General features: G+C 51.5%; 6 protein-coding genes and 1 pseudogene across 25 annotated transcripts; 4 read left to right on the forward strand and 3 right to left on the reverse strand.

Moving 5' to 3' along the window:
- The first annotated feature begins 673 nt into the window (after positions 1 to 673).
- Positions 674 to 15,632, forward strand: TBC1D13 (TBC1 domain family member 13). 4 transcript variants are annotated; one of them, XM_069474735.1, is made up of 12 exons: positions 674 to 774; positions 1,698 to 1,771; positions 3,214 to 3,254; positions 3,853 to 3,914; positions 4,071 to 4,170; positions 5,021 to 5,103; positions 8,917 to 9,076; positions 12,380 to 12,590; positions 13,095 to 13,258; positions 14,106 to 14,266; positions 14,518 to 14,575; positions 15,452 to 15,632. In XM_069474735.1, exons 1-12 carry the CDS (start codon positions 752 to 754, stop codon positions 15,515 to 15,517), a joined length of 1,203 nt encoding a protein of 400 aa, XP_069330836.1. In that variant the 5' UTR covers positions 674 to 751; the 3' UTR covers positions 15,518 to 15,632. The 4 variants fall into 4 exon arrangements, with proteins under 4 accessions (XP_069330836.1, XP_069330837.1, XP_069330838.1 ...); XM_069474736.1 differs by having other exon boundaries at positions 727 to 774; positions 14,169 to 14,266; positions 15,452 to 15,590; XM_069474737.1 differs by lacking the exons at positions 12,380 to 12,590; positions 13,095 to 13,258 and having other exon boundaries at positions 727 to 774; positions 15,452 to 15,590.
- A 6,385-nt stretch (positions 15,633 to 22,017) lies between these two features.
- ENDOG (endonuclease G) lies at positions 22,018 to 25,104 on the forward strand. The gene is made up of 3 exons (XM_069476910.1): positions 22,018 to 22,524; positions 23,601 to 23,710; positions 24,806 to 25,104. The coding sequence occupies exons 1-3, from the start codon at positions 22,018 to 22,020 to the stop codon at positions 25,086 to 25,088; spliced, it is 900 nt and encodes a 299-aa protein (XP_069333011.1). The 3' UTR covers positions 25,089 to 25,104.
- Positions 25,105 to 25,246: 142 nt separating this feature from the next.
- On the reverse strand, positions 25,247 to 33,587 carry SPOUT1 (SPOUT domain containing methyltransferase 1). Its single transcript, XM_069476909.1, has 12 exons — positions 33,539 to 33,587; positions 32,865 to 32,910; positions 32,474 to 32,599; positions 30,212 to 30,371; positions 29,881 to 29,970; positions 29,723 to 29,772; positions 29,368 to 29,498; positions 27,408 to 27,480; positions 27,193 to 27,291; positions 26,618 to 26,720; positions 26,266 to 26,413; positions 25,247 to 25,315 (listed from the first exon to the last, which is right to left on the reverse strand). The coding sequence occupies exons 1-12, from the start codon at positions 33,572 to 33,574 to the stop codon at positions 25,247 to 25,249; spliced, it is 1,131 nt and encodes a 376-aa protein (XP_069333010.1). The 5' UTR covers positions 33,575 to 33,587.
- A 1,009-nt stretch (positions 33,588 to 34,596) lies between these two features.
- LOC138388516 (RNA-binding protein FXR1 pseudogene) lies at positions 34,597 to 36,314 on the reverse strand (annotated as a pseudogene).
- A 3,758-nt stretch (positions 36,315 to 40,072) lies between these two features.
- Positions 40,073 to 68,572, reverse strand: KYAT1 (kynurenine aminotransferase 1). Of its 11 annotated transcripts, none has more exons than XM_069476899.1 (16): positions 68,380 to 68,572; positions 60,026 to 60,110; positions 57,774 to 57,866; positions 55,580 to 55,706; positions 55,206 to 55,418; positions 51,688 to 51,746; positions 44,162 to 44,311; positions 43,998 to 44,084; positions 43,646 to 43,774; positions 43,108 to 43,228; positions 42,705 to 42,781; positions 42,486 to 42,575; positions 42,192 to 42,378; positions 42,035 to 42,114; positions 40,673 to 40,759; positions 40,073 to 40,579 (listed from the first exon to the last, which is right to left on the reverse strand). In XM_069476899.1, the coding sequence occupies exons 4-16, from the start codon at positions 55,638 to 55,640 to the stop codon at positions 40,514 to 40,516; spliced, it is 1,407 nt and encodes a 468-aa protein (XP_069333000.1). In that variant the 5' UTR covers positions 55,641 to 55,706; positions 57,774 to 57,866; positions 60,026 to 60,110; positions 68,380 to 68,572; the 3' UTR covers positions 40,073 to 40,513. The 11 variants fall into 11 exon arrangements, with proteins under 11 accessions (XP_069333000.1, XP_069333001.1, XP_069332999.1 ...); XM_069476900.1 differs by lacking the exon at positions 57,774 to 57,866 and adding an exon at positions 62,704 to 62,749; XM_069476898.1 differs by lacking the exon at positions 57,774 to 57,866.
- A 44-nt stretch (positions 68,573 to 68,616) lies between these two features.
- On the forward strand, positions 68,617 to 100,262 carry LRRC8A (leucine rich repeat containing 8 VRAC subunit A). 3 transcript variants are annotated; one of them, XM_069476892.1, is made up of 4 exons: positions 68,617 to 68,734; positions 71,903 to 72,008; positions 88,795 to 90,959; positions 98,324 to 100,262. In XM_069476892.1, the coding sequence occupies exons 3-4, from the start codon at positions 88,803 to 88,805 to the stop codon at positions 98,597 to 98,599; spliced, it is 2,433 nt and encodes an 810-aa protein (XP_069332993.1). In that variant the 5' UTR covers positions 68,617 to 68,734; positions 71,903 to 72,008; positions 88,795 to 88,802; the 3' UTR covers positions 98,600 to 100,262. The 3 variants fall into 3 exon arrangements, with proteins under 3 accessions (XP_069332993.1, XP_069332997.1, XP_069332994.1); XM_069476893.1 differs by lacking the exon at positions 68,617 to 68,734 and adding an exon at positions 69,097 to 69,367; XM_069476896.1 differs by lacking the exon at positions 71,903 to 72,008.
- Positions 100,263 to 103,310: 3,048 nt separating this feature from the next.
- On the forward strand, positions 103,311 to 115,962 carry PHYHD1 (phytanoyl-CoA dioxygenase domain containing 1). Of its 5 annotated transcripts, none has more exons than XM_069476911.1 (11): positions 103,321 to 103,457; positions 106,291 to 106,449; positions 109,861 to 109,936; positions 110,079 to 110,126; positions 111,174 to 111,229; positions 111,315 to 111,377; positions 111,978 to 111,999; positions 113,954 to 114,082; positions 114,186 to 114,302; positions 115,313 to 115,439; positions 115,547 to 115,962. In XM_069476911.1, exons 1-11 carry the CDS (start codon positions 103,425 to 103,427, stop codon positions 115,590 to 115,592), a joined length of 876 nt encoding a protein of 291 aa, XP_069333012.1. In that variant the 5' UTR covers positions 103,321 to 103,424; the 3' UTR covers positions 115,593 to 115,962. The 5 variants fall into 5 exon arrangements, with proteins under 5 accessions (XP_069333015.1, XP_069333012.1, XP_069333016.1 ...); XM_069476915.1 differs by lacking the exon at positions 103,321 to 103,457 and adding an exon at positions 107,508 to 107,550 and having other exon boundaries at positions 106,321 to 106,449; XM_069476912.1 differs by lacking the exon at positions 103,321 to 103,457 and adding an exon at positions 107,508 to 107,550 and having other exon boundaries at positions 106,386 to 106,855.
- Positions 115,963 to 118,017: the final 2,055 nt, after the last annotated feature.

The raw sequence follows: 118,017 nt of genomic DNA on the forward strand, positions 1-118,017 counted from the left end.
AAAAAAAAAGAAAAAGAAAAAAGAATAAGGACAATATGCAAAGATGCATAAATGTGTAGAGAAAATAATTTTAAGGCTGCCAACTGTCTTTTCTTGGAAAGAATTTCTGAAATCTTGGCTTTCCTTTTCTATTGTTCTGAAATGATGGTAAAATTACAGAAATTTTACTGTTTATGAAATCCAAAAGTCAAGGAAACACTGAATTGTAGTCCTGGTCCTCCATCTAGTATTTACTGAGCCACCAGGCCAGTGCTGGTCACTGCTATAGTCCTTGAGGACTCAGCAGTGAACAGGAGAAGTCCAGAGGCCTGTTCAGTTTAGCAGAGGAGGCCGACATTCATAATTCCAGGTAGGGTACGTGTACGGAAGAAGATAGGGTGACAGGTATATTGCGCAGATAGAGACTGAGGCCCAGGGAAGTTCATGCAATAGTCCAGGGACACACAGTCTACGCTGTCCCTGGCAGGTCCTCACACTTGGCCCGTAGGGTTCGCGGGACGGGGGTGGCGTGCTCCCAGCCCCTCTAGCCACGCCGGGCAGTTGCAGCCACGGGGTTAGGGTGGAGGGGTAGGCGGAGAGCAGAGGGTAGCACGTGACCGGGCGGGGCGGGGCCGGGCAAGGCGGAACGCTCAGGCTTGCGGTTGCGTTTCCGGCCGGAGGCTTTTGCCAAGCCCCCCGCGTCCCTGGGGGGCGGCGGTGGCAGCGGCGGCGGCCGTGGTAGAGGCACTCGGGGGGTCCGGAAGTCAACACCATGTCGAGTCTGCACAAGAGCCGGTAAGGGACCACGGGGTCCGACCCGGCCAGACGACTCCTGGCCAGGCCGCCCCTTCTGCCCCTCAGAGGGTGGCAGCGCCGGCGCGGCCAGGAATACGGAGGCCACTTTCTAATCTCATTGCCTGTGGGCCAGGGGGAGGACGGAGCGGAGGCACTTCTGCCCCTGGTGTCATCCCTTCTGTCTCTCTACCCCTGAACCCCTGGTTTCCCCCTTCCCCTGGTATCTGCCTCATCGAGACCTCCGTGCCCCGCCCCCGTCCCTTTCCCCCTTTTTAACCCTCTCCTCAGTACTCTCTCCAAATGCTCCCTGTGCCCTTTTCTTAGTAGAAATGCTAGAGAACTTGCTTTCTCCAATCTGTCTCCTCCCCCAGCCAGATCCTGCAGCATTGGCCAAATTTTGCTCACTCCTCAATTTTCTGCCAGGATGTGCTTTTTAAACCTTTTGTCCTTCGCTGTAGACAGACCCAGAGGTCTGTTGGTGAGCATGGAGAGCTGGGTGCAGATTGCACAGGTCCATCGCCTGCGGATCAAATTACTCCTGGTTCCTAGGGTTCATTGAGTTAAGGTCGTGGCTGTGCTGTGGGCTGGGCCTGGCCAGCAGGAAGTGCCCAGTGAATGTCAGCTCACTAAATATCAAAATGTGTCTAATTTTATGGTGCTCAGTTGAGAACCTCTAGATAATATCTCAAGTTTCTTCACTGGGATTCTGTTTCTGAGCTTAGAGGAAGAAATACTCTGTAGATCTATTGTTCCCCAGAGCTGCTTTTGGTGAGGACCTTGTGAGCTTTGAGTTTTTATGCCCTGAAGGGGAAGAAGGGACAGGTTCGAGGCTGGAGGTGTGAGGGAGCTGTGGGCGGCAGGCTCAGTTACTAAGCCTGTCACCTTAGAGTTTGAGTGTGCTTCATTTGCCTTTTCCCTTCCAGGATCGCAGATTTCCAGGATGTCCTGAAGGAGCCCTCAATTGCATTGGAAAAGCTTCGAGAACTCAGTTTTAGTGGTAAGAGGCAACTCTGCATTTTCAGGGTTTCCCTAGAGCAGCCTTATGGCTGGGATGGAGGGGAAGGTGCCGAGGGCCACACCTGGTCAGTACTGGGGGCCAGCCTGACTTCTGAGGCCTTCGCCAGGTTCTGGAGAGCTGAACAAGCAGTGACTGTCCTGAGCTTGGCGAGGTTTCCCAGAGGAGTTATGGCCACAGTTAGCAAACCTTTAGGCCTTAGGCAGGAGTCACCGGATTCCTGAGAGTAACTGGAGAGGACTAGAAATGGAAGAATGAGAGTGGGGAGTGACCTTTTGAGCCTAGGTCGGGCCTTTCCTCATTCCTCAGCTAGTTTCCTATGTTGTAGAATTTGATTAGCTGCAAGGTGGTTCCTGGTTCTCTCCCTGGCTTGGGATCTAAGCTGAGGTGACAGTAAATTTTGGTTAATGGCAAAATTTCAGCCTTGGGACACTGACTTTAAGAAGCTGATCCTCCGCAGTGTTTGACTTTGCCCTCCCTGGCATGGTTAATTATCTGCTTTTTGCTTGTGTTTAAAAACACCCCAAGGTGTTCCATGTAGCTTCTTGTCACTACCCTGCCCCTGTAACTTTGCCAACAAGAAGTTCTTTCATTATCCCTGTCATTCTGAGTGGGGGCATTAGCTCATGTTCACAGGGCCAGGGATCCTGCTCTAGCAAGGCTCCTGCCAATGTTGCAGGACAAATTTGCCTGGAAGGGGGGGCAGTCTGTGTCAGTGGTTAAGAGTTTGGGCTTTAGAGTCAGACCTGTGTTGAGTCCTTGGTTGCTCTGTCTTTATAAATAAATTCCCTTATCTATAAGATGAGAATGATGAGGCTAATCTTTCCTACTTACCGGGATTATAATGAGGATTAAGGGAAATGTCTATAAAGCACAAAGCACTTAGTAGCTTAGTTTATATTCCACAAATACTTACAGAATATCTTCTGTGTGCCATGCCCTGTGCTAGGCACTGGGAATAATAGACAGATGTTGGTTTTGTGTTTCTGGGGCTTACCCAGTAGTAGGGGTTACAGAGGTTAAATAAATACATAAAATATATTATATAATTCTAGTTGTGATAGATGCTATGAAGAAGTCACAGAGCCATTACTGTTTATAACAGGGAGACCTGACTTTGACTGGAAGAGATGGTAGTTGGTAAAGGTTGCTCTGAGGAAAGAATATCAAGGATGAGACTGATGAGAAGGTGTTATCTTCAAAAGAATGTTCTAGACAGAGGCAGCTCTGGGCTGGGGCCTGGGACCATGGTCAGAAATTACACACAGAATTAGCTTCCAGTCTAGTAATCTTTCTGACAGCAAATGATTCCCGAAGAAATACTTCTTGTCTACTCCACTCCCTGCCAGCTGGCTCCCAGGTGAAGGGCTGGGGGGTTCTGGGACTCTGGCCTGGGGCGTGACCTTTGCCTGCTGTGTCCACAGGCATCCCCTGTGAGGGCGGACTGCGGTGCCTCTGCTGGAAGGTGGGTGTGCCTGGGGTGGGGCTTCTGCTCTGCTGAGAGTCCCTGGGTTCCTGCATGGGCTGCCCCCACCCTGGCCCCTTCCTCCTGTTCTGCACCTTTTCTTGCTTGTCTGAGAAAGCTTGTCTGGGAAGTTCTGGGTTTTCTGTTCCTCTTGGTGTCCCCTCCAGGATCTCCTTGGGGATGGGACACTTTCTAATGCTGGTGAAGGCCTGTGCTTCCTGGTCCATACCAGCAAAAGTGATGCTTACTGGGACAAAACAAAGGCTGTGCTTCCCCCAAAGCTGTTAGCTGAGGTGGCAGTGGAAACCCAGTGTCCTGGTTTCCAGCCCCTTTGAGCACAAGTGGTGGTGTTGGTGCTGTTGTTTCAATCATTTAAAGAGCGTGTGTGAGGAAAAGCGGAGGAAAGGGCTGGTTTGGGATAAAGGGGAAGGGAGGCAGTGGGGAGAAAAAGGGGTGATGGCCCTGATTCATGTGGACGTTCTTGGGTTCCAGCACTTCTCATCTTCTCTGGGCTTTATGAGATGTTTTCCTTGAGGCCTGTCAGCCTCCATGTATTGTCTGGTTGTCACCAGAGCTGAGCCCCTCTTCCTCTGTGCAGATTCTCCTGAACTACCTCCCCTTGGAGAGAGCCTCATGGACCTCCATCCTGGCCAAGCAGAGGTGAGGCCCTGTGGAAGGGTGATGGCGGGAGGGCCTTTGTATCAGACAGAGCTGGTGGTGCTGAGACCGAGCTGCCTTCTGTTGCTGCTTCTCGGGCCTGGGCTGGGCTCCCTGAGCAAGACCTTTGGGAATCATCCCTCTTCCTCCTCTCCACAGGGAGCTGTACTCTCAGTTCCTGAGGGAAATGATCATCCAGCCCGGCATTGCTAAGGCTAACATGGGTGTGTCCAGGGAGGATGTGACCTTTGAGGACCATGTGAGTAAGGGCCGACAGCAGGGACTGAGGCTAGGGAATGAGGGGTGGGGCCTTTTGAGCAGGCCAGGTGCCCCCACGCCAGAGGGCAGGTGCAGCAGCCTGGCATCAGCTCCCTCTGGACCTTCCGGTCCCTCCTTTCTGCATTTGGTTGCTCAGGCCCTGAAGACACTTGTCTCTCCCACTCCGCTCAGGCCCAGTCAGTGTATAAACGACGGCCAGTGTCCAGGGAGTGCTGTGGCCAGCCCTGCTCCAGGTGCTCCAAGGGCCAGGTCTCCTTCTACCCTCATCCCCGTTCCTTGAGGCGGGTCCCATGATGGTATAGTTGAAGGAAGTCAGAGCAGGGCAGGAGGGGGGACAAACTGCCTTTCTGTGGCCTGGAGGAAACCTGTTCTCTGCTCAAAGGCTGAGCTCCTCCCATGTGCGTCACACCGCAGGACATGGAAATGGATTGACCCTAGGCCCGTCCTCCAAAGATAGGAATTGATGACTGAGAGCATTGATAAATGAGAGCTGAATGATATAACATTCATTCATTCATTCATTCAGCAAGCACTGAGTGAGCACCTGTTACACACAGAGTTCTAGAGCTAGGGCAAGGAACAGAAAGATCAGAGTCCCTGCCCAGCAGGGCTAGACTCAGCAGACTGCCAGCTGTGGAGCTTGAGTGGGATCTGGGAGGCTGTGGGAAGGCCTGTACTGCCTCCTTTGAGCAGCTTGCAGGCTGTCTCAGGGCCACAGCTGGGTGTGTGGCGGGATTGTTGGGGAAGGCCACTGCTCAGGCCTCCAGGGCAGAATTGGTTCTTGGGCCCTAGCTGTACTGTGGATGAAGCATCATCTTCTCCCCCGACAGCCACTCAACCCCAGCCCCGACAGCCGGTGGAACACGTACTTCAAGGACAATGAGGTGCTGCTGCAAATCGATAAGGATGTCCGGTAGGCAGGGCACCTGGGGGCTGGGGGGACCCTCGGGACTTCTGGGGCTTTCTCCAGCTCCGTCCTTTCCTTTTGCAGCCCAGGTGCACAGGGTGTGTGTGGATTGTCCCTATGGGTCCAGGCACCATTGGTGATCGGCCTGAGAACGGGCTGTCAAGGGAAGTGCGTGGGTGGCTCTGCTCACACGTGCCCGGCTCTCCTGATCCACACTGTAGTTTCATTTGTGTCCTGGGCGTTTATGGACTCATCTGATCATTCCTTCAACAAGTATTGAGCCCTGGGTGTAGACAGTGCTAAGCTCAGGGTTGAGTGCTGAATAGACAGGCATGGTCCTTCCCCTAAAGTAGCTTAGAACCTAGAGGGAAAGATGGCAAGACAGACATTCGACCAGTTAGATCTTACCCGCACTTAGCACTCATGGTAAATGCCCTGATGTAAAGTTCAGGGGGTTGGGGGCGGCCTAGCCTGAGAAAGCTGTGTGTCAGCTGCCATCTGCGGAGTCAGGGGCCTCAGGAAAGAGGAAAAGCTGTTACGGGCGGGAGCTGCCTTTGGGAAGCCCTGGAGAGCTCACAGAGCTTGGTGCATTCAAGGAGCAATGTAAGAGCCAGGGTATGAGGCAGAGGCTGGACCTCGGGCTAGATCCCAAGGGCATGGGGCAGTCACGCAAAGGCTTTGAGCAAGGGCGTGACATGGTCAGGTATGTGTGTTTTAAAATTGTGAGCTACAATGTGTGCCTGCTCTTCCACTTAATAAAGAAACGTGGAAGTGCTGGCTCTACTGCCCTGCTGGGCTGGGAGTCTGGCAGCATGTGGGGTCTCCATAAGGCTGGGCGAGTAGCTGGAAGGAAGGCCTTGTCTGCAGGGTGGTGGAGTGGCTGAGAGCCGGGTTCTGAAGTCCATTTGCCCAGCTTCAGTCCCACCTTTACCACTTGTTAGCTGTGTGACCTTGGCAAGTGACTCAGGCTTTCTGAGCATTACTCTTTGTATCTGTAAAGCAGGAGTAAGATGGTTCAAGTTAAAGGCGTAGAGTGGGGTCTGGGTCTCCATGGATAAATGGAACTGTTGTGCTAGTCTTAGCACAACGTGGAAGCCCTTAAAATCATCAGCCCTCTATTAGAGAAGGGTTTTGGGAGCTCTCCTGTTCCACTTACCACAGCCTGCCTGAATCCTCCTCCGGCACTTTCCTTGGTCAGACAGGACAAGTTGGCTGGCTGTCCCACACAGTGACCCTTCAGCACTTCCAGGGGGCAGCTCTCGGGTGCCCAAGTTGGTCTGCAAGGCCAGGTGCACCTTCATTTGGCTGCTTCTCAAGGAATTGCTGAGTGCCCGTGTGAGCAAAGGTCTAGCGGGGTAAGCAAGACTGAAAGGGTCTCTGCCCTCGGAGAGCTTCCAGTTTAAGTGAGGAGACAGATACTGAACCTAGAAACACATATGTAGTTCCAAATACTGTAAATGCTGTTACAGAAGGAAAAACTGAGCTCTGAGAGAATAAAAGGGGGGCGCTGTTTGCACTGGGGGGGTCAGGAAAAGCCTTTCTAAGGAGATGACTCAGCACAAGACATGAAGGAAGAGGAGGAGGCGGTGAGGCAGTGAGCTTGCCTGAGGACCAGCACGTGAGAGTGCTCTGCAGCTTGGGAAGAAGGTGCGTGCCAGGGGAAAGTCGAGAGGAAGGTCCTCCTCACCCTCACCGCCCTGGGTGCTCCTCCCCTGCCCAGGTACATCTGAAGACAGCCCAGGGGACCCCAGCACTGGGTGGCTCGGCCAGGCTGCAGGAGAAAGGGGGCTCTGCCACGGGGTGTTCTGATGGCCACACTTAAGTCAGGAACCACATATTGACCCAGGAGAGCAGCTTCCGTTTGGTAGTGATTGTAGCACGACCTTCAGTGTTTCTAGAGGGCAGGTTTGCAATGTGCTACATCTGAGAAGTCTGCAAAATGTGCATATGCTGCAATACATCTAATTTAAAAACTAAGGCCGGGCGTGGTGGCTCACGGCTGTAATCCTAGCACTCTGGGAGGCCGAGGCGGGTGGATCGCTCGAGGTCAGGAGTTCGAGACCAGCCTGAGCAAGAGTGAGACCCCGTCTCTACTAAAAATAGAAAGAAATCATCTGGCCAACCAAAAATATATATAGAAAAAATTAGCCGGGCATGGTGGCACATGCCTGTAGTCCCAGCTCCTCGGGAGGCTGAGGCAGAAGGATTGCTTGAGCCCAGGAGTTTGAGGTTGCTGTGAGCTAGGCTGACGCCACGGCACTCACTCTAGCCCGGGCAACAGAGCGAGACTCTGTCTCAAAAAAAAAAAACAAAACAAAACAAAACACAAACTAGATCACATTCTAGAGACTGTCTCCCAACTTATTTTTTCTCTTACTCTGCCTTGAACATCTTTCCATGTCAGCTATATAATATTTTCTTGTATAGTATATAACTTACTTAACCAAACCTCTTTCACTACTTCAAACAGCACAACAGTTAATAGCCTTGTGCATACTAGATAAATGTTTTTGACATGGAAAGATGTTTTTGACATTGAAAAATGTTTGTGGTTGAAGAGAAAAGTTAGGTTGTTTGACCATAAAGACACTTAAAAAAAATGTATGTGTATCTACTTGGAAATGCACAAAAAATATGGGTACTATACATATATAATGACTGTTTCTTTTTGGAGACAGGGTCATGCTCTGTCTCCTGGACTAGAGTGCAGTGGCATCATGGTAGCTCACTGCAGCCTCAAACCCCTGGGCTCGAGCAGTTGTCCTGCCTCAGCTTCCCAAGTAGCTGGGACTACAGGCATGCGCCACCACGCCTGGCTAACTTCGGTATTTTTTGTAGAGATGGGTTCTCACTCTTGCTCTGGCTGGTCTTGAACTCCTGGCCCCCTTGAACAATCCTCCCACCTCGGCCTCCCAAAGTGCTAGGATTACAGGCTTGAGCCACCATGCCTGGCCCTATATTGTTTTTAAATAAAATGTTACAATTATGCTCATCCTGAGGTCCACAGGGAATAAGAAAGAAAAAAAATGTTACAATTAAAAACAGATTTTTGTGAGCTAGGCTGACGCCCCAGCACTCTAGCCTGTGCAACAGAGTGAGACTCTGTCTCCAAAAAAAAAAAACCAAAACAAACCAGGGTGAGCATGGAGAACTTCCATTAATATGTAAAATAATAATTTAAAAATCCCCCAAACAGGCAGCGCGTTTAGTAGTCCCATGCATCTGTCTCCTGCTTCAACAGTATTTGGACGGAACAGACCCAGAGACTCCCTTTCTAAAAAAAAAACACAAAAAAATTAAAAACCCCCAAAAACAATGCTTTGTGGGGCCGGGCACAGTGGCTCACGCCTGTAATCCTAGCACTCTGGGAGGCCGAGGTAGGCAGATTGGTTGAGCTCAGGAGTTCGAGACCAGCCTGAGCAAGAGTGAGACCCCATCTCTACAAAAAATAGAAAGAAATGATCTGGACAGCTAAAATTATATATAGAGAAAAAAATTAGCCGGGCATGGTGGCGCATGCCTGTAGTCCCAGCTACTCGGGAGGCTGAGGCAGGAGGATCGCTTGAGCCCAGGAGTTTGAGGTTGCTGTGAGCTAGGCTGACGCCACGGCACTCTAGCCTGGGCAACAGAGTGAGACTCTGCCTCAAAAAAAAAAAAAGAAAAAAAGAATTCATTATATAAAAAAAAAAAAAAAAAGAAAAACAAACAAACAAAAGACAATGCTTTGGGGGACACTTGGAGTCTCCTAGCAGCAGGGCACTGATGGAATATCCAAAACCATCCTGAGTAACAGGATTCTCTCCTGTTCCCTCTTGACAGGAGATTGTGCCCAGACATATCCTTCTTTCAGAGGGCCACTGAGTACCCCTGCCTCCTCATCCTGGACCCTCAGAATGAATTTGAGACCCTTCGTAAGCGAGTGGAACAGACGACGCTGAAATCCCAGACAGTGGCCCGGAACCGGAGCGGGGTTACAAATGTGAGCCAACCTGGGGTCCCCAGGGACTCCTCTAACAGCCTTCCCCTTCCTGCCTCCCATGGACCACTGGTGCCAGGCCCAAAACCATCTGCCCTCACAGTTCCCCAAAGCAACTTTCGTCCTGCCACGTCCACCTCTGGGGCTCTTTCTGAAAGCTGGGCTTCAAAGGTTCATTGCCCTCCAGCTGGTGTAATGGCTGCCAGGGGAGGGCCTTGCGTCATAGTGAACAAGCCACACTTCTGTTCTTAATGTGGTGAGGAAGTGTGAGGCAGGCGGGATGGGCTGGGGGCTGAGCCGTTCTGGGTATCAGAGAAGACTTCCCTGAGGAGGTGGCATTGGAGCCAAGGCTTGAAGGACAAAGAGGAAGGAACATTCCAGGTGGAGAGGAGAGCATATGCCAAAGTCCTCAGGAGGAGGGAGCATGGTGTGTGCAAGGTCCTGGGGCCTTGGCTAGAAGCGGAAAGTGAGGGGAAAGAGGTTGGTGGCAGTAAGGCCACGAGGGACCTTTGTGCTGAGGGGTGGGGAGGGCCCTTGCAGCATTCTCAGCAGGGCAGTGATTCGGGTCTATTTTGTAAAACATTGCTTTGGGCACTGGAGGTGCAGAGGCCACCTGGGAGGCAGCTGTCGTCCAGGCAAGAGCTGGGGACAGGGGCTGGGGTGGAGCAGGCGTAGATCTGAGAGCCCCAGGAGGTGGAGTTGGTGGGACTTGTGCTGGGCAAGTCATGCTGGTGTTTGAACCCAAATCTTCTAGCAGATTTCTGTAACTCTGAGAAGCTGCTTGTAGCCAAGCAAGTGTATTACCTTATTCCTTAACTCACACCTACTGTTTTGGTACCTGGAGCAGGGGCTTGTTCCCTAAAACTTCTCACTGTCCTCTGTCATGGAAAAGCCCTTCTCTGTAGCCTCTAACAAGCTAGAGACGGATACTACTGCAGAAGCTTTTTCCCCAAGGGAATGACTTTGATCAAGGCTCCGATGGGGTGGCAGGGGCAGGGGCTGATCCCAGGGTTCCACGTGGCTACAACAGAATTGGGAGCAGCAGAAGTGCCGTGAGGTGCAGAACGCTTGTTTAATAACCACATGGCATTTTTTGTAGGCAGCCCGCTAGGCTGCGGATTTCCTGGCTGAGGGGCCGGGGAGACTGGCTCCTATCATTCCTTTCACTGTAGTAACTGGGGTCTGAGAGCTGAGCTCTTACACATTTTAATTTTTGGAACTGGTCCTGGTAGCAGAGAACCCACCAGAAACTTCATCCCTAGACCTCTGGGGCTGTGGTTGGGTGGTTTGAGTTAAAGCTGACCATCTGTGTGACGCCGGGCAAGTACTCCTGGCTCATGTTCCTGGGCCTCTGTTTCCTCTTCACATAAACTGGGCATGATCATTTCTGCCCAGCCTGGCTTTTGAGTTGCCAGGAGGATGAAATGAGGTCATGGCTGTGCAGATTCTTAGAAAGCAGGAAAGCACTGGGCATCCTTGAGCGGCAGCCTGCCCTAGAGGCCTGGTTCTGGAGTCAGCCCATCTGGGTTCAAGTCCCAGTGCCATCATTTAGTGTGAGACATTTAATGAGTGACCTCACATTTCTGAGCCTCAGTTTCCTCATCTTGAAAATGATGTTGAGAGAATATTCTAGGTTGTTCAGGGGGTTATTTATGGAGGAATGTTTGTACAACACTGTCTGGTTCATAGAAAGCTCTCAGTAAATTTACTGAGATGTGTGCATGTACACATGTACATGTGCGTTTATGCATATACAAGCACGCATGTGTGTGTGTGTGTGTGTGTGTGCGCGCGCGTGTGTGTGTGTGCGCGTGTGTGTGTGTGTGTGTGTGTGTAATGGGAGAGGGAGTTTAATGTCCTCGGGACCCTGCGCTGCCCACATAGCTTCATAAGCTCGCTTTGCCTGGGTTGCCCCACCGCTGGGGCTGCTGATTGAGTAGGTTTAGGGAGTGCAGGCACCTGCATCTTTACAGAGTTCAAGGGATCCTGAGGGGCAATTGGTATTGGGGATGTTGCCCAGGCTGGAGTGCAGTGGCACTATCATAGCTCACTGTAACCTCAAACTCCTGGGCTCTAGTGGTCTTCCAGCCTCAGCCTCCTGAGTAGCTGGGACTACAGGCATACGCCACCACACCCCCTAATTTTTAAATTTTTTTATAGAGATGGTGTTTCACTATTTTGCCTAGGCTGGTCTCGAACTCAGCCTCAAGCAGTCCTCCTGCCTTGGACTCCCAAAGTGCTGAGAATACAGGCATGAGCCACTATGCCCAGCCTTTAGGAGGGATCATCATCTCTTTATCTTCTAACCTTTTCTTTTTTTTTTTTCAATTTTTTTTCCTTTTAAATTTTATTACCACCACAAAGTATCTGCATCCATGTCTTCTAACCTTTGCTTAGGAAGATTTCTAAACATTCAGAAAAGTTAAGAGAGTACAGTGCACATCTGTATACTTTCCATCTAAATGCAACAGTTGTTAACATTTTGCCATGTTGCTTTATTTGTGTTCATCATACATGGAGAGAGTAAGTTGCAGTTGTCTGACCCTTCACCCCCAAGTACTTCAGCAGGCATCTGATAGCACGTCTACGAAGAACAACAATAATTCCATAATATCATCTCATACCCAGTCCGTGATCGATTGAGATGTCCTCCTCACTTGTACCAAGAGTATCTTTATTGTTTTATTCCAAACCAGGACCCAATCAAGGTGTATGCCTTGCATTGGGATGTTATGTTTCTTTAGTCTCTAGATGTCGGACAGATAGGTCTCTTGCCTGCCCCCCAAACAAGTGACTTTTTAAAAAGTTTTGCCCAGTCATATGTTTTTGACATATTTAAAGGTTTTACAATGAACTGTAAGTTACATATACTAAAATGTATGTATACAACTAGATAAATTTTATTATGTATATACCTTTGTAACCACCAAAGTCAAGATACAGAACATTTCCATCTTATTAGGCCACAGTTGCTGCAAGTCAAAAACACTAAAGCAAAAGAAAAAAAAAAAAAAGAACAATTTCCATCATCCAGAAGGTTCCTTCATGCCCTTTCCCTGTCAGTACCCTTTGCCTCAGAGGTAACTGCTGTTCTGGCTTTTACCACCATGAATTAGGTCTTAGTACTATTGGCCTGTAGAATGCCCCATATTCTGGAATTGTCTACTTGTTTCCTCATTATGGTGATTCACATGTTCCTTTATGTCTTATATTTTCCCTAAGCTGGGAGTTAAGTCCAGGCTTAATGGTAAATATTTCTGGCAAGATACATTGTCCTTCCCAATGGGCTCCTCCTCTGCTCCCCAGATGAGCTCCCCGCACAAGAACCCTGCACCATCGTCCCTGAACGAGTATGAGGTGCTGCCCAACGGCTGCGAGGCCCACTGGGAGGTGGTGGAGCGGATCCTGTTCATCTACGCCAAGCTCAACCCTGGCATCGCTTACGTGCAGGGCATGAACGAGATCGTGGGGCCCCTCTACTATACCTTTGCCACCGACCCCAACAGCGAGTGGAAAGGTAAAAGGGCCCTTGGCCGCCCACACCCCTCCTTGCCGGCTCCTAGAGAAATGGACCGAGGCCAGCAGGCTGGAGGGCTGTATCCGGCTGTGCGGGTACTTCCCTCCTCGGGCCTCCACTCTCCCCGTCACATGAGGGTTTGGCCTGGATCATCTCTAAGATCCTTGTGGCTCTGATCTAGAATGTTGGATGTTTACTGATCTTTTGATATTTGTAACTTAATTTCTGGTAGAGGAAATGAGACGTACATACAGGAAGCTCATCTTGTGTGAAAAATGTCATCAGGAGAGCATGTAATAATTGCGGAGTGTGCAGCATTGCCAGATGTGAGAAGAAAGCAATGATATCCTTAGTCCGGGAGTGGAGAGTAGTCAAGGACAGAGGAAGGATAGCCTGACCATGAGGGAAGGGCAACTTGGGGGGCTCGGAGGGGCCAGATTTCAATGCAGTGTGGGGCGGGTGGGCCTCATGCGTGCCACTTCTGCGCACCCTGTGTCTGTCCAGAGCACGCTGAGGCAGACACATTTTTCTGCTTCACCAACCTCATGGCTGAGATCCGGGACAACTTCATCAAGAGCCTGGATGACTCCCAGTGTGGCATCACCTACAAGATGGAAAAGGTGTACTCTACCTTGAAGGATAAGGACGTGGAACTCTACCTGAAACTGGTGAGGACCCCCCGGACCAGACAGGCGGGAAAGAGCAGAGGTGCAGAGCAGCTCCTGAGCAGCCCAGGCCCGGGGCCAGGTCTGGCTTGACAGTGGCCACTGCTGCTGCGGGGGTGCTCACCACACGCGGAGGCAGCCTGGGAGGGAAGGGGAGAGTTGAGAACGGTGCCCATTGTGTGCCAGGCACAGGCAGGGCATTTACCATGCACTAAAATAGTTAAGCCTGTTAGTAGTTCTTTGAGATGTGTATTAACTTCATTTTTAAAAATTAAAATAAATTGGCTGGGCATTACAGGCTGCTCTTACCTGTAATCCCAATACTTTGGGGGGCCAAGGCGGGAGGATCACTTGAGGCCAAGAGTTCATGACTAACCTGGGCAATATAGTGAGACCCCATCTCTACAAAACAATAGAAAAATTCGCCAGATGTGGTAGCCTGTAGTCCCACCTACTCCAGAGGCTGAGGCAGGAGGATTGCTTGAATCCAGGAGTTTGAGGTTGCAATGAGCTATGGTGATGCCACGGCACTCTAGCCCAGGTGACAGAGTGAGACCCTGTCTCTGAGGGGAAAAAAAAATCTGGGTTTGTGGCTTCTCTTGAAAAATCAAAAGGTCTGAGGACATTGACTGGCAGCAAGAAGCCCCTGCTTATTTAACCAAGTGAGGCTCTTCGGTGGCCCAGTGCTGCCCCCATAAGAGTACCTGGCATTCACACCTGGCCCACTGTATCCTCGATGTTCGGGCCTGACCCCTGGTGTTTACCTGCATTCACTTCCAAGAGGCTGCATGGTGCCATGTGGCAGCTAACAACCAGCTTCTTGCACCCCACCTCCTACCACTCTCCCCAGCAAGAGCAGAACATCAAGCCCCAGTTCTTTGCCTTCCGCTGGCTGACACTGCTGCTGTCCCAGGAGTTCTTGCTGCCTGACGTCATCCGGATCTGGGACTCCCTCTTCGCTGATGACAACCGCTTTGACTTCCTCCTCCTCGTCTGCTGCGCCATGCTCATGTGAGTGCGTGGCCATGACTTTGCCTTGGTTCACCTGGCCAGTCCTTGGGAAGAACCAGAGGGGAGGACCCTCAGCCCCTGGAGGGCGGGCAGGAGCTGCTCTCAGGTGACTGGAGAGAGCCCCTGGAATCCTTGGGACAGCGCCAAACCAAGCTGCTGTGGGTGGTGAGGAAGGAGCTGGAAGGGGCCTGGCAGGGCGTGCACTCAGAGCGGCCCTGGGTCCCAGGACTTTTGCTGCTTCTTTTTCTTAGACTGATCCGGGAGCAGTTGCTGGAAGGGGACTTTACCGTAAACATGCGGCTCCTGCAGGTAATGGGTGTTTGGAGGAGCAAGCCCAGTCTCAGCCATGAGTCATGCTCACCAAGCTGCCACCCCACACCAGTCGCTGTCACAGCTGGGCTCAGGAACGGTAGAGAGTAGCAGAGATGAAGAATCCAGGCCCCTGAGGCAGATCTGGTTTGGATATGGGTTTGAATCCTGGCTCTGCCATTGACCTTGAGAGTTGTGTGGCCTTGAGCAGATGACTTGGGCTCTCTGAACCAAGTGCTGTATGTAGGTTAGTCACACCTGGGACACAGCGAGCACCAAGAACATGGCAGTGCTCGTTGGTAATTGCACTCAGACCCGGGTAGGAAAGCAGAACACAGTGATTAAGAACATGGGCTCAAGGGCCAGACAGCTTTGGCTTTACACCTTTGTTCCTCTGTGCTCTTCATGTGACCCGAGTGCCAAGCGACAGCCTCTCTGGGTCTTAGTCTCTTCACCAGCGCCTGGCCTAGGTTGGTTTTTACTGACAGCTCTGCAAGACAGGCCTGAGCACAGTAACCCGCTCCTAGGGCTGTCGAGGTGACTCAGGGAGCTGACGCTTAGTGCCCAGCCCTATACCGGGTGTGAGTGGAGCTTGGGGTTCGATGGCAGCAAGGCCCTGGTCCTGGTCCTGAGGAGAGGGCTGTGGGACCTTTGGGTGGTGCTGTTTGGGTTGGCTAAGCTGGTGCTGCAGTGGGTGCAGCGTTGGCTCCACGCACGGGTTTGGGCAGCGTGCGCGGGATGTCTGGTATTCTGTGGTCCCTGCCGTGGGCCCAGGGTGCAACATGGTGACAGGCCCCAGTGGGAAGGGTGCGGGTGTGGCAGAGATGGCAGAGGGTGAGCTGGCTCAGGCATTTTGTTGGCCTTTCCCTTGCCCAGGATTACCCCATCACAGACGTCTGCCAGATCCTACAGAAAGCCAAGGAACTCCAAGACTCAAAGTAGCCTGGCGGCAAGAGGCCAATGTTTTGGAGAGCAGCCACTGGACCCTGGTGCCCTGGCTTCTGGGACATCTAGAAGCCTGTGGGGACCCCAGCCCAGGGGGGAAGCTGCAGGATTGATCCACTCCAGGCCTTCTCGCCCTGGCTCCCTCGCCGCAGGCCGCTCCCACTGGGAGCACACTGTGCTGTGCCCCTTCCCTGCCGCCAAGCCTGGCTCCCTGCCTGCTCTTCAGCCCTGAGACCCTTTGCCCAGGCCTCTGAGCAGGGTTGGGGCTCGGGAAGTTCTCTTTTCCAGGGCCAGGGTCTATTTGGGAGGCTGGCCAGGGCCCTGCCCTGCCTCAGTTTGTGCTTCTGGTCTTCTCCTGGGCGCTGGTCAGGGAGGTGCTTGGCATAGGGGCCAGAAACCATTTCTGAAGGTTGGTGCTTAGGCTTCTCCCTGGGGAAAGTGACCCTGAGGGCACTAAGCATCTGCCAGGCCCAGGTCACACCCTCTGTGCGTCTCCCACTAATCGTGTGTCTATCTGGTGTTGGTGTGTGTGTGTCCCTGAATTCCCCAGATGTCTCTATGTCTGTGTGTGTGTGTGAGAGAGAAGGGGGTGAGGGGTGAGGATATCTGAATCCCACTTGGTCTCGCTGCTTCTCCTTCTTAGCCCCCCTCTCTACCTCTGTCTCCCTCCACCTCTGTCGCAGCAGGTATGTGCGCCCCCTCTGTGTTCCTCTCGCCATTACTCTCCCTCTGCCCTTCTCTCTTGGGGTGCCTTATCCTGAGCCTCTTCCCCTCTCTCCTTGCCCCCACTCCCGTGAACCCGGAGACAGAGTGAGGCATGTGGCTCAGCAAGGCCCCTGGAGGTCAACCTTGGCCTTTGCATCCTTTCTCATCCCACAGCCCGAGGCTCCCAGGTCCCAGGCTGGGAGGGAGCCCTGACTAGAGGGCCCTGAACCCGCTTCCCATAACAGGACTCTTGGAAACCAGAAGCTGCTGAGAATTGATGGGGCTTTGGGCCTCTTGCCCCTGCTTTCTGCCCAGGGAGGGAGAAGGAAGAAGGAAAGCTGGGTTTTCTGGAAGTGTCCCCAAAGGAAAAGGACACTAAGGTGATTCTGTACCCAGGGTTGACATCCAGGTGCTTCACAAGAGTTGTCATTCCCTTGGCCTCCAGGTCCCAGCCCAGGGTGGTGAGTCCCACAATAGGCAGGTGGGACCCAGCGCATCCCTGGGCCAGGCGTAGCTGAGCATTAGGCCCTGGATCCTGTCAGCGCCAGCAGGGCCACGGCTATGCCTCTGTGTGCTCCTCCTCCCCGTGCAGGCTGAGGGTGCTGCTGGCCTTTCTCCTCTGGGCACCTGCTTGGGCTGTTCCCAGGGTTGGAACAGGTGCACTCTGAGCAGGGGCAGCGAGCCTACTCCCAGCTCTGGGAGGGCGGGGCTGCTTCTGACCAAGTCCCCTCCCTCCTTTGGTGAGCAGGCAGGTGGTTTGGGTCTGGAAGCCCAGGTACCTTAGCAAAGGTCCTCATCCTCTTCCCAGACGGCCAGCAGGAGCCAGGCCCCAAAAGCCTTCCTGAATCTGGCAGGTGGGACTTCTTGCTGCCCTCCCAGACCTGGCTGTGGGCTGGAAACACCTTCCCCCAGGTGGCTTCTTAGCAGGCTTTTCCTGGGATGCTGCTGGGACTTTGTGCACTTGCCTGTTTCCTCCTCTCCGAACACACAGTATTCGGGAGATTTTGACTATTTATTGAGACTCCTGGCTATTTATTGCAGATTGGGGATAAGAGGTGGGACTGGGAAGGTAGAAAGGAGTTGGAAACGTGGTCCTCTTTATTTCCCAAGGTCAAAGTCAGCATCTTTTCTCCCTGGCCCGGGACCTTCCTGGTTTTCCAAGCAGGAAGAGGGCTGGGAGGGCTCTGAGCTCTCTCTACAGGAACTGCGTGTAAAGGAGCGAAGAGAGCCGATGTCCTTGCCAGACTCAAGGACCCCTGGGATGAGGCAGAGACACACTGCCTCATAGCAGCCCGGTCCAGCCTCTACTCAGAACTTGTCGGCTGGTGGTTCAGCCCCACTTTGACTCCTTCACAGCCTGAGGCTTGGGCCACTGCCTGGGACCCAGCAGACACTGCCCAGGACAACCTGATGCATTCCCTCTTGCCTGTCCCCCACCCTCCCTTCTGGGACCATACTACTTGAATCACTGCATCTGATTGGCCTCTGGCAGTGCTGGGTCCAGTGCCCTCTCTTTGACCCCGAGATGAAGGTCAAGAGCACAGGGACGATGTCTTGGTTAGGCTGAGCTCCCAGTGGGATACTGCCTGAGGAAAGGACTTGCCCTTGGTGAGTTCCCCTCTCCAGATTCTCAAGGGAGGTCCCCACAGAGCCAGAGTGCCTGAGGCTTCCTGTTTGAGAAGCTGCTCCCAGCTTGGGACACTTAAAGATTGAGCTGTAAGAATTCAGCAGATCTCACTCCAGAGTCAGAATGTTAGTCTGCTTTTGTTTTTTTCATCTGTTTTGTTTCTTGAATCAATGCTGTTGATGTCTTTAATAAATCACGTATTCTTTACAGTGGGCATTGGGTGTTGTGATGGGCTGAAACCTTTGAGCTCTCAGAACAGGGAGAAAAGTTTGAGCAGGGATGGAGTTAGAGTCTCTCAGAGTGGTCTAAGAAAAAGGCCACGAAATCCTTACTGGAAGAGCCTGTTCAACTCTTCTAATTCAGCTGCAGCAATCTGCAGCTTCCGGGAGGAGGGAGTGTGGACTCGAGAAGGAGGTAAAACACATAATCACATAGCAAGTTTTTAGATTTAAAAATCAGATCATCTCATTAGATACAGAAAAAGCATTTGACAAAGTTTGACATCTTTTCATGATAAAAACTCAAATTAGTGCTGGGTGTGGTGGCTCACCCCTGTAATCCTAGCACTTTGGGAAGCTGAGGCAGGAGGATCACTTGAAGCCAGGAGTTCGAGACCAGCCTGGGCAACCACAAGACTCTGTAGAAAATTTAAAAAATTAGCTGGGCATGGTGGTGCAGCTACTCAGGAGGCTGAGGCAGGAGGATTGCTTGAGCTCAGGAGTTTGAGGCTGCAGTGAGCTGTAATCATGCCACTGTACTCCAGCCAGGGGGACAGACTGAAACCCTGTCTCACAGGGTTTGTGAGGCACAGATGGAATGTACCTCAACACAGTAGAAGCCATATGTGAAAAGCTGACAGCTAACATACTCAATGGTGGGAAGTTCAAAGTCTTTCCTCCAAGACGAGGAACAAGACAAGGATGCCCACTCTCCGATTTTGTTCAAAATAGTCCTGGAAGTCCTAGCCAGAACAGCTAGGCAAGAGAAATGAAAAGTATCCAAACAGGAAAGGAAGAAGTGAAATTGTCTGTTTCCTAACATGATCTTATATATAGAAAACCCTAAAGAGTCTACCTAAAAACCTGTGAGAACTAATAGGTGCACACAGTAAAGCTGCAGGCTACAAAGCCCGCAGCACTTGTGTGCACTAACAATGAACCCTCTGGGAAGAAATCAAGAAAATCCCATTTACAGTAGCTACAAGTAAATAAAGTACTTAGGAATAAGTTTAACCAAGGAGGTGACAGACCTGTTCACTGAAAACTATAAAATATTGATGAAAGAAATTGAAGACACAAAGAAATAGAACAATATCCCATGTTCATGAATTGGAAGAATTAATACTGTTAAAATGTCCATACTACCCAAAGCAATCTACAGATTCTGTGCAAACCCTATCAAAATTCCAATGTCATTTTTGACAGAAATAGAAAAAAAAACCTCTAAAATTCATATGAAGCCACAAAAGACCCTGAATAGCCAAAGTGATCTTCAGTAAAAACAAAGCTGGAGCCATCACACTACCTGATTTCAAAATATATTACCAAAGCTGTAGTAATCAAAACAGCATGGTAATGGCATAGAATAGACACATTAACCAATGGAACAGAATAGAGAGCCCAGAAAACGAACCCATACATTTATGGTCAATTGATTTTCTACAAAGGTGCCAAGAACACAATGGGAAAAGGACAGTCTCTTCAATAAAGGGTGTTGGGAAAACTGGATATCTACTTACAGATGGGAGAAATTGGACCTTCATCTCACACCATGTACAAAAATCAACAATGGATAAGACACTGGTCTGGACATTGATTTTTTTGGATTTGACCCCAAGAGCCCATGCAACAAAAGCAAAAATAGACATCAAACTAATAATATGCACAGCAGAGGAAACAACAGTGTGAAGAAACCTATGGAATGGGAGAACACACCACACAACTTTCCTGACAATGATGAACTGCACGTATGCCTGTGGTCCCGTAAGATAATGGAGCTGAAAATTTACTATTGCCTAGTGATGTCCTGATCATCCTGACCCTGTGTGGCCTAGGCTAATGTGTGTCTTAGTTTTTAACAAAAAGTTTAAAAAATAAAAGGAAATTAAAAAATTTAAAAACAGAAAAAAAGCTTATAGGATAAGGATGTAACAAAATATTTTTGTACTGCTGTACAATGTGTTTGTATTTTAAGCTAAGTGTTATTACAAGAGTCAAAAAGTTTTAAAAAATTATAAAGTTAAAAGTTACAGTAAGGCCGGGCATGGTGGCTCATGCCTGTAATTCTAGCACTCTGGGAGGCCAAGGTGGGAGGATCACTAGAGTTCAGGAGTTGGAGACCAGCCTGAACGAGACTCCGTCTCTACTAAAAAAAAATTAGCTAGTTGTCATGGCTGGCATATGTAGTCCCAGCTTCTTGGGAGACTGAGGCAGGAGGATCACTTGATCCCAGGAGTTTGAGGTTGCAGTGAGCTGTGATCATGCCACTCTACTCTAGCCTGGGTGACAGAGCCAGACCACCTTGTCTCAAAAAATAAATAAGTAAATAAAAAGATGTGTTGAAAAGGGAACCTTGGTATATATAATATGCTGACGGTGGGAATGTAAATTGGTACAGCCATTATGGAAAACTATGGAGGGTCCTCAAAAAACTAAAAATAGAACTTCCATATGATCCAGCAACCCTACTTCTGGGTGTACATATCCAAAATATTTGAAATCAATATGTTGAGTTATCTACATTCCTATGTTATTGTAGCAAGTTGCTGTATGGCTAAAATATATTTTTATGGGCTGAATACTATAGCATCTAATATGCTAAAAATGTCCTTAACAGGTCCATTTCTGAATATTTTGCTTATTTCATCCTCTTAACTTCCCGGGCTCTGTCCTCTATGTAGCTTGGAAGGTATGAACTTTTTAAAGGCTTCATCTATCCTGTCAAGCTGCTTTCTGGAATCATTATGCCACGTTTCTGCTCCATTCAGCAGTTAGCATCAGCTGCCTGCATCCTTGTTCTCCCGCTAGTGTTAACGTGAAACTCTGTGAATCTAGTAGCACTTGGGGCTTATATTATAGTATAATGGTTAGGAGAACATCCTGGGGTCAGACAGATCTGGGGTCCTGTCATTGCTCTGCCAAATAGGCGCTCCCTTTTGGGGCGGTTTCGGGGATTTTTTTTTTTTTTTGAGACAGAGTCTCACTCTGTTGCCCGGGAGTGAGTGCCGTGGCGTCAGCCTAGCTCACAGCAACCTCAAACTCCTGGGCTCAAGGGATCCTCCTGCCTCAGGCTTCCAAGTAGCTGAGACTATAGGCATGCGCCACCATTCCTGGCTAATTTTTTTTCTATATATTTTTAGTTGTCCAGCTAATTTCTTTTCTTTTTTTTTTTTTTTTTTTTTTGAGACAGAGTCTCACTCTGTTGCCCGGGCTAGAGTGAGTGCCGTGGCGTCAGCCTAGCTCACAGCAACCTCAAACTCCTGGGCTCAAGCGAGCCTACTGCCTCAGCCTCCCGAGTAGCTGGGACTACAGGCATGAGCCACCATGCCCGGCTAATTTTTTTGTATATATATATTTTAGTTGTCCATATAATTTCTTTCTATTTTTTAGTAGAGACGGGGGTCTCACTCTTGCTCAGTGCTGGTCTCGAACTCCTGACCTCGAGCAATCCACCCGCCTCGGCCTCCCAGAGTGCTAGGATTACAGGCGTGAGCCACCGCGCCCGGCCGGTTTCGGGGATTAAATGAAGTAGTGATAAAAGTACTTTACAGTAGTTTTCGACCCTTCCCAGATGCTCACTAAGCCGCAGCGCCTCGTGCCCCTTGCGCAGGCGCAGAGGAGGAGCGACCCTCCAGCGGAGCGGACCTCCCGGCAGCCACTGCGGAGCTGAGGCGGTGCCACGCCCCCCAGCGCGCATCCTAAAAGGGCAGAGAAAGGGCGCCGGGGACACCACCTCTGGAGCGGGCCCTGCGTCTTCTGGTTGTGAGTCCCAAGCCCTTCGGGGCGCTTGTGACTGGTGGGTAAGGTCACCTCAGCGCCCCCGGCCCCCACCGGCCCTTTCCCTGCGGTGGCCCGCGGCGCGGCTCCTTTAAGAGGCTCGGTCGGACGCCGGCGGTGGCGGCGCGCCCTCCGCTCGCCCGGGTCCCAGCTCCGGCGGCGCTCTGGCCATGCGGGCGCTGCGGCTCAGCCTGAGCCTGGCGCTGGGCGCGGGGCTGGGCGCGGCGGCCGAGGGCTGGCGATGGCGGCGGGCGGACGCGCAGGCGGTGCCGGGGCTGCTGGGCCGGCTGCCCGTGCTGCCCGTGACGGCGGCGGCTGAGCTGCCGGCTGTGCCGGGGGGACCGGCGGGCCGCGGCCCGGGCGAGCTGGCCAAGTACGGGCTGCCCGGGCTGGCGCAGCTCAAGAGCCGAGAATCGTACGTGCTGTGCTACGACCCGCGCACCCGCGGTGCGCTCTGGGTGGTCGAGCAGCTGCGGCCCGACAGGCTCCGCGGCGACGGCGACCGCCGCTCGTGCGACTTTCGCGAGGACGAGTCGGTGCATGCATACCACCGCGCCACCAACGCCGACTACCGCGGCAGCGGCTTCGACCGCGGCCACCTCGCCGCCGCCGCCAACCACCGCTGGAGCCAGAAAGCCATGGACGACACTTTCTACCTGAGCAACGTCGCGCCCCAGGTAGCGCCCGCGCCCCCGGCCGGGTCTCGGAACGCGGGGCCAGCGCCTGGCTTCTCTGAGCCTCGGTCGTGCATCCAAAGAATGGAGGAACTCTGGAGTGCGCGCTCTTAGGTTAAGCCCTTCGAATCGGGCCGAGCGCCCTAGGTGGCAGGGAGGACCCGAGGGGATACCGGCTCCGCAGGCAGACCAGGGCTTGAACTCGAACTGTGAGCCCCTGGCACCTCCCTGAGCTTCAGTTTCCTCGTCTGTAAAATGGGGGTAATACTATTATTCACCTCCCTCTTGTAGTGGCGAAGTACTGAAGACAGTGCAGGTAAAAGTACTGAGCATACTTCCTAGCTCACTGGTTATTAGTTATAAGGAGGGAACTGAGGCTCAGAGAGGCAAAGTGAGTGGCCCAGTGCCACACAGCAGGAAGAGAACCCAGGCAGTCTGTCTAGAGGAGCCTGAGCCTTCAGCCAATGACCTACCCTGCCTGCCTGAGAGCAGGTACGAGGAAGACACCTGGCACAGAGTCGAGCTGCTTGTGCCCAGTCACTGTGCACCTTGGGCCAGCTGCCCTAAATCTAGGCCTGTTCCCAGCAGGGCCTAGCACCCAGTGGATGGAGACCTAGCTGGGGCTTGGGTGAATCCCATGGGGTACAAGCTTCCCACCCAACTTCCCTAACTTCTCTTTCAGCTGCTCAGTCTCCTACCCATTTTCCATTGTCCTAAGGCCCCGGGAGCTCAAGCGATGCAGGCAGATTTGTGACATTCCCAGCTGGGCACTGCCCATGAATCAGCCCAAAGGACAAGGCTAGCCTTCCTGTGAGCCCCTGGGTAGGGGTCAGGGACAGGCCTCAGTCCCTGTCTGAAAGGCGGAGGTGTGCTCCTTCCTCATGCAGCTCTTTGGAGCTGAAACTTTGAGACCTGGGCTGTGGGAGGGATGGCTGCAGGGGGGTGGCTAGCAAACACCAGGAAACTGAGGCTCAAGGCCATGAGGGTGGAGCCTGGGCTGGGCTGCCAGGGGTGCTGGTTGTCTGATGGAGGGGTAGGGTCCCAATCACAGTCCCACTGAGCCCCACCTGCCCAACCAGGTGCCCCACCTCAACCAGAATGCCTGGAACAACCTGGAGAAGTACAGCCGCAGCCTGACCCGCAGCTACCAAAACGTCTATGTCTGCACAGGGCCGCTGTTCCTGCCCAGGTGAGGCTGCAGCCAGGCCCAGAGGGTGGCAGGCCCTCCCAGCCACTCACATGCCAGGCTTGCCCAGACTCTGGGTCAATACCAGGTCACTGCTCATCTGGTTTCTTGGCAAGTCCGTTTCCCAGCCTCTGCCAGAGACCTTTGGGGTACCCACCTGGACCATCTCTCCTCTGTCACCCCTTGCCACACACCCCCAACCTTGGGTTTTGCCCAGATGGAAACTTGCAGTCGCTGATGCACCAGCTCTGCTTGCAGCACTCTTCCCCCACCCTTCCCTGAACTCAGATGTGCTGGGCCCAGGACGCTCACTGGTCCTGCTGCAGCCCTGCCTCCCAGGTGGAAGGCACTGAGCTCCTCAGGGCGTGCTCAGGGATTTTTCTGGCCCACTGAAGAATGGGACTGGGTGAGGCAATAGGTCGCAGCTGGGCAGCTGGCTCTGGAGTCAGCAGGCCGGGATGGAATCCAGGCCCTATCACCTGGTCCTTTGGTGCCAGGGGCAAATGACTTCAATATCTTCCCCTGCAAAATAAGGATAAAGCCTGTGACGTCACAGTATTGGGGGACTGAGTGGAGTGGCAGACGTCACATGCTTAGACCAGGGCCTGGCCCATGGCAAGGGCCCCCCCCAAGGGTGGCTGGGGACACTGATAAACTGATTAGCAAGTGAAACAGGGGACTGCTGAGGGGAAGCCCTGCAGTTGCCCCTTCGCCCTTCCAGTATCCTGCACCTACCACGTGCTGTGTGCCAGGCCCTATGCTGGGTGCTGGGGTTTTAGCTGTCATGGCCCTTACCCTCTTGGTGCTCACCTCCAAGGGGAGAGACAGGCAGTAAACAAGCATCTGCACAGATGGATGTGAATATTTACAAGGCTCAATTCTTTCAGCAACACTTATTATTACCCATTCTGCCTGGCCCAGTGTTGGCAAAGAGTCTTTGCTCCGGAAAGAGTTCTCAGCTGCAAGGAAGAGCCAGGCAGAACCTCACAGTGAGGGGTTGGCAGAAGTCTACTATCAGATCAGGGAAGGCTTCCTGGAGAAGGTGGCCTTGGGTTCCAACCAGGCTCCCTTCCCATGTGTGCCTGGGTCTGCCCACAGGACGGAGGCTGATGGGAAATCCTATGTGAAGTACCAGGTAATTGGCAAGAACCATGTGGCGGTGCCCACGCACTTCTTCAAGGTGCTGATCCTGGAGGCGGCGGGTGGGCAGATCGAGCTCCGCTCCTACGTGATGCCCAACGCGCCTGTGGACGAGGCCATCCCACTGGAGCGCTTCTTGGTGCCCATCGAGAGCATCGAGCGGGCCTCTGGCCTGCTCTTCGTGCCAAATATCCTGGCACGGGCGGGCAGCCTCAAGGCCATCACTGCCGGCAGCAAGTGAGGGTGCAGCCTGGAGACTGTGGGCTTGGGGGAGGGGGTGGAGCTGGGTCTCATTAAAAGTGGTTATTTTTGGAGACAAGTCTTGGCTGTGTCTGTTCTTGGTGACCGCCAGCAACCCCTGGTTTCATTGCTGCTTCATGGATGCTCTAGACCCAACTGTCAGGTGGGCCGGGTACCCGCCAGGGTGAGGCCAGGCTGCAGGGCGGCCAGGGAGATGAGGATGGCTTCCTGTAAGAGGAGTGTGCAATGGGCTGGGGCCTGGGAGGCTGGCAGGGGCCCGGCTCCCAGCCTGCCTTCAGTGCCTGACCACCCAGGACCCAGCCCCATGGGGTTGGCTGCCCTTAGCAGGGCCCGGGGAGGTTAAGGACAGGTCCAGTCCACACTGTAGACCTGCCACTTGGCGAGTGGCATAGCCTGCATCTCAGTCTCCTCTTCTGTAAAACAGGGAGGATGGTGGTAACGCCCACCTCCCTGGGCCGGGGAGGGTGAGGTGAGGGGTCGGAAGTTCTCAGTCCTGGGGACAGGTGCTGGAGGGGTGGGAGCCTAGGTTCCTGCTGGGGGTGTGGCTGGCAGGCTCACAGCACCTGGCCTGGGCAGGGCCTCAGGGACAGGTAGACTGGGGCGGCCCACCTGTCGGGACCACCCCTTTGAGACTGATGGGAGCAATGGAGGCTCCCCCGGCAGAGTGCACAGCACAGTGTTCTACGCTGACCCCGAAAGTGGGTACACAAGTTCCATGGTGCCCAGGACTAAGACTCTCAGCTCTAGCTGCACATGGCTCCCCGTGGGACAGAGATGCAAGGGAGGCCCCAAGAATGTCACATGCAAGGAAGTGGCAGAGCTGGGGCCACTGAGGAGCACTGAGTACACAGCTAAGGAAACCGAGGCCTAGAGCAGGAGGGGGAAGGGTCGAGCGGGCCACCCAGCCTGGGAGCACAGGGCCCAGCCGAGCACACAGGATTCTTGACTCCCAGCTGCACTCAAGTCTGTCCGCACCACAAGACTGCTGTGGCCAGAGGCCCAGGGGGTGGGGAGACCATCCCCAGAGAAGGCAGCCTTGGGTGGGGGTGGGTTCCAGGGAGAGAGCTGCACTGACCCCCACCCCCAGAGAGATCCTGAGGCCCCTGGGCAGGGGCCCGGGTCCTGGTGGCCGGAGGCAGGGGAGGTGGCGGGCTCACCTCTGTGCGGATGGTGCGGCTGCCCTGGCTGGGGCAGGTGTTGACGTATAGGTCAAAGAGGACACTGGGTTCAGCCACTTCCAGGTTGGGGTCCGCATCCACGGCAGCTTCCAGCCCCTGGAGGCCCCCAAACACCACAAGCGCATGCCTGGCACCCACAGGAGGGGGTCACCGACTGTTAATCAAGGCCCACTGGACACAGCCCCCAGCACTTTCAGCTGCCATACACAGAGTCGGGCTGAGTCTGTGCAGCTTTACCCACCAGGCGGGTTCCCCGCTCTATTCCTCCGCCCCCTGCCCCCTGCCCCTGCCCCAGCCCCAGCCCCAGTCCCCCGCCCCAGGCAGTACGCACCTGAAGCTGGGAAGCTGGGCAGAGGCCACGTCCGAGCCTCGCTCGGACGTCCCAATGGTCAGGTCGTAGCCGTCCTGGAAGGGGGCCTCAGCAAACACAGCACCTACGGGTGGGGCCAGCTCAGGGGGGTCCTGCTCCCCACAAGCCACGGCTTTGTGGGTGCGTGTGTGTGTGTGTCACGGGGTGAAGGATGCTCAGTAAGGGAGCTGTGCCCAGGCCTCCACTATTCCTGGGAAGTCAAGGATGAGCTAGAGACCAAGCCTGTGCTCGGTGGGGAGAACAAGGCAGAGGTGGGGCAGGAACATGTAGTGGACCTTTGGCTTTTCTGGCCTCCTGCCCCATCCCCACCCCTACAGCAGGCGTCAGTAATCAATTGCGACGCTTTGCCCCAGAAGTCAGAACAGCAGTGAAGGCCGTGTGGTCAGGGAGACCCAGAGGAGAGGCACCTGCCCAGGGACACACAGCAACTTGGTAGGACAAGAACTCTGGTCTCATTTTGGGGCCAAGCAAGGCTCTCTGCCACCCCCCAGACAGAGGACTGGATGGCTATTCAGAGACGGAACCTGTGTCCTTACTGAGGCAGGAGGCCAGTCGGACGGTGTAGCCCCAGTAGAGACCCGCTTTCGTGCGAGGGTCCTGCGATGACACAACTTTGCCGCGGTAGGTCTTGCATCCTGGAGGGGAAACAGAGTCTATAAAGTGGGGCGAGGGGACGGGGAAGTGGATGGAAGAGGCTCTGAGTCCTCAAGATGGCCAGGCCACCCCAGGAGCCAGCGAAGTTTCCAGATACCTGGGAGCTGTTTCTGGTTCAGTCGCACGGTCACCCGAAGTCCAGGCTCCAGGTTCTTGTCAATCTTCACCTCCTGGGGAGAAACCAGAAGAAATGGGTGCCGTTCCCTTCAAGACCAGCAGGGGTAAGGCCATCAAGGGAAAGGCAGAGCCGCAAAGCGGCCCAAGGGGTCCAGGTCACCCCACCCTCCTATCGCTCTGGCACTGGCTGGACCTGCTGGGAGGAGACCACTCCTGCAACACAGTGGTCAACAACAAAGGCTTGGGGCCTGCGCAGACTAGAAGTAGATAAAATCCCAGTGTTCTACATTTTGGTGGCCCTGCTACTTAGCTGACTATAGGAGTTTGAGCAAATCACTTAACCTCTTTGAGCCTCAGTTTCCTCATCTGTCAAAAAATTCTCCACCACCGGGCGCAGGGGCTCACGCCTGTAATCCCTGAACTCTGGGAGGCTGAGGCAGGAGGATTGCTCGAGCCAAGGAGTTAGAGGTGGCAGTGAGCCATAATGACGCCAACTGCACTCTACCCAGGGTGACAGAGTGAGACTGTTTAAAACAAAAAAAAATTGTCCACAAACAAGCTGGGCGTGGTGGCACGTGCCTGTAGTCCCAGATACTTGGGAGGCTGAGGCAGGAGGATCCTTTGAGCTTAGGAGTTCAAGGCCAGCCTGGGCAACAAAGCAAGACCTGTTTCAAAACCAAACTCGCCATAAACAATGGCTATCGTTACATCGCACAAGGCCTGGCATGAGATAAATGCTAACATGGGAACTGCGATGAATGACAATTTTATATTTTATGCCCATTTTGAATTTATCACCCTTAATGTGGCACTTTCTTCCCCTTCTGAGGGTTTCTCATACTTTTCCCCTTTTGCCTGTGTGTCATCCTGGTCTGTGCTTTTTCTTTCCTTTGCTTTTTTTTCCTTTCTTTTTTTTTTTTTTTTTTGGAGACAGAGTCTCGTTCTTTTGCCCTGGCTAGAGTGCCGTGGCATCAATCTAGTTCACAACAACCTCAAAATCCTGGGCTTAAACAGTCCTTCTGTCTCAGTTTCCTGAGTAGCTGGGACTACAGGCATGCGTCACCATGCCTGGCTAATTTTTTCTACATATTTTTAGTTGTCCATATAATTTCTTTCTATTTTTAGTAGAGACAGGGTCTCGCTCTTGCTCAGGCTGGTCACGACCTCCTGACCTTGAACGATCCTCCCACTTCGGCCTCCCAGAGTGCTAGGATTATGGGCGTGAGCCACCACGCCCGGCATTTTTCCTTTCTTTAATCAGCTTTCTTAGATCAAGATTTGCTTTTTATTTTTATTTACTTAGTTATTTTAGAGACAGGGTCTTGCTCTGTTGCCCAGTCTGGTGTGCAGTGCTGTTGTCATAGCTCACTGCAGCCTTAAACTCCTGGCCTCAGGGATCCTCCTCCTAAGTAGCTAGGAGAACAGGAGTGGGACGCCATGCCCAGATAACTTAAAACATTTTTTTGGTAGAGACAGGGTCTCACTCTGTTGCCCAGGCTAGAGTGCAGTGGCATGATCATAGCTCACTGCAACCTTGAACTCCTGGACTCAAGTGATCCTCCTGCCTCAGGCTCCTGAGTAGCTGGGCCTACAGGCGTGTCCCACCACAGCTGGATAATTATGTTTTGTAGAGACGTTGTCTCTCTATGTTGCCTAGACTGGTCTTGAACTCCTGGCCTCAAGCAATCCTCCCACCTTAGCCTCCCAAAGTGCTGGGAGCCACTGTGCCCAGCCCTCCCTAAGATTTACTTTTTAAACAACGGTAAATTCATCCCTGGCTTTATCTGTTGAGCCCTGTTTGGGGCACTCCTCTGGCCTGACTTCGCATCAGTGGGGGATCTGCAGACAGGTCCAGGGCTCCCTACCCACATTCCTCGGTCTGCCCCCCAAAGCCAGGGTGTATCCCTGAGGTATGTCCGGGACCACCTTTTCATTCCTACCTTCTTCATGCCACAGTTGACAAAGGAGCCGTGGCCCGGCCGGGTGGGTCGGTCTACCACGATACCCTCTCGGAACTCGGACTCCTCATCCTGACGCATGTGGTGAGGGCTGTCCAGAGGGTTCAAGAGCCCTGTGGGAGGGAGGGCCCGGGAGGAGTCTGGAAGGTGCTAGAGCACAGGAGACTGCAGCAGGGATCGTGGTTCAGGGTCCGCCACAGAACTGCTGCTCGACACCAGTTACAGGCCTTGGCCTCCCAGGTCTGGTTTCCCAGCTGGCCAGTGGGAGGACTGGGTGACCTCTCAGTGTCTGCAGGGTGACCCATGGGAAATGGGGGTCAAGCCCACCCAGCCATACCTGCGAACTGTAGATCCTGGTGCTTGGGGAAGAACGCCTTTCTCAGGTACCTAGTAAAGAACACAGACCTCAGGAGGTACCCAGGCCAGGCGAGGCCACCTCCTACCCGACCTCCACTTTGACATAGCCTCCCTCACGCTGAGGGGTCACCGCCTTACTGTGGACACTCGAGGTACTGCAGGATCCGGGCCAGCTGTACACAGGCCTGCCCCTTCTTGCCGATTCCAGTGAACTCCCCCTCCACAGTCCTGGGGAGAGGAAGATAGGGTTCAAGGTCCAACTGCGGCCCCTTTAAGAGCTCCTCCCACCCAATCTTCCCTCTGCAGTCACCACCCTTGCCTGGCAGCTCTACCCACGGAGGGTTACAGTGGGGGAATTCCAGGCAGGGCACTGAGGAAGAGCTAGCAGGTAGACAGAGGGCAGGGTGAAGCCAAACTGACCCTGGCAGCCCCTCCCTCCTCCCTGGCACCCTATGGGATGGCCCCTCACTTGGCATCCTGGCCCTCCTCATCGAACACCACAATCTCATCCACACAGAAGATGGCACAGGCTCTGGCAATCTGGCCAGCCAGGTAGGTGCGAAGCTCAGGCGACTGGGCGTTGTCCAGGATGGAGCCCGGCAGGGCCACAGTCAGGGTGTAAGGCCGCCCTGGGCAGGGGAGGGGTGTCCTGGTCAGCCTGAGAGGTCAGGATTCCACCCTTGCCTCCCTTCCTCTGTCCCCAGGTCCCAAGATTAGAGAATTTCCAACTGGCAAGAATTTTGACATTGGCAAATTAGATTCAACTCCCCTCTCCAGACCTCAGTCTCCTAGGAAGGAAAGGGACACAGCAATCTCCAAGGCTCCTTTGAGTAGGGCAGAGCACTGGGCAAGGCCAGGGAGTGGTTAGAAGCAATGGCCTAAGCTCATATCCTGGCTTTGCCCCTCACTGCCTCAGTTCTCCAGCTGTCCAATGGGGACAATAATGTGAGCTAAGGCCAGGTGCCGTGGCTCACTCCTGTGATCCTAGAACTTCGGGAGGCCAAGGAGGGAGGATCACTTGAGGCGAAGAGTTCAAGTCCAGCCTGGACAACATAGCAAGACCTCATCTCTACAAAAAAATAGAAAAATTAGCTGGGTGTGGTGGTGCACACCTGTAGTCCCAGCTACTAGAGAGGCTGAGGCAGGAGGATCACTTGGGCCCAGGAGCTTGAGCCTGCAGTGAGCTATGATAATGTCACTGCACTCTAGCCTGGGCAACAGGGAGATGCTGTCTCAAAAAAAAAAAAAGTAATGTGAGCTAATATCTAATTTTATGTGTGCATATTAACCCAACAGCCCTAGGAAGAAGATACTATCATTATCCCCCTTTTCAGGTGAGGAGGCTTCAGTCCAGAGAAGTCAAATACATGACCCAAGGTCATACAATAAGTGGGGCAGCTGGGTTCAGTCCTTCTGGCTCTAGAGGAACCTCCACATTCTCTCCTTCCTAGGGTTTTCTGGAGGGAGCCACATGAGATACCACCCATAAATGGCTTCTTGGTCTCTGGCACAGATGATTTGCCGGGTCACTGTCTCCACTGTCACCATCCTCACTGGCAACTACTAGGCTCTACTAGGCTAAAATGTGGCTCCCTGACTCTCCACAGATTCCAGTCTGGCAGAATTTTATTAGGGTGGATCCTGATATATTGATGTGGAAGAAGACCCAGGGTGTAATGTGGGATGAGAAAAACCAGGTCCAGAGGCACATAGATAAAATAGTCTCATTGTTGTAAAATTGCATCTATACCCCTCTCTACATTTGGGTAAGTAGGGATAATGTCTGGACAAACTTTCAACATAACATTTGGTGGGATTTTTCCTTTCTTCTTTGTAGTTTTCTGTATTGTTTTGAGCATGCATTATTATTATTATTATTATTTTTCTTTTTGAGACAGAGTCTCACTCTGTTGCCTGGGCTAGAGTGCCGTGGCGTCAGCCTAGCTCACAGCAACCTCAAACTCCTAGGCTCAAGCAATCCTCCTGCCTCAGCCTCCCGAGTAGCTGGGACTACAGGCATGCACCACCATGCCCGGCTAATTTATATATATATATATATATATATATATATATTTTAGCTGTCCATATAATTTCTTTCTATTTTTAGTAGAGACGGGGTCTCGCTCTTACTCAGCCTGGTCTCGAACTCCTGAGCTCAAACGATCTGCCCGCCTCAGCCTCCCAGAGTGCTAGGATTACAGGCATGAGCCACCGCGCCTGGCTTGAGCATGTCTTATTTACAATGAGAAAAAAGGAGACATTATTATTATCAAATGAAAAATGAAATTAAAGCACAAAGAAAATACTCCATAAAAAAGTAAAAAAATAGCCAGGTGCGGTGACACATGCTCGTAATCCCAGCTACTCAGGAAGCTGAGGCAGGAGGATCCCTTAAGACCAAGCTAAGCAGCATGGTAAGATATTGTCTCAATTAAAAAGATTTTTTTAAAACGTAAAAAATAACTATCATTAAGATTATGAGGTTCTAGAGATATAAAGTTAAGAGATATGATGCTTACCTTCCATAGGCTTGAAATCTCTCTATGAAGGGGTTAGAGCTCAGTTTGCTGAGTCCCTCCCCTAATCTGGGCCTCAGTTTCTCCAACAGGACAAGATGTTTGGTCCCACCAGTCTCTAAGGGCCCTTCCAGATATGCCATTCTCTGCTCTGCCTGCAGGACAGCTGCTGCAGTCCACAACCAGGGGCCCTTCCCAGGACCTAGGCTGCTCACCTCGGTCCTCCCTTTGTGCAGCTGCCTCCTCCTCCTCCTGGCGCTTTGCCTGTTCCTCTTGTGCCCGCTGCCACTCCAGTTTTTTTGTCAACTTGAGATCCTTCCACTTCTTTTTCTCCTCTTTCTCTGGATTAAAAAAAACATCCCCATTGATCAAAGGAACCGTTCCCTCTCATTGAGTCAGCTGGGGCTCTGGAGTGCTGCTGGGTGAGCAGCCAGAGGGCAGCAAGGGAGCCTCCCCAGGGCTCCTGGCTCCTGCCTCCCCACCTTGGGTGCTGTGGGATCTGGAGGGGACAAAGCTGGTGTCTTTCCCCAAGGCTAGGCTGCATATTGCTGAAGGGTCTAGGGGAAGGGTGGGCACACTCTTCCCAGCCCCCCAGCTCTTACTTACTCTGTTGCTTCCATTTTCGCCACTCAACCCTTTGGCCATGTTCACCCTGGAGTAGGGGAAGGATTAGAACTGTGAGGCTGAAGGTCAGACCTGGGAAGTCCACTTGCTGCTCACCACAGCCATCCTCCCCCTCTAAATGGAGGCGATGAGGAAGCCAGGGAACCTCCACACACTGCTGCCCCAGGAAGCGGCAGGAGGGCAGGGACTCGCAGTACTCCCAATGCCTGGGACCAGGCCTGGCACACAGTAAGCACTCAATAAATTGTTGAATGAGTTCCCACGAAAGAGAAGAGGAAACTGAGGCTCAGGAGGCACGACCTGCCCACAGTCGCCCTGGGAGTCAGAAGACACAAACCACGAAAGGCCTCAGGATTGCGAGCAGGCTCCTACCTGCTCTGTAATCCGGCTGGTACCAGAGAACCACAGGGGGCTCCGGCCACAGGCTACCCTACGCTGCCCCAGCCCCAGCTCCCGACCACGCTCCCACCTCGGGTTCTCATCCGAGCTGAGGCACACGCGGCAACTAGTTTGCGGCACCTCCGTGGCTTCCGGCTTCGGATTAGCGAGAAGTAGGGAGCAAGAGGCCCGCCCTGGCCCCACCGCGGGCCCCTACACCGCTGGTTATCACGCCTTCGCCCCACTGCCAGCCAGGGATCCCGGTTCCCGCCACCTACCGGGCCGCAGGGCCGCTTCCTCGCGGGTTCCGCCATGTTGCGCCGCACACCTTCGGCCACGCCACTGCCAATCAGACTCATCTCTTCCGGCCACACCTCCACAAGCTGTCCAATCGGAGAGCCAATGGCGCGCGGGGGCGTGGCCTAGGAGCGTGGCGGCTGCCAGAGCGCATGGACCCGGATCTCCGGCACCCGGCTGCGCTGGGCTAGTCGCGGGGCCGGCTGGTTTCCCAGGTGAGCGAGTAGCATCTCGGGACCGTCCTGTACCCTTGGATGTCTCGAGAGCCTCCGCCTGGGCTGGGACAAGTAGGACACTCAGACCTGTGCGTGGTTTTATATATGGGGACCCTCAGGACCAGAGCTGGAAATGACCTTGGAGATAATTTAATCGAGTTTCTTTATGAAGTCATTCATGTACTCCTTCTTTCTCGCTTTTTTTTTTGAGACAGAGTCTTGCTCTGTTGCCCGGGATAGAGGAGTGCGGTGGCGCCAGCCTAGCTCACAGCAACCTCAAACTCCTGGGCTCAAGCAATCCTGCCTCAGCCTCCCAAGTAGCTGGGACTACAGGCATGCGCCACCATGCCCGGCTAATTTTTTCTATATATATTTTAGTTGTTTGGCTAATTTCTTTCTATTTTTAGTAGAGACGAGGTCTGGCTTTTGCTCAGGCTGGAACTCCTGACCTCGAGTGATCCTCCCGCCTCAGCCTCCCAGAGTGCTAGGATTACAGGTGTGAGCCACCCCGCCTAGCTGACTTTAAACTTTTTTTTTTTTTTTAGCCAGCAACTTTTTTTAATGTTACATATACTATTCTCAAGGCACATCTAATGATATATTTTATAATACAAGGTGTCAAAGTATGTTTAACATATTTCTTCAGGATCCCTCCCCTTTTTGAATTCCAAATGGAGGAACTGAAAGTGCGATGTACGACTGGCGATCCATATTCTATCTTTGGCAAGCTTGTACAAGCGCTATTGTAAATGTAATGTAAAAGAACTGTAAACTAAGAACTTCTTCAGTTTATGAAACACCATTCAGGACTGATGCTTCTTGAGTGTTTTCTTCTTTTAAGGTATTAATCTTTTCTTCTGGAGTACGCTGTAGCTTAGAAATTTCATCGTCAGAAGCACTAGTTGGGCCATTTATTGCCTTTTCTGAAGGACCGTGCTCTTCAGTCACATCTTTTGCCTAGCCCATTTTCATTAACTGAAGCTGTATCAGATTCAGTCATTCCATCCATCAGAACAGCATCTTCATCCGTCCTTCGTCTACAAGACTGCCTATGACAGTTAATACTGTAATGAGATTCGCTGGCATCAGTGTCTGCAGTCTGATCTTATTCTGTATTATCAAGTAAGCTGTATGGATTGCTGTCTGGATCTTTGAGCACAGAACTGATAGAGGATTTGCCACCACACGGTCCACCACAACGACCTTGACCCCCCCCCCCAAAAACACTTCTGCCTCTTCCTCCTGGGCGTCTCCTGCTGTCCCGCTGATGTCGGCTATCTTGATCATCTTCTCCTGCCAATGACCAATCACTCAGCTCATCTTTACGCTCAGATTCTGTTTCAGGGGGGTTAGACAGCTTAGAATTTGTACCATAACCGGAGGTGTAATTAGGGCCCCAAGGACCTCTGCATCTTCCACTATAAGACCTAGAACCAATCTGTCATAGCTGTTCATCAATCTGTAGGTGTTCCATTCTTAGCTGTTCTACTTCCTTTAGATAGGCAATATGATATTCTAAAAGAACCTGCATGTTTCTGATGCTTTCTTTAGTGCCAACAAATACCAATGGAACCATTCCATCTTCTAGGTAGTTTAATTTTCACTGTCTCCTTCAATTCTCACCCAAACCACACCAGATTTGTCCACAATTTCTTGAATAACGTTGCCATTTTTCCCAATTACTTTTCCAAGAGTCCTAGGAACCTGAATAAAATCCTCCACAAATTCCAAGAAACCTCTAGCCTTTTTTACAGCATCAGTATTCGCTCCATAAATTCTAAATGTTCCAGTATCTAGCTCAATAGCGGTAACTCCAGGAAACTCCTAGCTTGCTGTGTATTACTACCATGTGTTCCTATTGCCAGACCCATTAAATCTCTCACAACAAATTTCTCATGAAAAGCAGCTGCAAGTTGTTTTGTACACTCTAAATGCTTAGTGGCCTCTTCATTTCTGGACATAAGCATCAACTTCGTACAAATACTTTGCAAATGCACGTCACTTAAAATATTTACTCTCTTCACAGTTGCTTCACTGGCAGACAGTATCATTAGCTGTGTAGTTGCTGGATGGTAAAAAATTCTGCATGCTCCTACTGCTTTCTTAAAATCTTTATGAGCATTTGCATTAGCACATGCCTCTCTCAGATCCTCTGGAACATCCACTGTGCACTTAAAGAAGGTATTTTTTTTTGACAGTTTTATTTTGATTGACAGGCTGAAGTTGTTCAAATGTGACTAATTCATTGTAAGTAGCATCACAAGCAGCATATTCAATGACATAAAATTCTTTCATTATCCAAACTTTAGCCAACCACCATCCACATGGTTCTTGGTCATTTGCTCTTGAATATACCTCTACTTCATCTCCTTCACTGATTTCTTTTTTTGTATCAGGTGGTGGTGGCAATCTAACTTCATTAAATGGAACCTGGCGTTTTGGTTGCCAATTATTTTCAAAAACAACTATGAGGGAACCTTCATGAACATCTTTGATAAATCCCTTGTAGAAAGCCCCGTTGGAGCCTCGAACCTCCACCGTCAGCTCCCGATTTTAAAGTCTTGTAAAGCAGTTTTAGCTTTAAAAAAATTGAGCAGATAGTACAGAGAATCCCCATATACTCTCCCTCCCTCTGCCTCAGTTTCCCTTATCTTGGATGTGATATTGTTACATTTGATGAACAATATTGATACACTATTATCAACTGATGTACTTCGTTTACATTAGGGTTCACTCTTTGAGTTGTGTATTCCAGTTTTGACAAATGCATAATATCCACCACTACGGTATCTTACAGAATGGTTTCACTGCTCTAAAGTCCCCTGTGCTCCGCCTATTCATTCCTCTTCCCCTCCTAGCCCCTGGCAACCACTGATCTTTTGTTTCTACAGTTTTGCCTTTTCTAGAATGTCATATAGTTGAAATCATACACTACATAGCCTTTTCAGATTGGCTTCTTTCATGAAACAGTATGAATTTAAGATTCCACCATGTCCTTTCGTGGCTCGGTATCTCATTAAAAAAAAAAGATTTTTTTTTTTTAATTTTTAGGGACAAGGGTCTCTTCTGTCACCCAGGCTGGAAGGCGTAGTGCCACCATAGCTCACAGCAGCCTTGAACTCCAGGCCTGGCTCAAGGGATCTTCCCACCTCAACCTCCAGAGTAGCTGGGACTACAGGCGCAAGCCGCCACGCCCAGCTATTTTTTTTTTTTTTTTTTTTTGCTATGTTGCTCAGGCTAGTTTCAAACTCCACCTCAAGCGATCCTCCTGCCTTCGCTTCCCAAGGTGCTGGGGTTACAGGTGTGAGTCACTGTGTCTTGCTCTCATTTCTTTTCATTGCTGGATGATATTTCATTGTATGAATGTGGCACAGTTTGTTTATCCATTCACCTTTGGAAGGACATCTTGGTTGCTTCCAGTTTTGGGCACTTATAAATAAAGCTGTTATCAACATTTGTGTGGGGGGTTGTATGTGGACATTAATTTTCAGCTCATTAGGTTAAAATCTAGGATTGTTGGATACTTTGGTAAGACTGTGATCGGCTTTGTAAGAAACTGTCAACTCTTCCAAAGTGCCTGTGCCATTTTGCCAGCAGTGAATGTGATACTCTCTTTTCAAAATAAAACTAAGTCATTAAATATGAAATGTCCGATTTCAAATCAAAAGTTGAGTTTCTTATATCGCAAACAAGAAGCAGTACAATTACTCAAAGTGTGTGCCTAAACTATTGACACAGTTTTGCCATCTTAACGGTAGCTTGCTTATGCCAGCAGCAAAGAACCCTGGAGAACAAGTGGTGATGAAATCACGAAAGGTGTTTTCCACAGCTTGTTGAGAACTGAATATTTTTCCTTGCAAGAAGGGATCCAAAGCCTGGAGGAAGTGCTAGTCGTTGGTGCATGGTCTGCTGAATACAGGGGACGACAGAGACTTTTCAAGTCCAGTTTTTATAGCTTGAACAGCGTTGTTTTTTCAACATATGGTCTTGTGAGAGGATTGGCCTGTCTCCATTGACCTGTCTTGGCTGCTTAATCACAAACATCCTCATCATTTCATCCAACTGGTTGCAGTAGCCATCTGCTGTAATCGACTGACCAGGTTTCGTGAAGCTGTAATGGATAATACCAGTGTTGGACAACCAAACACACACCATTAGCTTTTTTGGATGAATATTCAATTTTGGACTGTATTTCAGCACTTTGTCTTTAACCATTGTACTGAACGCTCTCGATTGTCAAAAAGAATCCATTTTCATCACACGTGTCACTATGGTGCAGAAATGGTTCGCCTTTTTGTCGTGACAGCAAAGAAAGGCAAGCTTTGAGATGATTTCTCTTCTGATGCTCATTTAATTCATGTGAAACCCATCTATCCAGCTTCTTTATCTTGCTGATTTGTTTCAAATGGTTCAATATTGTTGGAATAGTAACGTAAAACCTTGCTGCAAATTCACACATAGGTTGTGATGGATTCAAATCACCATAGCTCACAGCGAGCTCAAACTCCTGGGCTCAAGTGATCTACTTGCCTCAGCCTCCTGAGTAGCTGGGACTATAGGTGTGAGCCACGATGCCCAGCTAGTTTTTGGATTCTTTATAGAGACGGGTCTTGCTCTCATCCAGGCTGGTCTTGAACTCCTGGCCTCAAGCAATCCTCCCGCCTCCGCCTCCCTGAGTGCTATGATTACAGAAGTGAGCCACAGCATCTGGCCCAGTTTTAGGGTTCTTATATAGCTTTTATTAAACAAAAATGTATTGGAAACCATTGTTTTGGACTGAGCTCCTGCACTAGACCCCAATAAACCAGACCTAACTAGAACAGAGTCACCTGAGCTAAGTGCCACTTAATCAAAGTGAACTTTGAAATGGGCCAGTTTTCCAAAAAAACCCCAAAAGATTCACAGCAACCAATCAGAAGGAGTGCAGTTTACCTGAGCCAGCATGATATGAAACCTCCCTCGTTTTGGCCCTATAGAGAAAGTAACTTTGAAGGAACCAATCCACTTTTCTTCCTTATTTCTGCTTTCTTCACCCCTTTTCTGCCTATAACGCCAACCCTCACTGCTAAGCAATTTGGAGCACCCATTCTATTTTTTAGAATGAGATGTTGCCAGTTCTAGACTTGCTAATAAAAGCTAATTAGATCTTTTTTTTTTTTTTTTGTTGAGACAGAGTCTCACTTTGTTTCCCAGGCTAGAGTGAGTGCCGTGGCGTCAGCTTAGCTCACAGCAACCTCAGACTCCTCGGCTTAAGCGATCCTACTGCCTCAGCCTCCCAAGTAGCTGGGACTACAGGCATGCGCCACTATGCCCGGCTAATTTTTTCTATATAGATTTTTAGTTGTCCATATAATGTCTTTCTATTTTTAGTAGAGACGGGGTCTCGCTCTTGCTCAGGCTGTTCTCGAACTCCTGACCTCGAGCGATCCACCCATCTCGGCCTCCCAGAGAGCTAATTAGATCTTTAAACTAAATCTGTTGTAATATTTTTAAACAGGCTTCATTTCACAGCCATGACTGATTAAATCATTGGCCATGTGACTGAGCTCAAAGTCCCTCTCCCCACCGGGAGGCGTGGATGGGCTAGAAGTTCTGACCCTCTAATGTGACGGTCCAAAGAAACACCTTATGAATAACAGACACTCCTGTTACTCAGAAATTCTATGGGTTTTTAGGAGTTCTGTGCCCAAAATCAGGGACAAAGACCAAATTTTTGTTTATTATACCATATGTTCCCAACAGATCCCCCAATTAAACACATGACATGAGCATGTGCTTACTATGCAAATGCAACTCCAAGACATGTCCCCTCTGACCACCTTACAAGTGAATGCAGGAGCTATCTTTGCTTTCCCGTGGGACGAACATCCTACTAGCTACTCCTTCTCCTCCTAATTCTGCAAGTCCCTGGCCCTCCTGGCCCACGGCCCACCCTGGGGCAGTTCTCTCTCTCCTGCGGGACTGTCTTGTGTCTTCCTTGTCAGAAGCCCCCATCCTCTACAAACACACAGGCACATGAAACCCCTGACCCACCCAGCCACCACACCCAGCACCCAGCACCAGTAACTACTACTGTTATCATCAAATTGACAGAGGGTGAGGAATGCAGCTGGGGCAAGTCCCAAGTCCCCACCCTTCCTGGGCCTCAATTTTACTCCACAAGAAACTCTGCACAACCTGGGGGGGGGGGGTGTATCTGAGATTCTCTGATGTTCCTCCCATCCTGACCAATAGGTTGGCGATTAGCACCATAGCGTGAAGCAGAGGAAAGCTGTCATTAAGTGTTTGAATAACTTAAAACTTTATTATGGGCAGAAAGGGCTGGCTTGAGGACTCAAGACTAAAGGCAACTTCCCAAGGTCAAGATTAGACAGGAAAGGCAGAGGTTACAGCTGGGCCTTAGCTGGGGCAGTGCAGGGTTGGGGACATGAGTCCGGACACACTGCAGGACTCTGCCCTGTCAGTCCCAGCCACGTTGGGGAGACAAGAAGCAACCCAAAGCCTGTGACTTGACCCAGGGAGGGGCAGGAAGAGGCCAGGTCGGGCCTCTCTCACCTTGGGGACAGGAGTATAGACACTGTGGAAAGGTAACACCTGACTCCCCAAGACCAAGGAGGGGGCTCTTCCCTGGGAACACTCTATGTCACAGAGAAGGGGTCTCCCAGTACCATCTTCCCCCGACCTGGAAAGACCCCACAAGAGTATGTGGGGACCGGGTGGATCAGGGCTGAAGAGGCAGCTTCAGGGCTTGAGCTCGGCCTTCCACTTCTGCAGCTTCTCGTCCATGGCACGGAGCGTGGATTCATCCTGCACAGACACAGGTTGGTCCCACCTCTCCCCACAATCCCAGCAGCCTTGGGAGCTCGGGGAGGGCTTCCCTCCCCTGGCCACGCCCTTTACCTTCACAAAACAGAAGCGGATATAGTGGTCGAAGTGCTTCTGATGCGGCTTGCTATAGAAGATGGACACAGGGATGGCCACCAAGCCCTGGGGAGGAGGACGGCAACATCTCAACATGGCCTCAGCACAGGAGGACAGAGAGAGCCTCATGACGGGGAATGAAGGGAAGTTAGCTCCAGCACCTCAAAGTGCTGTATCAAGGTCACAGAAAAGGAATCCCAGAATGTCATGCCAAGTCCCTCTGTGTACCGACAAGATGGAGGCAGAGAGGGAAGACTGTGCATCAGGGCAGTGTTGGAATATGGAATTAAGGGACGTGGAAAGTTTCAGGAGTTTTGCAGGGTTTTGCCTTGAAGGCAATCTGTGGGCGTGTTAGTTCACAGACCTGAAGCTGCTTAGCAACAAGGGAGGCATTCCACCCATCAGAGGCGGCGGCGATGTCTGGAGGCCTGCAAGCCATCGCCTGGAGCTTGTGCAAGGCAGAGCTCGGCATAGGGCTGAAGGCTAAGAAACTGATCAAAAAATGCCAGCCCAGCAGACAACTTACAACTGAAACTATCTTAAACTTCAATGCTATTCCTGCTTCACTCCTGACCACATGTCTCGGTACATAGAGAAATAGATTAGATTAGTATACAGACTCAGCGTTCCTACTTTACACATTTTTATCTTTAACTTTTATACTCAGCTAGGTCTGTTCTTAACTTAGGGCTTATAATGTTTATCTTAGAAAATTTTGTAGCCCTTTATTCTTGTAGACAGAATTAGGTAAGGGTCCCTTGAAATCTTTGGGGAGCCTTGAAACCTTAACGAATAATCTGTACACATAATTCTATGATCAAGGACAACTGCTTACTGTAACAATAAATACTAATGTGGGACTTCACTCAGTTCCTCCTGGCTCACAGGAATGCTGGAGGACCCCTGATTCCCCCATCACTTTAAACTACACTTTGTCTCTGTCTCTATTATTTCCAAATCTATTGCAACGATCCTGCCTGGGACCTGTTTTGCTGGGAGAGTAGCTTACTCCCGGCAGGGCAGGACACAAACAGATGAGAAATAAGCCTAAGTCACAGATTTGAGCTAGAAGGACTAACTCAGAGTTAATGGGCCAGTTCACCACAGTACAGACAGGAACACTTGAGTCCCAGGGAGGCAGGAAATCCTGCCAGCCTCCATGGCATCTTTGTGCAAATTAGAAACAGGCCCCCCATTCCTTGAAGCAGATGCAACCCTGTACCAGGGCTCATGGCAGAGGCTGGGCTGGACTTTGGCCCATCAGCCCCTTGGCTGGGCACCCCTGAACAGCCCACAACCCGTGAAACCATACACGGTGGCCCTGGCGGAGGCCCAGCCCACCTTGTTCTTGATCATCCACTTGACGAAGCGGCTGTCGTAGGGCTCATCCGCAGTGCCAGGCAAGTCGGGCATCGTCCTCTCTGGGGGACAGAGGCCATGCTAAGCCCTAGGCGGCCTCCAGCCCCAGACACTGCCCAAACTGGCCAGTCCCACTCACTGAAGTCTGAGATGTCTGTGATGAGGAAGTAGCTGCCATGGGGGATCACAGGCTTCAGGCCCACTGACTGCAGGCTGCGGATCATGTGGTCACGGCTTCGCTGCATGGCCTGTGGGAACTGCACAAAGTAGCTGCTGGGCTGGCCAAAGTACAGCTGCTCCCGCTCGAAGCTCCAGGCTACTGCGGCCTAAACAGGGCAGACGGACAGGTAGGTCAGGTGTGCCCTGACACTCTAGGCTGGGCTCCTTTGTGGCAACCCCCGCCCCCACTGTGGGGTCTCCTGCCCCTCCTCACCTGGCCCTGCGTGGGGCAGTGGAAGACAGAGTTCTGGTGTACAGTCCGCAGGTGCTTCAGAATATTATCTGGACCTAGGACCCAGCCCACCTGGACCAGGAACACAGGGAGGGGATGAGGCCCTTGCAGGCCTGGCCAAACCCTTTCTCAATTCCCAGCCCCACCTCACCTACCACAGATCTTGGGGAGGGGGTTATCTCCTCACCCTCATCAACTCACCTTCCAGCCAGTGGCACTAAAGGTCTTGCCAGCACTACCGATGGTCAGGGTCCGTTCCCACATGCCAGGGAGGCTGGCTGCCCAAGACAAAAGGGAGCAGCAGGTGAAATGGAGGTGGGGGGCAGGGGTAGTGGTGGCCTGCACCCCGGGAGCATTTCCAGGGCCAACACTCTGGAATCCTCTATGCACTAAGCTATCTGCAGGACTTATTTTTTCTCATCCTCTCAAGAACCAGGAGGCAGATGCTACTGTGATCCTTTGCACTCAGGGAGCAAAAAGCCACAGGACCTGTGTGGCTCCAGACCTCTTGGTCCTAACCACCAGGCCTGCGCTGACTCTCAGAGCAGGTCAAGACCCTGCCACCAACACCCAGGGCAGGGGCCCCGGGGCCAGCCTGGCTCACCAATGCTGACGTGCTGGTGCCCGTCGTAGACCAGCCACTGGTAGACCTCATCAGTGATGCACACCACATCATGCTGCTGGCACAGGCTGGCCACCAGCTCCAGCTCCTCCCTGGAGAATACCTGCAGGGACCCAAGGAGGGCTCAGGCCTGCAGCCAGGACCGTCCCCAAACACAGAGGGCTGCTAGGAGAGATTAAAGGATATGGCCAAGCCTGGTGCTAAGGGCTGTTCCGCACCGTCCCATTGGACCCCTGCAACCCCGACTCCGTGAAGATGGTTCTTTCATGTTCCCATTTTACAGATAAGGAAACACTGCGAGAGGCTGAGTCACTGTCCCAAGGTCACTGGGAGGCAATGGAGGCACCCAGCCCACTCCCCCATCCCAGCTCTCATGCCTTTCCTGGGGATTCCTGCCACTGTCTCTGGGGCTTCTGGAGCCTTGGTCCTCAGAGCTCATCGCATGTGGCCCTCCCACTTCACAGATAAAGAAACTGTGAAATCAGTCTAGAGGGGTTCCTGGAAGGGGTCTCTCAGGTACCTTTCCCAGGGGGTTGTTGGGTGTGTTGAGGACCAGGGCTTTGGTGCGAGGGGTGAATTTGCTGGCCAGCTCGGTGGGGTCCAGCTTCCAGTTGCTGCTGGAATCCAGTTCCCCGTCCTGGATGGGACTCTGCAAGAGCAGGTGGCAGCGGGGAGCAATATTCACCCACTGGACATTCAGCTCCTTCCCCAGGCATCTGTCCTCACCTCCTTTCCTCTGGGCTCTGAACATACACCTAGCTCAGAGGAACTGGCCTCCTTCACTTCCCTCCCTCCTTTCCCACCTCCCAGGGTCCAACTCAGCCCATCCCTGGGGTCCCTCTGCCCACCCACACCCCACCTAGCATGCTTACTGGCTTCAAGGACACAAATACAGGGCGACCCCCTGCCATCAATGTCATGGGCTCGTAACAGTCAAAAGCGGGTTCGATGATGATGACCTGATACGAGGATCAGATTAGCTGAGGTCAGCAGGGCCGTGAGCCCTCCCCCACCCGCCCCAAGCCTGGCCACTCACCTCGTCGCCATCATCCACCAGGGCCTGGAAGGCTGTAAACAGGGCCCCATAGGCTCCCACAGTCACCAGCACATTCTTGTGTGGGTCCATCTCCTCTCCCAGCAGCTTCGCAAAGAAACTTGCCAGGATCTCTGTCAGCGGTGGGTAACCCTGCCAGGACAGCAGGGGTTAGCGACCGGGCTAGGCCTTGGCCCACCCTTGTGCCCATCCTCCCAGCAGCCTTTCAAGAGAGATATTATTTGATCCCCACCATCTGACAGGCAGAAAAAATAAAGACCCAGAGAAAGGAAATAACTTCTCCAAGGTCATACAGGGTTAATGGGCAAGAATAGGACTTTATTTTGCAGCTCTGGAAGTACCCCACTTTGAGAGGAAGATTGGATCCGTAGGCTTGTTTGCTGAGGACACTCATGAAATACTCAAGGCTAAACCAAGTGACTGAAACCTTGTCTAGAACACAAAAATGAAAATTTTCTGAATAACAAAAAGCACCATGAGCAAAGTTAAAAGACAAAAATATTGAAACATAAGAGAAAGAAGTAAAGATATTTAATATGTAAAGAGCTCTTACAAAGCAGCAAGACAAAGATAGACACCCAAATACAAAAATGAACAAAAGTAGGTCATGAAAGAAAAAAATGCTGATGCACATGAAAAGAATAATAACTAAAGAAAAGCAAATAAAAGCAATGATGAAATACTGCTACCATATCATAAGAATATAGGCTGGGCGAGGTGGCTCACGCCTGTAATCCTAGCACTCTGGGAGGCCGAGGTGGGCGGATCGTTTGAGCTCAGGAGTTCGAGACCAGCCTGAGCAAGAGCGAGACCCCATCTCTACTAAAAATAGAAAGAAATTATATGGACAGCTAAAAATATATATAGAAAAAATTAGCCAGGCATGGTGGTGCATGCCTGTAGTCCCAGCTACTCGGGAGGCTGAGACAGGAGGATTGCTTGAGCTCAGGAGTTTGAGGTTGCTGTGAGCTAGGCTGACGCCACGGCACTCACTCTAGCCCGGGCAACAGAGTGAGACTCTGTCTCAAAAAAAAAAAAAAAAAAAAAAGATATAATGTTAGGCTGGGCGCAGTGCCTTATGCCTGTAATCCCAACACTTTAGAAGGCCAAGGTGGGAGGATCGCTTGAGGCTGGGAGTTTGAGACCAGCCTGGGAAACAGAGTGAGATCCCATCTCTACCAAAAAAAAAAAAAAAAAAAATCAGCCAGGTGTGGTGGTGTGCACCTGTGGTCCCAGCTACTCAGGAGGCTGAGGCAAAACGATCGCTTGAGCTCAGCAATTCGAGGCTGCTGTGAAATACAATGGTGCCACTGCACTCCGGCCTGGGAAACAGAGCAAGACCCTGTCTCAAAAAATAAAAAAGAGACTGGGTGCAGTGGCTCACGCCTGTAATCCTAGCACTCTGGGAGGCCAAGGCAGAAGGATCGCCTGAGGTCAGGAGTTGGAGACCAGCCTAAGCAACAAGGAGACGCTGTTGCTACTAAAAATAGAAAAACTTAGCTTTGTGTGGTGGCACATGCCTGTAGTCCAAGCTACTTGGGAGGCTGAGGCAGGAGCATTGCTGGAGCCCAGGAATTTGAGGTTTGAGGCAGGAGTGTACATGAGTGGACCTTACTGAGGGCAATTTAACAATATCTATCTATCACATATTTAAATGTTTACAGCCTTTGATTCACGAGTTTTACTTTGAGGAATTTATCTTAGAGAAATCCACATGTATGCAAAGCTGTCCACACAGGGCTATTCACTGTGGCATTGTTTGTGACAGTGAGATATCTGATATAATATTAGCGTCTATGTAAGATTCGTTCAATAAATAATGGCACACCTAAGTGAAGGAGTGCAAGGAACTTCACGGCTCCCTGGTATAATGAGTATTTTGAATTAAAGGCCCTTAAAGATCAACAGATGCTGGAAAAGACATTTCCTCTATCTACATAAAAGACCGATGGACCCAACAACAATTGATTTTCCTTCCCTTTTCTGTTATCTCATTATCTACTACAGAAACCAAGACCAAGAATGTAAACCACACCCGAACAGACTCTTTCACAAACATCTTTCAGGCTGATTTAATTTCCAAAGAGAATCATTTACAAATGGTTTTTTAGAGACACGGTCTCACTCTGTTGCCCAGGCCATGTGCCTGATCATAGCTCACTGCAACTTCCAACTCCTGGGCTCAGCCAATCCTGCCGCCTCAGCCTCCGAAAAGTGCTGGGATTATAGGCTGGAGTCACCACGCCCGAGAACCATTTACAAATTAATCTCTGTGTCCGAATCCATTCACTCTCCCTGGCCCTAGTAATCATTTATTGCCCCTCAACAGAATTACCTGTATTCCTAATTTCCTCCTGCCCTCTGAAATGAGGCTATTTAAGTATCTGGGCCCCGTTAGATGTGGGGTAACCACTCTGTGGTTCTCCCTCATATGCATGTTAATACCTTGTAAGCCATTTCTCCTATTAATTTACTTTTGTGCGTTGATTTTTCAGTGAACCCTCAGAGGGTAAAGGGAAAACTTTCCCTTGGTCCCTACATAGGGCGACAGAATACTATGCAGCCATTAAAAAGGATGAGGCTTTTCTCATATGGAAAGATGTCCCTGACACTCTTTTCAATCTTTTTTTTTTTTTTTTTTTGACAGAGTCTCACTCTGTAGCCCGGGCCAGAGTGCCGGGGCTAGCTCACAGCAACCTCACACTCCTGGGCTCAAGCAATCCTCCTGCCTCACCCTCCCCAGTAGCTAGGACTATAGGCCCATGCCGCCATGTCCAGCTAATTTTTCTATTTTTAGTAGAGATGGGAGTCTCGAACTCCTGACCTCAAGCAATCCTCCTACCTTGGCCTCCCAGAGTGCTAGGATTACAGGTGTGAGCTACTGCGCCTGGCCCATGACATTCTTTTTAACGAAATAAGTTTAGGACATGTATAGCATGAGTCTATTTGCATTAAAAAATGCAACACACTGGCCGGGCGCGGTGGCTCACGCCTGTAATCCTAGCACTCTGGGAGGCCGAGGTGGGCGGATCGTTTGAGCTCAGGAGTTCGAGACCAGCCTGAGCAAGAGCGAGACCCCATCTCTACTAAAAATAGAAAGAAATTATATGGACAGCTAAAAATATATATAGAAAAAAATTAGCCGGGCATGGTGGCGCATGCCTGTAGTCCCAGCTACTCGGGAGGCTGAGACAGGAGGATCGCTTGAGCTCAGGAGTTTGAGGTTGCTGTGAGCTAGGCTGACGCCACGGCACTCACTCTAGCCTGGGCAACAGAGTGAGACTCTGTCTCAAAAAAAAAAAAAAAAAAAAAAAAAAAAAAATGCAACACACAGCCTGAGCAAGAGCGAGACCCCATCTCTACTAAAAATAGAAAGAAATTATATGGACAGCTAAAAAAAATATATATATAGAAAAAATTAGCCGGGCATGGTGGTGCATGCCTGTAGTCCCAGCTACTCGGGAGGCTGAGACAGGAGGATCGCTTGAGCCTAGGAGTTTGAGGTTGCTGTGAGCTAGGCTGACGCCACGGCACTCACTCTAGCCTGGGCAACAGAGTGAGACTCTGTCTCAAAAAAAAAAAAAAAAAAATGCAACACAGATGTTGCATGTGTGTATGCCTCACATGGAGTAAACGTGTGTGCACGTGCATGTGTTTTTATAGGCATTTTTAAATTCAGAACAGTGAAAAAGTCTAGAACACTCTTCAGCAAAGCAGCAAGCTGTGGGCAATGGTTATCTCTGGATGGTGGAATTGGACAGGACCTCCATCCAGGCCATTCTGGGGCATATCAAAGTTTAAGAACCATTGTTCCCATTCACTGCTTGGTAAATATTTATTATGTGGCCTGTACAGGAACAGTTTGGATTTAAAGTATAATCCAAGCAGTAGCTTGTCTTTCAGGGCTTGGGTTAGGTGTCACTTCCTCCAGGAAGTCTTTCCCAATCTCCCCAGATTTCATTCCCTCCTTCCTGCTCCCACTGTACCCCATCCTCCTCCATTACAGCCTGTATCAACTGCCTTTGTCATTACTGGTCTCTCGTCTGCTGTCCCCATCGAGCACGAGACACAGGGCCTCGGACAGAGGAGACACTTGACAAACACTGAACTATGGCCACACTGAACTGCCTGGGCTCTGCCCCATGAACCCAGATGCCTATGTGGGCTTGATGTCCAGAAAAACCTGCTCCCTCCTCCCCGGGGCCTCCAAGAGAGGCCAGAAAACTCACAAATGCCTTGGTGTACTGGTTGAGCATGAAGTCCCCGCTGACAGCGCGCTGAAGGGCTTCCATGGCGAAGTCTGGGGGTGCGAAGTCAGGGAAGCCCTGGCCCAAGTTCACAACGTCATACTCACTGGAGAGTTTGACAATTTCCACCCTAGGGAACAATGGAGAGTCAGCATCAGCCCACCTCTCCACCCTGACAACCTTGACTTCTGCCTGTTTCCAGGGCAGGGTAAGCTTGTGTGGAGACTGTTCTAGAAAAACTGGGCAACCAGCATGTGCCTCAGCCTCAAGACCCCTGGGAGAGCGTAAGCAGTCGCCTGCTTTAAGGTCAGGGACTGCACCAATCGTGTGGAGCAGCCCAGGGGCTTTTGAACTTCCACCCTGACCCAGAGTAAGGAACTAATCTTCACATCACAAATCCTGGAGAGCACAAGTGCAGAAACGTTATCCTTCCAGGTGCAATCGATGGCAGCATTTTCTATTCTATCCTATTTACTCTATTCTTTAAAAATACTAGTTGAGACCCCACACACGGATTGCATGACTCCTTGGTCCATTTGTCAGCACCATGGTTTGAAATACTCTGCTCCTGTTACCTTCACAACGGCCTCTGAGGTACATCCTATTTTTGGACCACAATGGGGACAGAGAGCCAAGTGATGTGCCCAAGGTCTCCCAGCTAGGGTAGGGCATGTCAGCCTTTGATTCTGCATCTGTCTGAAGTACAGTTTATGCTTTTTTTCTTTTTGAAACAGAGTCTCATTCTGTTGCCCCGGGTAGAGTGCAGCGGCGTTATCATAGCTCACTGCAACGTCCAACTTCTGCGCTCCAGCGATCCTCCTGCTTCAGCCTCCTACGTAGCTGAGACTACAGGTATGTGCCACCATGCCTGGCTAATTTTTTTTATTTTTAGTAGAGATGGCATCTTGCTATGTTGCTCAGGCTGGTCTTGAACTCCTGAGCTCTAGCGATCCTCTCATACCTTATAGGCATGAACCACTGCGCCCAGCCCAGTTTATGCTCTTGATCCTACTCTGGACAGATCGAGGTTGGGCCCCTGCACCAGCCATCTCTGGTCCCCAGCAACCTTTGTTTTGGCCCTGCCCAGTGGATGTCACTCTGGGGAACTGGGAAAGAGGCTTGAAGCCAGATGAGGAGGCTGGTATGTGGTTCTGGGCTGACTGGGAGCAGAGTAGTCAGTCTTGGCCGAGTTTAATTCATGTTTAATTCAATAAATATCATTTATGTCTGAAATTTGTCACTTCCCCCTAGAGCTCCATGATGCCTCTGAAGACACATAGTAGAGGCTCAAAGTCACACAGCAGCCAATGGTGGAGTTGGGACTCAAAATCTAGTGGTGGATGTTCCACTGCAATTTGTTTTTTTTTTTGTTGTTTTTTTTTTCAGACAGGGCTAGGAAGAGGGAAAGCAGGCTCAGGGCTCTGCAGAGAACAGCTGCCTCTTGATCAGGCCTCCAGGGTCCTAATCCCGGAGGGTGGCAGGAGCCTGGGACTTTCTTTTGCTGACTCTCCTGGCATCCCTGCCTGTGCCTTGTAGTCCTTCCAGGCCAGCTCCTGTTCTGCCCTGCCTGTGCAGGAAATTTAGCCTCTCCTGGCCTCACTTTCCCCTTCTGTAAGCACAGGAGTGGGTTTGGGAGTCTTACAGCTCCCCCCTCAACTCTGCTGGGTCTGCGAGTCAGGAAGAGCCTTTCTGAGCCTGCCTGTAAGCTTTTCTTCCCTCTAATTTAGAGTGGCTAAACTCCTTGGACTCTCTGGATTGATAAGAGTATCTTTTGTGGGCCCAGAGCAGTGGCTCACGCCTATAATCCTAGCACTCTGGGAGGCCCTGGCCAGAGGATAGCTTGAGCTCAGGAGTTTGAGACCAGTCTGAGACCTGGTCTCTACTAAAAATAGAAAAATTAGTGGGCATGGCAGTGCACACCTCTAGTCCAAGCTACTTGGGAGGCTGAGGCAGGAGGATCACTTGAGCCCAGGAGTTGGAGGTTGTAGTGAACTATGATGATGCCACTGCACTCTACCAGGGGCAGACAGAGTGACCCTGCTTCCAAAAAAAAAAAAAAAAAGATGCCTTTTATATGGTAACAGATGACTGGTGGTTGGGGGAGGTGGCCTAGATAACATGGGGATGGGAATGGTGGGTGGGGCTGGGGCTGGTTGCCAGAGGAGCCAACCATGTGATTAGATGCCTGAACTTTCAGTGGTGCCCTCTGAATTCCAGGGAGGGGACAGGAGCTGCAGGTCAAGCCAGTAAACCAATGGCTATTAAAGCTTCTTCTGTAAGAATGCCAAAGGACTGAGTTCCAAGGGCTTCCAGAGAGCTGAACACATGGATGTTCCTGGAGGAAACTTCCCCATACCTCCCCCTATGCATCTCTTTATCTGGGTGTTCATATGTATCTCTTGTAATGACCTTTATAATAAGTGAGTAAATGTAAGTAGGTGCCTTCCTGAGTTCTGTGAGCTGCTCTAGCAAATTGGAGCCCAGGTCGTGGGAACCCCGATTTATAGGTGGCTAGTCAGAAGCACAGGCCACAACCTGTGCTTGTGACTGGCATCTCATGTAGGGGTGGTCTTTGTGGGACTGAGCTCACAACCTGTGGGATCTGATGCTGTTTGCAGGTTGACAGTGCCAGAATCGATTGGATTACAGGACACCCAGCTGGTGGCCATTATTATTTTTTTTCAAATATATAGAGGTGGCCAAAGGTGGGGGTGGGAGTGGGAAGATTATTAAAGCTTCGCACCTTCCCATGGTATACATTGTATCACTAGTGACAATACGTACATGTTCCTTTTGTACTTAAAACAAGTCAAAAAAGAAAAGAATATCAACTCCGCAAACATCTAGTGAAGAGCCAACTGTATCTTACTTTCTGATCTTACTTATCTAAGCTTATTTCACTCCATACCAAGTGGGAAATGACATAATCACTGCAAAGCTCTCAGGCTGGTGCCCAGGAAAATGGCTATTGCAATTAGAGAGCAATTCACCTGATCCTCCCCAAGGCCCTTAACTTCAATTTTGCAACTGGGGAGCTGAGGCTCAGAGCAAGTATGTCACCTGTGCCAGTGCCACAGCCAAGTAAGGTAATGCTGAGATTCCGACCCAAGCCTGTTGTCTTGGGTCTTGCCTCTCTTGGGTTGTGCCTGCAAATCTTGCAGTCTGTGTACCGTGACCATCCTGGGTACCCCTGGTAACTCAGGGGTGGCTAACCCACGCCCGAGAGGACACCTCCACACCTCCCGAGCCCGGCCAGCTCACCAGGGGTTGTGGTCGATCCCGTTCAGCCTTTGGGCCTGTAGCCGCTTGGTCATGACGAGCTGTAGACAAGCAAGTGGAAGGTCAGAGTCTGGGCCCGCCCAGCTGCTTTTAGGCCATAGCCCCACCCCATCCACTTCCAGGAAGGAGGCGGAGATCAGAGTTCCCCCAATGCAGGGCAGGCTTCAGCCTGCCTCCCAGGCCTCCTCCCCACTCCAGCAACCCCAGCCTCACCGCCCCCCCCAACCACCTGCAGGGCTGCCCAGCGCCTGCCTGGTGGAGCCCTGCTTAGCTCCATGTGTCCTGAGACACAACCCTGACATAGCCAGGTATGGTTTGACCCAAGAAGGGCTGGGGGCTAAGGAGAAGGAGCAGGAGGTAAGGGACAGGGACAGGGCAATGGCAACAGTGACAGCAGCAGCTTCTGTTTACAAAGGTCTCACTAAGTTCTTCCATTTAGCTTTCAGAATGATCTGGCTGGGCCCAACTTATAGATGAGAAAATGGAGGGTGGAGTCAGGGGAGTGATGTGTTCAAGGTCCCACCGCAAATATGCTCAGACTCAGGCCTGTTTGACCCAAGGCCATGTTCTAACTCAGGGGAGGGGGACATTTCTCCAGTCCCGAGAGTCTCAGGGGTCCTTGTTCCCAGCCTGCTCCTTCCTTTCCTGTGTCCCTTCCAGGCCAGCTCCCCGCTCACTCACAGGTGCGCAGAACCAGGCCAGGCCTGAAAGCCGCCAAGCTCTGGTCCTAAGCCTGCCTGGGATGGGTGACACCGGACAGGTATTTCGACTCCTGCTGGCCTCAGTCTCCCATCAGCACAACGGGAGCATGGGCTTTGTGGTCCCTGAGTAACCTTCCATTCCTGTAGGTTTGCCAGTCCCGGAGGGCTGGTTGGTAGTGGAGCCAGGTCTTTAACATTTGTCTCAGCCACCTGCTGTGGCCAATAGGGAATCCTTACTGCAGCTTGTGCGCTCACTCGGTTCCCACAGCACCTCCACTAGAGGTGCCAATGACCACCCCACCTACCACATGAGGACACGGAGGCTCAAAGAGGCTCAGGACCAGCCCAAGGGCAGAGGAGAAGCTGGCCAGGACCCACGGGTGGTTGCCACAGCAGGTCTCAGCCCCAGGTCACTTGCCTGGAGGTCCCCCATGCTCACCCAGGAACCATTGGCATAAGGGTCAGGCCAGGTTCTTCCATAGCCTGGGAATCCTCCCAATGTGAGGATTCACAGAGCCCGGCACGGGGCCCGGCACCCACTGGTGCTTTGCCAACACTGACAGACCTGTCCCATCACTGAATCCCTGACACATATCACCGGGCCTAGCACTCAGCACACATCAAAACAGTTTAAAACAACGTTGATCCCTGCCAGGGAAAATCTGGTTATAACCAAAATGTTAGTGGTGATTATTTTTGATTAGTTAGTTAACAGACATTTTTTATTTTTTTTTGTTACAATTATTATCCAAATGTTCTGAAACAAATGTTTTATTTTTATGATTAAAAATGTGGGAGACCAGGCTTGGTGGCTCACACCTGTAATCCTAGCACTCTGGGAGGCAGAGGTGGGAGGATTCCTTGAGCTCAGGAGTTTGACGTTGCTATGAGCTAGGCTGATGCCATGGCACTCTAGCCTGGGCCACAGAGCAAGACTCTGTCTCAAAAAGAAAGAAAAAATTTATTATCATGGTTTCTGTGCATCAGGAATCTGGGCGTGGCTTTGAGATCTCTTGAGGACAGGGATTTGAGACTAGCCAGGGCAACATAGTAAGACCCCATGTCTACAAAACATAAAAAATTAGCTGGGTGTGGTGGCACATGCTTGTAATCCTAGCTACTCAGGAGGCTGAGCCAGAAGGATCACTTGAGCCCCGAAGTCTGAGGTTGCCATGAGCTATGTATGACATACCACTGTACTCTAGCCCAGGTGACAGGGAAACAATCACATTTTAGGAGAGTATTGGTCAATGTAATATACTGATATCAATAAACAGGCTACAAAATAGCATGTAGACTATGATTCTGTTTTGTAAAGAAAACACCCTAAAATATATTTGTGTGTGTGTGTGTGTGTGTGTGTATACATATACACATACATATATATAAAATATATATGTTTTCTGTGACCAGTATGAAGAGAAAAAAACTTGCAAAGAACTTTATGAAAAAGTTAAGAAATGTTCTCTCTGACTGGTGGAATTATAGGGGACTTCATTTTTGGGCATGTGCTTTTCTGTTTCTAAGTTTTCTGTGGTGAGCGTATCTATTCAATTGATTCCGGTGCGTGCATTCTCTTGCGTTGCCCCTTCTCTCTGAATTCAGACGTGTCTTACAATCTATAGCATGAGTTTACCTGGCACTTGTCCCCTTTCTAGTCCACAAAATAGCAGTGCATTTTACAGTTGATGGTATAATGAATTCAATGATATATGGAATTGCTTTTTTTTTTTTTTTTTTTTTTTGAGACAGAGTCTCACTCTGTTGCCCAGGCTAGAGTGAGTGCCGTGGCGTTAGCCTAGCTCACAGCAACCTCAAACTCCTGGGCTCAAGCGATCCTCCTGTCTCAGCCTCCCGAGTAGCTGGGACTACAGGCATGCACCACCATGCCCGGCTAATTTTTTCTATATATATATTTTTAGCTGTCCATATAATTTCTTTCTATTTTTAGTAGAGATGGGGTCTCGCTCTTGCTCAGGCTGGTCTCGAACTCCTGACCTCAAACGATCCGCCCACCTCGGCCTCCCAGAGTGCTAGGATTACAGGCGTGAGCCACCGCGCCCGGCCTGGAATTGCTTTTAAATTGGGGATACATCATACTTAAAAAAATGAAGTGAAAAGCCAGGCACAGTGGTGTGTGCTTGTAGTCCCAGCTACCAGGGAGCCTGAGGCTGAGACTTGAGCCTGGGAGTTCGAGGCCAGTCTGGGCAACGTAATGAGACTCTATTAAAAAAGAAAGTGAAGCTGAGTCAGGGACAGTGGGGGTGGGGGCAGCTGGGGGATAGAAGTTGGAGTGAGGGGAGTTTAGGGAGGCTTAGGGTGTGGGAAGGAGTAGAGGGCACAGACTGAGAGGGAGAAGAACAGAGAAAGTGAGTGGAGTTGAATGGGTTTAGGAGGGAGACAGAGATAATGAGGGGACCCAGAAATGTGGGGTGTTCAAAAGGGCAACTTTTAAGTATGTCACACAGTGCTTGGATAAATGAGGAAACAGTGCCTATTCTTGGGCTTATGCATAACACACTCATACAGTTAACATTTACTGAGCACCTACTGTGTACTGGGTGCTGGGCTGGGCACTGGGGATGATGGGGAGGCAGCAGCAACCCCGCAGCACCCCCAGCAGTTCGTTTTGATGCAGAGCTACAGCTTCCAAACTAGAGAAGCAGGGGCAAGGAAGGGGTCCACAATCAGCCTGCAGTCAGAGAGGGCTTCCTGAAAGAAGCAGCTCATGCACAGCTTTGAAGCCAAGACCAAGCCGGGGCCATGCAGGTGGCAGAGCATTGGGGGTAGAACACTTACAGTCTGGTGCAAGCACCGGGTGAGCGAGGCTCCAGCCTTCCTTCCCCAGAGGGCCCCCACCAGGTGCACACATTTGGCTGCTGAATTCCTGAACATGCCGCCCAGAGCCACGGGGCACTGCTGACTTCTCCTCCACGGGCAGAGGAGGAGGGAAGAGAGAGCCCTGGCCAGAAAATGACTCCAAGCTCAGGACTTGGGTCTCACACAACAGCTCTAACAATAACAACAACGCAACAACAATGTGGTTACTGGTGGCAGGCACGTGCCAAGTGCTTTCTTCCATGATTATCCCACTCAGTCCTCACAACAACTCTGGCATTCACACACAACACACACTCCAGCAGGCAGAGTGACCCTTTCAAAATGCAAATTACCTCTAATGAAAAAATGATCCAGGTGAGGAGCACCGATAGCCCCTAACATCACAGATGGCATCAACCCGACATCATGTTTTGACTCTGGAAACACACACCACCTGGGAATTACTCCTACAGAGTGAACCTAAATCAGATCACAGTGAGTCACTAAAATACAGAGACAGAAGAACATGTTAAGTGACACTACAGAGGTGCAATCAACAAATTCAGACTGATGGAAACTCTACAGAACAAATGACCCTGTTTCTTCAACAAGTAAATTGCAAGAAATAATAAAAGGCTGGGGCACTACAGACTAAAAGAGATTTAACAGACAAATCAAAAGAGTCAATGCCTGAAAAAGAAGCAAAAAGTTGAAGGAATCACAACGCACAATTTCAAAGCTTATCACAAAGCCACAGGAGCCAAGAAAGTGTCGTACTGGCTTAAGGATAGCTCTATGAATTAATAGAACAGAACGGACAGTCCAGAAATAAACTCTCACATTTATGCTCAACTGCCATTTGACCGGGTGCCAAGAAAACTAAATAGGTGAAAGAATAGCCTTTTCAACAAATGGTACTGGGACATCTGGGTATCTACATGTAAAAGAATGAGGCCGGGCGTGGTGGCTCACATCTGTAATCCTAGCACTCTGGGAGGCCGAGGTGGGCGGATCGTTTGAGCTCAGGAGTTCGAGACCAGCCTGAGCAAGAGCGAGACCCCATCTCTATTAAAAATAGAAAGAAATTATATGGACAGCTAAAAATATATATAGAAAAAATTAGCCGGGCATGGTGGTACATGCCTATAGTCCCAACTACTCGGGAGGCTGAGACAAGAGGATCCCTTGAGCTCAGGAGTTTGAGGTTGCTGTGAGCTAGGCTGACGCCACGGCACTCACTCTAGCCTGGGCAACAAAGTGAGACTCTGTCTCAAAAAAAAAAAAAAGAATGAATCTGGGTCAGGTGAGGTGGCTCCCACCTATAATCCCAGCACTCTGGGAGGCCAGGAGTCAAGACCAGCCTGGACGGCATAGTGAGACCCTATCTCTACAAAATACATCTTTAAAAATTGCTGGGGGCCGGGCACGGTGGCTCACGCCTGTAATCCTAGCACTCTGGGAGGCCAAGGCGGGTGGATCGCTTGAGGTCAGGAGTTCGAGACCAGCCTGAGCCCAAGAGCGAGACCCCGTCTCTACTAAAAAATAGAAAGAAATTAACCGGACAACTAAAAATATATAGAAAAAATTAGCCAGGCATAGTGGTGCATGCCTGTAGTCCCAGCTACTTGGGAGGCTGAGGCAGGAGGATCACTTTAGCCCAAGAGTTTGAGGTTGCTGTGAGCTAGGCTGATGTCACAGCACTCTAGCCCTGGGAAACAGAGTGAGACTCTGTCTCCAAAAAAAAAAGAAAAGAAATTTGCTGGGCATGGTGGCAGAAGCCTGCAGTCCTAGCTACAAGGGAGGCTGAGGTGGGAGGATTGCTTGAGCCCAGGAGTTTGAGGCTGCAGTGAGCTATGATGAGGCCACTGCACTCCAACCTAGGGTGACAGAGCAAGACCCTGTCTCAAAAAAAAAAGAAAGTATGAGCAAAAACGATAAAACTCCTAGAAGAAAACATAGGAGTAAATCTCTGTGACCTTGAGTTTTGCAGACATAACGCCAAAAGCACAAGCAACAAAAGAGAAAATAAACTGGGCTTCATCAAAATTAAGAACTTTTGTGCTTCAAAAGATATCCAGTAAGAAAGTGAAAAAACCCATGGAATAGGAGAAAATGTATGCAAATCATAACTCTGAATTTCTCCAAAGAAGATATATAAGTGGCCAACGAGCACATGCAAAGATGCTGAATGTCAGTCATTAGAGAGATGTCACGATATGGAGAAGTCACAATAGGACACCGCTGCACAGCCACTAGGATGGCCAAACAAGGAAGATGGACAATAGCCAATGCCATTGGCCAGGCTTTGCTGAAGCTTCCTGGGAACTGCACAGTGAGACTTCTCCTTCCAGCCTCCCTGTCTTTGCCCTGGTAGAGCTCCTAGACATAAAACTGACAAACGGTGCCCCCTACAGGACCAGTCCCACCCCCACCCCCTGGAGTTCTTAACTCTTAGACATGTATTAGTCAGGGTTCTCCAAAGGGACAGAACCAATAGGATGGATAGATAGATAGATGGGAGGGGATTTATTAAGGAAATTGGCTCACGTAATTATAGAGGCTGAGAAGTTCCACGACAGGCCATCTGTAAGCTGGAGACCCTGGGGTGCTGGTAGTGTGGCTCAGTCCAAGCCCCAAAGCCTCAGGAAAAAAAAAAAAACCTCATGATGTCTGGGAGGAGGTCAAAATATCAATATGAACAGGAGTTTGGAAGAAGTTGGTTCCAACCCTCACTGATGACTTTGAGAGGTTCGACACTTCAGTGGAGGAAGTCACTGCAGATGGGGTAGAAAGAGCACGAGAACTAAAATTGGAACTGGAGGCTGAAGATGGGACTGAACTGTTGCAAGGTCACATTCAGAGGTTAGCACATCAACATATCTTTTTTGGGCACAATCCAAGCCATCACGCACAACTGTCCACTTGTCAGCAAATACTTGCTGGATGAATGAAGGCAACTATGGTTATGGAGTGTCTCTTACCCCGCAGGGACTGTGAGGCAGGGTTTGGTGGGCCTGGTCCCCGCTGCAGTCTCAGCACGATGCTAGGGCAGGGCCAGCAAAGATGGTTAGGAGAAGCTGATGACTGAATGAAGAGCAGAAGGAAGTGCCCCACCTTTGGCCAGACTGCTAGTCCTCGGGGCTCAGAAATGCTTTGAAAGACCTTGAGGGAAGAGGCTGGGTTTGGAAGGGATTGGGTCTAGAGAATTGTCTGGGCTAGGGTGTCACTGTAGTTCACTGCAACCTCAAACTCCTGGGCTCAAGTGATCCTCCCCTTGCGTCAGCCTCCAGAGTAGCTGAGACTACAGGTGCGCACCACCGCGCCAGGCTAATTTTTCTATTTTTAGTAGAGAGACTTGGTCTGCTCTTGCTCAGGCTGGTCTTGAACTCCTGAGCTCAAGCAATCGTCTGCCTCGGCCTCCCAGAGTGCCAAGATTACAGGAGTGAGCCACTGTGCCCGGTCAGGAATCACGAATGTTCTTAATGGCATCCAGAATGGTGGGTCCTTTCCAGAAGGTTTTCAATTTCCTTTGCCCAGGTCCATCAAAGGAAACGCTATCTATGACAGCTATAGCCTTACAAATGTATTTCTTAAATAATAAGACTTGAACATGAAAATTACTCCCAGATCCATGGGCTGCAGTGTGGATGTGTGTCAGCAGGCAAAAAAAAAAACAGTATTAATCTTGTACATCTCCATCAGAGTTCCAGGTGACTAGGTACATTGTCAATGAGCAGCAACATTTGGAACAAAATCTTTTTCTGAGCAGTAGGACTCAACAGTGAGCTTAAAACATTCAGTAAATCACTCTGTAAACAGATGTGCTGTCATCTAGGCTTTGTTGTTCCATTTATAGGGCACAGGCAGAGTAGATTTAGCATCATTCTTAAAGGCCCTGGGATCTTCAGACTGGTAGAATGAGCATCGGCTTCAACTTAAAGTCACCAGCTACATTCACCCCATATAAGAGAGTCGGCCTGTCCTTCGAAGTGTGAGCTTTGAAGCCAGGCATTGACTTCTCCTCTCCAGCTATGAAAGTCCTAGACGGCATCTTCTTTGAATAGAAAGCTGGTTCATCTACATTGAAAATCTGCTATTTAGTGCAGCCACCTTCATTGGCTTGTTTCCTTAAACCTCATGATCCAATCTCTGCTAACTTCTAACTTCTAACTTTCCTTCCGCAGCTTCCTCACCTCTCTCAGCCTTCATAGAATCGAAGAGAGTTGGGGCCTTGCTCTGGATTAGGCTTTGGCTTAAGGGAATGTTGTGGCTGATTTGGTCATCTATCCAGACCATTAAAACTTTCTGCATATCAGCAATAAGGCTGTTTAGCTTTCTTATCATTCCTGTGTTCACTGGAGTAGCACTTTTCATTTCATTCAAGAGCTTTTCCTTTGCATTCACAGCTTGGTTAACTGTTGGTGCAAGCGGCCTCGCTTTCGGCCTGTCTCAGCTTTGACATGCCTTCCTAAGCTTGATCATTCTGGCTTTTGATTTAAATAAGAGATGTGTGACTCTTCCTTTCACTTAGACACTTAGAAGCCATCGTGGGTTAGTAACTGGCCTAACTTCAATGTGGTTGTGTCTCAGAGGAATAGGAAGGCCCGAGGAGAGGGAGAGAAATGGGGGAACAGCCAATCGGTGGAGCAGTCAGAACACACACAGCATTGATTAAGTCTGACATCTTATACAGGCACAGTTTGTGGCTCCCCCAACAATTACAGCAGTAATATCCAAGGTCATTGATCACATATCACCATAATAGATACAGTAATACTAAAGCTTGAAATGAGACTTACCAAAATGTGACAGAGACATAATGTGAGCACATGCTGTTGGAAAAATAGCACTGACAGGCTTGCTTGACGCAGGGTTGCCACAAACCTTCAGTTTGTAAAAAAAAAAATGTAGTATCTGTAAAGTGCAATAAAGCAGAGCGCAATAAAACGAGGCGTGCCTTGCTTTGTTTCAGCAGCCCTAGGAAACTAATACAATGAGACACTAGAGGGCGCTCCTGGAGCGCCTGCCCAATACAAGGGCACCAAGCAAGGTATTGGAGGCTGTGACTGAGTTCCAGGGAACAGTGTGCCAGGTGGAGAGAATGGTCCGTACGTGCAAACGCCTGGGAGTGGAAGTGAGCTGGACGGACTCCAGGAGCTGAGAAGTCAGTCTGTCCAGAGCTCACCCTCCAATTTCTCAGAATTGAGACTGGACTGCAGGAAGTACTCCCTGATCCCTGGGGCTAAGAACCTGTGATTTGGAGCAACAGGGTAATGTTACTACCATCCCAGGAAGGACATTACAAGATGTGTCACCTCAGGGGAGGCAGTCTGGTGCTTCAGCCTCAGAGCACTCAGCTAAGGGGACGTGAGGCCCAACGCCAGGGCCCAGGCTAGGGCTGGCAGTCTTAGGCACCTGTGCCCCTGAGTGTTCCAGGTGGACCAACTGTCCTGCCAGTCTGGGACTTAGGGGGTTTCTTGGGATGGGATGATCCTGGGTTGGCCAAATGCAGGGTTGGCTGCTCCTGTCCTGGACCATATCCTGCTGACACCTCCAGATGGATCCCATCCTACCAGGACCCTACTCTGTTGCCTCCCCACTGCCCAGATCAAAACCAGTGGCTGCCTGGTAGTTTGATCCTCTTTCTGACACCCTCCCTGACATCAGCCTCTGTGTCTATCAAATCTTTTCCCCTGAAGTGACAACATCCTAAGTCAGGCCTTCCTCATCTCACTGGATGATGGTGATACGAATAACAGTAACACAATCAGCTCTAATTTACTGAGCACTCACTCTGTCTCAGGCAATAACACAGGACCACTGGATGTGAGTGAGCTCTGCAAAGCAGCTGTTATCCTCACCCCTGTTACTGGGGGTGAGGAGACTTGTAATAATGGCAAAATAACAACACATATACTGAGCCCCTCGAGCGCCTTACAGCCATCTGTACACCTGGTGCCAGCTCAGGGCAGAAATTCAGGAGGAAAAGATCCCAGCTGTGGCCCTCTTCTCTCCCCTGCCTCAACCTGAGCCCCTCAACCTTCTCTGGGCACTGCCAGCTCTCTGGAAAGGTGGTGCCTGGTAGGTGTCCAGAGCACCTGGCTTCACAGAGGGCAAGGAGAGCTGGGTGGCACCTGCCTGCCTGTGCTGGACAAGGATATGCTTAGCCAGTCTTGCAGCCTCAGGGCTAGGGCTGGAAACCCCAGGATATGCTTTAACACAGGGGACTGGCAGCGTAGGGGGTGGCATGTGTGCCCAGGAAAGTCTTTGGGCACAGGAGTGAGCATTACCCCGTGTCTCCCGTGGGATAGGTCTGTCTACTGTTGCAGAACCCTTGGTGCCCATCTAGGCCCACGCCCCAAGCAAACCCCTAGCAGGAGGGCAGGGGCAAGAGATGGAGAAGGATGAGAGCACAGGCTTTGGTGTCCTTGGCTGTGTGACCCGAGATAAGCCACTTTACCTCTCTGAATATTCAGTTTCCCTATCCACAAAGTGAATAAATCATGGAAAGCAATTTACCTAGAGCCTGACACATAGCAAGCATCCAGTAAATGACAGATGTGACTAATAGAGAGGGCACCTTATGAATGAACACTCATGGGTTCATATATTATGGCATGGGGGGCTAAACGTGTGTGAATTCACACATGCACACGGGCACGCCAACTTCTCCACGAGGTGCAGGAGGCGCAGGCCCAAGGGCCCACAGTACTTTGAGAGGCCTGTGAAAATGTTTTAATTTTAATTTCTCTTAGAATAAGAAAAAAGATAATAATATAATACTAATAAATGTGTAATGATGAATCCAGTCTGGATAATATTTGTTCTTTATACCAACAGTTGTAAAATATACTTTTTATGTCTTTTAAGCAGAACGGGGCCCATGAAAGGCATAATCCAGCTCTGAACTTGGGTACATCTGTGTGTGGCTGTGACTTCATGTGCATGTGAGTGTTTGCACTGGAGCATGTACACACCTTTGTGTCTGTTAGCGTGCGGGTGTAGTGGGGACAGTTTCTGGGAACTTGAAAGGGAGGGGGAAGCCATGGGGGATCTGAGCCAAGGGCAGGTAGGGCACAGGAGGCTACGTGGGCTGCTCTCACCCAGCGATACTGGCAGGTGCCCTGGAGGGTGTTCCAGCACAGGGGGCAGGCAGAGCCAGCCCCATCTTGGCTTTGGGCAACCTGGCCCTGAGGCTGCCTGACTTTGGGCAGAGGGCAACTTCCATGCCCCAGGAGGGGACTGTGGCCTCACTTCAGAGAGGCCCACAGCAGGATGGTGCTGGTCTGCGCCCAGTATGAGGCAGGACTCCTGGCCTCCCAGGCCAGAGTTCTCCCATGAAGCAGGGGTGGGGGTGGGGGTTGGGAGCTCTCACCAGGGACTTGTTTAACTCATTCGGAGACAGCTGGGGGCCCCTGTGGCAAGCCTTTCCCAGGCCACACCAACCTCCAACATCCCCCCCTCCCCTATGCCTCACCCCTTTTTCAGGAAGCAGGTCTTCACCGGTCAGCCCATCAATGGCCCTGAGGGTAATGACAATGGCCTTTTATTTACTGCACACTCTGTGCCAGGTGCCCTGCTGAGCACCTTACAGGTCCTATCACTTTAAAATTTTTTTTATTTTCATTTTTTGGGTAAAAGACATATAACATAACATTTACCATCTTAACCATGTTTAAGTATACAGTTCAGTGGTATTATTAATAACATTGTTACGCAACCATCCCCACCACCCATCTTCAGAATTCTTTTCATCTAGTAAAACTGAAACTCTACACCCATTAAACAATAATGCCCCTTTACCCTCCTGGCCGGCTATCCATTTCTGTCTCTAAGATTTTGTCTACTCTAAGTCAGGTCCCTTCACTTTTAATGTTATGAGAAAGGTTTCATCAAGAGGTTAAGTCACACACCCAAGGCCAGAGGTCACAAGTAGCAGAGCCAATATTTAACGCAGGACTCCGCCTTCAAAGCCTGTAGTCACTACCACTGCGGCACAAGGGAGGCTCTAAGCAGTGACACCATGGCTCCTTGGGCCATTGACTCCTATTTCCTGGAAGAGCCAAAGAAGTACAGACTGATAGAAGCTCAAGGGGAAAGCAGAGCATTTGGTCCAGCACTCACACTTTATAGATGCAGATGCTGATAACCAGGGATGGGGAACTGGCCCACCCAGATTCCCACCAGGACCAGGTCACCCAAGTCCTAGTCCTGGCGTCTTTCTCATCATACCACACTGGCCCTTCCAATGGGTGTTATGCACCTGGCACAGAGTGGCTGCTGAATGAGAGAATGAATGTCTATCTCTAGCACCAGGCTGTGAGCTCTATTAGAACAAGGACTCTATACTGTTCATCTTTTTATTCTCAACACCTGGTGCACAGTCTGCCATACAGTGGTACACACCTGTTCATTGCTTCAGCAAATATTTACTGAACTCCTATTACGTGCTATTCCCTATACTAGCCACCATGTATACAAGGGTGCATAGGACACTTCCTTTCCTTCAAGGAGTGCACAATCTAATAAAGGAGACAAATAAGTAATTGGGCCATTTAAATATAGCGTGAGTCTTAACATACAAAGGATTCTTACAAATCAATAACAAAACACCAATATCTCAAAATGAAAAAAATGTAGGCAAAAGATACAAATGGGAAATTCACAAAAAAAGAAAACAGTCAATAACCTTGAAAAGATGCTGAACCCTATTCATAATTAATAAAATGCAAACTAAAACGAAACACTATTTTTTGCCTCTTAGCTGGGCAAAAAATATGAAGATTGAGACCCACCAAACTAATACTACAATGCACTAAAAGGTCATAATCCATGATTTAAAAAATACCAGGTCAGAGTGTTCATTAATATAAGTTTTGGAGGGCAATTTAATAATAGCACACATTACTCTTTTTTTAATATGTGAATATTCTTCATAAACTATTCTGTATCATAATTTAAAATTTTTTTTAATTTCAGCATATTACAGGGATACAAATGTTTGGATTACATACATTGCCTTTGTCCCACCCAAATCAGAGCTTCAAGCGTGTCCATCCCCCAGATGGTGCACACTGCACCCATTAGGTGTGTATATACCCATCTGCTCCTCCACCCTCACACCTGCCTGACACCTGATGAATATTATTACTATATGTGCACTTAAGTGTTGATCAGTTAATACCAATTTGATGGTGAGTACATGTGGTGCTTATGTTTCCATTCTTGTCATACTTTAATTAGTAGAATGGGTTCCAGCTCTATCCAGGATAATACAAGAGGTGCTAGATCACCATTGTTTTTTGTGGCTGAGTAAAACTCCATGGTATACATATACCACATTTTATTAATCCACTCATGTATTTTTTTTTTTTTTTTTTTGAGACAAAGTCTCACTCTGTTGCCGAGGCTAGAGTGCTGTGATGTCAGCCTAGCTCACAGCAACCTCAGACTTCCCGGCTCAATCCTTCTGCCTCAGCCTCCAGAGTAGCTTGGGACTACAGGCATGTACCACCATGCCCGGCTAATTTTTTCCATATATTTTTAGTTGTACAGCTAATTTCTTTCTATTTTTAGTAGAGATGGGGGTCTCTACTGAGGCTGGTCTCGAACTCCTGAGCTCAAACGATCCTCCTGCCTTGGCCTCCCAGAGTGCTAGGATTACAGGCATGAGCCACCATGCCCAGCCAATCCACTCATGTATTGATGGGCACTTGGGTTGTTCCCACATCTTTGCAATTGTGAATTGTGCTGCTATAAACATTCTAGTACAGATGTCTTTTTTATAGAGTGTCTTTTGTTCCTTTGGGTAGATGCCCAGTAATGGGATTGTTGCATCAAATGTTAGTCCTATTTGTAGCTCTTTGAGGTATCTCAAGAGGTATCTCATTGCTTTCCACAGAGGTTGTATTAGTTTGCAGTCCCAATACATTACTCTTTGACCCAACTCTTTCTCTCCTAGAAATTGATCCTACAGGAATATTCATACTGATATACAGAGAAGTGTACACCTGGATGACTGATGCAGCACTGAGTGTGAGGGAGAAAAAATTAGAGACAATATCATGTCCATCAGTTAAGGGCTGGTTCAATATCATGTCATTGTAGGGTTTGTCCATACAATGGACTATTGTGCAGCCACTAAAAGGAGTGAGATTATTTTTAGCATTCTGACATGGAAAGATATTCAGGTTATGTGAAAAAGGAACATTAACTTTAAAACTCATTACAAAGCTACAGTAATCAAAACACTGTGGTATTGGCATAAGGATGGACATAGACCAGTAGAACAGAATTGAGAGCCCAGAAATAAATCCAAACTTCTATAGCCAGTTGATTTTTGACAAGGATGCCAAGGCCATTCAATGGGGGAAAGAATAGTCTCTTCAACAAATGCTGCTGGGACAACTGGATATCTACATGCAACTGAATGAAGTTGGACTTCTACCTCACTTCATCTACAAAAATTAACTGAATGAATCAATGACTTTGTTTGATCACATTCTTGATATTGTTCTTTGATGAACAAAAGTTTTTAATTTTTATGAAGCCCAAATATAGAATTACCTTATGACCTAGCAATTCCACTCCTAGGTATTAATATATAACCCTGAAGAACTGAAAAATATGTCCATACAGACACTTGTATATGTTTATAGCAGCAGTATTCATCATAGACACAAGGTGGAAAAAACCCAAATGTCCATCAACAGATGAAAGGCTAAATTGTGGTATATCCATACAGTGGAATACTATGTAGCCACAAAAATAAATGACAGACATACAGATAACACGCTACAACTAGGTGTGGTGGCTCATGCCTCTAGTCCCAGCTACTTAGGAGGCTGAAGCAGGAGGATTGCTTGAGCCCAGGAGTTTGAGGCTGCAGTGAGCTATGATGACACCACTGCATGCTACCCAGGATGACAGAGTGAGACTATCTCAAAAAAGTAAATAAATAAAGTTCACTACTCTTCCGGGAACTGGCAGTGCCCTCCAGGACTGGGATGTGGACCCAGGTTTGTTAGGGCCGTAGTTACAGTGAATTCCTCACTGCTATTAATTCTCATGTGTCCCTTTTTTGCCCCCACCTGCATGATCAAGCCCTTTCTGACTCCACTCAAGCCAAGCTAGGTGCCCCCTCCTTTGTGTTCCCAAGGCCCTGGGCTTCCGCCTACAAGGCATTGAACACAGAAGCCCTCAACTCCAAGGACAGGAACTATGTGCACCAGATCCTCAGCCTCTGGCAACTCACCCAGCACCCAGTAGGTCCTCAAAGCATTAGTGCTGATGAGCCCAGGAAGCTGAAGGAGACCGAGGAGCCCAACCACTTCCAGAGAGTAAGGGAGTGAGGCCTTGTGGGAACCTTCTTTGAGTAACTTTCTTAACCTCTCTGTGCCTCACTTACTCATCTGTAAAATGGGGCTAATCGGCATGTAAAGTATGAGAGCATGAATGCACATGGGAGCGCTCAGTGTCCACTACTGTGGTTGTGGTTGTTCGCTTTACAGATGGGGACATGGAGGCCCATGGAGGACACGCCAGGGCCATAGTCTCAGGGTTGGAAAGAGGGGAGTGAGCCTTTGACTCCATACTGGGCTCTGATCTTCAATGTTTGCTTCTTTTCACTCTACACCTCGGGTTGTCTCTCCCATCTGTTCCACCTGTTCAGCCAACAAACAGTTACCTGGGTGCCTGTTGTGTGCCAGTCTCCAAGCTGAATGTCGTATGATTGAAAACAAAAAAAGCTTCTCACTAGGGAGTAGGATAAGCTAGTGATGGGCATTAGTGTAAAACCCTCCAGAGCTCAAATTCCAGCTTCTCCACTTCCTGGCTATGATATTGCTGTGTTTCCTCACCTCTCTGAGGCCTTCTCTTTTATTAAAAGGGAAAAATAAGATCTCCTAGCAGAAGACCTGAAATTAGGCACTGGCTCAATACATGATGAATGGGAGCCATTACTATCTTCATCATTTTTATTTTTATTTCTTTATTTAGACATAGGATCTGGCTCTGTCACCCAGGCTGGAGTGCAGTGTGATTGGAGCTCACTGCAGCCTCTAACTCCTGGGCTCAAGGGATTAGCCTGCCTCAACCTCCCCAGTAGCTGGGACTACTGGTGCACTCTGCCACACCTAGCTAATTTTTATTTTTACTTATTTATTTTTTAAAGCAAGCATGAAAATGAGGTCTATTGAGGAGAGAAAGATAGGATTATAGAGCAAGAGCAACATACAGGTGTACAGAGCATGATACATACTCCACAGATGACAACCAGACCCATTATCACAGCAGGAAAAGAGCAAAAGGAAGGGCACAAAAGGGCTAATTTTTAAATTTTTGTTTTGGTAGAGCTAGGGTCCTTCCATGTTGCCCAGGCTGGTGTCAAGTGATCCTCCCGCCTCAGCCTCTTAAAGTGCTGGGATTACAGGCGTGAGCCACCGTGCCCGGCCTTATTTTTAATAACCAACCTGTGCACATAGTAGCAAATTATTCTCCCTTGCCCCGGTACCCAGGACCCTAGTTCTCCTGTCCGAGGCAACCATAGTTAACTTGTGCATCTTATCAGACACGTGGGGAGCACACCCGCAGATACCCACACCCTCACCCGTCCCTTTACACAAACAGAAGCACCCACCAACGCTGTTTTTTCTGCTCCTTCCTTTTTTCACCTAAGGTTCCTTGGAAGTCGTCCCATATTAGTGCATACTGAACATTCATCGTTTTAACGTCTGCACAGTATTCCATCGTACGGATTATTTTTTAACTTGGCTGCCGTTACTATGATCAGCCTGGGAACTGCGAGGACCCAGGAGGAAACATGGAATGGTAGAGGTGGAGTCCAGGGACCCGGTTCCAATCCAGCTCCGCCCAGAATTTGCTGTTACCTCGGGCTTCATTTTCTCCCTCGTAGGCTCGTAGGCGAGGACAGGGGTGCAGAGAGGACCAGCCCCAGTGTCCCAGCGCGGACCAGGGAGTCGCGGGCGCAACTTACTCCCACAGGCGGCTTAATCACTCGGCGCAGCCACTCCGTTATACGAACAGCACCAAACGCATTGAGCACGGCGGCACAACCAAGCTCGGAACCGTTAGCAGGCCCTCCCAGCCTCGGCACACGACCTCGGGGCGGCACGCTCGGGCACCAGCTACTCACCTCCGCCTCAGCGGCTTCCCCCCTCGTCCCCAAACACTGTCTGAAGGTTGCAGCCTTCCCTGTCCCTTTAAGGGGGCTGACCCCGAGGTCCTCTTCTTCCGCCACGAAGCAGTATGGCGCTAGCGCGGAGGAGAGAGCGGGTGAAGGCAAGGAGAGTGCTCCCCACACAAAGATGGCGACGCCCTGGCCACGGCGTTCGCGCCCGGCGGTGACGTCACTTCCGGGGCGGAGGAGGCTGAGTGGTGCAGTGAGGGACAAACAAAAGGAGGCGCCGGAGGAGCGCTGCGGCCAGCGGCGGGACGGAGTGGCCAGGGGCTGGGGCTGCCTGCTGGGCGACCGGGCGCGGCGAGCCCAGGTGAGTGGGTGGGGTGGGGAAAGGGACGGTGCTGTCACCTTTCGAAACCCACTCACACACACCCCCAGTCATCTGCCGGGCCCCAGGCGCTCCGGCCAGCTGGGGCTCTGCCGGCCACGGCCGACCCCTCGGGGGCCTTCCGTGGCCGCTCCGTTCGGCCTACCTCCGGGCTCCCGCATGCCCGGGTCTCCGGGGCCCCACCCTCTCCCCGGTGCCGCGGCGCGCGAGCCCCCTCCCAGGCACCCCCGAGTTTCCGCCTTGGCTCCCCCATGTCCTCTTGTCATTCCCTGGGTCCCCCGGATCCTTACCCGTCTACACACACGCTCCCCTTCCCAGAGGTTCCACTTCTGGGCTCTCTCCTTGCCAGTTCTTTTTCGTTTTCAAAAAGATTCCCCCAGCTGTCTTCTCCTGGGTTCCCGGGCCCCTCCTCTTCCCTCGGACCCCTCCCTGCTGTTATCTGGCGGGGACAGTGCCCTGACTTGGGGGCAGGATCCCTGGCTAGGTTCTTGGGGCCTGTCTGGGCCGGGGTTTCAGGGAACACCCGACCGGGTCTCAGACCCCAGACCCTGTTCTGTGCATCCAGATGGGTCCGAGAGCCAGATCTAGTGTGGTCTGGGCCCGGTCCAGCTATAGGTGAGCCGGAGCTCCAGCGAAGTTGGTTCTCTGGCTGATGGAACATAGCTTGGGGTTCTTGGGGTTCATGATGATATTCGCTGCTCTTTCTGACTGCTTTTTCCCCTTGGTCTGAACTGGAGTGAACCAAGATGAGCCGGTTCTCAGCTGATGCAATTGTTGCCTTTTTTGGGAAGGAGTGATGAGTTGGGGGTTGTCTGGCAGCCTCCTCCTGATGGGGACTTGGCTGAAAGGGTGGGGTGGCTCCTGGGTGAGCCACATTTCCACTAATTCCTCTTCCCCTGCCCTACCTCAGGAAGCCTTTTAAGGATGAGGTGTGGAGGGAGAGCACTTGGTGAGAGAAACGGAATGTAGGCCTAATTGTGGAGGAGGGATTTGGGGGAGTCTAAAGTTCCCAAGGGCCTTTTCCTCCTTTTCTGTTAAGAGTATTAGTCACCCTTCAAGCTGTATTCTGCCCTCTGGAACAGACGCAGTGCCACACAGACTGTAGGAAGGGGAGGAGATGGGCTGTTGGTGATACTTCCTGTGGAGGGGATGGGGGAGTGGGAGTTTGTTCAGAGGGACTGGACAGTGCTGGTGGCCCAGCCACACTGGTGTTGCCTCTGTGAAGGTCAAGTCTTCCTCTGGCTCATGAGGGGAATCAAGGACAGATGACTTGTCCTGGAGGGCTGGCTGCTTTGGAGATGCCGGGGATGAATGACTGGCCACTGCCTCCTTGCCTTCCCAGTCTTTAAGCTTCTTTGGGGTGCAGTCTAATGCCCCTCTGCCTTCCAGGGACTGTAGGGTACAGAGCAGGGGCTCAAGAAATGTTTGTGACTACCCCCCAGAACTTGACCAGATAGATGTGTGTGTTCTCCATCTCTTGTGCACACCACTAGGAAGCAGTTTCCTTTGCAAACTTTGAGTGACCTTTCTGGACAGTGGGGTTCCTGAGGATTGCCCCAGTGTGTCAGTACTCAAGGAGGTGGCTGCGCCTTGGGTTGCTGCCTGGCCTGGCCTGGACCTTGGCTGCAGGAGTTGGAGGGAAGGAATCAACCTGGTTCCTGATTTCTTTTCCTGAGAGGAGAGGTGATTCCAGGTTTGCCCTAAGACCTCTTGGGGATTCAGATGGGATGGATGTGGGGCCCTAGAGCCCAGCACACCATCTCTCCATCCCTTGATTCATTCATTCATTCATTCAGCCATCCTTCAGTAAGAGCCTGTCCAGGGCCGGGAATGGTGCTAGGAAAACACGGTCCCTGGCTGCCTCAGAGCTGCAGTCTGGGAAGAGAGGCAGCCAGGAAAACACATAAGTTCTGATACACTGTGGCCAGTGTGATAATAGAAATATTACAGAGGCAGCCCAGAGGAAGGAGGAATTTGCTCTGAGTGAATATGTAGGAGATGGTCAGCATATGCTTCCTGGAAGAGGGGGGAGTAGAAGAGTCAGTGACAAGGAGTCCAGAGGCCCAAGTTCTAGTCCCACCTCTGCCATGGGCAAGTGACTGGACTGCCCAGCCTCGTGGGTGCCCCATCCTTGTAGAGGAGGGCGGGGTGGGGGTGGAGGTTGACCTGGATGGCCTCTGTGCCTCTACAGCTCTAGTTGCTTTACTGCCCAGTTGCCACCACCCCATGTGGAATTGCTGGGTTATTGACCTGTCTCCCTGCGAGTGGGGAGACTGTCTTCTGCTACCCTGTTCCTGGCACAGTGCCTGGAACTGAGGTGGTCTAACAAATACTCAGTGGCATAAGTGATTGAAAGGCTCCATAGTCCCTCCCAGGTCCGTTCATCTCCCTCTGTCTACTCTCCTTCCTGGCTAACTCCTGCTAATCCTTTGGCCTTCCCCAGTGTCTGTGCCACACCCCCAGCTCCTGGCTGGTTTCGGTGCTCCCTGCTGCCCTGTTATAGGTGGTTGCACTTTGCTCTCCACCCTGCCAACTTGTCTTGTTCAGCCTCATGGACAGTTCTGAGCAGAGTGCCTGGTGCATGGTAGATGCTTACCGGGTGCTTGTTGACTGGTAGAGATGCTGGGTGGGGTTTGTGTTTGGGCTGGAGTCTGAGCAGAGGCTGGGTCTTTCCCTGCCCAGCTCACCCCGCTAAGGCTCATCTTTTGCTGCTTCCCACCTCCAGCCCTGGCTCTAGCCATGCTGAACCACTCAGCATTCTCTAGATACCATGTCCTCTCCCCTCCAGGCAAACATGTGCTCTTCCTTCTGCCTGGAATGCTCTTTTTCCAACTCCTACTATTCCTCCGGAGTCAACTCAGGCAACTCCTCCTCCAGGAAGCCTTCCTTGACCCCACCAGTCTGGATCTAGTGCTCCTCCTGGACTCACCCCAGCGGAGCCCTGGGCTCTCCAGATTGTAATTGCTGACTTATCATCTCCTCAGTTAACCAAGTTCTGTGAGGGAGGGTCTCCATCTGAATCTCTCTTGTCATCCGGAGCCCAGTCCAGGGCTGGGCACCAAGCAGGCTCTCAGAAAATGTTGGCAACACAGCAGGTAACTCTGATAGTCGCACATTCGCCTGCTGACAGTAGCTCTCACTTCCTCGTAGGGAGGCAGCGTCCATGGAACGAAAGGAATGCCAGGACCCTGCCCAGACAGACGTGGGCCGGCCTCAGCACCGACAGCCAACGCACAGATAGCAGAGCCATCCTGGGGTAAGGACTGGGACCCCTCCTGCCAGGCCAGCTCCAGCTCTGGTCAGGTGCCTTCCCCAGCCCAGGGAGCAAAGGGCAGCATCTCTCTCTCCACAGTCCTTTGCCCTTTTCACTGTAGGTCCAGGGAGTCCAGGACAGAAGTGGCAGACAACAGAATCATTCTCTTCTTCCTTCTCCTGACTCAGTGGCCAGCTGAGTAATGTCTGATTGCTATACTCTTTGAATGCCAATGTTGTTTCATTGCAAACCTCTGTTTTTTCTCCCTTACTCCAGATCTTATCAGTCTGGGTTGCTAATGCTGCCTAGTGACTACATTTCCTAAAGAGTGTTCTGTGGAACACGAGTTTCTTTGGCCACGGTGGTTAGATAATTCTGGACAATAGCTACTTCTTGTTATTTTTGCTGCAGGACTTCTCAGAGCCTTGAATGTATTGAGCTGAGCATCATGAGTCTCTGAGAAGGAGCTGGCAAGTCATATTTCCCCACACTTATTTGATCATGTAGACATCTTTGGGGACTGGGGTTCCTCGGCCTACGCTTTGGAAAACGGCTCCCGGAGGCAGGAGTGTGTGCTGGTTAGGACCTGAACTCTGTAGTCAGAGTTTGACTCTTGGCAGTCACATGCCTGCTAAGTGACTGTGGGGCAGTCATTATTCCTCTCAGGGCCTCATGTCCTCATCTTTTAACAGGGGATAATACTAGCATCTACCTCCCTTTAGAGCATTTTGAGGATTAAATACGTTGATGTAGGGAATTTGGCAGAGTGCATGTCCCAGAAAGTGGTCCCTAATCACAGCTGGTGTGTATGGACTGCAGTATAATTTGCAAAACACATCCGCATCTGTGATCCCATTGATCATTTGAGGAAATTTGGGCAGTGGCCGTTATCCCCTGTTTACAGATATGGAAACTGAGGCTCAGAGTGAAGAAGCAACTTGCCCAAACTCATCTGGAAGGAAAGCAGGGGCTTGGGGCTTGAACCCGGATCCTGAAGTCCTTTCTTCTCTGTCCTGAGGCCTCCCTGCCTCCATCTACCCCTCTCAGTTTTTTGTGAAGGAAGGCCTGAGCCTCCCCACCTCGATTTGAAAAGGAATAGTAATATCATTATTATAATTATTTTTGGTAATTACCAAATAGTTGTATGTTTGTTATATGTTTTTGTGCTGTTCGGGTTTTTAATGTAATATAGAAAAGGAAATCTCCCCTGATCCTCATCTGCAGAGATGTGAGTGGGGACAGGTATATTCTTCCACATCTATTACTAGTATTTGCCTATTTTTATGAAAATCAGGTCATGTTTGAGTTACTGATTCACAGCTTACTTCTGTTTCACTTAATGGCGTCCCCTGGACCTTTTCCCAGGCAGGAGGCAGATAGGTCTGTGTGTGGTCGGGGCAGAACTGCCCTGCTCTCGTCCTGCCACCGCCTGGCCCCTCCTTCACCATGCTGGGAGTCTTGAACTGTTTGGGCATTTACAGCAGCAGAGGGAGGTGGGAAATGCCTGGTGTGTGATTTTGTCGCCTCTCCTGTTTATTGGGACAAGGTCACCCAACCCGGCCCTGCCCTGTGGGAGTTTCCTGTTGGTTTTGAGGAACTCTGTCCACTGGAGAGAGGAGGCCTGAGCTGAAGTCTCTCATGCTGGGCAGTGATGAGCAGGAAGCAGCAGGTCCTGCTTCTCTGGGATCAGAATTCCTCCTCCCTTCCAGGGATAGCTTGGAGGGGACGGTGGGCCTGCTGGAGAAGTTCTGCCCTCCAGGTTGTAGTTGCCGCTGTCTGCCTGAGGCAGGCTTGGATTGGGGACTGGGGGACACACAGTTGAGTCAAGTTGAGTCTGAGTCATTGTGTTTGCCTGAGCCTGGCCCTTCCCGAACCTTCAGGAACAGGCAGGCCCTGACTCAGTTTACCCTTGCAATCCCTGGAGCAGGCTTTGGTCTTGGTCCTTTTGGAATGCTCCTTTCAGATTTTAGCCCTGAGGGTGGGCAGGTGAGGAGAACAGGGGGGCCCACCCTGTCACCTAGGTCAAAAGGTGCTCTTTTGGGGGCACAGATGACCTCATGATGGGTCTTGGCAAGAAAAGATTTTAGGCCTGGCAGCCTTGTTTTGTGGAGCTGGGAGAGTGCTGTTTGTCAGGTTTGAGCTGGGAAGGAGATCTTTGCCGGAATTCCTGCTGTCTTACCTCACCTGCTGGTTTTCTCAGGCTCACTGTCCCGGCCCTCTCCCTCTTGCATGTTTCTTCCTCCCGTTCTTCCCCAGGAGTCTCTTCCTGCTCACACGAGACACTGTCTGGCAGAGAGCCCCTGGAATAGGCCACTGCGTAGGTGATGCGCAGCTTCTCCGACTCTTCCTTCCTGGCAGCGGCGCCTTCACAGCCCGGGTCATCCTCAGCACCGCGTCTGGGTGCCAGGTGCTGTGCTGGTCACTGCATGTGTGTGCTCATCTTACCCTCGCCACCGCCTTGCGTGTGAGGTTGCTTCACCATTTCACAGACAAGGAGACCAAGGCCCAGAGGGATGAGGTCTCTTGCCCAGAGTTGTACAACTTACAGGTGGCAAAGCCAGGACTTGAACCCAGGTCTGTTTGGCTTGGCAGCCCATGCTCATTCTACTCTACCCTCCACTGCTGCTTTTTTTTCTAGGTTCTCAGGCTTTTCAGGGTGCTTCAGAGTCACCTGGGAGCTTGTTTAAATCACTCTGCCCTCTGGGCCCACCACCACAGACCCACAGAGTCTGTCCTGGAGGGCTGGGCCCTGGGGTCTCCACTGTGAAGACGCTCCCATGGCAGTTGTGAGGCTGGTGGGCTGCAGACCACACTGAGGAACGCTGACCAGAGGCTACTCTTTCAGTCCTGGTGCTCACCTCTGGGGAATGAGTCCATCCGCTGCCAGAACTGATGCCCGTGGGTGGAAGCAGGGCTGAGCTCCCCTCCAGGACTGGAGCTGGACGACTGTGTTTTAGTGGTTTTACTCTGTGTGTGTGTTGGGGAGGTGGGGGGCTAAACCTTCCCTCTTCAAGGACGTGTGGGGCTGAGTCTATAAAGACTTTTACTCCCAGCCACAAATGTTCCCAGCTGTGTTTCCAATGCATTTCTACAGCATCTTGAGTCTCGCAGCAAGTTCTTCTACATCTAAACGTCTCTTGAGGGCTTCAAACCTCAAAATTAAATTGCCTGCTGCAATATAGCCTCACGCCTAGAGCATCATTCCACTGGAGTAAAAGTGGCTGTAAAATTCCACGGCTTTCACATGCCACCTGGACACCCTCAGAGGTGCAGCTGCCAAACCCGCGCCCTCTGACAGGCAGCATGACAAATGCGCTGACCAGCAGCAGGGGCGGGCTGGGTGGGAATCCTGGCCCTGCAGGGGCACCTTGCATCTCCCAGCTGGTTCCTTGGGGTCATCAGCCCCCAGGTATCAGGCTCACCCTCGGCCAGACCCCTCAGTCTTCCCCCGACCTGCCTGGAATCTCAACAAAAGATACCTCTGCAGCCTCTCTGGGGTGCTTGTGGCCACGTCTCATAACCTGTCCGGGAGGACAGTGCTAATAATGTTCATGGCAGGTACTAACCTGCCTCCCAGAGACTAACCTGTCTCCCAGATCCCTCTGTCCCAGTGCCTCAGACCTGGAGCTGGGCTCCCTTCCAAAGTTTCCAAAGCAGGACATAGGAGACCAGAGACATCTGAGTGTGGCCTGCTGGGGTTCCCTTCAGGGCCCTTGTTCCCATGCACCCCTCAGAAAAGGGGTCTTGTCCCAGGAAGCAGCTCCAAGGGCCTGGATGCCCAGGCAGTCCCAGGAAACCTGTTTGCCTTTGAGGCAGGTTGGCACAATGGAACATCAGACTTGGGGTGGAACTTTCCGCCCTCTCCTAGTTGTGTGGCCTTGGGCAGGTCACTTAACTTCTCTGGGCCTCAGACTTCATACCTGTTAAGGGACTGATGCAACCTACTGTGACAGTAACAGCAGCTAACGTGGCACGGTCTTACCACACAGCAGATACTGGTCCAGAAGATTTTTATGGACTTCCTCACTCAATCCTCACTGCAACCCTATGAGCAGTAGATGCGTCAGCCCGTTTTACAGATGAGGAACGCAGAGCCCAGTGGGTAGAGGGACTTTCCCAAGGTCACACCCTGGTGAAGTCGGGATCCCCCTTCTGGCCTGCATGGAGACTGGAGCTGAGGCATGGCTGCGCTAGGGCTTAGTCTGTGTTCAGTAGCTGGGCACTCCAGCACCCGCCTGCACCTCCAACTGAGCCTGCTAGCTCTGTGTGCTTGGCCTACAGAGCTGGTGGGGGAAGCTCCAGGTGGGTGTCCCTTGCCTGTCACCCTTCACCGAGGAAGGCAGGCCATGCCCTTGCCAGCTGGCATGAGGATGAACCTGTTGAGGAAGCCCAGCCCAAGTGAGAGCAGTTTGCAACTAACCCTTGTTCCCCTCCCCCTCATGCCCCAGCCTGTCTCCCCTCTTTCTTTCCCCAGGAAGTGAGGGCGTGTCCTTCTACACTGGGTGAGTCCCAAGCCAGGCAGCACCCCCAGCCCACAGCCTCTGACTCACCCCAGCTGGGTGTGGGGCCTAGAGGGCAGCGCCCCGCTCTGAGGAGGGTGGGAGCTGTGTGTGCCAGATGAGGGGTGAGACCTCTTCTCCCCCTCCCGGCTCATGAGAGGAAGCACATGGCAGAGCAGATTCACAGGCCCGGAGTCCTCCTGGGACAGGACCTCTTGAGAATGGCCCTTCCCCCGTCCCTGGGAGAGTGTTGGAGGGACAGCCTTCCCATCTGTGGTACAGGAGGGGCGCCAGCCTCCCGCCTCCCCTCCTGCCTGGGAAGTCTTCCCGTCTTGGCCCCGTTTGTGCTTTAACAAAAGGCTCTCTGTGCCCTGTTTACCCATAGCCCGCCTGCCTGCCGCCCAGGTGTGGGAGCCACGCCAGATCTCTGCAGCCCCACGTGGGGTTTGGGGCATGCCTGGGTGGTCTCCCTCTGGGACAGAGGGGACAGCATTGTCATTTCTTTGACTCCTTTCCATGTCTGTAAGAAGCACCAAGAGGACATCGACACTGTGGCCTGGGGTTGCACCTAAGGACTGGTTCTGAGAGCAGATGGCCAACTCCACCCTCGGTCCTTTCCTGGGGTCCTAAGCCTGGAAGGGTCTTCAGGAGTTTGAGGCTCCATGAGGAGGTGCTGGGGCCTCTGGGTGGTCTGGCCCTGCTCAGAGACGTCTGTGCTTGAGGTGCAGCCCACGCATCAGGGAGGGTGGGTCTGTGCATGCCAGGTGAGGGGTGAGACCTCTCCTCCCTGCTGACCTGTGGGAGGGTCTTCTGCGGTGGCAGGTGGGATTGTGGAACAACAGCCTTATGCTGTGCCAGGCGTTGCATTGACACATAATACCTTATCTTGTTCTTAATTCTCACAACAACCCGTTCTACAACCATAACATTTCCGTCTTGCAGTTGAGGAAACTGGGGCTCTGAGGCCCCAAGAAGGAATTCCTAGAGTTGGCATTTGAGTTGCCCGACTCTGGGCTCTGGGCTCTTCCCCGCTTTCTGCTCCCATGAAGTGAGGAGGGTGGCCCTGTTGAGTGTGTGTGTCGTAGGGTATGGCAGGGAGCACAGGCTACCCTGTTTCTAACAGCAGCCACTCCTCATAAATTCTTTTATAATCCTGAGAAACCACATGGTGAGGAAGGTCTTTTGATTTTTTTTCTGGGTATCTTCTCTACTGGTAAACATATCATCCTTAAATAATAGAAGAATGTACAATGTAGATAACCCTCTGCAATCCTACCCACCCTTGGATTTAACTACATATAGTTCTATGTATAGCTTTCCAGATTTTTCTATGTATTCAGTAATAAGTTTGCTACTGATATAATTTTTTAAACAAGAATGGGATCATACTTTTTTCCCTAATTTTTTTATTGTGGTAAAATACACATGACATAAAATTTACCATCTTAACCACTTTTAAGTACAACAGTTCAGTGTATTAAGTATAGTTATTTTATTGTGCAACCATCTCCATCAGCCATCTCCAGAACTTTTTGTCTTGCAAAACTGAAACTCTCTGTCCCCATTAAACACTAACTCCCCATTTCCTCCTCCCCCAGCACCTGGTAGTCACCCTTCTACCTTCTGTCTCTATGAATTTGACTTCTCTAGGTACCTCACATAAGTAAAATCATGCCGTGATTTTCCTTTTATGACTGACTGCCTTCTTTCATGGATCATACATTTTATATACTGCTACTGCTCAGGACCTTTTTTTTAAAGAGACAGAGTCTCACTCACTGTCGCCCAGGCTGGAGTGCAGTTGCTCTATCATAGCTCACTGCAGCCTTGAATTCCTAGGCTCAAGTGATCCTCCTGCCTCAGCCTCCTGAGTAGCTGGGACTATAGGCATGCACCACCATTCCTGGCTAATTTTTTATTTTTAGTAGAGACGGGGTCTCACTGTTGCCCAGGTTGGTCTTGAACTCCTGATCTCAAGCAATCCTCCTGCCTCGGCCTCCCAGAGTGCTGGGATTACAGGCATGAGCCACTGCGCCCAGCCTATTCCTGTTTTAAGTTGCAAAAGCAGAGGCTTAGGCTAAGTAATTTGCCCAGAGTCACAGAATTATTTCATGCCAGAGCTGGATTTGAACCCACATGTCCCCAGCTCCAAAGCTCTTGCTCTTTGCACTTACCCAGATCTGCCTGCCCCTAGTGAAGGATGGGGGCTCTCTTGGTTGCTCATTTGACCCCTGAGGGACAGAAATGCCCCAGCTCTGCTGCAGGAACCTGGTCTCTCTTCTCCCACCTGCCTGAGCTGCCTTGTAGGAAGGGCCTGCATCAAACCCTCTTCTCTGTCTCCCTGAGGACAGGGCAGTTCCAGGCAGCAAGGTGCTCCCTTTTTCTGCAGTGTCCTCAGAGGTCAAGGAGCAGGCAGGCTGGAAGGAGGAGCAGCAGCTGCTGCCCTGGTGACCTGGTAACTGGCACAGTAGCGGCTGCCTGCTGAGCATTCACAGGTGTAAGGACAGGGAGAGGACTAGCCATGCAGGGTAAAAATGCATGATTGTTTTGGTAAATTTGGTGTGATGGAGTTAAAGCATGCTGGGCACACTGGCGTCCACCTGTAGTCCCAGCTGCTCGGGAGGCTGAAGTGGGACGTTTGCTTGAGCCCAGAAGTTCGACACCACCCTGGGCAACATAGCAAGACCCTGTCTCAAAAAAATAAATGGGCTGGGTGCAGTGGCTCACGCCTGTAATCCCAGCACTTTGGGAGGCCGAGGTAGGAGGATCATTTGAACCTAGGAGTTCGAGACCAGCCTGCAACATAGTGAGATCCCTATCTCTATGAAAAAAATTTAAAAATTAGCCAGACATGTTGGCATGCACCTATAGTCCTAGCTACTGGGGAGGCTGTGGTGGGAAGTCACTGGAGCCAGGAATTTGAAGTTACAGTGAGCTATGATGGTGCCACTGCATTCCAGCCTGGATGACAGAGCAACACCCTGTCTCTAAAAAAAAAAATTCTAAATAAATAAATTAATTAATTTTAAAAAAGAAATAATTTAAGCACATAGGAAAGTATAAAGACTAGAACAAGCCAGGCACAGTGGATCACACCTGTATTCCTAGCATTTTGGGACGCCAAGGCAGGAGGGTCAATTGAGGCCAGGAGTTTGAGACCAGCCTGAACAACATAGTGAGATCTCATCTCTACAAAAAAAATTAACAATTAGCATGCCTGTAGTCCCAGCTACTTGGGAGACTGAAGCAGAGGGATCACTTGAGCCTGGGAGTTTGAGGTTGCAATGAGGTATGATGACGCCACTGGACTCTAGCCCGGGCAACAGACTGAGACCCTGTCTACAACAAACAAAGACAAGGACAGATATTTCTGTATCCAGAACTCAGCTCTGTCAGACCTTAATGTTTTGTGGTAATTGCTTCAGATGTACACGTGCATGTGCACATGCATGTAAATAAAATATTTCAAGCACAGTTGAAGCCTCTTCCCCAATCTCATTTTCTTCCCTCCCTAGATGAAATTACTATCTTGTTTTGGTGACTTTCCATGCATGGTTTTATACCTTCACTACACTTGGGTATATACGTTATAGAAAACCTTGCAGAATGTGTGTATCATTCCACAACTTGTTTTGGGATCAACATTGTTTTTGAGGTTTATCCATGCTGGTACATAGCTGTATCAATTAAATCAATTAACTTTAATTGATTTAAAGCATTCCGCTGTATGAATAGAACAATTTATTCTTTCTTCTGTTGATGAAAATATAGGTTGTTGCCAGTTTTTCACTGTTAGGACAACTATTCAGTGAGCATTCTTGTTTGTGTCTTCTCACCTGTGTGCAAAGCAGCAGTCTAAGATATATAATAAAGAGAGAAACTGCTGGGTTGTAGGGTATGTGCTTTGTAAGTTCTCATCTAGGAGTTCACATTTTTTGCTAATTGGAGGGAGTGAAATGATATCTGATTGTTTTAATTTGCATTTCTTGATTACTAATGAGGTTAAGTATTATTTCATGCATTAATTTCCATTTGTGTTTTTCCCTTGTGAATTGCCTATTCATGTATTTTGCCATTTCCCCTCATTGGATTGTCTCATATTTGTAGGAGTTCTGTATGTATTCTAGATATTAATCCTATGGTAGTTTTATACATTTTGGAAATATCTCTTCCTAATCTGTGGCTTCTTTTCACTTGTTTATTACTCTGTCCTTTGATGTGCATGTTTTAACTTAATGTGATCAATATATCAATCTTTTCCTGTAAGGGTTTGTACATTGTGTGGTAAGCTATTCTTCCTTGTCTTAATGACATTAAGATAGTCTCTTAGATTTTTTTTTGAACATTTTCAAGTTTTGCCTTGGGTCTTTAATTCATTGGAATTTATTTTTGTGTAAGGAGGGAGATGGGGCTGTATGTGCTTTTTCATGTGAATGCCTGAGAGCCGGCACTGCTTATAGACGCCCATTCTGTTCCCCTAACCTGCAAAGCCTACACTCTCTTGTCTAAGTCTACAGAAACTTGGGGAACTGTTTCCACAGTCTTTCTTCAGTTCTTTTGGTCCACCCACCTATCCCTACCTCAATACCAATGTTGTCTTCATTCCGATGGCCTTATAGTAAGTTTTAATATCTGGAAGGGTGTCTGCTCCCACCTTATTCTCCCAATGTCTTAGCTATTTTTGATTCTTTGAAATAGTGATTTTAAAAAATTGTTTTTAGGTTGGGCACTGTGGCTCATGCTTGTAAACTCAGCACTTTGGGAGGCTGAGGTGGGAGGATCACTTGAGGCCATGAGTTCAAGACTGCAGTGAGCTATAATTGCGCTGCATTCTAGCCTGGGCAACAGAGCAAGACCCTGTCTCTTAAAAAAAAAAACAAAAACAAAAAACATTTGTGTTAATTATCTGAGTAACCTATACTTATAATAAAAACCAGAAGCAAGTTTGGGGTGAAAAAGGATTATAAACAGCACTACAGAGAGAGAGAGTGTGTGTGTGTGTGTGTGTGTGTGTATAATTTATGGCTGAGTGGTTATTCTACACAGTTTCATTACCTACTTTTTGCGTTTAACATATTTTAAACATTTTCTCATGGCATCAAGTGTTTTGCTCTAATGCGCTTTCATTATTGCATAGTTTTCCATCCTTTGATCATTTAGTAAGTATTAGCCATTCACCTAATGACAGGCACCTAGTTTTTCCCTAGTTCTCCTGGGGTGTAAACAGCACTGTTTTTTTTTTTTTTTTTTTTTGTTTTTTTTTTTGTTGAGACAGAGTCTCACTCTGTTGCCCAGGCTAGAGTGAGTGCCGTGGCGTCAGCTTAGCTCACAGCAACCTCAAACTCCTGGGCTTAAGCGATCCTACTGCCTCAGCCTCCCGAGTAGCTGGGACTACAGGCATGCGCCACTATGCCCGGCTAATTTTTTCTATATAGATTTTTAGGTGTCCATATAATGTCTTTCTATTTTTAGTAGAGACGGGGTCTCGCTCAGGCTGGTCTCGAACTCCTGACCTTGAGCAATCCACCCGCCTCGGCCTCCCAGAGTGCTAGGATTACAGGCGTGAGCCACCGCGCCCGGCCCAGCACTGTTGATGAACATTCCCGTGACTGAATCTTTATCCTAGAGTCTTCCCCGGACATCTGCCATCCTCCTTCCTGCTACCTCTCCTTCCTGGGCTCAGTCCAATTCAGTAACCTCTGCTCCACCCTCCATATCGGAGTTCTGCTCCAGGGGCTTGGAATGAGTCTGAAATGGTCCCTGTCCCGCCCCCATGGTGGCCTCTTGCCACTGCCTCTTGAGCTTTACCAGGGTGCAGCCAGGAGGGACCTCCCACCTCACTGTTAATCCCTGACTTCCAGGAGCACAGTCTTCAGCAGAAACTGATGCATCTGTTCTGGAAGGAGGAAAAATAGCTAGGCCAGAGCCCAGAGGACAACAAAGCATACATCTGTTTTGTCTTTTCTCAGCCACCCTGATTTCAAACCCTTTAATCTTTGTCTTCTATTCAGGATCTTCTACAAATCCTCCATTTCTTGGGGCAGAGACCTGACCTGACCTGTCTCCCTGTTGCCTTCCAAAACCATCCTCTCAAAGCTACAAAGAACACCTAATCCCCACGCTGAGAACTGCTTTCTTTTTTTCTAAGGCTATATTTATTTAACATTTCATACTATTTTTTAATCACCAAGATAGTGCATGCTCGTTAAAGTCAGTTTCCATTTTAGATTTCTGCTTTCTATTTTCTCTCCAAGGTGCAGGAAGTACTGGTCAAGGGTTTATCAATAAGGGATTGTGTTTGTTCATTTTTCTGGGTCTTGCTTTTTCCCAGAATGGCAGTATGTGAAGAGCTGAGTCACTCCGCTGGAAAGGCCCTGTCCCATTCCAGTGGCTTCTTTAACTCACCAGGGTGTGCTTCTTGCCCACCTACTGTGCGCCAGGCTCCACCTAACTCTGTCTCTTGGCCAGGTATCTGGGAGCCCTCTGGGCGGTTTTCCCTCTTCCATTTCCTGCCCTAACTCTCCCATGCACTTTTCATTCACTCATCCCACTGCAGCCAGGATTGTTGGGGTGGGGAGAAATGGCAGGCCCTGTCTGTTTTGCTCTCACCTCCTCCTCACTCCCACCCCCAGGCTCTGGCCCCAAACCTGGTATGTGCTGAGTATTTCAGGCTTTGGCCTTTCAACAGCCCTATGAGGCAGGGCCTCTCCTTTGCCCTATTCCACAGATGGGGGAACTGAGGCTCTGAGAGGTAAAGTCACCTACCCTGGATCATGAGTGGCAGAGCCCAGGCTGACCCTGACCAGTCCCCCCTCTTCTAAGGGCACATCCTCAACGCTGTGAGGGGTCCTGCTCTCCACCTGTCCAAGGCCCCACTACAGGTGACTTGGGAAACCCCATGTCTGTGATTGTCATGATAGTCCTGAGAGCTCTGCAGGGCATTTGTCACCATCCCCATGTAACGGATGGGGAACTTTGCCCAAGGGGCCCTGGACCTGGACAGCACCTCTCCCTCTCTGCTGGGTAAAAGCAGGAGTGTTCGGGACAAGGGGTATGTGTGGTGGCAGCTGCTGCTCTGGGGTCACAGCCATGCTGTCTGACCTAGGGTGGGCTGCAGGTAAAGGGGAAGGAAGAGTCCAGGCCGGGCAGTGCCTGGGCCACCCACCCCTGGGTACCTTGGTCTACTTTTTACACAATGTGGATACATCTCTAAGATTCTCTGCTCCCTTCCAGACAGGAAGACTGAGGCCTGGGAGAGAAGCTGTTCCACACTTCTGCTAGAGGCAGTGCCAGCTACGGAGGGCTAATTACAGGGAGAAGACAAATACACTGCCTGTGGGAAACTTCCTAAATAAGGACAGTTTTCATAACTTAGAGGAAGGCCCCTGCTTCCCTGAATATGCCCCCTTCCCCTCCGGGTGCTTTTCTGACCACACCCAGACGTGCCCCAAGGATGGCTGTCAAGTGGGGTCTGCTCCATCTGAATGGCCCCCCGCAGATCTGGGTCTGAAGGCTGCCTCTGTCACTTCCAGGCATCGTGAAGTTGGGCAGATGACTTCTCTGTCTGAACCTGTTTCCCTGGTTACAAAATGGGCAAGAGGAAGATTATTCAGCCTTAAAAAAAAAAAGGAAATTGTGGCTGGGCGTGGTGGTGGCTCACACCTGTAATCTCAGCACCTTGGGAAGCCAAGGTGGAAGGATTGCTTGAGCTCAGGAGTTTGAGACCAACCAGCCTAGGTAACTTGGCAAGACCCCCATCTCTGCAATAAAATTTGAAAATTTAGCCAGGTGTGGTAGTATACACCTGTAGTCCCAGCTACTGGGGAGGCTGAAGCAGGAGGATCATTTGAGCCCTGGAGTCAGAGGCTGCAGTGAGCCACTGCAGCCTGGGAGACAGAATGAGACCTTGTCTCAAAAAAAAAAGGTCAGAAAGAAAAAGAAGGAAATTTTGAGATGCTATAATGTGGGTGAACCTTAAGGACATTATACTAAGTGACATAAGCCAGTTACAAAAGGACAAATACCATATGGTTCCAGTTACATGAAGACCCTAGAATTGTCAGATTTATAGAGACAGAAAGTAGATGGGGGTTGTCAGAGGGTGGGGCAGGCAGGTTAGTGATTGACGGGTGCAGAGTTTCCGTCTCATGAGAAGATGGGAAGGACGGTGGTGGCAGGTGGCGATGGCTGCACGACAGTGTCAGTGTGCTACATGCCACTGAACTGTGCACGCAAACATGGCTAAGATGGCAAATTGTGTTGTGTGTCTTTTACCACAATGTAAAAAAATTGAGAAGAATGGACATGGAAACAGTGGGCACCTCTTGGCTTCTTGTGAGGGTGCTGGCCTCAGCCTTCATCATCTGGCTGTGATAGGGAGCTGCTCGCGTGTGGGTGTCTGGTCACCGAGTCACTCGGCTCCTGGGCAGGTCCCTGCACTGGGGCTCCTTCCCTGTGGGATTGGGGATCCTTTCCTGCCCTAGGGCCCCCAGGGCTGGGCAGGAAGCCGGCAGGTCTGGGCCTGGCTGGCCTCAGCTTCCTCTTCCGCCCCAGCCCACACCCACCTGAAACTGCTGCCTCTCCACCACACGTGGGGCCCACGCCCCGCACATGCCCACCCTGCCCTGTGCCTTTCAGGTTCTCTCTGGGAGGACATCTGAATTTATTGAGCATCTACCGTACGTACTAGACTCTGGTCCTCAGAGAGCATCTGGCCTTGTCAAGGTGATAAGGAAGGTGAGGAAGGATGAAAACAGCAGCCCAGATACTGCACCACCTGTGTGGTATTGTGCTGTTGTACATGTGTGGAGCCCACTGCGAGCCATCCAGCTGGCCCGCAGCTTGGTGCTGGCATTCTCTTCTACCCTGGGCAGAGCCACATGAGAGGGCACGCGGCCGGTGCTGGGGTCAGGCAGGCACCTGGTCATCTCCTGGTGAGGGCCTGTGTGCAGGGCAGGACGCCTCTTCCCCAGCACCCCTGGAACTAAAGCCCTGGGTTTGGTGCCTGCACCTTCTTTCCTGATCCCCCCAAAGCCCCAGCAGAGACAGGTGGTGATGTATCCAGAGTCACACAACAGAAGTGAGGGGGAAACACAGGTGCGGCTAGACGTGACCCTCCAGACAGGTCATCCTCACAGGCGTGGGCCCAGGTGCAAGCTGGACCAGCCTGCTCTGGACTCCAGTCCTGGCCCCTCTGAGCTCTGCCTCTCTGAATCTCTGTGTCCTCTTCCCCACACGCTCACACTGGACCAAGAGGACCCTGAGGTGGGGGATATACCTTGGTCACTTACCTTCCCCACAAGACCTAGCCAAGGACCTAAGAGAGCCCAGCATGTGCTTCAAGACCAAGGAGGGGATAAAGAGTCTGACAGACCTGAATGGGACTGACTGTTCCCTACCTTGGGCAGGAGGTTTTACCTCTGAGCCTCAGGTTCCTTAACCCCTGCAGCGGAGCTGTGAAGGCTTTCTGCCTCAGCGCCAGGAGCTGGGAGGGTGTCTGCAGGCGCTGGGGCTGCGGGGTGAGGTGGCGCCTCACTGTGAGGAGGCACACCCCACACCCCTCAGAAATGGAGGGCAGTATTGTAGTATTGTAGCCACATCCTGTCTGCTCGTCAAGTGCCCACACCCCAAATGGCTGGCTCCCTGCCCTCAGCAGTCTCATTCTGATTCTACACGACAGGCTGCTGCACACCCTCAGGCCCTCTAGTCTTGGTCCCTCCTCGCTTCTGGTCCCCAATCTTTGGGCCCCTGTCCTGGATGAGGACTCAGGGAGCCAGGAAGCAAGGGACGGACGGGTGTCTCAGTGGAGGAGGCTGTGATTCAGCAAGCCCTTTCCCAGAGTGCCAGTCTCTCCCAGGAGTGTGGGTGGTGTGTGGGGCCAGCCGGTCATTAGAGGGCCTGGGCCTTCCTGTGGGGCAGGCGCTCACCCTGGCCCATGAGTCCTGGCCTCACTAGGAGGGCTGACCCGTGGGCCGCTGGCTTAAGGTGAGTGGTGGTGTCTGCTGGCCCCACGGTGACCTGAGCTCTGGGAACCCCAGCGGGCCGGGAAGCTGGACTCCTGAGCCCATTCCTCTTGGCACTGCATATGTGGGCCTCAGGCAAGTGGAAAACAAGCCCCACACAGTGGTGAGGACCGAAGCTCAGCAGTGGAGGGACAGGCCTGCTGGGTTTGGCCTCACCTCTGCCGCTCAGTAGCAGGGTGATGTTGGGCAGCTAACTCCACCTCCTTGAGCCTTATCAGCCTCATCTGATAAGGGGCTAAAGAGGCCTTGCCTCCCAAATGTCAAAAGAACTCCAAGAGAACCTGCACAGGAGGATTGCCGGAGCCTAGGAGTTCAAGGTTACAGTGAGCTATGGTGATGCCACTGTACTCCAGCCTGGGCAATAGAGTGAGACCCTGTCTCAAAAGAAATAAAAAAGAGAGAGCCTGCAGAGAGGGGCTGCCTAGTGCCTGGCAGACGTCCAGGCCCTCAGCAACTGCTGAGACCATCCTCACCTCTACTGAGTGCCCCGATTCCACCTGCCTCACATGGGGTCCTGGTCTGCTTCCCTCCTGTCCTCCCTATCCATCCCAGCGTTTCCTGGAAAGTCTGGGAACAGGAAGCATTTGGCATTTGTACAGAGATCCTGTTCTTGAAGGGTTCATTACTATTGTGTTTACTAATATTGTCAGTAATCAAAGGGTGACGCAGTCCCATCACCTGGGCCCCTGTTCTCTCCTAAGAGAAGCAGAGCCATTTGACATGAGTATTTAAAGCACAGTTTAAAATCTAGATTCTGAGTTAGAAAATAAGGTGTAAAATAAAAGCAGTATTTAAAAAAAAAAACACAGAATGGACTGGGCCGGGCCAGTGGCTCATGCCTGTAATCCTAGCACTCTGGGAGGCCAAAGCAGGAGGATCACTTGAGCTCAGGAGTTGGAGACCAGCCTGAACAAGAGTGAGATCCCGTCTATACCAAAAATAGAAAAATTAGCCAGGTGTGGCCGCACATGCCTGTAATCCCAGCTACTTGGGAGGCTGAGGCAGGAGGAGCCTGAGCCCAGGAATATGAGGTTGCCATGAGCTGCACTCTAGCTGGGGCAAAAGAGTGAGACTACATCTCAAAAAAAAAAAAAAAAAAAAGGGACTAGAAAGTTATTATTCAGTGAAAAGCTAACAGTGGGTAACTGGTGGTGTTTTTACAGGGAATTTCTTTTTTTGCCCTTATGCTTTTTTTTCCCCTGCTTTGTCCATGTTGAAAATGCCTGATGGGTTTTTATATTTTTCCAGATGTTCTCTAGTGAACATCTAGTACCTTTTCCCTCTCGTTACAGTCTTCCGGACCATTGTATTAATAAGAACAGTCTACCCTGGCAGGGTGAGCACAGATGGCCGAGGAGCGGAGCCCTCCCACGTTTATCTAGTTGCAGCCTCCTGTGTGGCACAGGCTGGATTTCCTGAATGTGACTTCTGATCCAGCGTTTCCTAAACTTGGCTAATCATTACTGTCACCAAAGCCACGTATTAAAAATCAGATTCCCAGGCTCTATCCAAGACCGGCCAAACTGAGCTCCAGGGGGAGAGTCGGCTGCTGCTGCTGTTCATTCCCTTACACACATACAACCAAAGATGATGTTACGTGAAGGCCTCAGTGTGAGGACCCCCAGCTTGGGGTGGGGGGCAGTCTTGTTCTCTCTCCTCTCTCTGTTGGGGCCCTCCTCCAGGAGCCCATCATTACACCTACATGTGTGACTTTTGGTCTTCCCCGAGAGCTCCTGGAGTCCTATACACCTGTAACTGTATGCACACATGCATAAGTTTCAAACTTCATTATTTCTTTTACAAAAATGAGTTTATGTGACACACCCTCTGCATTTTGCTTTCCTTATACTTTGCAGAAATCCCTTTTCGTCACTGCTACAGCTTCACAGCGGCTGGTTCTGAGTAAACTGGGAGATTCACACAGGCCCCTCTGCTCAATCTAATCATTAAATGGGTGGACTCCAGACAGGAATTCCCGAATGCTCTTACTGGAATGCAGGGGTGGGGAGGGGCAGAGAGCAGGGAGGCTGTGCTGGGGAGGTCAGTGGATCTCTAACCTCACGTGCTCAGTCTTCCTGTGTGTTACATGGTAGACTGCCCCCTCCCCCAGGGTGGTTTCCCAGCCAGCACGTAACCACGTGGTTTCTGCAGAAGGGCAGTTGGCCCATGGAGTGGCCAGGCTTTGACTCCCAGCTAGATTTAACGTGGAAATATGGACAATGGTGGAATTCCCATTGTCTTCTTTCCCTGACTATGGGTCCCTTTCAGGTTGAACCATGATTCCGGTGACAGAACTCCGCTACTTTGCGGACACACAGCCAGCGTACCGGATTCTGAAGCCGTGGTGGGATGTGTTCACCGACTACATCTCCATTGTCATGCTGATGATTGCTGTCTTCGGGGGGACGCTGCAGGTCACCCAGGACAAGATGATCTGCCTGCCCTGTAAGTGGGTCACCAAGGACTCCTGCAACGACTCATTCCGGGGCTGGGCAGCCCCTGGCCCAGAACCCACCTACCCCAACTCCACGATCCTGCCAAGCCCTGATGCGGGCCCTACAGGCATCAAGTATGACCTGGACCGACACCAGTACAACTATGTGGACGCTGTATGCTATGAGAACCGGCTGCACTGGTTCGCCAAGTACTTCCCTTACCTGGTGCTGCTGCACACTCTCATCTTCCTGGCTTGTAGCAACTTCTGGTTCAAGTTCCCACGCACCAGCTCAAAGCTGGAGCATTTTGTGTCTATCCTGCTCAAGTGCTTTGACTCACCTTGGACCACACGGGCCCTGTCGGAGACGGTGGTGGAGGAGAGTGACCCCAAGCCAGCATTCAGCAAGATGAACGGCTCCATGGACAAGAAGTCATCGACAGTCAGTGAGGACGTGGAGGCCACCGTGCCCATGCTGCAGCGGACCAAGTCACGGATTGAGCAGGGCATCGTGGACCGCTCGGAGACAGGTGTGCTAGACAAGAAGGAAGGGGAGCAGGCCAAGGCACTGTTTGAGAAGGTAAAGAAGTTTCGGACCCACGTAGAGGAGGGGGACATCGTGTACCGCCTATACATGCGGCAGACCATCATCAAGGTGATCAAGTTCATCCTCATCATCTGCTACACCGTCTACTACGTGCACAACATCAAGTTCGACGTGGACTGCACTGTGGACATCGAGAGCCTGACGGGCTACCGCACCTACCGGTGTGCCCACCCTCTGGCCACACTCTTCAAGATCCTGGCGTCCTTCTACATCAGCCTGGTCATCTTCTACGGCCTCATCTGCATGTACACGCTCTGGTGGATGCTGCGGCGCTCCCTCAAGAAGTACTCGTTCGAGTCAATCCGCGAGGAGAGCAGCTACAGTGACATCCCCGACGTCAAGAATGACTTTGCCTTCATGCTGCACCTCATCGACCAGTACGACCCGCTGTACTCCAAGCGCTTCGCCGTCTTCCTGTCGGAGGTGAGTGAGAACAAGCTGCGGCAGCTGAACCTCAACAACGAGTGGACACTGGACAAGCTGCGGCAGCGGCTCACCAAAAACGCGCAGGACAAGCTGGAGCTGCACCTGTTCATGCTCAGCGGCATCCCCGACACCGTGTTTGACCTGGTGGAGCTGGAGGTTCTGAAGCTGGAGCTGATCCCCGACGTGACCATCCCGCCCAGCATTGCCCAGCTCACGGGCCTCAAGGAGCTGTGGCTCTACCACACGGCCGCCAAGATCGAGGCTCCCGCCCTGGCCTTCCTGCGCGAGAACCTACGGGCGCTGCACATCAAGTTCACGGACATCAAGGAGATCCCACTATGGATCTACAGCCTGAAGACGCTGGAGGAGCTGCACCTGACAGGCAACCTGAGCGCTGAGAACAATCGCTACATCGTCATCGATGGGCTGCGGGAGCTCAAGCGCCTCAAGGTGCTCCGGCTCAAGAGCAACCTGAGCAAGCTGCCGCAGGTGGTCACGGATGTGGGCGTGCACCTGCAGAAGCTGTCCATCAACAACGAGGGCACCAAGCTCATCGTCCTCAACAGCCTCAAGAAGATGGTGAACCTTACTGAGCTGGAGCTGATCCGCTGTGACCTGGAGCGCATCCCCCACTCCATCTTCAGCCTCCACAACCTGCAGGAGATTGACCTCAAGGACAACAACCTCAAGACGATCGAGGAGATCATCAGCTTCCAGCACCTGCACCGCCTCACCTGCCTTAAGCTGTGGTACAACCACATCGCCTACATCCCCATCCAGATCGGCAACCTCACCAACCTGGAGCGCCTCTACCTGAACCGCAACAAGATCGAGAAGATCCCCACCCAGCTCTTCTACTGCCGCAAGCTGCGCTACCTGGACCTCAGCCACAACAACCTGACCTTCCTCCCCGCCGACATTGGCCTCCTGCAGAACCTTCAGAATCTGGCCGTCACGGCCAACCGGGTGAGTGGCCCGGCCACGGCTCAGTGTGTGGCTGGTGGGTGACTGGCTGTGGCCTGTGGTAGGATGCTCAGGAGGCCCAGTGTCTAGGAGTGTTGATGCTCCTCGGTGTGGAGTCCTCACTGGGTTTTTCAGAACCACCGGGAAGGAGTTTGTTAAAGATACAGACTCCCAGGCCCCCCCACAGACCTCCTGAATCAGAATCTCTGGGCTTGGGAGCCTGTCTTTGCCACAAAATGCTGCAGAGTTCTTCTGCCAGGAGAGATGGTATGGCCAGGCAGTGCCTGTCCCCAAGATGACCTTGAGCCAGGTTCTTCTCTGGCTAGGATGTTCCTGGGCAGGAGGTCCAAGGCCCATGGTTCTCTGTCAGGGCAGTCGGTGAGAGACAGGACTTAGCCTGGAGCTTGTGGTTTCTTCCTCAGCTCATTCCAGACCAGATTTGGAGCAAAGGGGCCAATCTGCATCCATCAGAGACAGAAATCGGGGTGACCTGTGCTGGCTGAGGTGAAGTCGGATGGTGCAGCTCCCAGCATGGCCCTGTCCTCTGCACTGGGGTGGTGAAGGGCAGGGCTGGGCTTAGATAAGGCTGGCTTGTCACCACTTGCCTTTCTGGAGAGGAAATTGTGCAGACCATTGCTGCTGGCAGTATGGGAGGCCATACCCTCGAGATGCCCTTGATACTGTTGGTGGCCCCTGTGCACCAGTCCCTTGCTTTGCTGGGGAAGCCCCCATCCAAGGGCCCCTTGGAGGAGGCAGGCAGGGTGGGGTTGAGGGTAGGGTACTCCTGTGGCTCTGTGGTACAGCCTCCACAGTGGAAACAAAGCACAGCCACTAGGGGGGACCTCCCCCTGCCCACCCCTCCTGGGGACCTACAGGTCTTCCTAGGCCTTACTTTCAGGTGGAGATTCTTGCAGCAAGGGGGAGGTAATGGAAGCTCAAGGCCAGGGGCCTGGAGACAGAGGAGAGCTGCCTCAGCCACCACCTTTTTTTTTTTTTTTTTTTTTTGAGACAGTCTCCCTCTGTCACCCTGACTAGAGTGCAGTGGTGTCATCATAGCTCACTGCAGCCTCAAGCTCCTGGCTCAAGCAGTCTTCCTGCCTCAGCTTCCCAAAGTGCCTGGCCAAGCCACCACCTTTGCCTGTGGCACAATGGTCCTCAGGCAGCCCCTGTTGGTTTATTAAGCACTTGCTCTGTGTCCCTGCCGTGCACAACACTCCCATCCCCCTCCCACCAACACTGCTGAGTCTTTGCAGCAGGAGCTGTCTGCGGCAGCCTTAGATGGAGAGGAAGGTGGCCCCTGAAATGCCCCGTCCTGTCCTCCCTGGCCCAGCACAGGACTCACCTTCTCCAGCGTCACTCAGACTGGAGGGTCCTTTCCCTCCAGACCCCTCGCAGCTGAGAAGCTGTCCTCTTCCTCAAGTCCTTACTTGCCAGCCCGCCTGTCTCCTCCATGAATTAGGGATTGTGACCAGTCCTTGTCTCCCTCCCCCACACTATGAGGCAGGGATATGTGAGCGTGTACCAGGACGAGGTGAAATCTTAGATTGTTTCACTCACGTGGGGCCTGAGACAGGCCCACTGATCAGGAAAGTTGGAGTCCCCTGGGGACAAACTTAACTTCTTTAATATATGGAGGGGAGCCCCAGCGGCTTACCCACGGCACGGTTTTGGAGCCAGATTGCCCGTAGAGTTTGTTCGGACTCTCATCCACAACTCGTGATGCCTGCTCTATCCGGGGTGCTGTGTTGGACTCTCCATCCTGTCTCCCACCCCCAGCTCCTCACACCAAGCTTGCCTGTTAGTGTCACGCCTGTTGGCTGAGGTCACTCCTCAGGAAGGGAACTGGCGGCAGGCATGCTGTCCCGGAGGAAGGAGAGTCTCTGGACACCCTGTTTAGCACACTGCTTAATCACGTCCTGTCCCCACCTCCTGCAACACTAGAGGCCTCTATAGGGAAAAAGTTCACTAGAGCCAATCCCAGGTAGGCTCCTCTTTTTCAGCTTGAGGCCCGAGCCCTTCTCCTTCCTGATGGCCCCTTGAAGCCACCTTAGACTGTGGTGACTGGGAGGGCTGAGTGTAGCCACCCAGGCCCTTGGGTGCTGTTTCCCCGGTTTCGCTCCCGCTGATGAATGGCTTGGCAAGGCAGGTGTTCATTGGTTTGCTCACTTGTCCAGCTGTGGAGGGAGGTGCTGGGGACCTGGGGATGAACAAGCCCCACAGGTGACCAGGCAGTTAGCACACAGTGCCACAGAGCTCCACTGGGGCACGAGGTTCTTGGGAACACAGAGGAGTTGTCCTGGGGGGGTGGCGGTTGGATTTCACCTGGCTCCTGAAGGACCAGGAGGAGGTAGCCAGGTAGGGAGGAGAGGGAGAGTCTAGTACAGGGTGGGGAACCTGCGGCCTTAAGGCCACATTGTGGCCTTCTTGGTCCTCAATTAAGTGCGGCCTTTTGACTGAATCCAAATTTTACAGAATAAATCCTTTCATAAAAGGGGTCCAGCAGAGAAGGACAAAGCTTTTCTTACCTCCTTTGGTGCTTAAAAAAGAACAATCTTGAAATCAGAAAGCAGCAGGTTCTAGTAGGTTCTGGCTGGGAGGAACTGAGAGCTGGTGGCTGAGTGGAGCTGTCCTGGAACTTGGAGGTTCCCCGAGGGCAGAGTAGGGCTGTGCCCGGGGCTGGTGGGAGAAGCTGAGCCTCCGCTTCAGTTTCTGTCGTCTCTCCTTTGTTGGGGTCTTATCCCCGTTCCAGCCATAGCTCTGACTAGTCGGGTCTTGGCTCTTTTGTTCAAGGCCTGACGAATAGCAAGTGTTCACCAAATTTTTGTTGACTGTGTAGATGAAGGAATGAGCTGACTTGTAGCTTTGATTGGTTCCTCTTGCTGCAGTGAGGGGGTGGGCGTGAGAGGCAGGGAGGCTGCCTGGAATGGAGAGTTGTGGACGGATTAGGGAGAGACTTTGGATTAGGGAGAGACTTTGGAGATAGAGTCGGAGATAGAATCCTCAGGACCTGAGAGTTGGTGGGGAGGAAGTGGTCTCACCCGGCCGCCTGGGTAGACGGAAGATCGTTGAGACAGATGCTGGAGCAGGCACAGGTTTTCAGAGAGGCAAGGATCTGTCCTGTGTGGGGTGGGGCCCTAGGACATCCCGGGGACCATGTTGAATCGGCCTGAAGCTTGAGGCATCATCCTGTCCCCAGGCTCGTGGGTAAAGAGGGGCCCTGGACAGGATCACCAGGGAGAGCAGACAGGGAGAAGGACCGGAGTCTGCCTCGCGCCCTGGGGAGGAGGAGGGCCGGGCCAGAGTGTGCAGGGTTGCGGTGCACGGAGAGTCAGGTGGATGAGGAATGATGCCGGCGACTCTGGCCAGACAGTCAAGGGTGGATGGGGACAGGAGCTGGGTTGTGGTGGACTGAGGAGAGACAGCGTCTTTCTGGATGGTGGGTCAGGAAGGCTGGGAGCCAAGGAGCCATGGTGCGGCCCCAGAAGGCTCCTGGGAGAGCTGCCTGTTCCAAAGCCCAGAATGACTGAGGCCATTCCAGCGCTGACAGGGGAGCCCCTGCAGTCCCTGAGGAGGCAGGAGAGCGTGGGGTTGGGTGATGGGAAACTCTTCAAGCCTCAGTGGCCAAGCAACACTTCAGCAGGGAAGGACAGGTCCAAAGGATGCGGCTGTGTTGGGGCATCGAGTAACTAAAAGTGCTTCCTCTTCTCTCTGTGGGGCCCAGAGAGAGCTCACTGGCTCCTGGCAGGGGGTGTTCTGGGGAGGGGACTTTGAGGGAGGGAGCTCTGGTGCCAGACCTGCCTGTGTGCACCTCAGCTGTGCCGCTCACTGGCGGAGCCTGTCTCGCTGCCCCTGAGCACTCTGTATCATCAGAAGAGGTCACGGGGTGGGAGGGGGCCTTTCTGGGAAGGGCCAGGCTCCAGGGCCCTGCGGAGCCCACTTCCCATCTGCCCTCTCCCCTTTGCATCCCGGAGCTTCGTCCTGTCCCTCCTGGCCCAGCACAGGACTCACCTTCTCCAGCGTCACTCAGACTGGAGGGTCCTTTCCCTCCAGACCCCTCGCAGCTGAGAAGCTGTCCTCTTCCTCAAGTCCTTACTGCCAGCCCGCCTGTCTCCTCCATGCATTAGGGATTGTGACCAGTCCTTGTCTCCCTCCCCTACATTGAGGCAGGGATCAGGACGAGGTGAAATCTTAGATTGTTTCACTCTCGTGGGGTCTGTGGCAGGCCCACTGATCGGGAAAGTTGGAGTCCCCTGGGAGGAAGCCAGGTTTGAGATGCACCGGACAAACCTGCCACCCTGCCCCGTTCCCGACCGTCAGGCACTGTGCTGGTAATTTTGGATACCCAGAGTCAGAAATCTCCTTCAAAACATCCACAGTGTCCCTCGGGGCATGGCCTCTGCCTGGCCACAGCCACCCCTTATTTCCCTCATCAGGAGCTGGCGTCTTCCGAAACTAGCTGGGGAGAGCAAGCGCCTGCGAGGTTAGGGTTCAAATCTGCAGAAAGGTCCTCAGCTGCAGAGTGTCCAAGTGGAGGCGTTCCTAGTGCAACCCTTGCATTTTACAGATGGGGGCACTAAGGCCCTGGGCGGGAAAAGCGACTTCCCAGGATTACCCCGAAACCGAGTGCGTGCCGAGTGCTGTGCATGGCAGAACGGGAACACAGCAGGGCTCTGAGTGGGAGGAAGCAAGGCTTCCATCCCCTCTTACGTCCCCTTCTGAGAGGGCGTAACCTTCGACAAGTTGCCTTTCACCTCTCCAGGCCGCAGTCTCCTTGGCAGGGAGATGGAGACAGTGACAGAGCAGCCCGAGAGGTTACCATACAGTTTTCCATCGTCCTCACTTGGCATTGGGGCCAAGGCTCCTGCCCATCATATCTGAAGGAGTCAGGTAGGCCCAGAGAGAACTCATGTCCGTAGCCGATTACACATGGAAGGGCAGGGAAGGAGCTGGTGTCCACAAGGCTCTTCCTGCGGGGCAGGAGGCACAGCATGGCCCCACTCTGACTCCACAGGTTGCTCCTTGCTCCACCAGTGCTATGGATGGTCAGTAGAGCACGGGCTGTTGAACCAGGTTCGAATTCTGGCTCTACCACTTACCGGCTGAATCTCTGGGCAAGTTGGCTTCTTTAGGGCCCCAGTTACTCCATCTGTAAAATGGGAAGTGTTTACAGGTAGGTTTCCAGGTAGTTTTGTGAGTTGAACGAGTTAATAGTATCAGTGCTCAGAGTAAGCCTGTCACAGTTGTCCTCCATTATCTGCAGGGAATACGTTCCATGACCCCCAGTGGGTGACTGCAACCGCAGATAGTATTAAACCCTAATATACTATGTTTTTTCCTGTACATGCATATCTGTGATAAAGTTTAATTTAAAAATTACGCATAGGCCGGGCTCGGTGGCTCACGCCTGTAATCCTAGCACTCTGGGAGGCCGAGGTGGGCGGATCGCTCAAGGTCAGGAGTTCGAGACCAGCCTGAGCAAGAGCGAGACCCCGTCTCTACTAAAAATAGAAAGAAATTATATGGACAACTAAAAATATATATATAGAAAAATTAGCCGGGCATGGTGGCGCATGCCTGTAGTCCCAGCTACTCGGGAGGCTGAGGCAGGAGGATTGCTTGAGCCCAGGAGTTTGAGGTTGCTGTGAGCTAGGCTGACGCCACGGCACTCACTCTAGCCTAGGCAACAAAGTGAGACTCTGTCTCAAAAAAAAAAAAAGAAAGAAAAAGAAAAAATTACGCATAGTACTCTTACACTTTGGGGCTATTTTTAAATAAAATAAGGGCTACTTTGAGCACAAGCACTGTGATACCATGACAGCTGATCTGATAACCAAGACGGCCACTAAGTGACTAACAGGCAGGTAGCAAATGCAGCGTGGATATGCTGGACAAAGGGACGATTCACATCCTGAGCAGAAAGGAGCCAGAGACTGCAAGACCATCACACTACTCAGAGTGGCGCACAATTTAAAACTTATGAATTGGAGGCTGGGTGTAGTGGCTCACACCCATAATCCTAGCACCCTGAGAGGCTGAGGCCGGAGGACTTCTTGAGCTCAGGAGTTTGAGACCATCATGAGCCCTGAGCAAAAGCAAAACCACATCTCTACTAAAATAGAAAAAATTAGCCAGGCATGGTAGCATGCACCTGTAGTCCCAGCTACTGAGGAGGCTGAAGCAGGAGGATCGCTTGAGCCCAGGAATTTGAGGTTTGTGTAAGCTAGGCTGACGCCACGGTACTCTAGCCCAGATGACAGAGCAAGACTCTGTCTAAAAACAAAAAAAAAAATTTATGAATTGGACTGGGTGAGGTGGCTCACGCCTGTAATCCCAGCTCTTTGGGAGGCCAAAGCAGGAGAATTGCTTGAGGCCAGAAGTTTAAGACCAGCCTGGGCAACACAGTGAGATTCTGTCTCTACAAAAATAAGAAAAGTTATCTGGGCCTGGTGACATGTGCCTGTAGTCCCAGCTACTTGGGAGGCTGAGCCAAGAGGATCACTTGGGCTCAGGAGATCGAGGCTGCAGTGAGCTATGATGACACCACTTCACTCCAGTCTGATCAATAGAGCAAGACCCTGTCTCTAAAAAAACAAAAACAAAACAAGAAAAACTTATGAATTGTTTCTTTCTGGAATTGTTCATTTAATATTTTGGGCTGCGGTTGACCGCAGGTGATTGGAACAGCAGAAAGTGAAACTGCAGATGAGGGAGGACTCCTGTATTCATGTTTGGTACAATCAGAAGAAAGGGGCTCTCAGTGGCCAGTAGTGGGCCATTTATACTCGTGCTTACCCTGTGACTCGACATATGGGGAACTGAGGTCCAGGAGGGCCCAGTAACACAGCTGGGATTTTCACCCCTATCAGTGAACTCTCCCCGGTTCTCAGAAAAGATTAAGGAGGTGGCATTTTCTCAGCATGCCACTCTGCTTTCCTAAGTCATTCTTAAGCTGGGCAGGACCAGCAGCCCGGCTCCTGGTGAGCCCTGGGGTGTGCAGGTGGTAGTAGCTTGCCAGTGCGATATGCTTCCCAGGGTGCCAGGTGCTGGGAGACGGTAGGGGACAAGGCAGGCCCAGCCCACCCTCTGAGAACCACAGTCCCAGGGGTGACAGATAGAAGGATCAGTGCTGTGAGGAGGGACATGGCTGCCATGGGATCCAGGAGGTTGAGAAAGCTTCCTAGAGGAAGTGACTGCGAGAGCCGAGACCTACCGTACAGGTGGACGTTGGCCAGACTTTGGCGCAGAGTGTGCTGGTGCCTGGGGTCCTGGGGAGCTGAAATGGGGATCTGAGAAGGACGCCTGGGGGAAGGAGGGAAGGGAACCCAAAGGCACCCACCTCACTCTCACCCCCTGCTCCTTCCCTGCAGATCGAGGCGCTCCCTCCGGAGCTCTTCCAGTGCCGGAAGCTGCGGGCCCTGCACCTGGGCAACAATGTGCTGCAGTCGCTGCCCTCGCGGGTGGGCGAGCTGACCAACCTGACGCAGATCGAGCTCCGGGGCAACCGGCTGGAGTGCCTGCCCGTGGAGCTGGGCGAGTGCCCACTGCTCAAGCGCAGTGGCCTGGTGGTGGAGGAGGACCTGTTCAACACGCTGCCGCCCGAGGTGAAGGAGCGGCTATGGAGGGCCGACAAGGAGCAGGCCTGAGCTCAGGCCGGCCCAGAGCAGCCAGCAGCGGGACCACCGGCCAGTCCTCGGGCCAGGAGGGCCAGGCCCTGTTCCTCCCAGAGCTCTTAGACAAGCAGGCCAGCCTCTTGGCTGGGCAGGAGCCTGGGACCAGATGTGAGTCGGGCCAGAGCGAGAGGACAGTGTCTGCGGGGCTGGCCCCTTTTCTCCCTCTGAGACTCAAGCCCCCCAGGGTAGGCGCCTGTTGTGGAGACCAGAGACCTAGTCAGACTTGGAGCGCAGTACATGGACACCTAGGTCTCCTCTCTGGAGGCCATCTCCGCCCCAGAGGCTGAGCCGACGTCAGAGGCCCTGGGACTTAGCTCTTGGTATTTATTTTTTTCCACCTCCCGCCTCCTTCATCCAGATAACTTATACATTCCCAAAAAGTTCAGCCCAGATGGGAGGTGTTTGAGGGAAGGCGGGCTGTTTCCCCTTCTTATTTAGTGATGCCGCCGGCAGTTGGCGCCCACCCAGACTGGAGCAGAGCAGTCCAGGGCGAACGGGCCGCAGGACGGTTGCCCCAGTGGTGCCGAGCTGGGCTCTGGTGGCCCGCGGGACAGCAGGCTGCCAGGCGGAAAGGACAGACCTGGGGCTTGCCTCATCAGTTTTTGTGGCAGTTTTAGATTTTTTTTTTTAAGCAAAAAAAAAAAAAAAAAATTTTTTTTAAGCTTTGAAAATTGATGATTTGGGTATTAAAAAGAAAAAAACTAAAAAAATTAAAAAGACACTAAAGGCCAGTGAGTTGGAGTCTCAGGGCGGGGCGGCAGTTTCCTTGAGCAAAGCAGCGAGACACGGATTGTGTTTCCTTTCCCTGGGGTGCGGGGTGCAGGATGTCTCCCGAATCCGGTGTGACCTCGTTCCCGGAGTTCTGTTTGTTCCTCTCCTCTCCTGGGGCGGGGATTTTTGTTTGTTTTTTGGGCTTTTTTGGTGTCTTGTTTTCTTTCTCCTCCATGTGTCTTGGCAGGCGCTCATTTCTGTGGCTGTCGGCCAAAGGGAATGTTCTGGAGCTGCCAGGAAGGGAGGAGACTTGGGTTGGCTAATCCCCGGATGAACGGTGCTCATCCTCCCCTCCCCTCCTCGCACCCGCGCCCCTCTTCACACACAGTGTTAAGGAGCCAAGAGGAGCTACTGCGCCTGGACTCTGTCTCCCCACCTCACGTGCACGGGTTTGCCCGGGGCCACCACAGGCCTCTGCTGCTTACATCAGCCCTGTCACCACCTGGTTCTTGATGAAGAGAAATCACTCGGAGGTGGGGTTGGGCACAGGGAGGGTCGCCGCCGGGAGGGCAGGCTCCCCAGTTTTTGGTTCCAAGCCAGTTTCCATCCCAGGCGCCTAGTGCACACATAGCCCAGTCAGCGCCTGGTGGCAGGAAGCCACCCTGCTTTAGATCAGTCACTCGGGTCCCCACCTTAGAAGGGTCCCCGCCTTGGATCAATCATGTGGACACTAAGGCACATTTTAGCGTCTCTTGTCTTAACGATTATGTCCGTCTGTCTGTCCATCTGTGTTTTCTGTGTCATGTCTTGGATGGAATCCTCAGAAATAATGCACACTAGCCTCCGACAACCACGAAGCAATCCGTTACCTGTGGGTCTGAACTTGTAGACTCGGTTCCAATATCAAATAAATCTATAACAAAAAGTAGCCTTTGGAGGTGTCCTTGTCACGGGGGGACCCTTCCCTCACTCTGTGAAGGCCTGCTGGGCCGTGCCAACGGGACTGCTCATGCCCATCTCTTGGGCGTCTGCAGAATAGTTCCCTCTGCTCATCTCTCTGCCCCTCGAAACTCTGAGCTCCTTGGGGGCAGTTGCTGGCAGTTGTAAGCTAGACAGAGCACCTGTTAGGTGCCCGGTGAGGGCCCCAGCCAGGAATCGCACAGCCAGCACTCTCTGTTATCCCAGTCACCTGTGGTTTGGGCCCTCACGGGTTTGGATGGGCAGGGGCTGGGAAAGGAGGCAGTAGAACGGGAGCCAGTAGTCCTGGGTCCTCGTCCCAGCTCAGGCTTCCCATGCCTGAAGCTGGGCAGATCCCTTCCCTCCCACGGCCTCCATGTCCCCATCTATATAATGGGCATTTCCACTCCGTGTGCTCAGAGGTCCTTGCAATTCCAACAGCAAATCTTGGGTCCTACAGGAGTGGGGCTGAGTCAACCACAGGAAGACCTGCCTCTGCTCCCAGCCCCTCTGGGGCCTGCTGAAGGTACTCGGTCAAGGGCAGGGGCCCAGGGAAGTAGCCAGAGCTGTCTTCAGATCCCAGTTCTGCCATGTTTAATGTAAGACTTCAGTTTTCTCATTTGTAAAATCAGGGTGATAATGGCAAACTTGCAGGATTGTTCCAAGGAATGATGATGATTATATAGGTAGGTGGAGTTTTTAGTGGAGGGCCTGGCTCCTCCTACCCAATAAGTGGTCTGATATTTTCCTCCTAGACCAAGGAGCCTTGTGCTGGGCCAGCACGAGTGCCCTACAGCAGGAATCTTTGGGTGAAGGAGAAAGGCCATCGTATCTGACTTTGGCCTGTGTTGCTGCTTGGGCACCTCCTCTGGAACAGGCCAGAGTCTATCCTTCCTCGGTCCACAAAGACTCTGACCCCTCCAGGTGACCTCAGGCCTAAGCCAAGATCCTCCCTCTTCTACCCCTGTCTTGGGCTTTCTGACAGGGAGGCTGAGCAACTGGCTGGCCACCCGCCTCTAAGGCCCTCTTTTGTATCTCTTGGGCCCTTCCCCTCCTGTCTGGTCTGGTACTATTCCTACCAACCTCCACCCCCTACCCCACTCCCACCCTTACCCTGGCCCTGGGGCCTCCCAGCGCCCAGAGCAGGAGAGTTGATCTGGAGCTGGTTAACTTTTGGAAAAAACAACCATGTAGAAACACCGCCCACCCACTTCCCAAAGCTGAGCAGAATGAACAAACAGTGGGAGGCCAAGCCTTTCCTGTTCCCCCCACCCCACCCTCCCAGGGCTCTTCACTCTGCCTAAAACCACAGTGGCAGTCTTTTCTGTGATTGTAGCAGCAATTTGGAAAACTTGGGGAAGCCCAAAACATTTTGGTTTTTTTTTGAGACAGAGTCTCACTCTGTTGCCCAGGTGAGTGCCATGGCGTCAGCCTAGCTCACAGCAACCTCAAACTCCTGGGCTCAAGCGATCCTCCTACCTCAGCCTCCCGAGTAGCTGGGACTACAGGCACGTGCCACCCACCACACCTGGCTAATTTTTTTTTTAGTAGAGACAGAGTCTCACTCTTGCTCAGGCTGGTCTTGGACTCCTCAGCTCAAGCAATTCTCCCACCTTGGCCTCCCAGAGTGCTAGGATTAGAGGCATGAGCCACCGCGCCCAGCCTCAAAACTTTTTTTTTTTTTTTAATCTTCATATTCCACCCAGAACAGCTCCTGCTAACATTTGGTGAATAACGGTTGGTAGGCACTTAGTGCCAGGCCCGGTGCCAAGCCCTTTACCAGCAGTGAGGCATGCGTCTATTCACTGCTCACAGAGGGTCTTTCTGTTATCCCCAAATTGCAGATGGGGAAAGTAAGGCCCAAACATCTGGGACTCAAACCCAGCCTGCCTCACCGAACTTCCACTACCAGCCTCTGGTGTGAGTTCCCAGGGGCAATGCTGCTCAGCACAAGGACCTCACCATGTTCCTGGCACATGGCAAGTGTTCCTTGGGGGCAGTTGCATCAGAAGGGTCTAGGACAGCGCAGGACATGCCCTGCCCCCAGTGAGTCTCATGGTTCTGTCTTCTGCCTGCTCCCTGGCCTGGCCTCACCGCCTGGCTGGACTCGCCCCTCCTGCAAGCCCTCCGGAAGCCTGGACGCCTGGACAAAGCAGCAAGTCCCAGTGCGGTGGCCCAGAAAACACAACTTGACTTAGGGCCAAGGTTCTCAAGGGCTGAGCAGTGTCCCCATGCTCACTCCTGAGACACTCTGACTCTTTGCCATTCAGAAAGCATCATTTCAGGGAAGGCCACTGGCTGGCTTTTCAGAGCCAGAGAGTGGCCCTCTGAGCTGCTGAGCAGGGCAGGCTGAGAGAGGGGGCGCGTGTGGGTGTTCTGACCTGGGGGTAGGAACAGGTGCCATCTCTCTCTCTCTCCCCCTCATCCTGGGGACCCAGGCCCCATCTCTCTGGCCCTTCCTCTTTCCAGGTATCCCTTATCTTCTGCTTCCTGAGCTGCAGAGGGATGTGTTACTCCCTCCGTCATCCTTCCACAACATAGAGGGTTTCATCAGAGCCGCGAGGGCCCAGGCACTTCTCCCAGGACCTCTTCCACCCCGGGAAAGCAGAGCCGCTCAGGGCAGGTCTGACCCGCACATCCCCCAGCCCCACCCTGCATCCCACCCTACCCAGACAGGGCACTGGGGAGGGGCAGACTTTCCTCAGTCACAGCTAATGGTGGCACCTGAACTGAGACTCAGGTGTCCTCCTGCCGGCCGGCTGCTTCACCGGACAGTCTCAGAGCACAGCTTTTGGGTACTTGGTATGCAGTGGCCAGGAGTGTTTTCTGGAGAGAACCCCAGAGGGAGTGGTTTAAAACCAGGAAGGAAGTGGGAGAAAACAAATCCTGGACTAGCAGGGGTAGGGAGTAGGAGGTAGGGGGTTAGGGCAGAGACAACGCCCTCCTGGGGGGTGGAGCTGGAGCTCAGCCTGGAGGTCTGGTCCGTTAGGGGAGGAGGGCTGGGTGTGGATTGGGTTTTCTCTGAGTAGGGAAGTGGTAAGTCCTCCCAGGCCCCCGCCAGGCTCCTCCCCCTGAACTTGGTCCTCCCCAGCCTTGGACACCCAGAGCCGCCTGTTGCTGCACTGTCCCCATGGCAGGCCTGAACCCCTCACAACTCCAGAAGGTAGGGGTCTGCAGGGTGGGCGCCGGGAGGGTCAGGTAAGAGTGGGGGGCCCTTGTGGACCTCCAGTAGTTCCGGGAACTCAACCCACCCCCTGCCGTTTTACAGAAGCCCAGAGTGTTGCTACCCAACCAGGTTCACTTGCCAGCTGCTCAAGAGGAAGCCGACGTGCTGAGACAGCAGGGTTGACAGCAGAGGAGGGTTTATCCTGCACGGTGCTAAGGGGGGAGAGGAGAAATGTCTCAAATCCGCCTCCTGGAGAATTTGGGAAACAGTTTTTATTTTATTTACATATTTATTGTTTTGATACAGAGTCTGGCTCTGTTGCCTGGGCTAGAGTGCCATTGGATCAGCCTAGCTCACAGCAACCTCAAGCTCCTGGGCTCAAGCAACCTTCTGCCTCAGCCTCCCGAGTAGCTGGGACTACAGGCATGCACCACCATGCCCGGCTAATTTTTTCTACATATTTTTAGTTGTCTGGCTAATTTCTTTCTATTTTTTAGTAGAGATGGGGTCTCGCTCTTGATCAGGCTGGTAAAGAGATGGGGTCTCACTCTTGATCAGGCTGGTCTCGAACTCCTGGCCTCGTGATCCTACTGCCTCAGCCTCCCAGAGTGCTAGGATTAGAGGCGTGAGCCACCGCACCCGGCCGGAAACAGGGTTTTTAAAGACAGTTTGGCGTAGGCAATTGTGTCTGCTAATTGGCTGGGTTTGGGGTGGAACCATAGGGGTGTAGAAATTGCCTTCTTTGCTTACCAGGTTCTTGGATGGGGGTCACAAGACCAGTTGAGTCAGTTCCTTCGTATGGGCCGCTGGTCTGGGTGGGTCAGCCATTCCACTAGAATTCAGGACTTGGAAGATAGCTCAGAAACTACCCCTTGTTTTCAAAAAGGTGATGTTATCCATGGAGAAAGCTAAGACCACCAGCTATGTGACTCCAGCATAGCAGACAGGGGGACAGTGGCTAGTTATTATTATTTATAGCTGGACCTGTTCCTTATTTTTAGCTAGGCCCTTACCACAGTTCTCACCTTGCACCCCTTTATCAATTCGTAAGGGCAGTTTCAAGAGGGCTGGGTTCCCAACCATCACCCCCAACTTCTGCACACACAGCCTGGGGAGTCCAGGTCACAGGACCCTGGGTGGGTGTCAGTGTGTGTGTGACCAAAACCAGAATAAAGCCTTGGAATCAGCCAGGCCCTGCCCAGGGCATGGGTGGTGGGGCAGGGAGGGGACAGGGAGGTCATCCTCCTGGGTCCCAGTTCCCCAAACAGGAAAGGCTGACACATGGGAATTAGAGCGACAGACTTGTAAAAAACCACCCATAAATTTCTGTGCTGAGACTGTTAATATTTTGGTGTACAGCCCTAGAATCTTTGTTCCAATGTCCATCATGCAAGCCACCACGCATCTGGTCTTGCCAAGTTTTCCAAATGAAGCTCTGCTGTTGTCCCTATTTGACAGTGTGAGTGTCCCAGAGAGAAACACACTGGGCCAAGTTCTCACAGTGCCCGGATACTTATGTGCATCTGACCTTTTTTCCTCTCACAGTATATGGGCATATGTCATTCCCATGTCAGTGAACGCTTTCCTGCCTACAACATGATTTTTATCACGTCGTGTTCCAGACAGATAAGCCATGCTTCGTTAAACTAGTCCCTTGTGCCGGGCATTTAGGTTGTTCCCAGTCTATTGCTGTCATTGAGCAAGGCTTGGTGGATGCCCTGCACGTACAGCTTTGCTCCCCTATTTCCTAATCTTAAGAGGGGACGTGCAGGCCGTGTGTTTACTGGATGGAGGGTATGCACGGTTTGCAAGGAGGTCATTTTTAGCTTAGCACTGACATGATTAAATTTCTAACATGCAGACAGAAGAGCCTGTGCTGGGTGCTCATGAATGTTCCAATATCTGGTGTGCAGAAGCCAGAACTGGACATCCCACCGTGGGGAAGGGGTGTCGGTAACTGGAAATAAGACACTTCATGGGTAGAAGCAAGGGGTGGCTTCCAAGGTCCCTGTTAAGGCTAAGACTTTACCATGCTCTGCAAGCAAACATGTAGGTATCCATTCTTCCCTTATCTTTGCAGTAGCCTCAGAAGGAGAGGACTAGAGGCCAATCAGAATAAGCCATTTGCTGTGACACCCCCCCCCCTTGCACTTAGGGTAAAGCCCAGCTCCCCACCTGGCCCAGCCCAGCCCTCGTGTTCCTCCCATGTTCAGGGGCTTCACCTACCCTGTCCCCTCTGTCTGGAATGCCCTTCCTCTTATCCTCGTGGTCTGCTCTTCAAATGTCACATCACTCCCTCAGAGCTGCTGCCCTGAGACCCTTCTCCTTCCCCCGGCTGGTTTACATCCGCCGGTCTTCCTTCAGTGCTCTCAGCCACCCTCTGCCTCCCTGTACGCACTGCGGTTTGTGATGGGACCTTTGCGTGTGCGAAGGTCAGTGTGATGCTGGTCCCCTTCACTAGACTGTAAGCTCCAGGACAGCAGGCATCGTGGCTGGCTTGCTCAGAGCCGTCCTTCCAGCTCCTGGAGCCGTGCAGTAGATGCTCGGTCAGTATTAGTTGAATAGATGCATGAGGTATTTCCCTGCGACCCAAGCCTACTGGAGGGGAAGGCTGGAGGCAGCCCCCCGCCCCGCCTTCTTCCTTCACTCAAGCAGCCAATATGGATTGCTGCTGACTGGGTGCCAGGCACCAGGCCTGGGCGGGGGGACAGAGCAGTCAATAAGAGCTTGATCTCACCTTCACACAGCTTGGGTTTGGGGGAGGGCTCAAATGTGGGTGATAAGGAGCATGTGAGGACAGGGGAAGCCTGAGTCTCAATCCTGCCTGCAGTTCCAGGAGGATGGATTCCTGGTGCTGGAAGGATTCCTGTCCGCAGACGAGTGTGTGGCCATGCAGCAGAGGATTGGCGAGATAGTGGCCAAGATGGATGTTCCTCTCCACTGTCGCACGGAGTTTTCCACCCAGGAAGAGGAACAGATTCGAGCCCAGGTAGGTGCCTGGGGCAGAGGGGGTTGGGATCTGGTCCATGATGAGGGGCTCAGTCCCAGGCCAGCGCAGCAGCCTGGTAAGGAGGACCCCAAGGCCCAGGGATGCGGGGGTGGCGGGGGGAGCACATCTTTCTTTGACTCCTCACTGTGAATTTACAATGTAGGGATTATCGTCCTATTGGACAGGTGGGGAAAATAAGGCTCAAATCTCTTGCCCCAAACCACACAGTAATTGACAGAGTCAGGATTTGAACCCAGATCTGTTTGATGCCAAGTCCCTGCTGTTCCCCACCCTGCTGTACTTCCTCAGTAGTTCTCCTGCCACAAAAGGCCTCTGTGTGGCAGCCACTGGGAAGGAGCGCGGTGCTTCCGAGGGGCCCACCTGTGCACTTGTCAGCCCCCACCAGGTTAGGAACTCTGGGTGCTTCCCCCAGTTACCTACTGGGTCACATAATAGGACACAATACAGTTTGAGATGGACAACTTGAGCCTGGGGCGGGAGGGAGGGAGGGTCTCCCGCACAGTTCTCTTAACCTTTCACAATCTGAGTTTAAGAACCCGTCTTCCCAGCCCCCGGCTGTGCCCTGGTCGGGAGCCGCAGGGGCTCGCTCACACTCATGCGGGGAGCGCCTGCCATCTGGTGGGCATGTTGGGAATTACAGCAGCCAGAAGCCTTGAACCCCGGGGAATGCGCAGAATGGGGTCTTGAGAAGGAAAAGGGGTGACAGAATGACATTTTCCGCCAAACAGCTGGTCTCATTTGCTGCATGCCTGCTTTCCAGGTGGGGAAAGCAGAGACGAGTCCTGCTGCCAAAGACAGCAGGTCACCCAAGTGTTCCAGGAGGGAGGAGGGCTGAATCTTGTGCCCTTCAAGCTGCCTTCAGAGACCAGCGTGTTGGGGGATAGGAGAACTGTGAGAACACAGTGTATATGTCTCAGTTTATAATACATGCAAAGAAAGTTCGGCACAGGGCCAGCACTCAGTAAAACCCTCGATATTCACTATTGACATTGTGGAAAAAAAGAATGGTGGGTGTCCTGTCTCTCTCTCCCTTCCAGGTTACCTCCACCCTTCATGGTCTTTGAGTTATTGTACAACTGTGTAAGTTATAGAAAACTGAAAATAATGCACAGGATACTTGTCCATAGAAATGGATATGGACTGGGTCTCAAGGAATGCAATTCCTGCCCTGTGGATAGAGCAGTTTGGAACTGATTTGTAAATCCATTCCATCATTCCTTATTGTCTATATATGTGTGGTTCTTGGAATTCTCCTTTGAACCAGTTGTAACATCTTCCTGGTTTTCCTCATGAATAAACGAGGTAAGTAAAATCTTGGACACATGTTTAGCATCATTATCTTTAATATTATTAACAACTATGCTCCCTGACTTGTTTCCCTCACCCTGATCCTGCTGCAGACTTGCTAAGAATGTTGAAAACTACGTTTAGTTTTCACTGGGAAGGGTTTTGAATGGGCAGAGCACGGACCAGAGGGAATGAGGGGCTGTGGCCACATGGGGATCCAGGTAGGGGGTCGGTGCCACTCGGTTCCAGTCACATGGCCACACAGAAAGGTCGGCACAGTCTGCATGTGTGAAATGGAAGGGTTGGATAATATCCTCGCTTCCCACCGGGGAGGGAGAGCCGTACGACAGCAGTTTGATTAAGCCACAAAGAGAAACATGAGGCATCTTCCTGGAGCATCGTTTTCATATGATGCTAAGAAATTTAAAACATGACTGTTAAGAAAACAGAAAAAGGCTGGGCGCAGTGGCTCACGCCTGTAATCCTAGCACTCTGGGAGGCCGAGGAGGGAGATCGCTTGAGGTCAGGAGTTCGAGACCAGCCTGAGCAAGAGCGAGACACTGTCTCTACTAAAAATAGAAAGAAATTATATGGACAGCTAAAAATATATATATAAAAAAATTAGCTGGGCATGGTGGCACATGCCTGTAGTCCCTGCTACTCGGGAGGCTGAAGCAGGAGGATCGCTTAAGCCCAGGAGTTTGAGGTTGCTGTGAGCTAGGCTGATGCCACGGCACTCTAGTCCAGGCAACAGAGGGAGACTCTGTCTCAAAAAAAAAAAAAAAAAAGAAAGAAAGAAAAGAAAAATAAAACAGAAAAAGATTAGTAATGGCTTATTTATTTGTTGAGCATTTAGCCATGCCCTTGCTGAGTGTTTTATATATAGCAGTAGTAGTAGTAAGAGTAGCAATAATAATAATGGCAAATACGTGGTACTTAGCATATTCCAAAGAGAGTTCTAGTGCTATATGTACCAACTTAGAACGCTTACACACCCTAGGAGATGGGTACCATTAATAGCATCTATATTTTATGAAGAAACTAAGTCCAGAGAGGTTCAGTAAAGTAGTCCTGGCCACACAGCCAGGCAGTGGCAGAGCTGGGATTTTTTTTTTTTTTTTTTTTTAAGTCCAGGAGTCTTCTATTTTTTACACTGCTTATGCCATGAAATCGTAGGGAACGGCTTCGAGCAGCTCGGGCTCCTTTCCATTGGTTCTCACAAAGTGTTCTCTGGGTGGAGCAGGTTGGAGCTTCAGTCGAACCCGGGTACCTTTCTCTTTGGCTTCCTTTTTCTGATCATTTTCCTTCACACGTTTCAGGAAGCTATCTCCGCTCTCACAGTGCTTAGTATGCTCAATACGACATTAATCCTCTTGGCAAGAATCTTGCCCTTAACTTGTTTGTTAACAACAATGCCAACAGCATGCTGGGTAACAGTGTAGACTCTTCCCATGTTGCCATGGTGACGTCTGTGGGGCATGCCCTTTTGAACAGTACCTATTCCTTGTATGTCTACAATATCACCTTTCTTGTAGATTCACATGTATGTGGCCAAAGGAACAACTCCATGTTCCCTAAAAGGCCTAGAGAGCAGGTATCAGTGCCTCTCCTCTTTCTCCGTGTTCGCCATTTTGGGGAATTACAGGAAGATGGCGGCTCCGGCCGAAAAGAAGCCAGAGCTGGGATTTAAACCCAAGTATTTGAGCTCCAGAGTCTGCACTCTCAGCTGCTGTAAGATTCAGCCTCTGGCTGAAGTCTCCAATAATTCAGGGAGGTCAGTTCTATTATTATTCCCCTTTTGCAGATGAGGAAATCGAGGCTTGGAGAGGTAAAACACGAGGCTCAAGGCCACCTGGGAACCAGCTCTGTTAGACTCTGGCGTCTGTGTTCTGAGTCACAATAAGAGGTTTCCAAGCAAAGCAGCTTTGGGCTGTGCTTCCAGGCACTTGGGGTGCTGGGTCACATGCCTCAGTGGACAAGTCTGAGAGCCTCCTTGGGGATCTGTGACCCCCACGGGGGTGGGAAGTCACCCTCCCCTCCTTGCCAGGCCCAGCTCTGTCCCCAGGGTGCTCTCTCAGTCCCTCCGATGGCCCCTTTCCACAGGGCAGCACGGACTATTTCTTGAGCAGTGGCGACAAGATTCGATTCTTCTTTGAGAAAGGTGTTTTTGACAAGAAAGGTTTGGAGCGGGGGCCCTAGAGCTGTGGGGGAGCTGTGGTGGGGGTGGGCTGGGAGGGGGCAGGGAGGGTGCTGAGGCCACCTCTCCGTGGGAGGCTGGACTCCAGGACTTCTTCTGCCTTTACCGGTTCTTTGTGCCACAGGAAATTTCCTGGTCCCTCCAGAGAAATCCGTCAACAAAATTGGCCACGGTAAGTAGAGGCCTGGGGGGGGCGCAAGAAAGAAAATGGGGAAACTGAGGCCTGAAGCATTTAGGAGCCTTAATCAAAGCCCATAGTAAGTTAGTCATTGGGCAAATGACATTTTTGGATCCAGGTTTCCCTCTGGCCTTGGGGCTTCTACACCTCATGATGCTGATCATATGACACTGCCACCACAGCACTGGGAAGAGGGGGTCCGCCTGAGCCCCCACAGATGGCGCAACCCAGGCCCTAGGCACGGGGGAGCTGTTGGGGCCAATCTTCTGCAGCCTCCTTCTGGGGCATCTGACATGCTCACATGCTCCCGTTCTGAGACCCCAAAACCAAGTACGGAAACCCTCACCTGTTTTTCAGGATCATACATTATAATTTGTTTTGTAGACTGCTTATTTTTAAACTTGACGTTATATCATGGTAGTGTTGTGAACAAATTGTGGCAAAATCCATATAACATAAAATTTACCATTGTAACCATTCTAAAGAATGTAATTCAGTGGCATTAAGTACACTGAACCCTCACTTTTTATAACAACAATAGTAATAGCAAATAATGATAACAAGCGACTGTCCCTGGCCGGGCCCTGGGCTACTGCTGCACAGTCCTCAGCCCATCGAGTCCTACAGCAGCCCTGGGCGGCATGGCTGTTCTTCTAATCCCCATTTGACAGAGGAGGAAACTGAGGCCGACAGGAGAGAAACAGGTAGCCGAGGTCACATACAGTAAGTGGTGGTACTGAGATTGCCACCAGCTGATAGGCCCCCGGAGCCCTTCGTCCTCTGAGCGTGGAGCAGAGTCAGGGCTGGTGTGAGCCTCCCAGATGGCCAGAGGTCAAGAATAAGGTCACAGGTGGCACAGGGCCTGGGTGGGATGAAGGCATCTGTGGGACCCCCTACCCGGTTATAGACCAGCATAAAGCTTAATGCACAGAAGATAGGTGAGAATGTCAAAGTGAGGCCTGAGTCTGGGTGCCCAGAACTAGATCTGGGAGGGACACCTGGAGCCCGAGACCGGCCCATCAGCGTGCCTCTGTCCCGCAGCACTGCACGCCTACGACCCTGTCTTCAGGAGCATCACACACTCTCCCAAGGTGCAGGTGAGCAGAGGTGGGGGTGAGGGCAGGAGGGTGGGCCCGGTGTGTGTGGGGGCAGGCTGGCAGTGTGATCTCCGCTCCTCTCCAGGCCTTGGCCAGAAGTCTGGGCCTCCAGATGCCTGTGGTGGTACAGAGCATGTACATCTTTAAGGTGAGCTCCCTGCCCTCCCCAGGCCTGTTTACCACATGTAAAATGGGCAGACTGCTCATTCCAAGCCCTTCCTCACAATGGACCAAAAGCTGCTGGAATCATTATTATGTCAGTGGGAGAACATAGAAAATTGGTCCCCTCTGGCTAAAGTACCTGGCACTTAGTTGGTGCTCAGTTAAAATTTGGTGGTAGGAGGGAAGGGAACCCCCAGGACTCCCACCTCCCTTCTTTGCCACCTCCTCCAAGAAGGCTTCCAGGTCCCCTAAGAGGGACTCCTCTCTGACTCTGGGGCTGAAAGTCTCAATTGCTGGCCTGTGTCCTGGCCTCCCCTTCTAGCCCTCACTCTGTTCTGCTCTGTGATCTTGTTAGACACATCTACGCTGTCTCCTGCACAGACTAGGAGCTCCCTGTCGGGCAGGGTGGTTTTTCTCTTTGCATCCCTCCTGGGCCTGGCACACAGTAGGTGCTCAGCAGCTGGTGTTGAATGAATCCTGGGAGGTGAACGCCTGTAGCCAGGGCAGCAGCATCCTGGGAGACCCAGAGCAAGCCCCGCTCCTCCCCATTGTCCTCCGCCCTCACCAGGCTTTTCCTCTCTTGCAGCAACCTCACCTTGGTGGCGAAGGTGAGCTGAGAGCAGGCTGTGGGGCCCGGCAGAGGCCGAGGGCAGGACATCGGGAATATCAGTGGTTGTCAGGTCTTTGAAAAGAGGGAAAGCACTTGCTGCAACGTCTGCAGGCAGGAGGCTGGGCCAGCGCAGAGGAGCCACCTTCCATTCCTTCCAAGAATAGGGGATTGGGAGGGAACCCTTGAGTTCTTGGCACTGTGGTTCCTGAACCTGACAGCAACCCCTAGCTGGTTAAAAATACAGATTCCTTCTAAGGTGAAGGATAAGCTGTAAAAATAAAAAAAATTAAAGAAAACAAGAAAAAAAATTAAAAAGAAAAATACAGATTCCTGGGCCCTGTTGCCTGAGATCCTAAGCCAGTAGGACTGCGTGGGCCTGAGGATCTGTTTTTTTTTTGTTTTGTTTTGTTTTGTTTTTTAGAGTCTTGCTCTGTTGCCCGGGCTAGAGTGCCATGGGGTCAGCCTAACTCACAGCAACCTCAAACTCCTGGGCTCAAGGGATCCTCCTGCCTCAGCCTCCCAAGTAGCTGGGACTACAGGCATGTGGCACCACGCCCGGCTAATTTTTCTATTTTTTTTTTTTTTAGTAGAGACAGGGTATCACTCTTGCTCAGGCTGGTCTCGAACTCCTGACCTTGAGCGATCCACCCGCCTCGGCCTCCCAGAGTGCTAGGATTACAGGCGTGAGCCACCGCGCCTGGCCAGGATCTGTATTTTAACAAGCTCCCTGGAGGACTATTTTAGCATAGAATTTGCTGATCTAGTTCCAGACCCTACCCAAGGCACAGATAACATTTGGGCGATTATCCACTTCTGCTCAAATACCTCTGGTGAGGAAGAGCTCAGCCCCTCACAGGCAGCCCTTTCCTTCCTGGCCCAGGCCCAAGTCTGCCTCCTCAGCCCAAGGGCAGGCCTGAAGGGAGGATCGTCCCTTTCCTGAGTCGCCTCTGCCTGAGTCTAGCTCCCTGAGTTCCTTCGGCCATTCCTTCCCCAAATGCTTTGAAGTCCCCACGATTAGGAAACCTCCATCTGGACACTGTCCTCATTGTCGAAGTCCCTCTTAAAGTGTGGCGTTCAGACGACACATAGTTACCCAGAAAGGAAGGAGGTGAGACTAGCACCCCCTTTACTTTGTTACGGCAGACTGAGTTCCTCTGTTCTCCATCCTGTGCCCTGGCATCACGTGAGGAGGTTTTTTAAAATGTGGACACTTGGTCATAGCATCCCTTGCTTCACACCCAACTTCCCAACCTTATGCCACTGGGTGAACCATCTGGTGGCTGGGGACTGCTTGTCCCTGGTTAAGAACAGTGGCTTGGCCAGACGTGGTGGCTCACACCTATAATCCCAGCATTTTGGGAGGCTGAGGTGGGAGGATCGCTTGAGGCCAGAAGTTTGAGACCAGCCTGGGCAACATGGCGAGACTTCGTCTCTACAAATAAATTAGCTGGGCATGGTGGCACACACCTGTAGTCCCAGCTATTCAGGAGGCTGAGGTGGGAGGATCGCTTGAGCCCAGGAGTTGGAGGCAGCAGTGAGCTATGATCGCACCACTGCACGGTAGCCTGGGTGACAGAGTGAGACCCTGTCTCAAAAGAACAAAAATAAAAACCAGTGGCTTTAGTTACCTGGCTGGAATTAGTAAACCAGAGCAGCTACTTTTTAGCAAGCAATTAAATGTTGGGCCCTGTACTAAGTACTTTTCATACATCCTCCAACAACCCACGAGGGAAGTTACTGTTGGGGTCACTTTACAGTTTAGGAAATTGAAGCTTTGAGGGGGGAAATCTCTTGCCTGGAGTTCCTGGGCTAGGAAGTGGTGAGATGCTAACTGATCAGGGAAGGCTGGCCCTGGAGGGCTTCGAGAGGACTGAGGAGTGGGAAATGAGGCCGAGGTGAGGTGGTACCAGGCAAAGGGGACAGCTCCTCACCCCCAGGCGGGCCTGCTGCAGTCACCCCTCACCAGGATGCCACCTTCCTGTACACGGAGCCGCTGGGCCGGGTGCTGGGCATATGGCTTGCGCTGGAGGACGCCACGCTGGAGAACGGCTGTCTCTGGTTCATCCCTGGCTCCCACACCAGTGAGGACCCCTGCCTCTCCCTGCCCACCCACACTCCCCCTTCCCTACCCCTCAGGGACAGGGACCCAGAGAAAAGGGAGTAAAGCTCCACGTTGGCCTGCAGGTGGCGTGTCCAGAAGGATGGTCCGGGCCCCTGCTGGCTCAGCGTCTGGCATCAGCTTCCTGGGGTCGGAGCCTGACCGGGATAACAGCCTCTTTGTGCCCACGCCTGTGCGCAGAGGTAGGCGGGATGCAGAGGGCAGGGAGGCAGGCGGCCGTGCGTGCCCATGGGTCTGCACTTGCTCCACCTCCCAGTGTCTCAGAGGCTTCCTCGGGGTCATCTGAGGGTGGTGAAGTCACAGAGAGAGAAGGCGCGAGCTGGACGGCACTGGGAAGTCCAGAAGCAGCGTGGGTATCAGCAAGTTCGCCCTGGTCAGACTAAAATCCACACTCTGCCCCTGACAGGCTGCTGCTTGGAGCAAATGGCTGACACTCTGAGCCTCAGTTTCCTTAATTATCAAGTGGGAAGTCAGTGAGATGATGTTTATAATATGTTTACATAAAATCCAGGTGGTTAGGCTGGGCACAGTGGCTCACACTTGTAATCCTAGCACTCTGGGAGGCCGAGGCGGGAGGATTGCTTGAGGTCAGGAGTTCGAGACCAGTCTGAGTGAGAGCAAGAACCTGTCTCTACTAAAAAAAAAAAAAAAAAAAAAAAAAGATAGAAAAAATTAGCTGGGCGTGGTGGTGCATGCCTATAGTCCCAGCTACTTGGGAGGCTGAGGCAAGAAGATCCTGTGAGCCCAGGAGTTTTGCTGTGAGCTAGGCTGACGCCATTGTACTCTAGACTGGGCAGCAAAGCGAGACTCTGTCTCAAAAAGAATCTACGTGGTGCATCACAAGTGCTCAACAAATGTCGGCTATCAGTCCCCCTCTTCCTCAAGGAAAAGGGAAAACTGAGGTCCGACTCAGTGTCACCAGCAAGGTCCCAGAGGACTGGCACGGTACAGAGGGGAGGCCCTTCCTAAGGCTGGCCAAGGCCACAGCACAGGGAACTTGATTCTGGGGAACCCACGTCTAAGCAGCACAGCCTCTGGCCCTGGAGCAGGCTGCAGATATCTGACTTTCCAGGGAAGGGAATGTGGACAGAGCGGGCCACAAACCACTTGGGGTAGGTGCACCCATGTCCCTTCCTGCCCCAGGAAGGGGGAATGTGGGGCTGGTGTCCTGACCTGCTCGTGTCCCCGCCAGGGGCCCTGGTCCTAATCCACGGAGAAGTGGTGCACAAGAGTGAGCAGAACCTCTCCGCCCGCTCGCGTCAGGCCTATACATTCCACCTCATGGACACCTCTGGCACTGTCTGGAGCCCAGAGAACTGGTAGGTGGCAGGGTGGGGGTGTGTGCCCCAGACGGTCCCCTGAAGAGACCCTGGAGCCTGGGAGCAGTGATCTGGCATCTCAAGGTCATCTCCTCTGTCCTTTGCAGGCTCCAGCCAACAGCTGAGCTGCCCTTCCCTCCACTGTACACCTAGAGGCCCTCGCAGGGCTGGGGCCCTGTCCCCTCCCTCATGGGCTCTGGCTGCAACACTAGCACCTTGTTTGGCCTCCCAGCTGCAATGGGGAAGTCGCGTCTCCCCGCCTAGGCTTTCCTCCTGCGGGTGTCTGTGCCCTCAGCCCTGCGGACAGCAGGCAAGAGGCAGAAGTGACGGGGCAGCAGCCTGGGCTGGATGGGAGGCTTCCCCAAGATTTTGTCTCTGCCTCCCGCTGCCCCAACACGACCTCCCCCTTGAGGCGGCCCTCAGCTGAGAAAGGGTTCTGGCTTCTTCTCACTTCTCTCCCCTCTCTGATGGAACTCTGATCATTATGGTGTAAGACATGGAATAAAAACGACTTCTGAATGCAGCTTCTCACTCAGGCCTTCTTCCCAAGCAGCCTTGCTCTCCAGAGGGAAGCCATGCTGAAAATCATCCCCGGTACCTCAGCCCTGCCTGGCATGGTTCCACGATTCTAGGAATGATTTAGGGGGCACCGGCTGTGGGCCCCACTCTGAGAGCTGTACACACTTCATCTTCTTGAACCCTCACATGGAGCACAGGGTGCTCTTACCATCTGCAGTTACCGCCAAGGAGTGGGTACAGGGCCTGCCCCAGTCACACAGCTGCTCGGCAGTTCAGCCCGGTGAGCCTGATCCAAAGCCCATGCTCCTAATGTCTACACTGCGGGTGCTCTCTACTTGGGGAGGGGAAAGAAGCCCAGGGCTAAGAATCCATAGTCTCAGGTTCTGGCCCTGTGACCAACTTGCTCCCTGGTCTCAGGCCCGGCCTTTCCTCTCACTGGGCCCGTTTCCCCACCTGTACAATAAAGGGGCCCCTGGAGCATGCTTTGCAGGCACCCAGACCTTCCCAAAAAACTACCAAATCCAATACTCACTTAGCTGGTGGCTGGCCTATAGGCTATAAACTGAGGGCTGCTGGCTGATCCCAGACTGCAGATGTGCTTTGTCTGGGCTTCAACACGTAAGAGGAAACTTTTTTTTTTTTTAATAGACAAGGTCCCCTCTGTCCCCCAGGGTGGAGTGCAGTGGCAAAATCATAGTACACTGCAGCCTCAAACTCCTGGGCCCAAGAGATCCTTCTGCCTCAGCTTCCTGAGTAGCTGGGACTACAGGCATGCACCACTACATTGGCTAATTCTTGGTCAGGCTGGTCTCTAACTCCTATACTCAAGTGATCCTCCCACCTCAGCCTCCCAAAGTGCTGGGATTACAGGCCACCGCACTGAGCCAGAAAACACTTTTTTTCCCCACAGTATTTGTTAATTGTTTATTTATCAAGAGAAACTGTTCCTTAGCCCACATATTCATAGCTCAGGAACACAGGTCAATGACAAACTTCTATGTAAATCAACCCAAAGAAACTCTTTTATATTCCCAAATCACTTTGCACTCTGAAAGATGCCAGTCTGCCTCATCTCCTCATAGAACCAAAATCTTTCCTAGAACCATAATGTATATAGAAATCTGCATATGCCTTCTTTCCTGGTTCCGCCACAGCAAACTTACACAAAGCTGCAACCCCCTGGGATACAATGAATGCTCCGACAATATGAAACTGGAGATGTCTGGCCAAGAGGCCACGCATCTGAGGTTGCATCAAAGCGCTGGAAGTCATGACAGTTACTGCCCTTGATGGGTATGCCAACCTCAACACATCCTTCCTGGCTGATGGAGAAATGAACTGCGCTCTAGCAGCCCAGAAAAAACTTTAAAAAAAAAACCAAAAAACTTTTTAAAACTTAGAGGCTGGGTACGGTGGCTCACACCTGTAATCCTAGCACTCTGGGAAGCCGAGGCAGGTGGATCGCTCGAGGTCAGGAGTTCGAGACCAGCCTGAGCAAGAGCGAGACCCCCGACTCTACTAAGAATAGAAAGAAATTATCTGGCCAGCTAAAATATATATAGAAAAAATCAGCTGGGCATGGTGGCACATGCCTGTAGTCCCAGCTACTTGGGAGGCTGAGGCAGTAGGATCGCTTGAGCCCAGGAGTTTGAGGTTGCTGTGAGCTAGGCTGACACCATGGCACTCACTCTAGTCCAGGCAACAAAGCGAGACTCTGTCTCAAGAAAAAAAAAAAAAAAACCTTGGGAGATTTCACATAGCAATCCAGGTTTCTAAGCTTCCCTGAACAAGCACCTAATCGACACACTGGGCCTGCACTCCAGCACGGCGGCTGCTGGCTGGAGCTGGCTCCTTAGAGGCCATGTAGTCTCCTGTCCTCATTGTGACACCTGCCTGGCCTCAGCAGCTGTTTGAGTTTGTGACCCTGATTTAGTCCATCTTCCTACTACTGTATACATGGACAGACCAAGGCCCAGAGGATAGAGCCCTTTCCCAAGGCCACCCAGGGAGTCAGTGGTGCAAAGATGGTGCTCCTTCACCAACATTTTGCCACTTCCTT

Source organism: Eulemur rufifrons, chromosome 7, assembly GCF_041146395.1.
Source record: "Eulemur rufifrons isolate Redbay chromosome 7, OSU_ERuf_1, whole genome shotgun sequence".
NCBI lineage: Eukaryota > Metazoa > Chordata > Mammalia > Primates > Lemuridae > Eulemur > Eulemur rufifrons.

Excerpts from the sequence above, each read along its gene's own strand:
- LRRC8A (XM_069476892.1), top strand. The coding sequence starts at position 88,803 with ATGATTCCGGTGACAGAACTCCGCTACTTTGCGGACACACAGCCAGCG. Across the intron at positions 90,960-98,323 it reads TGGCCGTCACGGCCAACCGG|ATCGAGGCGCTCCCTCCGGA; the intron begins GTGAGTGGCCCG and ends CCTTCCCTGCAG.
- PHYHD1 (XM_069476911.1), top strand. The coding sequence starts at position 103,425 with ATGGCAGGCCTGAACCCCTCACAACTCCAGAAG. Across the intron at positions 109,937-110,078 it reads AGGTGTTTTTGACAAGAAAG|GAAATTTCCTGGTCCCTCCA; the intron begins GTTTGGAGCGGG and ends TTTGTGCCACAG. Across the intron at positions 112,000-113,953 it reads ACCTCACCTTGGTGGCGAAG|TCACCCCTCACCAGGATGCC; the intron begins GTGAGCTGAGAG and ends GGCCTGCTGCAG.
- SPOUT1 (XM_069476909.1), bottom strand. The coding sequence starts at position 33,574 with ATGGCGGAACCCGCGAGGAAGCGGCCCTGCGGCCCG. Across the intron at positions 32,911-33,538 it reads GGAAGCGGCCCTGCGGCCCG|GGTGAACATGGCCAAAGGGT; the intron begins GTAGGTGGCGGG and ends CCCCTACTCCAG. Across the intron at positions 29,773-29,880 it reads CAGTACCTCGAGTGTCCACA|GTACCTGAGAAAGGCGTTCT; the intron begins GTAAGGCGGTGA and ends GTTCTTTACTAG.
- ENDOG (XM_069476910.1), top strand. The coding sequence starts at position 22,018 with ATGCGGGCGCTGCGGCTCAGCCTGAGCCTGGCGCTGGGCGCGGGGCTG. Across the intron at positions 22,525-23,600 it reads TGAGCAACGTCGCGCCCCAG|GTGCCCCACCTCAACCAGAA; the intron begins GTAGCGCCCGCG and ends CTGCCCAACCAG. Across the intron at positions 23,711-24,805 it reads GGGCCGCTGTTCCTGCCCAG|GACGGAGGCTGATGGGAAAT; the intron begins GTGAGGCTGCAG and ends GTCTGCCCACAG.
- TBC1D13 (XM_069474735.1), top strand. The coding sequence starts at position 752 with ATGTCGAGTCTGCACAAGAGCCG. Across the intron at positions 775-1,697 it reads TCGAGTCTGCACAAGAGCCG|GATCGCAGATTTCCAGGATG; the intron begins GTAAGGGACCAC and ends TTTCCCTTCCAG. Across the intron at positions 4,171-5,020 it reads ATGTGACCTTTGAGGACCAT|CCACTCAACCCCAGCCCCGA; the intron begins GTGAGTAAGGGC and ends CTCCCCCGACAG.
- KYAT1 (XM_069476897.1), bottom strand. The coding sequence starts at position 55,488 with ATGGAAGAAAGCACTTGGCACGTGCCTGCCACCAGTAACCACATTGTT. Across the intron at positions 42,576-42,704 it reads TTAGTGCCACTGGCTGGAAG|GTGGGCTGGGTCCTAGGTCC; the intron begins GTGAGTTGATGA and ends TTCCTGGTCCAG. Across the intron at positions 42,115-42,191 it reads CACAGACATCTCAGACTTCA|AGAGGACGATGCCCGACTTG; the intron begins GTGAGTGGGACT and ends TCTGTCCCCCAG.